Source organism: Callionymus lyra, chromosome 16 (assembly GCF_982586985.1).
Source record: "Callionymus lyra chromosome 16, fCalLyr1.hap1.1, whole genome shotgun sequence".
Taxonomy (NCBI): Eukaryota; Metazoa; Chordata; class Actinopteri; order Syngnathiformes; family Callionymidae; genus Callionymus; species Callionymus lyra.
In genome coordinates this window covers 23,482,068-23,604,293 of record NC_141833.1, presented here as the reverse complement: position 1 = coordinate 23,604,293, position 122,226 = coordinate 23,482,068, and the positions used below count along the sequence as shown (strand labels likewise).

Genomic DNA, 122,226 nt, shown 5'->3' with positions numbered 1-122,226 from the left:
AGCTCCAGCATCAGTGAAGCTCCAGCATCAGTGAAGCTCCAGTCAAGTCTGCGCAAGATCTGCTGCTTCAGCGCGTGCGCTTTGATTCCTCAGCATCACAGGACAAACACATCCTCCTCGCGCGCGTCACCTGACCCTCTCACCTGCGCGCGAGCCTCACACTTCGAGGAGCTTCGACGCCACACTTTAAAAAAAAAGACAAGATTCTGAGATCTTTGGACCTCCTGAGACCCCCTGTGTTAGTAGATCACAAGAGAAGGTTCCGAATGTGACGTCACATCTGGGTCACGAGCCCAAGGAACTGAACGATATGTTTCTAGAAATGAACTTGATAGAGTTGAGATGATGTCAGTCGAACTTGATCCGAAGATCTGTGTCGCGATTTAAGCACCGTTTAGGGGCCCATCGCCACCAGGGGGCCCCCGAGAGCGCAAATAAATATAATAATAATAATAATAATAATAATATAAACGACATGATATTTTGTGTGTTTGAGGATTTTATAAATATAAAATAAATATTTAAACTGTATCTACATTTTTTCTTTAGTAAACATATTCGTTATTTTGTAAATGTCTTATCGTGGTGTAATTACTGAAGTTATTTATTTTATTTTCGTAAAAATAATTTCCTTGTTCTGTGTAAACATAAATATTTAAACCATAACAGACTCTGATAACAACATTTTTCTTTTTATCAAATCTTTCTTTTTTTCTCAAAACAATAATGTTTAGATCCAAGAAATATTGACAAATAAAAAATTAAAATGTTCCTAAAACTTAGAACAAATTAAATAGATTAAGTTGAACATGTGATGAACTATAAAAAATGAGTTTAGTAGATATTACGTGTAAACACGATATTTGATCAAATCTCCTGAATGTTTAAATATGTCAACATTTAACTAATCTTGTGAATAACATGTTTTAAATATTAATCTATATTTATTAGCAAGAGAAACGAGATTCTCTGCATCACTTAATAAAAATACACGTTTTTTAACCAATATTTGTTCGTATAATTTATTTTAAAATCCAGATTATAACTCAATAGATAACATTTGAGAATCAATAAACTATTTTGTTTCAAAATAAGAAGTTAAATGTTGTTTTTTAAAGTGAGTCACGTGTTTCTCTGTTGACTAGTGTCATGACTACATCTGGCCACACGGGGGCAGCACGACGTTTCCGAAGCCTCTGACAAACGGATGAGTGACGTGAGAAAGAGTGTGATTTCTGCACACACACAACACTTTGACAGATCAACACACACACCTCGAGGGGTCGCGGGTTCAGACGCCATTAGAGACTCTCTGTGACGTCATTTGTTTATCTCTTACATCCAAATGTGTGGAGAAGAAAAAAGATGCTTTTATTCTGGTCTCATTGACCTCGAGTCTGGTTCTGGATCAAGAACCCGGAGGAACACACACCACGGCGCTCAAGTCTACAGTTGAAAATGAAGCGTCACCTTCAGCAGGTTCTGGATTTGAACCAAAAGTTTTCAAGAAGAACTTTGTCGTTTCAAAGTAGTTTTCTTGACAACGACACTTTAAAAACCCTCTCAGGCCGTAATGGTTCCGAGTCTAAGTCCATGGTTCTCATGACGTCACGCTCGAGTCACTCGTCGCTTCAGTGTCGAGTCGTTGGTTTGAGACTCAAACTAGATCTTTTCATGGAAATAAATCTTAATTTCTCTTCTTTGCTCTTTTCTTTTGTGGGTTTTCTCCGGGTACTCCACCCTCACCTGAACCTCAAGACATTCTTCAATGACTTAAATCACGGCACGTGTCTCCTGCCCCGGCTGGCTGGGACAGGGAACGACGTCTGGTCTGTGATCGACGGATGTTTTCGTTCGTGAGAAGTTACAATCGTTAGCTCGACCGTAGCCGCGCGTCGCTAGCATAGCTGTCGTTTCAGGTGCATTTCCCACAATCCTTTGCACCGGTGCAGATGTTGAACCAATAGAAAGTCGCCACGAGTTCATCTTTTATAACCATTTTTCTTTTACTTGCGAGACTTTTTGTTGGACTCAGAGAAAGTGTGAATCTTTGTCTCGAACCCGTTGGTTCTGCTGTTGACCCGGCGGTTGCCGTGGAGACCACCTGACAGGTGTCGTCCGTGACGTCAGGACCCCAAGGTGTCGCTGGAGGCGACTGAGACTCATCAGCGAGAAGCAGATGTTTCTCTGACGCTCGTGACCTCAATTTAAAACCTCGTTAAGAATCTCGTCTGAAGATGTTCATGAAACACATTATTGGAAGAAAAAACTGTAATTAAACTGTTTTTACAAATTAAATCAAACGATGAAAAACATAAAAAGTATTTTCTGATGTATTTTATCTGTAATTATAAAATTAATTAAACCTAAATGTTGACATAAATTAAATAATAATTAAGGAATATATTTTTATATTTATGTAAATGTTATATAAAATAAAATGTAGATATATTTATCATTATTTTATTTATTATCTTGGGTTGTTTTTTTTAAATATTTAATAATGTGTTTGTAATCTTTTTTTTTTAAATGCAATAAAAATAAAGGTTAATCTGATCTTATCTTATTTAACTCAAGTTTTTGAAATTAGAAAATGAAAACATCAACAAAATGTTACAAACAAACAAGTTTATAATTTTTATTTTATTTTAAATGACTTTCAAATGTGTTTAAATGATGACAAACCAATATTGATTAAAAACAAATGTTTTATAATAAATATATATTATATTTAGGTCTTAAATGCTTTTCATCGACACTGCATTTATTTTAACTTTATATTTAAAGATACATTTATAATTAACTTAACTTAAGTAAAAATAAAAGTTTAAATCAAGAGAAAAACCTAAAGAAACAGCTTCACGTGAAACCGTCACACGTGTGTGAAACAGGAAGAACACGCTAAGAAAACTGGAAAAGTTTCCCAGTATTCGCATCTCTGCGGATCATCGAGTCTCCGGTTTGAATCCCGAAGGTTCCGACAAACAGCTGCGAGTGAAGAGTTTCTTCTTCTCCTGAACAGAACTTTTGTTCGAACAGAACCTTCACGTTTAAAAACCTCTATATGTCTCTGTGTCTCCAGCAACTCAGGTTTCCTCCCACAGTTCAACACATGTTCAGGCTGTCACCCTGAAGAGCTGGGACACATTCCTGCTACTCGTTGAAAGATGAACGACTTTCTCTACACACTTGTGTGTTAGATTCTCACCTGACGACACAGGTGTGAAACGAGTGTGTGACACGTAGATCGCACACACACACACACACACACACACACACACACACACACACACACACACACCCCCACACACACACACACACACACACATACACACACACACACACACACAGAAACACACACACACACAGAAACACACACACACACAGAAACACACACACACACACACGCAGAAACACACACACACAGAAACACACACACACACAGAAACACACACACACAAACACACACACACACAGAAACACACACACACACACACACACACACACACACACACACACACACACACAGAAACACACACAGACACACAGAAACACACACACACACAGAAACACACACACACACACACACAGAAACACACACACACACACAGAAACACACACACACAGAAACACACACACACAGAAACACACACACACACAGAAACATACACACACACACACACACACAGAAACACAGAAACACACACACACACAGAAACACACACACACACACAGAAACACACACACACACACAGACACACAGAAACACACACACACACACACACACAGAAACACACACACACACAGAAACACACACACACACACACAGAAACACACACACACAGAAACACACACACACACAGAAACATACACACACACACACAGAAACACACACACACACAGAAACACACACACTCAGAAACACACACACAGAAACATACAGTACACACACACACACACACACAGAAACACAAACACACAGACACACACAGAAACACACACACACACAGAAACACACACACACACACAGAAACACACACACACACAGAAACATACACACACACACACACACACACAGAAACACACACACACAGACACACACAGAAACACACACACACACAGAAACACACACACACACACAGAAACACACACACACAGAAACACAAACACACAGAAACACACACACACACACAGACACACACACACACACAGAAACACAGACACACAGACACACACACACACAGAAACACACACACACAGAAACACACACACACAGAAACACAAACACACAGAAACACACACACACACACAGACACACACACACACACACACACACACAGAAACACAGACACACACACACACAGAAACACACACACACACACAGAAACACACACACGTGAAGCTGCTGTGTCGTCAGTTTTACACACAAAAATTGTGTCATAGTGTGTCTGCGAACAAAAGTTTTTTTCCCAATAATAATAAAAAACAACTTATTTTCGACTGTAGCCATATAAGGGCGTGGCACCGTGTCGCGCAATTTTTATCATCACCTCTGCCAAGGAGGTGTTTTTGTAGTTTTCTTCATTTATATTTGAGCAAAACGATCGACAAACATGTGAAGATGTTTGTGTTTAAGTATTAATGACACGTCGACAGGTGATGTCGTCATGGCAACATAAAGAATCACCATCTGGATCCACGAGTCACTCGAAGGCTCGTCACTCTCTGTGGCGCAGAAAGATCTTCGGCGAAACGTTCGCGGGTCTAAACGTCAGTGGATTAAACCAACAATAAACGAGCTGCTCGGCAGAGGTCTGCGCTCTCAGTGCGTCTATTTTTAAATCTCACGTTAATCTCGTCCGAGACGCTCGTGATCCCAGAGCTTCCTGCGCCAGAGCGTCGCAGCCATTACTGCGCCGTAATGAAATAAACGTGATTTCTATCTTCCTGCGACCGTCGCCGCCGACGACACAAACACGACAAATCACGATCACACAGGATGTGAGGCGGGGGTCAGAGGTCGCGCTCACAAGGTCAGACGGGGTCCCGAGAGTTCAGAGGTGACTCGGCCAAAAGTTTCTATTTTTAACTGATGAAAATGATTCGATGCTCGTTTTTTACAGCAGCCATTAGCTCCACGACCGGAGGCTGCTGGTTCAACCGCCGTCAGGTTTAAACTCGACTGGCTCGGGGGCCAACGGAGGTCCAGGGTTTGATCTGTTTTGCATAAAATTTAATTTAAATCGAGGTTTTCTTACTTAATTTTTTTTATTAATTTTTTGTTTTGAGTCAGTTTATATTTGGGCCTTTAAAAAAAAAGGTTTTATTTTTATTTATTTATCTATTTTTTTTTAACATAATTAACAATTTATAAAATGTAAATAATTACACGCTTGTTTTTATTTATTTATCTTCTTTTTTTAACATAATTAACAATTTATAAAATGTAAATAATTACACGCTTGTTTTTATTTATTTATCTTCTTTTTTTAACATAATTAACAATTTATAAAATGTAAATAATTACACGCTTGTTTTTATTTATTTATCTTCTTTTTTTTAACATAATTAACAATTTATAAAATATTAATAATTACACGCTTGTTGTTATTTATTTATCTTCTTTTTTTTTAACATAATTAACAATTTATAAAATATTAATAATTACACGCTTGTTGTTATTTATTTATCTTCTTTTTTTAACATAATTAACAATTTATAAAATATTAATAATTACACGCTTGTTTTTACTTATTTATCTTCTTTTTTTTTTAACATAATTAACAATTTATAAAATGTAAATAATTACACGCTTGTTTTTATTTATTTATCTTCTTTTTTTAACATAATTAACAATTTATAAAATGTAAATAATTACACGCTTGTTTTTATTTATTTATCTTCTTTTTTTAACATAATTAACAATTTATAAAATGTAAATAATTACACGCTTGTTTTTATTTATTTATCTTCTTTTTTTTAACATAATTAACAATTTATAAAATATTAATAATTACACGCTTGTTGTTATTTATTTATCTTCTTTTTTTTTAACATAATTAACAATTTATAAAATATTAATAATTACACGCTTGTTTTTACTTATTTATCTTCTTTTTTTTTTAACATAATTAACAATTTATAAAATGTAAATAATTACACGCTTGTTTTTATTTATTTATCTTCTTTTTTTTAACATAATTAACAATTTATAAAATGTAAATAATTACACGCTTGTTTTTATTTATTTATCTTCTTTTTTTAACATAATTAACAATTTATAAAATATTAATAATTACACGCTTGTTGTTATTTATTTATCTTCTTTTTTAACATAATTAACAATTTATAAAATATTAATAATTACACGCTTGTTTTTATTTATTTATCTTCTTTTTTTTAACATAATTAACAATTTATAAAATATTAATAATTACACGCTTGTTGTTATTTATTTATCTTCTTTTTTTTAACATAATTAACAATTTATAACATATTAATAATTACACGCTTGTTTTTATTTATTTATCTTCTTTTTTTTAACATATTTAACAATTTATAAAATGTAAATAATTACACGCTTGTTTTTATTTATTTATCTTCTTTTTTTTTAACATAATAAACAATTTATAAAATGTAAATAATTACACGCTTGTTTTTATTTATTTATCTATTTTTTGTACATATTTAACAATTTATAAAATGTAAATAATTACACGCTTGTTTTTATTTATTTATCTATTTTTTTGTACATATTTAACAATTTATAAAATGTAAATAATTACACGCTTGTTTTTATTTATTTATCTTCTTTTTATTTAACATATTTAACAATTTATAAAATGTAAATAATTACACGCTTGTTTTTATTTATTTATCTTCTTTTTTTTAACATATTTAACAATTTATAAAATGTAAATAATTACACGCTTGTTGTTATTTATTTATCTTCTTTTTTTTTAACATATTTAACAATTTATAAAATGTAAATAATTACACGCTTGTTTTTATTTATTTATCTTCTTTTTATTTAACATATTTAACAATTTATAAAATGTAAATAATTACACGCTTGTTGTTATTTATTTATCTTCTTTTTTTTAACAGAATTAACAATTTATAAAATGTAAATAATTACACGCTTGTTTTTATTTATTTATCTTCTTTTTTTTAACATATTTAACAATTTATAAAATGTAAATAATTACACGCTTGTTGTTATTTATTTATCTTCTTTTTTTTTAACATATTTAACAATTTATAAAATGTAAATAATTACACGCTTGTTTTTATTTATTTATCTTCTTTTTATTTAACATATTTAACAATTTATAAAATGTAAATAATTACACGCTTGTTGTTATTTATTTATCTTCTTTTTTTTAACAGAATTAACAATTTATAAAATGTAAATAATTACACGCTTGTTGTTATTTATTTATCTTCTTTTTTTTAACAGAATTAACAATTTATAAAATGTAAATAATTACACGCTTGTTTTTATTTATTTATCTTCTTTTTTTAACATAATTAACAATTTATAAAATATTAATAATTACACGCTTGTTGTTATTTATTTATCTATTTTTTTTAACATATTTAACAATTTATAACATATTAATAATTACACGCTTGTTTTTATTTATTTATCTTCTTTTTTTTTAACATATTTAACAATTTATAACATATTAATAATTACACGCTTGTTTTTATTTATTTATCTTCTTTTTTTTAACATATTTAACAATTTATAAAATGTAAATAATTACACGCTTGTTTTTATTTATTTATCTTCTTTTTTTTAACATAATAAACAATTTATAAAATGTAAATAATTACACGCTTGTTTTTATTTATTTATCTATTTTTTGTACATATTTAACAATTTATAAAATGTAAATAATTACACGCTTGTTTTTATTTATTTATCTATTTTTTTGTACATATTTAACAATTTATAAAATGTAAATAATTACACGCTTGTTTTTATTTATTTATCTTCTTTTTTTTAACATATTTAACAATTTATAAAATGTAAATAATTACACGCTTGTTTTTATTTATTTATCTTCTTTTTTTTTTAACATATTTAACAATTTATAAAATGTAAATAATTACACGCTTGTTTTTATTTATTTATCTTCTTTTTTTTAACAGAATTAACAATTTATAAAATGTAAATAATTACACGCTTGTTTTTATTTATTTATCTTCTTTTTTTTTTAACATATTTAACAATTTATAAAATGTAAATAATTACACGCTTGTTTTTATTTATTTATCTTCTTTTTTTTAACAGAATTAACAATTTATAAAATGTAAATAATTACACGCTTGTTTTTATTTATTTATCTTCTTTTTTTTAACATAATTAACAATTTATAAAATGTAAATAATTACACGCTTGTTTTTATTTATTTATCTTCTTTTTTTTAACATAATTAACAATTTATAAAATGTAAATAATTACACACTTGTTGTTATTTATTTATCTTCTTTTTTTTAACATATTTAACAATTTATAAAATGTAAATAATTACACGCTTGTTTTTATTTATTTATCTTCTTTTTTTTTAACATAATTAACAATTTATAAAATGTAAATAATTACACACTTGTTTTTATTTATTTATCTTCTTTTTTTTAACATATTTAACAATTTATAAAATGTAAATAATTACACGCTTGTTGTTATTTATTTATCTTCTTTTTTTTTAAACATATTTAACAATTTATAAAATATTAATAATTACACGCTTGTTTTTATTTATTTATCTTCTTTTTATTTAACATATTTAACAATTTATAAAATGTAAATAATTACACGCTTGTTTTTATTTATTTATCTTCTTTTTTTTTAAACATATTTAACAATTTATAAAATATTAATAATTACACGCTTGTTTTTATTTATTTATCTTCTTTTTATTTAACATATTTAACAATTTATAAAATGTTAATAATTACACGCTTGTTTTTATTTATTTATCTATTTTTTGTACATATTTAACAATTTATAAAATATTAATAATTACACGCTTGTTTTTATTTATTTATCTTCTTTTTTTAACATATTTAACAATTTATAAAATGTAAATAATTACACGCTTGTTTTTATTTATTTATCTTCTTTTTTTTAACATATTTAACAATTTATAAAATATTAATAATTACACGCTTGTTTTTATTTATTTATCTTCTTTTTTTTAACATATTTAACAATTTATAAAATATTAATAATTACACGCTTGTTTTTATTTATTTATCTTCTTTTTTTTAACAGAATTAACAATTTATAAAATATAAATAATTACACGCTTGTTTTTATTTATTTATCTTCTTTTTTTTAACATAATTAACAATTTATAAAATATAAATAATTACACGCTTGTTTTTATTTATTTATCTTCTTTTTTTTAACATAATTAACAATTTATAAAAATTAATAATTACACGCTTGTTGTTATTTATTTATCTTCTTTTTTAACATAATTAACAATTTATAAAATATTAATAATTACACGCTTGTTTTTATTTATTTATCTTCTTTTTTTTTAACAGAATTAACAATTTATAAAAAATAATAATTACACGCTTGTTTTTATTTATTTATCTTCTTTTTTTTAAACATATTTAACAATTTATAAAATATTAATAATTACACGCTTGTTTTTATTTATTTATCTTCTTTTTTTTTAACAGAATTAACAATTTATAAAAAATAATAATTACACGCTTGTTTTTATTTATTTATCTTCTTTTTTTTAAACATATTTAACAATTTATAAAATATTAATAATTACACGCTTGTTTTTATTTATTTATCTTCTTTTTTTTAACATATTTAACAATTTATAAAATATTAATAATTACACGCTTGTTTTTATTTATTTATCTTCTTTTTTTTAACATATTTAACAATTTATAAAATATTAATAATTACACGCTTGTTTTTATTTATTTATCTTCTTTTTTTTAACATAATTAACAATTTATAAAAATTAATAATTACACGCTTGTTGTTATTTATTTATCCATTTTTTTGTACATATTTAACAATTTATAAAATATTAATAATTACACGCTTGTTTTTATTTATTTATCTTCTTTTTTTAACATAATTAACAATTTATAAAATATTAATAATTACACGCTTGTTTTTATTTATTTATCTTCTTTTTTTTAACAGAATTAACAATTTATAAAATGTAAATAATTACACGCTTGTTTTTATTTATTTATCTTCTTTTTTTTAACATATTTAACAATTTATAAAATATTAATAATTACACGCTTGTTTTTATTTATTTATCTTCTTTTTTTTAACAGAATTAACAATTTATAAAATATTAATAATTAAACGCTCGATTTTATTTATCATGATTTAATTATATCTGAAATGATGAAAATCAAAAAAACGGCGTCAAACGTCAACAAAAGCTCCAGGTGGTCATAATGTTACGGCCTCGGGTGGTCATAATGTTACGGCTGATTGTTAAAAAAAAACACTCAAGTTTATCTGATTCTTAAAAAGTTGGATCGAATCTCAAATGAGTCAAACTTTTCTGTGACTCAACTTTTCTACCTGCGCCTCCTCCCGCCCCGTGACGTCACGACTCTCCTCCTCCGCGGGAGAAAAACCAGGAGAAGAAGAAGAAGAAGAAGAAGAAGAAGTAGAAGTAGAGGTGGAGGAAGAGGAGGAGGAGCAGGAGCAGGAGTTGACACACACTCACTCACACTCACACACACTCACACACACTTCGATCACAGTCGAGTCTCGACGCACCTGAAGCTCCTGAAGCTCGCGCGCGGGTCATGGAGTGAAGCTGACGTCACGATGGCTGCTCGGTTCGTGACGTGGATCTTCTTGTTGTGGATCCTCCGCGGCGCGTGGACGCAGAAGAAAGGTGAGTCCAGACCCTCAGACCCTCAGACCCTCCAGACTCTTATCAGCCTGGACTTGAACCGGCGACGCTGTGACGTCAGAGTCGAGCCGAAAGTTTCTCTCGTGAGAAAAACGATCAAAAACGGATCGAAAAGACCGTTTGAGTCACTTTTGGATTCGAGTCTTGAGTGAAAAACTGTGATTTCAACTGAAAGTTCTTTACTTGAGATGAACTTCCTGTCGCTGCTGCTCTAAGAAGTTTTTAACCTTATTTGTCATAGTTTTATGTTCTCGTCAGAATTGTTTTTGAATATTTGAAACCAATGTATTTTTATATATATTTAATATATATTTAATTCCTGCATTAAAAGTATTTTTAGTTATTTATTCATTATTTTAGTTGAAAATTGTTTGATTATAGTTGAAAATTGTTTTATTATAGTTGAAAATTGTTTGATTTTAGTTGAAAATTGTTTGATTATAGTTGAAAATTGTTTGATTTTAGTTGAAAATTGTTTGATTATAGTTGAAAATTGTTTGATTTTAGTTGAAAATTGTTTGATTATAGTTGAAAATTGTTTGATTTTAGTTGAAAATTGTTTGATTATAGTTTAAATTGTTGGATTATAGTTGAAAATTGTTTGATTTCAGTTGAAAATTGTTGGATTATAGTTGAAAATTGTTCGATTATAGCTGAAAATTGTTTGATTTCAGTTGAAAATTGTTGGATTATAGTTGAAATTGTTTGATTATAGTTGAAAATTGTTTGATTTTAGTTGAAAATTGTTTGATTTTAGTTGAAAATTGTTTTATTATAGTTGAAAATTGTTGGATTATAGTTGAAAATTGTTTGATTTTAGTTGAAAATTGTTTGATTACAGTTGAAAATTGTTGGATTATAGTTGAAAATTGTTGGATTTTAGCTGAAAATTGTTTGATTTCAGTTGAAAATTGTTGGATTATAGTTGAAAATTGTTTGATTTTAGTTGAAAATTGTTTGATTTTAGTTGAAAATTGTTTGATTTTAGTTGAAAATTGTTGGATTTTAGTTGAAAATTGTTTGATTTTAGTTGAAAATTGTTTGATTTTAGTTGAAAATTGTTTGATTTTAGTTGAAAATTGTTAGATTATAGTTGAAAATTGTTGATTATAGTTGAAAATTGTTTGATTATAGTTGAAAATTGTTGGATTATAGTTGAAAATTGTTGGATTATAGTTGAAAATTGTTGATTATAGTTGAAAATTGTTGGATTATAGTTGAAAATTGTTGATTATAGTTGAAAATTGTTTGATTATAGTTGAAAATTGTTGATTATAGTTGAAAATTGTTTGATTTGAAGTAAATATAAGATAAAAACATGTGTAACTCAAGCAGTTATATTTCCTGCTTCTCTTCTTCGTTGACGTGTCGACGTCTGTTCGTCCAGATCTGCTCAACAATGGTGGTCGGAGGAGGAGAAGTTCGTCTCTTGTGAACATGATTCATGTGTCGTCACAACATCTCTACACACTTGTGTGTCGTTGTGTGTTTGTAGACGAACATGTGTTCTCAACACCTCACAGTTGTGTAGCGTCTAAACACATGTTTGTGTTGTTGTCGTTGGACCGGAGGCCGCGCAGATGTTCTTGCTCATCAACCAGGAATTGAACCTGACGCTCCGTGACCTTGGAGTCGACATTTTCCAAATAAAAGCCTTAAATCTGTCGAAGGATTAACGTGTTTGTTTGGATTAATCCTCGGATCGTTTTCTGCGACACAAACGGTGATAATCCTGCCATCGAGTCGCTCCACGTGAGGAAAGTTAATTATTCAAATAATCCGGCGTCGAACCTGCGACTGTTTGTGTTGCCGAGCAACCGGTGGTGACGTCACGTTGACGAGAAGAACGTTAGGAGCTGATTAACATCATCAGGTTATTGATCCACACGGACCTTCATGAGTGACTCGGGCTTCGAACCGACAACCTTCGAGTCTTCGTCTCTGAACCTATGATTCAAAACTTGAAAGATCAACACTTGACGTGTGTGTCGCCAGGAGTGTGTTGATAGTAACACAATACAAGGACACGATGGTGGTTCTTCTGGTGGTTCTTCTGGTGGTTCTTCTGGTGGTGCTTCTGGGGGTTCTTCTGGGGGTTCTTCTGGGGGTTCTTCTGGTGGTTCTTCTGGGGGTTCTTCTGGTGGTGCTTCTGGTGGTTCTTCTGGTGGTTCTTCTGGTGGTTCTTCTGGGGGTTCTTCTGGGGGTTCTTCTGGTGGTTCTTCTGGTGGTGCTTCTGGTGGTTCTTCTGGTGGTGCTTCTGTTGTTTATTCTGGTGGTTCTTCTGGTAATTCGGCCGGCTGGTTCTTCTGGTGGTTCTTCTGGTGGTGCTTCTGTTGTTTATTCTGGTGGTTCTTCTGTTGTTTATTCTGGTGGTTCTTCTGGTAATTCGTCTGGTGGTTCTTCTGGTGGTTCTTCCGGTGGTTCTTCCGGTGGTTCTTCCGGTATTTATTCTGGTGGTTCGTCTGTTGTTTATTCTGGTGGTTCTTCTGTTGTTTATTCTGGTGGTTCTTCTGGTAATTCGTCTGGTGGTTCTTCTGGTGATTCTTCTTGTGTCGGTTCTTGTGGTGGTTCTTGTGTTGGTTCTTCTGGTGGTTCTTCTGGTGATTCTTCTGGTGATTCTTCTTGTGGTGATTTTTCTGGTGGTTCTTCTGGTGATTTTTCTGGTGGTTCTTTTGGTTCTTCTTATGGTGATTCGTCTGGTGGTTCTTCTAGTGGTTCTACTGGTGAATCTTCCGGTGGTTCTTGTGAGACTTTAAAAAACACCTGAAGAAGATGAAATGTTTGAGGATTCATCTGTGATCTGGTTTAATCTGCATCACAATCATTCTGTGAATTTAACTTTTAATCTGAGGCCAGTGTTTCCTGAGATTATTGAGACGGATTAAAATTTCTGAACAGATGTTAGATTTGATTTGTTTGAACAGGAGCTTCATCAGATCAAACCCTCTGGGTCACCTTGACCCGCATGAGAACCTGCTCGGACCATAAACAACAAAACAATGAATTTAAGTTGTTTAAGTTTAAATGAATCCAAAAGAAAATATTTTGACTTTGTTAAAACTGTTAAATCTGGAACTTTTGAACATAAACCATGAAAAAAAAGACAAACAATAATTTATTTATATTTATTTAATTTGCAAACACACAGTTATGAATATGAAAAGTAAATGAATACGAAACGTTTTTAAATGTAAACCGTAAACGAAAATGAAACGATTGTGAACCTTGAGCAGGTCTGAACATGTAGCACGAGAAGAAGGTTTGAGGTTCGACTCTCAGGTTGTCTTTGTTCTCTTGAGCATTCGGATGATGTTCGAGGACGTGAGCATCTTCTCAAACACAAGTGTGTAGCTGGTCCTCACACACGGCTTCCATCAGCTGGTTCTGATCCGATGTAACCCTAGACGTCTGTGGTCCTGCAGGTCCTGACGACCTTCACAGACGTTCGTCTGCTTCTCTCGTCTGGAAGGTCGTGAGAGAAGCTTTGATCGAGGCTGAGGTTTGGACCACAATAGTTGCTCTGTTGTCAGAAGGTTCTCGCGAAGAACCTGAAGCTGCTTTTGTTCTGCTTTGTTGTGTGTTTTTGTTCTGCATTATTGTGTGTTTTTGTTCTGCTTTGTTGACTGACAAACACATGTGACAACTTTTATTATTATTATTATTATTATTATTAACTATTATTATTAAATATTGTACCAAACTTTTGTGTTTTACCAGCAATTATTCTAGAAACTTAACACACACACACAGCTACACACATGCACACACCTTCAGACACACACACGCACACACACAGCTACACACATGCACACACCTTCAGACACACACATGCACACACACAGCTACACACATGCACACACCTTCAGACACACACATGCACACACACAGCTACACACATGCACACACCTTCAGACACACACATGCACACACACAGCTACACACATGCACACACCTCCAGACACACAGGAAGAATGAGATCCTGCGAGTTCCGGTGATGACTGAGGACGAGAGGATACAGTATATATCATATCATTGTATCGTGATACTAACACACTCTTGACAAACACACACTTGTACTGATTCAATTGTTTTTATGTTCTAGTAATATATTGATCTTCAGTATCTTCACAAAGTCACAGTGAATTCGCTCCTTGGCAGAAGTATGTGTTGTTTCAGTGTTTGAATCCTTTCTTATCAACAGTTGTTGAAACTTATGAAGAAAATATTCAGGTCAAAAATAAAAGTAACAAAGAGAAACTTCATGGATTCATGTGGAGGAACATTTCTCCTCCAGACCAGTAGATAAAGTTCTACCTGATCTAAGACTAGATGTTCGTCTTCTCAACTTCCTGCATCAACCACGTCTTCATCTGGTTTGTTCTTCGACTGGTTTGTTCTTCATCTGGTTTGTTCTTCTTCTGGTTTGTTCTTCTTCTGGTTTGTTCTTCTACTGGTTGGTTTGTTCTTCTACTGGTTGGTTTGTTCTTCTTCTGGTTTGTTCTTCTACTGGTTTGTTCTTCTTCTGGTTTGTTCTTCTTCTGGTTTGTACTTCATCTGGTTTGTTCTTCATCTGGTTTGTTCTTCATCTGGTTTGTTCTTCATCTGGTTTGTTCTTCTTCTGGTTTGTTCTTCATCTGGTTTGTTCTTCATCTGGTTTGTTCTTCATCTGGTTTGTTCTTCTTCTGGTTTGTTCTTCTTCTGGTTTGTTCTTCTTCTGGTTTGTTCTTCTTCTGGTTTGTACTTCATCTGGTTTGTTCTTCATCTGGTTTGTTCTTCATCTGGTTTGTTCTTCATCTGGTTTGTTCTTCATCTGGTTTGTTCTTCATCTGGTTTGTTCTTCATCTGGTTTGTTCTTCATCTGGTTTGTTCTTCTTCTGGTTTGTTCTTCATCTGGTTTGTTCTTCTTCTGGTTTGTTCTTCTTCTGGTTTGTTCTTCTTCTGGTTTGTTCTTCATCTGGTTTGTTCTTCTTCTGGTTTGTTCTTCTTCTGGTTTGTTCTTCTGGTTTGTTCTTCTTCTGGTTTGTTCTCGTGAACATCTTCAGAGAGAACGACCCGGAGCGAGAGAACAATGACTTTCAAACAAACGTCTTCCTGTCGATGAAACTGTTGATGGTTCGTCCTCGAGAACTTCAGGAGTCGCTGCTTCTTTAACTCACGGGTCTTGATCCGCTCGTTGTCTCAACATTAGCTACCCTGAGTGACGACCACTTGTGTTACGAAGATGTGTGTTGACTCTGGTCACATGACACTAGTGTAACAAAGACGTTTATACTTCGAACAGACGTCGAGACACAACATCGTCTCCTTTGAATTCCTGAAGCTAATCTGAATATTTGTGGTTTCAGTCGAAGCCTTTGTTGTTTCTTTAAAGTCCTTCATATCATGACTTGACTTTTAATAGAATCTATGTTTATATCATGACATGACTTTTAATTCAAATAGAATCTATTTTCATATCATGACATGACTTTTAATTCAAATAGAATCTATTTTCATATCATGACATGACTTTTAATTTAAATAGAATCTCTTTTCATATCATGACATGACTTTTAATAGAATCTATGTTTATATCATAACATGACTTTTAATAGAATCTATGTTTATATCATGACATGACTTTTAATTTAAATAGAATCTCTTTTCATATCATGACATGACTTTTAATTTAAATAGAATCTCTTTTCATATCATGACATGACTTTTAATTTAAATAGAATCTCTTTTCATATCATGACTTGACTTTTAATATAATCTATGTTTATATCATGACATGACTTTTAATAGAATCTATGTTTATATCATGACATGACTTTTAATTTAAATAGAATCTCTTTTCATATCATGACATGACTTTTAATAGAATCTATGTTTATATCATGACATGACTTTTAATAGAATCTATGTTTATATCATGACATGACTTTTAATTTAAATAGAATCTCTTTTCATATCATGACATTACTTTTAATAGAATCTATGTTTATATCATGACATGACTTTTAATAGAATCTATGTTTATATCATGACATGACTTTTAATTTAAATAGAATCTCTTTTCATATCATGACATGACTTTTAATTTAAATAGAATCTCTTTTCATATCATGACTTGACTTTTAATATAATCTATGTTTATATCATGACATGACTTTTAATTTAAATAGAATCTCTTTTCATATCATGACATGACTTTTAATAGAATCTATGTTTATATCATGACATGACTTTTAATTCAAATAGAATCTATTTTCATATCATGACATGACTTTTAATAGAATCTATTTTTGAAACCATTGTTTTTATTATCAGGTTAATTTAATCGTTCATTTCTATATTCAAATGTTGAATTTAAATAAATATTTTTCTAAACTAAAACAATAGTATAAAAATACAAAGAATTTATAAAAAATGTATTTTTAAAACATTAGAATAAATAAGACATTTCAAATATATACAGTATATATATATATATTTAATTAAATTATTGAAGAAAAATCATTTTTTAATGTCATGATATCAATATTTAACTCTTAAAGTTGTTTAAGAGTCGTGTTAAATCACAACATCTACTCTTGAGACACAGATTCTTGTGTTCGTCTCCAACATTCTTATCTGGTCTTCTGACCTCAAGTCTCGTAGACACGACTCACGTCTGTGTCAACAGAAGCTCGACTGTGAGCCTTGTTCACGTTTACGTCTTCCTTCAAGAACACACCAGCGCCGGCGGGTCAGCGGAAGTTCAGGAGACCTTTGACCCCTGATGCTGAAACATTATGACCATCTCTTTGTCAGGGTTCACTGAATGTGTCCTGGAAGAATAGAAGCAGGAATAGATCATGAAAGTTTAACGTCGTCCGGAGACTCATGTGGAGACGAATGAATGAAGTTCACGATAGTTCACGACTTTCATCGTGATCCAAACAAACGACGTTATTGTCAAGAGTCTGTTGATAGTATCACGATACAAGGACGTGATATATACTGATGTATCCTCTTGCCCTCAGTCAACACTGTGTCCTCTCGTTTTCAGTCAACACTGAATCCTCTTGTGCTTAGTCATCACTGTATCCCCTCGTCCTCAGTCATCACTGAATCCTCTTGTGCTTAGTCATCACTGTATCCTCTTGTCCTCAGTCATCACTGTATCCTCTCGTCCTCAGTCATCACTGAATCCTCTTGTGCTTAGTCATCACTGTATCCTCTCGTCCTCAGTCATCACTGTATCCTCTTGTCCTCAGTCATCACTGTATCCTATCGTCCTCAGTCATCACTGTATCCTCTCGTCCTCAGTCATCACTGTATCCTCTCGTCCTCAGTCATCACTGTATCCTCTTGTCCTCAGTCATCACTGTATCCTCTCGTCCTCAGTCATCACTGAATCCTCTTGTGCTTAGTCTTCACTGTATCCTCTCGTCCTCAGTCATCATTGTATCCTCTTGTCCTCAGTCATCACTGTATCCTCTCGTCATTAATCATCTCTGTATCCTCTCGTCCTCAGTCATCACTGTATCCTCTTGTCCTCAGTCATCACTGTATCCTATCGTCCTCAGTCATCACTGTATCCTCTCGTCCTCAGTCATCACTGTATCCTCTCGTCCTCAGTCATCACTGTATCCTCTTGTCCTCAGTCATCACTGTATCCTATCGTCCTCAGTCATCACTGAATCCTCTTGTGCTTAGTCTTCACTGTATCCTCTCGTCCTCAGTCATCATTGTATCCTCTTGTCCTCAGTCATCACTGTATCCTCTCGTCATTAATCATCTCTGTATCCTCTCGTCCTCAGTCATCACTGAATCCTCTTGTGCTTAGTCTTCACTGTATCCTCTCGTCCTCAGTCATCATTGTATCCTCTTGTCCTCAGTCATCACTGTATCCTCTCGTCATTAATCATCACTGTATCCTCTCGTCCTCAGTCATCACTGTATCCTCTCGTCCTCAGTCATCACTGTATCCTCTCGTCCTCAGTCATTACTGTATCCTCTCGTCCTCGGTCATCACTGTATCCTCTCGTCCTCAGTCATCACTGTATCCTCTCGTCCTCAGTCATCATTCTTCCTTTAGCTGCGGATGATGTAGTGACTGCTGTCATCTAGTTAAATTGCAACACAGTAATAAACAAACAGTTCATATGGTATCGTGAACAAAAAGGATCATGATATGTGTTCAAAAGAAAGAAAAGGGAAGTTAATGGTAGATTTTGTGTTTTTATGTTTTTGTGTTTTTTATGTTTTGTGTCCAGAGAACAAAATGTCTCTCGTGCACATGTTGGAGACGTTGTTGAAGAATTGAAACTTAATTATTATCAGAAATCTAAGAGCCAGACAGTGATTTTTTTCCTGTTGATGAGTTTGTTCAGTTTACATTTTGTTCAGTTTACATTTTGTTCAGTTTACATTTTGTTAATGTTAACATAAGTTGTTGATTCTCTCGACATTCGAGGCCTTGAAATACTTTTTCCATCTTAAAATATTGTGATAAATTAACTCGTTACAAAGAAAGTAAGTTGTGTCAGTGAACGTGATCACATGTCTTCACTCGTGTGTTCGAGTCTCTGCTTCTGATTATGAAACTATGTCGTGATTCACACGTTAAACTTGAAGTTTGAACAGGAAGTCGAGGCTTGTGTGGAAAGTTGTGCGACCGTGAATATTGTTGTTCTTGAAACATCGCCGTGGATCGTAAATGTTCCTCTTATGGCCTCGGTGTGTGATCACGTCGTGTTTATGATGTTTACACCTGGAAACTCATTTCCGCTCGCGACTATAAAAGTAGAATCAACTGAACAAACGTTTGTGAAAGTGTTGAAGTTACGCTGATTTACTCGTTTATTTCTCTTTAAAAACTTGATATTTTCAGACGTTCAACTGAGACTCAGAGTAGATTCAACAGAAGTGATCTGAGGTCGAGACTCTCCCTGAGAAGGGTTTGAGGGTAACTGGGGGGAGTACTTTGGGCGGACCCGGGACAGAAACCAAAACGAAGGACAAGAGGATACAGTGTTGACTGAGGACGAGAGGATACAGTGTTGACTGAGGATGAGAGGATACAGCGTTGACTGAGGACGAGAGGATACAGTGTTGACTGAGGACGAGAGGATACAGTGTTGACTGAGGATGAGAGGATACAGCGTTGACTGAGGACGAGAGGATACAGCGTTGACTGAGGACGAGAGGATACAGCGTTGACTGAGGACGAGAGGATACAGCGTTGACTGAGGACGAGAGTATACAGCGTTGACTGAGGACGTGAGGATACAGCGTTGACTGAGGACGAGAGTATACAGCGTTGACTGAGGACGAGAGGATACAGCGTTGACTGAGGACGAGAGGATACAGCGTTGACTGAGGACGAGAGGATACAGCGTTGACTGAGGACGAGGGGATACAGCGTTGACTGAGGACGAGGGGATACAGCGTTGACCGAGGACGAGAGGATACAGCGTTGACCGAGGACGAGAGGATACAGCGTTGACCGAGGACGAGAGGATACAGCGTTGACTGAGGACGAGAGGATACAGCGTTGACCGAGGACGAGAGGATACAGTGATGACCGAGGACGAGAGGATACAGTGATGACCGAGGACGAGAGGATACAGTGATGACCGAGGACGAGAGGATACAGTGATGACTGAGGACGAGAGGATAAAGTGATGACTGAGGACGAGAGGATACAGTGATGACTGAGGACGAGAGGATAAAGTGATGACTGAGGACGAGAGGATAAAGTGATGACTGAGGACGAGAGGATACAGTGATGACTGAGGACGAGAGGATACAGTGATGACTGAGGATGAGAGGATACAGTGATGACTGAGGACGAGAGGATACAGTGATGACTGAGGACGAGAGGATACAGTGATGACTGAGGACGAGAGGATACAGTGATGACTGAGGACGAGAGGATAAAGTGATGACTGAGGACGAGAGGATACAGTGATGACTGAGGACGAGAGGATAAAGTGATGACTGAGGACGAGAGGATACAGTGATGACTGAGGACGAGAGGATAAAGTGATGACTGAGGACGAGAGGATAAAGTGATGACTGAGGACAAGAGGATACATTGATGACTCAGGTGTGAGACAGTAGGTGAAGATGTTTCAGACGATGATATGAGGAAGTTGTTCATCAAAGTCATTAACCAGGAAACCTCGACTCGAACAATGAGACGTTTTAATAGAAGCAGCGTTTGATCTCGAAGACATAATAACTATTGTTGACACGTCTCGTCTCAACAAACGTCTCGACAAACGTCTGGTTCTTCTTCTCTTTCATGAAAGACAGTTTTGATGGACGCACACGAACACCTGGAACCTTCGACATCCTTTCATGTCTTTGAAAGAAAGAGACGGTCGAGCAGAGAATCATCAGAAGCCTCTCGACGTCTGTCACTTTGAATCGTTAGATCATGAAGAATAATCTTTGACGCTAATAAAATACAGAATCTGTCGTAAAACTAACTTCAAAGACAACGGTTTATTGTTCACGTAGACGTTCAGAGACGACACTTCCTCAATATCAACGAGTGTCAGCGCTTCACATACATTCATGTATTCAAAGGTATTTTAAAGAACAAATACTGGATCAAAGTCTTGTTCGAGTTGAAATTAAACTCCCGGCCTCTAGATGGCAGCAGTCGTCACGTCCTTCGCAGCTAAAGGAAGAATGATGGCTGAGGACGAGAGGATACAGTGAGTCCAGCAGCTTTTAAAGCTGATGTTTGGACATACACAACACCAGAGTCAAGTACTGGACAATACTACACATATATACTTGTTACTACACTATCACAACACCAGAGTCAAGTACTGGACAATACTACACATATATACTTGTTACTACACTATCACAACACCAGAGTCAAGTACTGGACAATACTACACATATATACTTGTTACTACACTATCACAACACCAGAGTCAAGTACTGGACAATACTACACATATATACTTGTTACTACACTATCACAACACCAGAGTCAAGTACTGGACAATACTACACATATATACTTGTTACTACACTATCACAACACCAGAGTCAAGTACTGGACAATACTACACATATATACTTGTTTCTACACTATCACAACACCAGAGTCAAGTACTGGACAATACTACACATATATACTTGTTACTACACTATCACAACACCAGAGTCAAGTACTGGACAATACTACACATACAATATATACTTGTTACTACACTATCATAACACCAGAGTCAAGTACTCTACAATACTACACATATATATTTGTTACTACACTATCACAACACCAGAGTCAAGTACTGGACAATACTACACATACAGTATATACTTGTTACTACACTATCATTATGTCACTATATCGTTGTTCGACAACACACACTTCTAATAGTGATATCAACAAGCTATTTTTTTCACTTTATTATATATATATATATATATATATTATTAAATATATAATTGTGCTAAATAAAGTCAGATACCCTCGAGTCAATGCTAGCTTCTGCTCGTGCACCTGAGGTTCATCCTTATCTAGAGCAGCTTAACGTCTTCATGTGTAGTTGCTTGTTATGCTTTGATTAGTTATGAGTCCTTCTGTCTGAGCCTGAAGGATCAGGAGAATAATGTGGTCACGAGGTCAGATGTGAACATACGTGTTATTAATGTCGTTAGCGTGTGCGACGCTCTGGCGTGCACTGACACACTTCACAGTTCCTGCCTCGGGTCCAGTCTGTGTTTACGTTGCTGATATGTTCCCAGAGTGTCGTGATAACGGTCGTCTGTCGTTTGATGTGCGACGCACAACAGAGCGACACACAACTGTGCGACTGTGAGTTGTGTATAAAGCCTCTTTTGTGTGTCTGCGGCGTGGGGGGGTTGAAACAACCGCCCACTCGGGTCGTGGTATCTTAAACAACCATTGTCTCAGACGCACACGTGCACGGAGGTTAAATAAACCTGTGTGTCGTACTTCACTCCACCAGTTGTGTAGTTGTTGCTGAAGTTCTTAACTACACAAACACTTGTGTTCTTCTAACATGTTTCAGTCAAAACGATGTCACTACTGGAATAAACATATTTATTGACATGTTTACGTTGACGAAGCTTCACAACAACACAAGATTACACACAACAACACAACGAACTACACTTTTTTCGTGGTGTGTGTGTGTGTGTGTGTGTGTGTGTGTGTGTGTGTGTGTGTGTGTGTGTGTGTGTGTGTGTGTGTGTGTGTGTGTGTGTGTGTGTGTGTGTGTGTGTGTGTGTGTGTGTGTGTGTGTGTGTGTGTGTGTGTGTGTGTGTGTGGATCAATAACTTGTGATAAGAAATCAAAGTCAAAGATATGGATGTGATGAGTGTCATTTGATCGACTGATCGATCAATGTATTGATCAACATATTGTAAATATTATTTGTAACTTGTAATTAAACATTATCTTCATTCTTAAAAGTCTGTTCTTTGCTCTTCTATTGCACTGTATCCTCTCGTCCTCAGTCATCACTGTATCCTCTCGTCCTCAGTCATCACGGTATCCTCTCGTCCTCAGTCATCACTGTATCCTCTCGTCCTCAGTCATCACTGTATCCTCTCGTCCTCAGTCATCACGGTATCCTCTCGTCCTCAGTCATCACTGTATCCTCTCGTCCTCAGTCATCACTGTATCCTCTCGTCGTCAGTCATCACTGTATCCTCTCGTCCTCAGTCATCACTGTATCCTCTCGTCCTCAGTCATCACTGTATCCTCTCGTCGTCAGTCATCACTGTATCCTCTCGTCCTCAGTCATCACTGTATCCTCTCATCCTCAGTCATCACTGTATCCTCTCGTCCTCAGTCATCACTGTATCCTCTCGTCCTCGGTCATCACTGTATTCTCTCGTCCTCAGTCATCACTGTATCCTCTCGTCCTCAGTCATCACTGTATTCTCTCGTCCTCAGTCATCACTGACCCTGACGATGTCGTACGACCAACAAGATGTTGTGATTGGATGGTTCATGTCCTTCTAACGTCTAGTTTATTATTTTGATGGTTCGAAACGGTCGTTGTCGCAGTTCGACGCCATACACGTGGGCGACAAATTCTTCAACACCGTCTGGGATCCAGATGGAACTTCAAAACGCCAACGAGATTCTCTCGTCTCGTCCCATCATCCGCTTCCTGGTTCTCGGAGAAGATCACTTAGTCGCTGCATCAGTTTGAAAACGAGTTCTTCTCAGGATCGAGATAATCGAACCTAATAATGAGATAATGTACCGGCCGTGACCTTCGACCTCCACCCCGGAGGCCACAGGGACACCCCGGTAGTATCAGCTCGGTTGTAAAAGGGCTCGACCTTGGGATTAGATGTGATTTCCTGGCGTTCTTGGCACCAGAAGCATCTGCATTTCAAACATTCCACCTTCATGTGTCACAAGTTTTTTTTTTTCCCTCCCGGACGTGGATTCACTCACGGTCTCGCGCGAGAGGTCGTGGATCTTCTGCGAGAAGATCTGGTCTCGGTGTCTGACATGAACCCAGAGGCTTTTTACAAAATCTTCCTTTTATGGGGTCTCTCTCTCTCTCTCTCTGGGCGAGCGATGATGAGTCGTTGGCAGGCGACGCCGCGAACGCCGGTCCGGACAGAAGCTGCTGTCGGCGGCTGATCTAAAAATAAGAAAAACCCTCCAGAAGAAAGAGAGTTTATCTTCTTCTCAGCGGGCGATGAGTCGAGTGCGGCCGAGTTATCTGTCCTCGCGCTGAAACACTGCCGTGTCACGTGACCTCACGTCCAGTCGTTCGCTCGCCGCCATGCCTCGGGGAGGAAGGAGGAAGGGAGGAGGAAGGGGAGAGTCGGGGGTGTTTTTAGGAGATGGTTGAGAAGTGAGTGAGCAGCAGTGATGCCGCCCACTCCCTCTCTGGCCTTCCTCTCCTTCTTCCTGTGGGATTGAAGAGGAGTTTGCCTTTTACAGGGAAGGAGAGAAGAAAATGTGTGTGTGTGTGTGTGTGGGGGGGGGGTGTCTTGGCTTGGATGGACTATAACTGCTAGAATGTTCAGAGGAAGTGGGTTGATTGTTGGAACATTTTTCTGGAGTTTGAATGGTGCAGGGGGTTCTGGGTAAAAAGAGTCGATTACTACCAGACGTGCTTAAGTTATTTTATATCGCAATATTTAGTTTTCACCGTAGACCGGCTCGATGTTCGACATCATTTAATTGATTTAAGTTCACATTTATTTTTTATCATGGCGATTTGTTAGCGTTTGTTAATTTTTGTGTTGCAATTAAACCTCCGGCCTCTAGATGGCAGCAGTCGTTACGTTCTCCGCAGCTAAAGAAAGAATGAGGACGAGAGGATACAGTGAGTCCAGCAGCTTTTAAAGCTGAGGTTTGGACATATTTTGGTTTGAAAACAAATGAAAGCAGTTACGACTGAGGACGAGAGGATACAGTGAGTCCAGCAGCTTTTAAAGCTGAGGTTTGGACATATTTTGTTTTGAAAACAAATGAAAGCAGTTACGACTGAGGACGAGAGGATACAGTGAGTCCAGCAGCTTTTAAAGCTGATGTTTGGACATATTTTGGTTTGAAAACAAATGAAAGCAGTGACGACTGAGGATGAGAGGATACAGTGAGTCCAGCAGCTTTTAAAGCTGAGGTTTGGACATATTTACTTTTGAAAACAAATGAAAGCAGTTACGACTGAGGACGAGATGATACAGTGAGTCCAGCAGCTTTTAAAGCTGATGTTTGGACATATTTTGGTTTGAAAACAAATGAAAGCAGTTACGACTGAGGACGAGAGGATGCAGTGAGTCCAGCAGCTTTTAAAGCTGATGTTTGGACATATTTTGTGGTTTGAAAACAAATGAAAGCAGTTACGACTGAGGACGAGAGGATACAGTGAGTCCAGCAGCTTTTAAAGCTGAGGTTTGGACATATTTTGTTTTGAAAACAAATGAAAGCAGTTACGACTGAGGACGAGAGGATACAGTGAGTCCAGCAGCTTTTAAAGCTGAGGTTTGGACATATTTTGTTTTGAAAACAAATGAAAGCAGTTATGACTGAGGACGAGAGGATACAGTGAGTCCAGCAGCTTTTAAAGCTGATGTTTGGACATTTTGTGGTTTGAAAACAAATGAAAGCAGTTACGACTGAGGACGAGAGGATACAGTGAGTCCAGCAGCTTTTAAAGCTGAGGTTTGGACATATTTTGTTTTGAAAACAAATGAAAGCAGTTACGACTGAGGACGAGAGGATACAGTGAGTCCAGCAGCTTTTAAAGCTGAGGTTTGGACATATTTTGTTTTGAAAACAAATGAAAGCAGTTATGACTGAGGACGAGAGGATACAGTGAGTCCAGCAGCTTTTAAAGCTGATGTTTGGACATATTTTGGTTTGAAAACAAATGAAAGCAGTTACGACTGAGGACGAGAGGATGCAGTGAGTCCAGCAGCTTTTAAAGCTGATGTTTGGACATATTTTGGTTTGAAAACAAATGAAAGCAGTTACGACTGAGGACGAGAGGATACAGTGAGTCTAGCAGCTTTTAAAGCTGATGTTTGGACATATTTTGGTTTGAAAACAAATGAAAGCAGTGACGACTGAGGACCAGAGGATACAGTGAGTCCAGCAGCTTTTAACAGATTCACTAGTTGCTGGTTCTGATCCAGTAATACTTGAACAGTCTTGAGAAACAAACTGTTCTGATTTTGCGGGAACTTGTTTTTTGTGTAAACCTGGCAGAGGTTTGTTTGAGATTGTGTGTGTTTGTTCAAGTTACACACCTCTGGCTACACACCTCTGGCTACACACCTCTGGCTACACACCTCTGTCTACACACCTCTGTCTACACACCTCTGTCTACACACCTCTGTCTACACACCTCTGGCTACACACCTCTGGCTACACAAACACATCTGTTGATGGTTCTCTGCTGCTATAGAGTTTATCTACCTTTTTCATCGTTTTATCTTTAAAAATGTATTGTTTTAAAACAGGATTCCTTTCTTGGAAGGTTTTATTTTTCCAGAGTTGGATCATTTGTTTACTATTAAAAGTTCAAGTCATGAATAAAATATCTTAGAAATGGTAGTTTCAAAAGATTTGATGATAAACTAACTGAGCCAGGAAATGACACCTGCCTTTCCAGGGACTCTTTTTTTCTTTCTCTCTCATAAGGACAGTTCAACTCCTGGTCCGATCGAAATCAAAACCAAATGAAATCCGACGAAAACCAAGCATATGTTGCGTCTGAAGCTCGTGTAGCTTCTCGTATATGTTCCGTTCGGGGTCATGGGTCGGAGTCGACACTGATCTCTCGCAGCTTTCTGGAGCGCCTCAATCTGAGCTGAGGACAGGAAAAGGAGGGTAACCCCAACTTGTCCTCCTTCATAGAAGGGGTCACACTCGTCCATTTATTTCCTGTCAGGACCCCCCCTCACGGTGACCCACAAACAGCCGCTCGAGAGTAAGATGCTCGGACCTCCCTCTGAGACGCTCCAGCAGCAGAAGTCCAACTTCCTGGAGTGTCGGCGAGTGTTTGCACTCACAGGAAGGAGGAGGTCTCACCCACTGTCACCCCCCTTTTTTTTTTCCTAGTGGCCCCCAAGACCCTCCGAGGGGCCTCGGCATCTCCGACACCAGCGAGGATTTCCTCTGTCAGTGTGTGAACAGACGGGAGATTCTTGATTAATGAAGAAGGAAATACTTGTGTTCACTGGAGGACGATCTGGCAGAGGAATGTTCTGTAAGCCTGGAGGATCAGATGCTCCTTCATCCGGTCTCGACCAGAACCAGAACCTCAGTCGCGCTTATCGACGTCTCGAGGAAGTTTATGGAAAAGAATGGAGTTTTGAAATCCAGTGATTCAGCGTTTGTTATCTGCTAATGACATCAGGAGTCTCTGGAGATGTTGTAATTACATTGTCGCAGGAGAACGAGGAGAAGAAGGAGGAGAAGCTCGTGTTGTGTAGCAGAGACTCAAGTTGTCGTCTTTCTCTAATGTTACATAATGTTGTGTAATGTATATGATGTAAGTAGTGACGCTGCGTTTTTCACCATAAACTTTTCACCGTAAGGGAAGTGATCGGGTATTAAGTTCTTCCACTGAGTTCTCTGGTTGTGTCGAATGTGTGCGACGACATAAAAAATTGTGATACTGTGGAAGTTGCACACGCTTATGTCGACTAATGTACTTTATTAATAAATGAACTGAACTCGGACCACGTAGCCTGGAGACACAAATACTTGCCCACACACACACTCTTACACACACACACACACACACACACACTTACACACACAATATCCAACATTAGTCCTCGAGTAAATATTGCAAACACAACTTAATGTTCAGCTTTGATGATTAATGATCGGCTTTAGTGAGTCTTTTGTCAGCGAGACGTGTTTCTGATCTGCACAGTGAAGACTCTGCGCGCACACACACACACACACACACGCGCACACGCATGCACACACACACAAAGCCAAACATGCACACACACGTACAAAAACACACCTATATACGCAGAGACAAACACAGTTGCGCATACACACTAACACCAAACATATGCGCACACACACACATGCGCACACACACACATGCACACACACATACACATGCACACACACACACACAAATGCAAACACACATACATAAAAACACACCTATAAACGCACAAACAGTCACACATACACACACAGACGAACACAAACATCAAACATATGCACAATCTCACACACACACACACATACACAAACACACCTAAAACACACAAACACAGTCACGTATACACACACACGGATGCACATACATGCACGCACACCCACGCACACCCACCTACACAAACATGCACAAAAACACAAGTGCACACACACACACACACTCCCTTGACACACACCCAGACTAAAACACACTCTCTCTCACACACACACACACACACACACACACACTCCCTTGACACACACCCAGACTAAAACACACTCTCTCACACGCACACACACACACACACTCCCTCACACACACCCAGACTAAAACACACTCACACACACACACACACACACACACACACACACACACACACACACACACACACACACACACACACACACACACACACACACACACACACACTCCCTCACACACACCCAGATAAAACACACTCCTCTGGACACTCGGTGACGACAGTTCAGCTGCAGGAAGTGATGCAATGAGTCATTAGTGTGAGTCACATGACCAGTGATGTCACAGCCACACCCGCGAGCTGCACAGTAGAGAAGGTAGAAATAAAAGATACATTTAAAGATGGTTTCACTCGTTCATCCCTCGCTCGGTAGTGAGGAGCGACCAGGAAGTTGATGTTTATTCTGTGGAACCACCTGCAGTTACAAACGCACAACTGACCCAGGAGAGTGTTTACTGCAGCTGCACTGGACTCACAAGTTTATGAGTTTACTGCACAAACCCAGGTCCAGAGGAGAAGCTAGTTTGACGTTGTTTACGCTGCTGCACCACTGATGTTTAGTGCGTCTGCAAGTCTAGTGTGTACATGGTCGGAGCTAAAGTGTAGCTAAAAAACTAACACAACTATACACATTTAAACTGTCACTACTATATATACTTATTTCCCCAAAACTTGCCTTCGCTTAATGTGTCGTGTCACGCAACGTTACTTTTTTATCATCGTAAACACTCATTTTTCTTCACATAAAACTTCAATAGAAAAAGTACATGTTGTGTTGCTCCAGGAGTAACACAAACTGAACTACGCAATTTATAATTTAATTTAATATTGGAAAAACTTTGACATTCTCGTAATATATTTATTTTTAACGTAACATATGTTGCGGCTTGTTAAAAAGTAGAAAACCTTTTGTTAAACAGTTTTATTTTGCTAAACTTGTCAGCAAACTTCTAGCTTCTAACTTCTGTTACATCTAAAAAGAAAAACAACATCTAAACGTTTACAATAGTGAGATGATAGTCTTAACAAAAGTTAGCTTGTTGTGTTATTGCTGTGACCTAGCACTATCCGTTAGCATCTATTGAAGTTGTATAAGGGTAAAAAAGTACTTTTAAAAAAGGTATAATAACGTTTATTCTAAGTATTAGTCTTCTAAGCTAACTGCTAGCTTGTTGTGTTATTGCTGTGACCTAGCACTATATGTTAGCATCTATTGAAGTTGTATAAGGGTAAAAAAGTACTTTTTTAAAAGGTATGATAACATTAATTGTATGTATTAATCTTCTAAGCTAACTGCTAGCTTGTTGTGTTAATGATTTCAGGATCTCTTCCTTCTAAGTAGAAAGATAATGTGACTAAAGGTTACAATAAGTAACAAAATGTAGCTTGTTTTTATTTTTCTTCCATAATTTTCGTTTAGCTATTTAGCAATAGCAATTTAGAGGTTTTTAAAGAGTGATAAACGTTTAAAAAAAAAAGATGTTTATTTTGTCTGCTGATCTTCTAAGCTAACTGTTAGCTTGTTGTATTTAGTAATGCTAAAGCTAACATGCTAAAGCTAACGTGAACGTTGAGGACAGAAGCTCAAACATTCATGGCCTTCAAAGAGCTTCTTGACAGCAGGAAGAGGGAAATCCATCCATCATCTGTGGTTTCTCTCGTGTTAAACATCTTGGAAGATTAAAGTACGAGAAGTTCTTCTTCTGTGGTTCCATGTCGGGGCCCGAGGGACGGATGAGGAGGACGAGGAGGTAGAACTTCGTTCTGACTGATGTGTTTGAAACGGTCGTGATCAGACATGTCGAGGAATGTGTCGAGATCATCACCTTCATCACCTTCATCATCATCATCGTCGAGATGTTTGGCTGAAGATGTTGAAATGATTGACGCACGATTGTTTGTGTGACGGACGAGACTTCAGAACCTGATCCACTCGTTTCTATGTCACTTTAATTCTCCGCCAGAATATCAAGTTGTTTTTAAACAGCTGTGGTGAAGAAAATGGCTCTTGAGTGTCTCGTTGCGTCTCTTTTACATAATGGAGGTTTGGTTTTGGATTGTTTCTGTTCTCTTGGGCAGGTTTTATGTTTGTCCTGGAAACGATCATCCAGATCTGGTACCGGAAAACTTCTCTGTGGTGTTTTCTTATAAACCAAGAACCATTAAATATTTGTCTTTTCCAAACCGTGCGTAAACATGTGCACAATATGGACAATACCAGCGACTTTACCAATGGATTCATTAGAAAAGTGTTTTTCATTCTTTTTTTTGTCCCCTTTTTTGACCGAGCTTTATCTATTAGCATCGATGTGGAAGATGTTTAAGAGCAAAAGCTATAAAAAAAACGGCATAACATTCTTTGTTTGTGCTAATCTTCCAAGCTAACTGTTAGCTTGTTGTCATGTTGCTCTTCCATCTGAAAATATTGATAAATATCTAAAAGGTAACAATAGTGACTTGACAAAAACTAGCTTGTTTTTTTACTATCTTATCTTAGTTTTTTGAAAACACCTAGCATTTGCAGGTTGTTAAGAAATAAAGACTTTATAAAAACATGTATTTAGCATGTTTATCATCTAAGCTAAGTGTTAGCTTGTTGCGTTATTAAGCTCTTCCACTTAATAAAAATGAAAATAATAGGTCTACTAGCTAACAATAATAAGATGGCAGTCTTAACAAAAGCTAACTTGCATTTATTTTTTCTCTATTTCCCTTTTTGTTGAGCTAAAAGTGACCTAGCATAATCTGTTAGCATAATTCTGTAGGTTGTTGAAGACTAAAAAGCGTTTTGAAAATGATAACATTTACGATAACAAAAATAAGGATATTAAGATGACCGTCTTGACAAAAGCTTCCTTGTTTTCTTTACTATATTTCTCTTGTTTTTATATATATATCTATACCTAGCATTAGCTGTTAGCATCAATCTGGAGGTTGATGCATTTTTAAAACCGTATGATAACATTTACGTTAACAAAAATAAGGATAGTTAGGGTTTGGGTTAGACTTATTTAATTAAATTAAATGTATTTATTTACTAACTAATTTGACAGATGACGTTCTTGACAAAAGCTAACTTGTTTTATTCACCAAAGCTAACTAGCTTGTTGTGTTTGCTCTTTGAAGCGCTTTAGCTCGTCCATTAAAATAATCATAATAAAAGGTCAACAATAGTAAGACGACAGTCTCAACTCATCTGTTTTTATTTGAGTAGAAAAGACGAGTCTGGCTCATGCGTTCAAAGCTAATGATACTCGCGGCTCCTGGTGTCTGTTAGTTTTGTTTAAGTTGTGTATCTTTGTAAGTCGACCAACACTATCAAGGGAAGCCTGAGCTGATCCGTCGCAGCAGAGACGACTGCAAAGAGATCGAACCGTGTTTTCGGGTTTAGTTTGTGCGTCGCTGATGTGTTTGACTGACTCCGTGTTGCCTTATTAACTCGTGCCTAAAACAACACAAAAACGCACACATCAGCGTTTTCATCTAAGCCTGGACTTCTGCTTGTGTCTCGCTGATGTTGTTGCAACAATGAACAATTATGGGATTTACGGATCTAACGTTTCCTTGACAAATCTGCTCGGAATCATCTCACGGAACCTATGACACACACTCACTCATGCACACACTCACACACACTCACAGCCGCACACACCCTCGGACCTGTTCTCTGAAATGACACGAAGCCTGACGCCGTCACGGTGGGGTTTTTTTCCCAGGGTTCCAGTGGAAACATGGAGCCTCCTCCAGAGTCAACACAGCCTCAGGTCGAGTCACGACGAGTGTGTCGAGGATGAAACACACTTTTCGTTTTGACAGTCGACATCAAAGACATTTTTTCACCGACGCCAGCGTCTAAAAATGATCCTGTTATGTAAGAGTCGCACAATGTTTGTCTTCGTTGTGAGTTACAATGAAGCTGCTCAGTGTCGAGACGATTGTGTTCATCGTGTCAGCGAGAGTTTCCTCTTTTATTATTATCAGGTTCATTTATTTGATCATTTTTACTTTTGAATCATATTTTAAGAAGTTTTTAACGAGTTTTTATATTTTAACAAAGTGTATATGGTAAAAAAAAAAGGTTTCATTATCCTTTTTGTGTTTGATTAAACTCCCGGCCTCTCAATCGCAGCAGTCGTTACGTCTTCCACAGCTAAAGGAAGAATTATGACTGAGGATGAGAGGATACAGTGAGCTTTTAAAGCTGACGTTTGGACATATTTTGGTTTGAAAACAAATTAAACCAGTTACAACTTTGTCAAGAGTCATGTGGTCTGTAAATACTACAATACCAGAGTCAAGTATTGGACAATACTACACATATATACTTGTTACTACACTATCACTACACCAGAGTCAAGTACTGGACAATACTACACATATATACTTGTTACTACACTATCACAACACCAGAGTAAAGTACTGGACAATACTACACATACATACTTGTTACTACACTATCACAACACCAGAGTCAAGTACTGGACAATACTACACGTATATACTTGTTACTACACTATCACAACACCAGAGTCAAGTACTGGACAATACTACACATATATACTTGTTACTACACTATCACTACACCAGAGTCAAGTACTGGACAATACTACACATATATACTTGTTACTACACTATCACAACACCAGAGTAAAGTACTGGACAATACTACACATACATACTTGTTACTACACTATCACAACACCAGAGTCAAGTACTGGACAATATTACACGTATATACTTGTTACTACACTATCACAACACCAGAGTAAAGTACTGGACAATACTACACATACATACTTGTTACTACACTATCACAACACCAGAGTCAAGTACTGGACAATATTACACGTATATACTTGTTACTACACTATCACAACACCAGAGTAAAGTACTGGACAATACTACACATACATACTTGTTAATACACTATCACAACACCAGAGTCAAGTACTGGACAATACTACACATATATACTTGTTACTACACTATCACTACACCAGAGTCAAGTACTGGACAATACTACACATATATACTTGTTACTACACTATCACTACACCAGAGTCAAGTACTGGACAATATTACACGTATATACTTGTTACTACACTATCACAACACCAGAGTCAAGTACTGGACAATATTACACGTATATACTTGTTACTACACTATCACAACACCAGAGTCAAGTACTGGACAATACTACACATATATACTTGTTACTACACTATCACTACACCAGAGTCAAGTACTCCACAATACTACACATATATACTTGTTACTACACTATCACAACACCAGAGTCAAGTACTCCACAATACTACACATATATACTTGTTACTACACTATCACAACACCAGAGTCAAGTACTCCACAATACTACAAACTTGTTCATTTGTCAGTATTTAACTGTAACTAGTTTGTCGTTATCTCATAGCATGTTTTGTGTTGTTGCAGGTGTGTACTTCAGTGTAGAACGAATCATTGTGTGAATGAACACAACTGGTGTTAACTTGAATCTTTCCTCTGATCTCCGCAGCATGTCAAGGCATCACCAATCGATTGAATCTTCTCGGTACGAAAGACGATCATTACCAGAACATGGTGAAGACGTATGGAAACTGCACTGTGGTCCTGGAGAACCTGGAGATCACGTACATGGAGGAGCATCGTGACCTGTCCTTCCTGCAGGTGATGATTGACACATGGTTTAGATGTTAAAACTGCATCAAAGTTACACAAGCGATTTTATTCTTTACCATTAATTAAAACGAAGCTTGAATCCTGAGTACTTGCCAAGAGAAAAACCTTTGTGACAGATTTCCTAACCGAGAATGTTGATTAAAGTAATCAGTTACTAGCTACTACTACTAACTAGCTGGTGTATGTTCAGTAACAAACGACTCTACCTAGAGAGCAGGTACTTTAACTTGCACCACGAAAACACCCAAATACCAAGAATGTTACGACAACATTGAAAACAGTAGCATGCTAATGCTATTTGAAATAGCTTGAACAATTGTGTGTGCTGCAATGCATTATGGGATGCTCCTTTTTGAAAAAATGAACAAATACAATGATTTTATTGTGTTGTTAATTCATGAGTAAACATGATAATAATCAAGAATTAATAGTTGTTTGTGTTATTTATTTATGAATAGCTTAAATCTACTCAAAATTAAACGTGCTATAGTTTTTGTTAAAAGACGGTGACGAGTCGAGCTAGTTTTTCTAATGTGATAAAATACTTAAAAGCCTGGAACACTCAGCTGGAGGAGGAACTACAACAACTTCCTGTACGATTCTTTCTATTATTTGATAGAAGGAACCATCAACACTGAAGTTCTAGTCACGCAGGTGGAACAACACGGAACATTTACTCTCACGGTATAGATGGAGGCACGAGCTCACTTACTACATATCCCATAATGCACTGCATCAACTGAAGCAATTGTCAATACAATAAAATATTTTGATTTATTTATTTCCAACAGCTCTGAAAGCAAAAATAAGTAAATAAAATGGATATAAATGTGTTCATTTTTATCATAGTTCTTTTATGTGTTATATATATTTTTTAAAAAGTCCATATAAAATAATATATATTTTGTATTTACAATTTACATGAAAATATTCATGATATTTGTTCACTTTTGTGTCGCAATTAAACTTCCGGCCACTACATGGTAGCAGTCGTTACTTCCTCCTCAGCCAAAGGAAGAATTAAATTCCAAGATATCCTGACAATGACTGGGGATGAGAGGATACAGTGAGTCCAGCAGCTTTTAAAGCTGATGTTTGGACATATTTTGGTTTGAAAACAAATGAAAGCAGTTACGACTGAGGACGAGAGGATACAGTGAGTCCAGCAGCTTTTAAAGCTGTTGTTTGGACATATTTTGGTTTGAAAACAAATGAAAGCAGTTACGACTGAGGACGAGAGGATACAGTGAGTCCAGCAGCTTTTAAAGCTGATATTTGGACATATTGGTTTGAAAACAAATGAAAGCAGTTACGACTGAGGACGAGAGGATACAGTGAGTCCAGAAGCTTTTAAAGCTGATATTTGGACATATTTTGGTTTGAAAACAAATGAAAGCAGTTATGACTGAGGACGAGAGGATACAGTGAGTCCAGTAGCTTTTAAAGCTGATGTTTGGACATATTTTGTTTTGAAAACAAATCAAAGCAGTTACGACTGAGGACGAGAGGATACAGCAAGTCCAGCAACTTTTAGAGCTGATGTTTGGACATATTTTGGTTTGAAAACAAATGAAAGCAGTTACGACTGAGGACGAGAGGATACAGTGAGTCCAGCAGCTTTTAAAGCTGATGTTTGGACATATTTTGGTTTGAAAACAAATGAAATCAGTTACGACTGAGGATGAGAGGATACAATGAGTCCAGCAGCTTTTAAAGCTGATGTTTGGACAAATTTTGGTTTGAAAACAAATGAAAGCAGTTACGACTGAGGACGAGAGGATACAGTGAGTCCAGTAACTTTTAAAGCTGATGTTTGGACATATTTTGGTTTGAAAACAAATGAAAGCAGTTACGACTGAGGACGAGAGGATACAGCAAGTCCAGCAGCTTTTAAAGCTGATGTTTGGACATATTTTGGTTTGAAAACAAATGAAAGCAGTTACGACTGAGGACGAGAGGATACAGTGAGTCCAGCAGCTTTTAAAGCTGATGTTTGGACATATTTTGGTTTGAAAACAAACGAAAGCAGTTACGACTGAGGACGAGAGGATACAGTGAGTCCAGCAGCTTTTAAAGCCGATGTTTGGACATATTTTGGTTTGAAAACAAATGAAAGCAGTTACGACTGAGGACGAGAGGATACAGTGAGTCCAGCAGCTTTTAAAGCTGATGTTTGGACATATTTTGGTTTGAAAACAAATGAAAGCAGTTACGACTGAGGACGAGAGGATACAGTGAGTCCAGCAGCTTTTAAAGCTGATGTTTGGACATATTTTGGTTTCAAAACAAATGAAAGCAGTTACGACTGAGGACGAGAGGATACAGTCAGTCCAGCAGCTTTTAAAGCTGATGTTTGGACATATTTTGGTTTGAAAACAAATGAAAGCAGTTACGACTGAGGACGAGAGGATACAATGAGTCCAGCAGCTTTTAAAGCTGATGTTTGGACAAATTTTGGTTTGAAAACAAATGAAAGCAGTTACGACTGAGGACGAGAGGATACAGTGAGTCCAGTAACTTTTAAAGCTGATGTTTGGACATATTTTGGTTTGAAAACAAATGAAAGCAGTTACGACTGAGGACGAGAGGATACAGCAAGTCCAGCAGCTTTTAAAGCTGATGTTTGGACATATTTTGGTTTGAAAACAAATGAAAGCAGTTACGACTGAGGACGAGAGGATACAGTGAGTCCAGCAGCTTTTAAAGCTGATGTTTGGACATATTTTGGTTTGAAAACAAACGAAAGCAGTTACGACTGAGGACGAGAGGATACAGTGAGTCCAGCAGCTTTTAAAGCCGATGTTTGGACATATTTTGGTTTGAAAACAAATGAAAGCAGTTACGACTGAGGACGAGAGGATACAGTGAGTCCAGCAGCTTTTAAAGCCGATGTTTGGACATATTTTGGTTTGAAAACAAATGAAAGCAGTTATGACTGAGGACGAGAGGATACAGTGAGTCCAGCAGCTTTTAAAGCCGATGTTTGGACATATTTTGGTTTGAAAACAAATGAAAGCAGTTACGACTGAGGACGAGAGGATACAGTGAGCCCAGCAGCTTTTAAAGCTGATGTTTGGACATATTTTGGTTTGAAAACAGAGTCATGTGGTCTGTAAATGATAACTATATATGACTATATATCCTTGTATCGTGATAAATATCAACTCACTCTTGATGATACACACTCCTACTGAACAACCTTAAAGACGTCAAACTAAACGACTGACATGTTCCTCCTCAGTCCATCGAGGAAGTGGGCGGTTACGTCCTCATCGCCCTGAACTCGGCGTCCAGGATTCCTCTGGGTAACCTTCGCATCGTCCGCGGTCACTCGCTGTACGACGGTCACTACGCTCTCGCCGTTCTCTCCAACGTGGACAAGGGCATCGGCCGAGGAACCAGCGAGTTGATCCTGAACAACCTCACCGGTGAGTGTGGCCTCGGGCTCGTGGTCTGGACCGGGGCCTCGTGGTCTGGACCGGACCCTCATCCAAGTGTCTGTGCAGAGATCCTGAAGGGAGGCGTCAAGTTCGGGAACAACCAGCTGTGTAACGCCGAGACCATCCAATGGTACGACATCGTCAACGCCGACAGCAAACCCAGGATGGAGCCTCCTCGGATGACCTTCAACCCGCTTTGTAAGTCGTCAGTCGAACGTAAAAACTTCATCGACTTTATTTCACCAAAAGTGTCTTTTCTTTGTGTTCAAACAGGTAAAAAATGTGACACGAGCTGCTTCAACGGCTCCTGCTGGGCTCCGGGTCCACAGAACTGTCAGAAATGTACGTCTTTATCCCACAAATTGAAATGTATATAAATGTTGAAACGATAATAAGGGAAATGAACATGATTTTAACAATATTTTTGCATAAATTCTCTCAAAAAAACGTCATCTATTAGTAGCTGCAGCTGCTACATGGCTAGCTGCTAGTTAGCATCACATGTAAACTGTCATGTCGATCAAGTTGTTGTTTAAATACATAAGAAAAGATTCTAATGAAAATAGATACAATACTTATGGAATTACAATTAAAAACAACAAAAATAAATGTAAGAAAGCCATTTATAGTTACTTTTAAAATGTCATTTATTCTTATTTCTGTGGTTAGCTAAGCTAATCGCTAGCTATTAGCATCATTTAGTTCTTTGAAAGAACGTCAACAAACACAAGCTAAGCTCAAGCTAACGGATCACAAACAGCTGCTCGTAGAATAGAATAGAATAGAATACGTTTATTCATCCCCAGGAAACACACTTTTACAACAGCACAATGAGAATAAAGTGCAAGGAAAAAAAGAAATAATAAAAGAGATAATAAAATAAAACGATCTTAAAAATATACAAATTATTTACAATATTAAAAAATTAACACTATTAACAGAATAAAATAAAATAAAAATAAAACAAAAATAAAAACACACGAGAAGAAAAACACACTACGGATTAGCATCAGGATATTTAAAGTAGAGAGTTAAATATCCTGACACCAGTTGGGATGAAGGACCTTCTATAAAGCTCCGTCCTACACTGTACAGATCAGGTGATCTGCAGGAAGTTCATTTATCTTCGATCAGGTTTTATGACTTTATGATTTTATCACGTGTGTCGTCATCGTGTCGACGCCGGCGGGTTCGAGTCCAGCTTCTGAATAAAGACGGAGAAATGCTGACTGTGGATTGTTTCAGGAAACTGATGATGAAGAATTAAGAGACGTATTAATAAAAATAGGTCATTAAACCAAACAAAACCTTTTTTTTTCACAAGATATGTTTTGCTTCAGTGGCTGAATTATTTTTATTTCAAATATACTCGAATGTCTGACGTTTATTATCCACCGTCCTCCGGTGTGTTTGCAGTCACCAAGCTGAACTGTGCACAGCAGTGCTCCAAGAGATGCAAGGGCCCGTCACCCAGCGACTGCTGCAACGAACACTGCGCCGCCGGCTGCACCGGCCCTCGACCCACCGACTGCCTGGTGAGACCCGCTGGTGCACGAGACCCGGGGAAGAGTCGGAACCGGTTCCGTGATCGTGACTTCGATGGCGATGGTTGTCGTGGGTTCTGTCGTCAGAAGCTCATGGTGTGTTTGTGTCGCAGGCGTGCAGAGACTTCCAGGACGACGGCGTGTGCAAGGACTCCTGCCCGGGCCTCATGCGCTACGACCCCAACCAGCACCAGATGGTTCCCAACCCTCACGGACGCTACAACTTCGGAGCCACCTGCGTCGCCAGCTGCCCTCGTAAGGAAGTCGTCCGTCACCTGGAGTCGTGAACGTGTGACGCACACACACACACACACACACTCAAGCACACACACACTAGCAAACACGTGTAATGTCTAACAGCAGGAGTTTTAATTCCAAACCGTGGAGACAAGAGAAGCAAATCAGTTCCAGGTCGTTGTTAATGAAACATCTATTTCTTTTTAACTTTTTAACTTCAAAGTACAAACAACACAAAAAAGTAAATCAGTTTCTTCAGAAGATCGACGGTTGAATTTCACAGTTTAAATGTTGAGGTTTTATGAGGGAAATGTTTTCGTCTTTTAAGTGTTAAATTATATTTTATTTAAATAATTAAAGGTTGATTTCAATTTTTACTTCATGGGTCAAATCAATAATTTGTTTATTTTAGGTTTAGTTTTAAAACATGAATATTTGCGCAATTAGTTATTTTTTTAAGATGTAGTTTGATATCCTAATTCCAATCATTCAAAAATGAATTTTCAAATTTCAATATTTTTTTATTCGTAGTATTTTAAATTCAACTAGAAACTAAAGGTATAATGGAGCCACCAGACCAGAGCAATAGAGCACCGAGCTGCTTGACTTAACAGTCGCAGGATTGGCTTGAATTTGAATTAATCAAATATCTATATATAACTATGTGTAAAAAAAAATTATCATTCACTTTAAAAAAAATTTTTTTTTTTCACTCAATTATAAAGAAAAATATTGTGCAACTTTCAAAAAATATTCAAAATGATTGAATTAAATGGTTAAAATGAATAATTAAATGCTTAAAAAAAACAACACATTTATATTTAAAAAGATCAGAGTTTCATTTGAAATGTATATTAAATATAAATATATATATATATATATATAAATATTCCGATGACACTGATGAACATAAAAACCACACACAAAAATTGAGTAAAATACTTGAATAAGAATACAATAAGATTTGAAAAACTTGTCACAATGTTAGTTTGTATCTGTTACAGTTATTATTGTTATTATAGACGTCATTATAGAAACATGGATGTCAATGTTAGTTTGTATCTGTTACAGTTATTATTGTTATTATAGACGTCATTATAGAAACATGGATGTCAATGTTAGTTTGTATCTGTTACAGTTATTATTGTTATTATAGACGTCATTATAGAAACATGGATGTCAATGTTAGTTTGTATCTGTTACAGTTATTATTGTTATTATAGACGTCATTATAGAAACATGGATGTCAATGTTAGTTTGTATCTGTTACAGTTATTATTGTTATTATAGACGTCATTATAGAAACATGGATGTCATTGTTAGTTTGTATCTGTTACAGTTATTATTGTTATTATAGACGTCATTATAGAAACATGGATGTCATTGTTAGTTTGTATCTGTTACAGTTATTATTGTTATTATAGACGTCATTATAGAAACATGGATGTCAATGTTAGTTTGTATCTGTTACAGTTATTATTGTTATTATAGACGTCATTATAGAAACATGGACGTCATTGTTAGTTTGTATCTGTTACAGTTATTATTGTTATTATAGACGTCATTATAGAAACATGGACGTCATTGTTAGTTTGTATCTGTTACAGTTATTATTGTTATTATAGACGTCATTATAGAAACATGGATGTCATTGTTAGTTTTTATCTGTTACAGTTATTATTGTTATTATAGACGTCATTATAGAAACATGGATGTCAATGTTAGTTTGTATCTGTTACAGTTATTATTGTTATTATAGACGTCATTATAGAAACATGGATGTCATTGTTAGTTTGTATCTGTTACAGTTATTATTGTTATTATAGACGTCATTATAGAAACATGGATGTCAATGTTAGTTTGTATCTGTTACAGTTATTATTGTTATTATAGACGTCATTATAGAAACATGGATGTCAATGTTAGTTTGTATCTGTTACAGTTATTATTGTTATTATAGACGTCATTATAGAAACATGGATGTCAATGTTAGTTTGTATCTGTTACAGTTATTATTGTTATTATAGACGTCATTATAGAAACATGGATGTCATTGTTAGTTTGTATCTGTTACAGTTATTATTGTTATTATAGACGTCATTATAGAAACATGGATGTCATTGTTAGTTTGTATCTGTTACAGTTATTATTGTTATTATAGACGTCATTATACAAACATGGATGTCATTGTTAGTTTGTATCTGTTACAGTTATTATTGTTATTATAGACGTCATTATAGAAACATGGATGTCAATGTTAGTTTGTATCTGTTACAGTTATTATTGTTATTATAGACGTCATTATAGAAACATGGATGTCAATGTTAGTTTGTATCTGTTACAGTTATTATTGTTATTATAGACGTCATTATAGAAACATGGATGTCAATGTTAGTTTGCATCTGTTACAGTTATTATTGTTATTATAGACGTCATTATAGAAACATGGATGTCAATGTTAGTTTGTATCTGTTACAGTTATTATTGTTATTATAGACGTCATTATAGAAACATGGATGTCAATGTTAGTTTGTATCTGTTACAGTTATTATTGTTATTATAGACGTCATTATACAAACATGGACGTCAATGTTAGTTTGTATCTGTTACAGTTATTATTGTTATTATAGACGTCATTATAGAAACATGGATGTCATTGTTAGTTTGTATCTGTTACAGTTATTATTGTTATTATAGACGTCATTATAGAAACATGGATGTCAATGTTAGTTTGTATCTGTTACAGTTATTATTGTTATTATAGACGTCATTATAGAAACATGGATGTCAATGTTAGTTTGTATCTGTTACAGTTATTATTGTTATTATAGACGTCATTATAGAAACATGGATGTCAATGTTAGTTTGTATCTGTTACAGTTATTATTGTTATTATAGACGTCATTATAGAAACATGGATGTCAATGTTAGTTTGTATCTGTTACAGTTATTATTGTTATTATAGACGTCATTATACAAACATGGACGTCAATGTTAGTTTGTATCTGTTACAGTTATTATTGTTATTATAGACGTCATTATAGAAACATGGATGTCATTGTTAGTTTGTATCTGTTACAGTTATTATTGTTATTATAGACGTCATTATAGAAACATGGATGTCAATGTTAGTTTGTATCTGTTACAGTTATTATTGTTATTATAGACGTCATTATAGAAACATGGATGTCAATGTTAGTTTGTATCTGTTACAGTTATTATTGTTATTATAGACGTCATTATAGAAACATGGACGTCATTGTTAGTTTGTATCTGTTACAGTTATTATTGTTATTATAGACGTCATTATACAAACATGGACGTCATTGTTAGTTTTCATCTGTTACAGTTATTATTGTTATTATAGACGTCATTATACAAACATGTTTGGTCGTATCTTCCCAGACAACTACGTGGTCACTGATCCGGGCGCTTGTGTGCGGAGCTGCAGCGACGGCACGTACGAGCTGGAGGTCGGTGGCGTCAGGAAGTGTGCGAAGTGTGAAGGACTCTGTCCTAAAGGTTAGAGGTTAACTCTCGTCCTTCACTGAACATCATTCACTTACACTTTACTTTTACTTACACTTCAAATACAAACACAGAAACAATAGTTGTGTCTTGTTTTAAAAACACTATTTCTATAGACAAGAGTCAAGTACTTATCTTAGTACATACTACAATAGACAATACTACACATATATACTTGTTACTACACTATCACAACACCAGAGTCAAGTACTGGACAATACTACATATATATACTTGTTACTACACTATCACAACACCAGAGTCAAGTATTGGACAATACTACACATATATACTTGTTACTACACTATCACAACACCAGAGTCAAGTACTGGACAATACTACACATATATACTTGTTACTACACTATCACAACACTAGAGTCAAGTACTGGACAATACTACACATATATACTTGTTACTACACTATCACAACACAAGAGTCAAGTACTGGACAATACTTCACCTATATACTTGTTACTACACTATCACAACACCAGAGTCAAGTACTGGACAATACTACACATATATACTTGTTACTACACTATCACAACACCAGAGTCAAGTACTGGACAATACTACACATATATACTTGTTACTACACGATCACAACACTAGAGTCAAGTACTGGACAATACTACACATATATACTTGTTACTACACGATCACAACACTAGAGTCAAGTACTGGACAATACTACACATATATACTTGTTACTACACGATCACAACACTAGAGTCAAGTACTGGACAATACTACTCATATATACTTGTTACTACACGATCACAACACTAGAGTCAAGTACTGGACAATACTACACATATGTCCTTGTTACTACACGATCACAACACCAGAGTCAAGTACTGGACAATACTACTCATATATACTTGTTACTACACTATCACAACACCAGAGTCAAGTACTGGACAATACTACACATATGTCCTTGTTACTACACTATCACAACACCAGAGTCAAGTACTGGACAATACTACACATATATACTTGTTACTACACTATCACAACACCAGAGTCCAGTACTGGACAATGCTACACATATATACTTGTTACTACACTATCACAACACCAGAGTCCAGTACTGGACAATGCTACACATATATACTTGTTACTACACTATCACAACACCAGAGTCAAGTACTGGACAATACTACACATATATACTTGTTACTACACTATCACAACACCAGAGTCAATAAGAAGTCATAACGTGTCGTCGTTCTTCCCCAACAGTGTGTAACGGCCTCGGCTCTGGAAACCTCACTCACACCATCTCCATCAACGCCACCAACATCGACTCCTTCAAGAACTGCACCAAGATCAACGGCAACATCGCCTTCATCCACACGTCCATCCACGGGTGGGTCCCGGGACCTCCTCCCTCGGACCGCCGCTCACCTGTTCTCTCGCCGCAGGGATCCGTTCACCAAGACGCCGAAGATGGAGACGTCGCAGCTGGACGTGTTCAAGACGGTGAAGGAGATCACAGGTAGGACCTCAGACAAGGACTCGCCTCGGGGTCATGGGTTCACGACCTGTGCTTCAGGGTTCCTGTGGATCCAGACCTGGCACGACAGCCTGACCTCACTCAGTCCCTTTGAGAACCTGGAGATCATCAGAGGAAGAACCAAACGGTGAGTTTTCTTCTCAGCAGTTCATCGACTCGAAAACAAAACTCCCCAAAACTCCCTTAGTGGACCTTGACCTCTGACCTCTCTTCCTGTCTCGGCTTCATCTAGAAGTTCATCAGGAGGTTCAACCTTCAAATGTTGTTATTTTGTTCAATGTTATTTGAAAGTATTTCCTCATTTACTTCAATATTTTGTATATTAAAGTTTAAATTAGTTTTCTTTTTTAAATAATTGTATATTCACTGAAGGCATTAATACTACTAATACTTCTATTACTACTTCCTTTTACTATTACTTATTCTACTACTACTACTAATACTTCTATCACTACTTCCTTTTACTATTACTTATTCTACTACTACTACTACTACTACTACTACTTCTATTACTACTTCCTTTTACTATTACTTATTCTACTAATACTACTACTACTACTACTTCTACTTCTATCACTACTTCCTTTTACTATTACTTATTCTACTACTACTACTACTACCACTACTTATATTACTACTTCCTTTTACTATTACTTATTCTACTACTACTACTACTACCACTACTTATATTACTACTTCCTTTTACTATTACTTATTCTACTACTACTACTACTACTACTTCTATTACTACTTCCTTTTACTATTACTTATTCTACTACTACTACTACTACTACTACTACTTCTATTACTACTTCCTTTTACTATTACTTATTCTACTACTACTACTACTTCTATTACTACTTCCTTTTACTATTACTTATTCTACTACTACTACTACTACTACTACTTCTATTACTACTTCCTTTTACTATTACTTATTCTACTACTACTACTACTACCACTACTTCTATTACTACTTCCTTTTACTATTACTTATTCTACTACTACTACTACTACTACTACTTCTATTACTACTTCCTTTTACTATTACTTATTCTACTACTACTACTACTACTACTTATATTACTACTTCCTTTTACTATTACTTATTCTACTACTACTACTACTACTAATACTTCTATCACTACTTCCTTTTACTATTACTTATTCTACTACTACTACTACTACCACTACTTCTATTACTACTTCCTTTTACTATTACTTATTCTACTACTACTACTACTACTACTACTACTACTAATACTTCTATTACTACTTCCTTTTACTTATTATACTACTACTACTACTACTACTTCTATTACTACTTCCTTTTACAATTTCTTATTCTACTACTACTACTACTACTACTACTACTACTTCTATTACTACTTCCTTTTACTTATTCTACTACTACTACTACTACTTCTATTACTACTTCCTTTTACTTATTCTACTACTACTTCTACTTTACAAATACATGTTAAAGATAGAATTTGCTTCACACAACTCTTTGTTTCACAATATCACTATAATTCTATAATAACAGTAAATTAACAGGTTGAGTAAATAGAAAAAAATATATGAAAAGTAAACTTGCAGGTTTCATAAGGTTTTATTGTTAAATATTACAAATGATATAATATAATATACTTGTATTTATTTATTTGAAACAGCTGATCTGGGAGAAGTAATCCAGAATATTTCAATATTTTATAGAAGTGTTTCTGTTATTTTACGGCGAACGTTCGTCTCGTTCTTTTCCTGGTGACCTCTGACCTGCGACCCCGTGCCCCTGGCAGCGGCAGCAGGAGTCTGGTGGTGACCAAGCTGGGCATCTCGCACCTGGGCCTGCGCTCGCTGCGCGAGATCAGCGACGGCGACGTCTACATCGTCAGCAACGACAACCTCTGCTACAACAACAAGTCTCACTGGCTCAAGCTGTTCCGCTCGCCGTCACAGAGCGCCACCGTGGACGACCACCTGCACACCCACACCTGCGGTGAGTGTCGCTCACGCCACGCCGCGGTCGCCGTGACAACCCGTGTGTGTGTGTGTGTGTGTGTGCGCAGCTCAGAGGGGCAACACGTGCGACAGGAAGTGCACGTCGGACGGCTGCTGGGGTCCGGGTCCCAACATGTGCTTCGCCTGCAGAGACTTCAGCCGCGACGGGAGTTGTGTCGACTCCTGCAACATCCTGCAGGGGTGAGGGAGGAAACCCGAGGTCGTCGACCTCTGAACCCCGGAACTGCATTTTTTGACTGATTCAAAAACAAACTTCTATTCCTGGAGCGAATGAGATCAAACTGATGAGATCTTGGAAAACAAACCAGTGAAAACAAGAAACAAGTTCCTTGATAAGACGCTCAAAAGTATATAAAAATAATAAACATTTTTATTAACAAATCAAACTTAAGTAAGTAAGTAAGTAAGTAATATATATTTATATAGTGCTTTTCCAGACCAGGGTCACAAAGCGCTTAAACAATCAAAACAATACTCAAAAAAGTACATACTTTAAAGATCAATAGTTCCTTGTTTGATTTTATTTTAATATGATTTAGTTTTTATGGCAGGTGAAAAAATATATATATATTTTTAACTAAATCAAAATGGGGCTTGAATATGTTGTTTTATTTCTATTTAATGAGTTATTATTGCAAACAAATTGTATTTAAAACGTTTTTTGTTTCTAAATCAAAACATTTTTAGGATAAATATATATATATATATATATATATATATATATATATATATATATATATATTTAAATTGAGGAACTTCTCTTAGTTACAAAATAAAAAATAATATATATATATTTATCCTAAACAGGTTTAAAAATATAAATAATAAATAAAATAAATATAAATGTGTAACTAAATGAAAAAAGACTTAATATAAATAATTCCTTGTTATGTTCACATGATTAATTATTATAAATAATAAATGAATAATAATAATAAATAAAGAAAGAAAATGAAGAAAATGGGCTTAAAAAAATAAAACAAGGACTTGTTCTTAATTATTCCAAATAATATAAATAAATAAAAGTAATTAACACAGGCTTTAATATTTTTAAATATGAATTAGTTTTTATGGCAAATAAAAAAATATTTAAAACGTTTTTTGTTTCTTATTTAAAAAAAAGCCTTAATGTAAACAATTCCTTGTTATTTTCTTTTATATGATTATATTATTATCATAAATAAAAACTGACTTAAGATCAACAATTCCTTGTTTTATTTTTTTAATCAAATGTAGACGTTTAAGACAAGTTTGTTTGTCACAAAAATACACAATAATAACAACAAATAAAAAAAGCAGCTTTATGAGTTTTAATAAATACAGAAATATTAATTATAAAAATATAATTAAAACATTGAATGAAAATATGTTTTAAATGTTTGTATAGTTGTGGTAGAGAAACAGTACAAAAGTATATAAATACTGATCTATACAAATACTTCACATGTATAGGTTGTACATATATATGTATAAACACATCATTCTTTTGTAACTAGTAAAAAAAGATTTATTTTTGTGTAAATGTTAAAACTAAAATCCTGCGTCACTGATTAAAGACAGTAAATATGTGAAGTTGAACACGGTTGTGTCTGGAGTCACGAACATGTCAAACATTAACCCTTGACTCTGTGAGAACATCTGCAGCTAAAGCTGTGGTCACTCATTGAACCCCGTGTTGTGTTTGCTCAGCGACCCGCGCGAGGCGTCCATGAACAGCACCTGCCTGGAGTGTCACCCCGAGTGTCGGCGTCTGAACGGGACGGCGAGCTGCAGCGCTGCCGTACGTTGATGTTTTTACTTGCCTCTCCATCCTGCAGATGATTGACATGTTGGGACGATGGTTATGTGTTTAGTCTTGATTTACGGAGGCTCAGGGTATCATAAACATTTGATATTTATTATGGTCTGGCAGTTTCCTGGAGAGACTTTCATGGACGTGAATTAAATCAGTGTATTTGAGGAAAAGGGAGTTTTGAGGTTTAAAAAGTGGTTTATTTAATTGTAATAATGGGATTTAAACTATGTTAGTGGTTTTGTGTCCTTATTATTGAATAGAAATAGACTTAAAAACAGTTAAAACGAGATTAAAAATATTGTTTTGATTGAAGAAACTGTTTCAAATCATTAAGAAGCAACTGTTCTATATTATTGTTATTATTATTGTTATTATCATTGTTATCGTTGTTATTCTTATTGTTGTTGTTATTAGTATTATTGTATTATTATAATTATTATCATAATCATCCTCATAGTCATTATTATTATTTTTATTTTTATTGTTAATATTTATTATTGTTGTTATTATTGTTATTATTTTAATTGTTATTATTTTATTATCGTTGTTATTCATAATGTTATTCTTATTAGTATTATTGTATTATTATATTATTATTATAATTATTATTATCATCATCATCCTCATAGTCATATTATTATTTTTATTTTTATTGTTAATATTTATTATTGTTGTTATTATTGTTATTATTATTTTAATTGTTATTATTGTTATTATCGTTGTTATTCATAATGTTATTCTTATTAGTATTATTGTATTATTATATTATTATTATAATTATTATTATCATCATCATCCTTATAGTCATTATTATTATTATTATTTGTATTGTTAATATTTATTATTGTTATTATTATTATTTTATGGTCAAACTCACAAATATAACTTTATCAAAGAAAACCGTTTCAATTAACTGTTAAAAAAAACAAACTTTTTTTTAATTGAAGCATCTTTTAAAACGTATTTATTTATTGATTAACTTAAATATTTATTCTTTAAATTAAAGCAAATGTTTTTTTATTTTGTCTTTTATAATTGAACTAACTTATTTATTTATTTTTTTAATTGAAGTAACTTTTAAAATTGAATTATGTTTGATTTGAATTTAGTAACTTTTATTATTAAAAAGGTTTTTTTGACGAACATATATTAGTAACGATAGAAACAAACGTAGTTCATCGAAGCACATTTGAATAAACATTTGAATAAACATTTGAATAAACATTTGAATAAACAGACACGGAAACGAACGCGTCGATGTAAAAATAAAACCCAAACAAGTGTCGACATCATCACAGGAAGAGAAGAAGATTTATCTCTGCTCTCAGCGTGTTTACAAACACACGCGTGTTCGTTTGCTTCCAGGGATCTGGAAACTGCAGCACGTGTGCGAACTTCAGAGACGGACTGTTCTGCGTGTCGCGCTGTCCTCAGGGCGTGCAGGGCGACGACGACGCGCTCGTCTGGAAGTACGCCGACGACAGGAGGGTGTGTCAGCTCTGCCACAAGAACTGCACTCAGGGGTGAGTGTGTGTCACACACACTCACACACACACACACACACGACACTTAACTTGAATCATGTTGTGTGTCGCTCGTTCCAGGTGTGTGGGTCACGGTCTGGAAGGCTGCCAGGGTAAAAGGTGAGATATTACTCCTTATTAATGAGCAGAAGGGCACTGAGGTGGATCATACATCTGCCAAGGAGGTTATTTCACCAAACTTGACGCGTGGGTTTACTCCGGACACTCCGGTTTCCTCCCACAGTCCAAAAACATACAGAGGTTGATTGAGAACTTGAGGGAAATTGTTTGAGGTATGAGTGTGTGTGTGAATGGTTGTCTGTCTTTGTGTGTCCTGAGACAGACTGGTGAGCTGTCTAGGGTGTCCCCTGCCTCTCGCCCTATGATACTGGGATAGACTCCAGTCTCCCCGCGACCCCCATAAGGGATAAAGTGGTAGAAAATGAATGTATTAATGACACGAGACGTTGTCATTTGAGATCCTGGAGTCGATACAACTTTATTAACTTTATTATTCAACTATATTTCAATAAATGAATATATTTAAAAAATGCATAAAATATGAAGTTATTTGTACTAAATAAATCAATAAATATAAGAAGTACAACTAAATAAATATAATGAATACAACTAAATAAATGTAACAAATACAACTAAATAAATATAACAACTACAAGTAAATCAATATAACAAATACAAGTAAATAAATATAACAAATACAAGTAAATAAACATAACAAATACAAGTAAATAAATATAACGAATACAAGTAAATAAATATAACAAATACAAGTAAATAAATATAACAAATACAACTACAACTAAATGACCAAATATTTATACACTGATATAAATACAACAAATAAAATGACTGATAGAAATTCACAACATACATCTTGTATTATCTATATTACAGGATATATCTTCATATACTCGGCAGATATCCATTTAAATAAATACTATCTAAATACTACATTATTATCCACATACATATAAACTCATTTAATAACAATCAATACTTTTGTTTTTCTAGATTTATATAAATTCTTATTTAGAGATATTTATTTAGTACCTCTTTTAAAAACACACTTATATTCGTTCTTTGTTTTAGTTCACAAAGTCACAGCTCGATACGAACCTGCTCGTGAAATACTTTTATTGTGAAAACATATTTAAAAACGTCTCCTCCAGGACGACAGGGGTTCCGATGATCGCGGCGGCGCTGGTCGGCGGGCTGCTGGCGCTGCTGGTCGCCGGGCTGTCGGTGTTCGTGGTTCTGCGGCGCCGTCACATCAAGAGGAAGAGGACGCTGAGGAGACTCCTGCAGGAGAAGGAGGTGAGATGAAGACTCTTCTCTCCGGGGTCACATGTTCTCACAACCCTGCTGTCCTCCAGCTGGTGCAACCTTTGACCCCCAGCGGAGAAGCACCCAACCAGGCTCTGCTGCGGATCCTGAAGGAGCCCGAGTTCAAGAAGATGAAGGTTCTGGGTTCGGGGGCGTTCGGAACCGTTTATAAGGTAATAACATTTGTTTCTTCACTCACGACGCTCTTGGCAGGTCCAGCGTTTCCCGCCAGAACATCTGCTGCCAGTTACTGCGTTAAAAAAGCACATGTTTGGCTCGTTGTGTCATCGTCTGTTTTCACTTTGAATATTTGACAGTTTTCTCATCGTTTCCTGCTGAAAAAGATCTTAAATTGATGCTTTTTGGAAGTAAAACTGCTGATGTTTAAACAACATTATTGACGTAACAATCCTTAATGTAGCAGAAACACTTCTGGATGGATGAATGAATGGATGAATAAATGGATGGATGGATAAATGGAGGGATGGATGGAAAAAGAAATCCTGAAGACCTCCTGAGGGATCAATACATTTCTATCTATCTATCTATAAATGGAGGGAGGGAGGGAGGGAGGATGGATGAATAAATGGAGGGATGGATGAATAAATGGATTGAGGGATGAATGGATGGATGGATGGATGGGTAAATAAATGGATTGAGGGATGGATGGATGGATGGATAAATAAATAAATGGATGGATGGATGGATGGATGGATAAATAAATAAATAAATTGATGGATGGATGGATGGATGAATGGATAAATAAATGGATTGAGGGATGGATGGATGGATAAATAAATGGATTGAGGGATGGATGGATGGATGGATGGATAAATAAATAAATAAATGGATTGATGGATGGATGGATGGATAAATAAATGGATTGAGGGATGGATGGATGGATAAATAAATAAATGGATGGATGGATGGATGAACGGATAAATAAATGGATTGAGGGATGGATGGATGGATGGATAAATAAATGGATTGAGGGATGGATGGATGGATAAATAAATAAATGGATTGAGGGATGGATGGATGGATAAATAAATGGATGGATGGATGGATGGATGGATGGATAAATAAATAAATGGATTGAGGGATGGATGGATGGATAAATAAATGGATTGAGGGATGGATGGATGGATGGATGGATGGATAAATAAATGGATTGAGGGATGGATGGATGGATGGATAAATAAATAAATGGATTGAGGGATGGATGGATGGATGGATAAATAAATAAATGGATTGAGGGATGGGTGGATGGATAAATAAATGGATTGAGGGATGGATGGATAAATAAATAAATGGATGGATGGATGGATGAACGGATAAATAAATGGATGGATGGATGATAGATGGATGATAGATGGATCTACAGATAGATGGATAAATGGATGGATAAACTTTATTAATCACATAAATTCTATGTTTACTGTATATATGTTTATATATAAAATACGCTTTTGATTGATTTATGTTTGTCTTTTAAATGTTTTATATTTATTTAATGTATTTATTTGACTGTTTTTACATGTATTTATTTATGGATTGATTTGTTTTTTCTGCTGGACAAAAAAGATTATCTTCCAGGATCAATAAAGTATCTATTTATCTACGATTGCTTTTATACTATAGTAGTATTTGGATATCTGTGTAGAAATATTTGCTACAGACTCAAGAATAGTTCTTTCTTTTTTTGGAGTTCAGTTTTTAGGTATATTTTCTATATTTTTATTTGTATTTCTTTCTTTTGCATTTACAAATAATACACATATTTAATAGATATTGGAGACTAATTAATGATTTAATCCACAGGTTATATGAAGTAGATCATCTTCAACACAGTGTTGAGTTTGAGTGACATATATCAGCTGTAAGTAAGTCATTCTTATTTATATAGAGCTTTTCCAGACCAGGGTCACAAAGCGCTTAAACAATCAGAACAATATTCAATAAAGTACATACTTTAAAGATCAAGATAACACCAAGACAAACACAGGAGTTCCAGAGAATCAAGGAAAAGCCTGAACAAATAAAAGTGTCTTAAGATGTTTCTTGAAGGAGTCAGTAGATCCATCAAGCTGTCAATCACTGTCGTTTGTGTTCGAGCGTTGACTCCGATCACATGTGATCGTTTTTCAAAAGTACTTCAAACTCAAACGAATACACAAGAAGTGTCGAACATTATGTTTTTAATCCCTTCACTGAATAATCTTCGTGATCTCGACTCAATCTTCTAAACGAGTTTTAAAGGTTTGTTTGTCCTTCAGGGTCTGTGGGTTCCTGAAGGAGAAGACGTGAAGATTCCAGTCGCCATCAAAGTCTTGAGAGAAGCTACGTCTCCGAAAGCCAACAAAGATATTTTAGACGTAAGTTCCACTTCCTGCCTTATCGTTGTATCGTTGTATCGTGATACACATCATTGTTAACAACACACACTTCTAGGAGGTGACTTTTAACTTTTGTTCTGATAAGACTAAAGTCTTCTCGACGACAATATTTGACTCATCCTTACGTTGAGAAGTGATTTCTCCTGAAACACTGAATGATATAAAGTAGTACCTCGTGGTAACTTCATCACGAGGTAATAGTTTTGTTTGGCCAGCGCGGCTGTGCAGCAACAGGATCTCCTGAGAGCGACTGTAGCTCGAGGTGTTCCTGGATGGAATGTTCTCTGCAGCCGCTCTCGCTTCTATGGAAACAGCTGAATGAGTTTTTTCTACATGTTTGTTTTGCTCGCTCCGTCTTCTCGGGAGCTTTGTCGCGTCCGGTCGACCTGAGGCCGAACCAGGATCTGTTCTGGTCCGGCTTTCTGTGGGTCTGAGCGAGAGTCAGCAGTCCAGTCACGGTGTTGTTTTATGGTCACCATGGGAACCTGAACAACATCAGTCAAACTCAAGGACAAAATCTGTTCTGTTAAATGTCTTTTGATATCAACGGTTCTGTTGATTTTCTCAAGGCGCCGTAGTATTACTCTGCAAAGGCTCTGAAGTATTACCCCGTGAATATCTGTAGTATTACTGTGTGGCTTCGTAGTATTACTCTGCAACGGCTCTGAAGTATTACCCTGTGAATATCTGTAGTATTACTGTGTGGCTTCGTAGTATTACTCTGCAACGGCTCTGAAGTATTACCCCGTGAATATCTGTAGTATTACTGTGGGGCTTCGTAGTATTACTCTGCAACGGCTCTGAAGTATTACTCTGTGAATATCTGTAATATTACTCTGTGTGGCTTCGTAGTATTACTCTGCAAATACTCTGAAGTATTACCCTGTGAATATCTGTAGTATTACTCTGTGTGGCCTCATAGTATTACTCTGCAAAGACTCTGAAGTATTACCCTGTGAATATCTGTGGCTTCGTAGTATTACTCCAAAGTCTCAGTAGTATTACTCCGCAAAGCTCTGTAGTATTTATCCATGAGGCTTTGTAGTATTACTCTGCAAGTATCTGTTATATTACTCTGCAAAGCTCTGTAGTATTGCTTTGCGATGCCCCTTAATATTATTCCAATTTTTTCGTAGTATTACTCTGTGAGTATCCGTAGAATTATTACCCAAGAGTCTCAGTAGTAGTATAACTCTGTGGCTTAGTAGTTTCTTCATGGAGGCTCTATAGTATTACTCTGTGTGGCTTAGTAGTCTTCTTCATGTAGGCTCTGTAGTATTACTCTGTGTGGCTTAGTAGTTTTCTTCATGGAGGCTCTATAGTATTACTCTGTGTGGCTTAGTAGTTTTCTTCATGTAGGCTCTGTAGTATTACTCTGTGTGGCTTAGTAGTTTTCTTCATGGAGGCTCTGTAGTATTACTCTGTGTGGCTTAGTAGTCTTCTTCATGGAGGCTCTATAGTATTACTCTGTGTGGCTTTGTAGTTTTCTTCATGGAGGCTCTGTAGTATTACTCTGTGTGGCTTAGTAGTTTTCTTCATGGAGGCTCTATAGTATTACTCTGTGTGGTTTAGTAGTTTTCTTCATGGAGGCTCTATAGTATTACTCTGTGTGGCTTTGTAGTTTTCTTCATGGAGGCTCTGTAGTATTACTCTGTGTGGCTTAGTAGTTTTCTTCATGTAGGCTCTGTAGTATTACTCTGAGTATCTGTAGCATTATAATCCAAGAGTCTCAGTAGTAATATGACTCTGTGTGGCTTAGTAGTTTTCTTCATGGAGGCTCTGTAGTATTACAGCCTGCACCTGATGATCAAGAGTACTAGCATCATTACTTGACAGGAGGCGTACGTGATGGCGAGCGTGGAACATCCTCACGTGTGTCGTCTGCTCGGCATCTGCTTGACGTCGACGGTGCAGCTGGTCACGCAGCTCATGCCGTTCGGGTGTTTGCTGGACTACGTGAAGAACAACAAGGACGACATCGGTTCTCAGCCGCTGCTCAACTGGTGCGTCCAGATCTCCAAGGTGAGCGTCGGCGTCTCCTCGTCTCGCCTCGGGCGCCGCTGACGCTCTCGCTCCTCAGGGCATGAGTTACCTGGAGGAACGACACCTGGTCCACCGGGACCTGGCGGCTCGCAACGTCCTGGTGAAGACCCCCAACCACGTGAAGATCACGGACTTCGGCCTGGCCAAGCTGCTGAACTCGGACGAGAAGGAGTATCACGCCGACGGAGGGAAGGTCGGTTTCATTTCCTGTCTGTCAATCATTAAGTGAAGATAAACATCTGCGTTTAATGATTCTTTTAATCAGAGAGAAATGTTTTGATAGAAAGTTAATTTTCTTCAGAGAAACCATCATTTATGTTGATATATTTATGACATAATCACAATGTTGAACCATTCATTTAACTATTTAAATGTTTATTTTTTTATTAAAGTTATGTTTTTTAACATTGAATTTGTTTTAATGAATAATATTTTTAGTAGTATTTCTAATAAAGTTGAAGTAAATTCAACATGTTTTAATACTTTTGCTTTAAATCCAAACCTGTTGATATAATATATAATAATCTCACCAGACCAAACCAGTCGAGCACCGAGCTCAACTTTAATATTCGTACTAAACTGTAAGTAAGTAAGTAAGTAAGTAATATTTATTTATATAGCGCTTTTCGAGACCAGGGTCACAAAGCGCTAAACTGTGAAACCAATATTAGTTGTTTTTGAATCTGCAGTAATTCCTCGTCGTCACATGATCGTCTGTGCGTCGCATGATTGGTTGAAAGTTTGATCAGTAGCTCGGTGCTCGTTTGGTTTTGTCTGGAGACTCTATTATACCAACATTTATATATTGAATTCAAAAGACTCTGGATTTATTAAAATGAAAGTATCAAACTCTGTGTGTAAGAAACAATCAAATAAAGTCAGTTTGAAAATATTTGTACTTTTATTATTATTAAAACAATAGAATTCTAACCTTTTAATAAACGAATAACACAGAATAATCAATTAAATTATTGAAAAAATAATGAAATGCTTAAAAAACAGTTTTTTTTAAACACAAGGTTTGAACATTTGAAATTAAACCAATGTTGTGATGTTTTGTTGCTGATGTGTCAAACATTGACAGGTGCCAATCAAATGGATGGCCCTCGAATCCATCCTGAACCGGACCTACACGCACCAGAGCGACGTTTGGAGCTATGGTGAGTGAACACAGCAGGTCTAACGTTAGTGGAGGATCCAGGAACTCACAACTGCTCGGAATCACTTGAAAAGTAGAGAAATAATCAAAACCCACTGTATCCTCTCGTCCTCAGTCGTCTCTGCTTTCATTTGTTTTCAAACCAAAATATGTCCAAACATCAGCTTTAAAAGCTGCAGGGCTCACTGTATCCTCTTGTCCTCAGTCATAACTGTATCCTCTTGTCCTCAGTCATAACTGTATCCTCTTGTCCTCAGTCATAACTGTATCCTCTTGTCCTCAGTCATCACTGTATCCTCTTGTCCTCAGTCATCCCTGTATCCTCTTGTCCTCAGTCATCACTGTATCCTCTTGTCCTCAGTCATCACTGTATCCTCAGTCATCACTGTATCCTCTTGTCCTCAGTCATCCCTGTATCCTCTCGTCCTCAGTCATCACTGTATCCTCCTGTCCTCAGTCATCACTGTATCCTCCTGTCCTCAGTCATCACTGTATCCTCTCGTCCTCAGTCATCACTGTATCCCCTCGTCCTCAGTCATCACTGTATCCTCTCGTCCTCAGTCATCACTGTATCCTCCTGTCCTCAGTCATCACTGTATCCTCCTGTCCTCAGTCATCACTGTATCCTCTCGTCCTCAGTCATCACTGTATCCCCTCGTCCTCAGTCATCACTGTATCCCCTCGTCCTCAGTCATCACTGTATCCTCTTGTCCTCAGTCATAACTGTATCCTCTTGTCCTCAGTCATCACTGTATCCTCTTGTCCTCAGTCATCACTGTATCGTCTTGTCCTCAGTCATCCCTGTATCCTCTCGTCCTCAGTCATCACTGTATCCTCCTGTCCTCAGTCATCACTGTATCCTCCTGTCCTCAGTCATCACTGTATCCTCTCGTCCTCAGTCATCACTGTATCCTCTCGTCCTCAGTCATCACTGTATCCTCTCGTCCTCAGTCATCACTGTATCCTCCTGTCCTCAGTCATCACTGTATCCTCTCGTCCTCAGTCATCACTGCATCCTCTCGTCCTCAGTCATCACTGTATCCTCCTGTTCTCAGTCATCACTGTATCCCCTCGTCCTCAGTCATCACTGTATCCTCTCGTCCTCAGTCATCACTGTATCCTCTCGTCCTCAGTCATCACTGTATCCTCCTGTCCTCAGTCATCACTGTATCCCCTCGTCCTCAGTCATCACTGTATCCTCTCGTCCTCAGTCATCCCTGTATCCCCTCGTCCTCAGTCATCACTGTATCCTCTCGTCCTCACTCATCACTGTATCCCCTCGTCCTCAGTCATCACTGTATCCCCTCGTCCTCAGTCATCACTGTATCCCCTCGTCCTCAGTCATCACTGTATCCTCTCGTCCTCAGTCATCACTGTATCCTCCTGTCCTCAGTCATCACTGTATCCCCTCGTCCTCAGTCATCACTGTATCCTCTTGTCCTCACTCATCACTGTATCCCCTCGTCCTCAGTCATCACTGTATCCCCTCGTCCTCAGTCATCACTGTATCCTCTTGTCCTCAGTCATCATTCTTCCTTTAGCTTTGGCTAACCTTCCTTTTGCTCTAAGGACATAGTGACTGCTGCCATCTAGAGGCCAGAAATCAAATTTCAACACAAAAATGAACATTTATTTGATTGAATAACACTTTATTGAAGCAAGAGGAATGATTGACAGTAGAGCAGGGGTCCTTCGAGGTCGTAGGTTGTGACGAGAGGAGAAAGTAAGTATCAGGTAAACCTCCCACAGCAGACGTAGAACATGTGCAGATACACTTCGACTCGCTCTCGTCCTCCAGATGTGGCTCAGGTTCTGCCGGAACTCAGACGCAGCACTTTAGTGAAGCTTATGTTCCCAGAGGTTGGATGATGGCAGAACCATCCCTCAGACTCACTTCCTGCTTCAACTCCCACCACACGAGATGTTTGATGAAGAATCAACAAGTTTGTTTGCTGCAGGCGTGACCGTGTGGGAGCTCATGACCTTCGGGACCAAACCGTACGATGGGATCCCGGCCAGTGAGATCTCTGGGGTTCTGGAGAAAGGAGAGCGACTTCCTCAACCTCCGATCTGCACCATCGACGTCTACATGATTATGGTCAAGTGTAAGAGAAACACACTCGTGTTTAGAAACCTTCCTTTTATTGAATAATTCAATGAAAACCTTTGATTATTTTTTTATACATAGTTGGATTATCTTTTTCTAATAATTGAAAAAAAGATTTTCTCAATCAAATATTTTTAAATTTGTAGTATTTTAAATTCAATATATTAATGTTGGTATAACAGTCACCAGACAAAAGCAAACGAATACTGAGCTACTGGATCAAACTTTCAGTCAATGTTTTTATTTTGAATTAAAAGAAATGAATAAATAAATATAATTCATATAATAAATAAATATAATAATATTAATAAATATAATGATATAAATAAAAATATAAATATGACAATATATAAATATAATAATATAAATAAATATTATAATATAAATACATATAATGATATACATAAATATAATACTATAAATATATGTAATAATATAAATATACATAACAATATAAATATATATTATAATATGAATAAATGTAAAAAATATATAATAGTATACATAAATATTATAATATAAATAAATGTAAAAAATATATAATAGTATACATAAATATTATAATATAAACAAATGTAATAATATAAATAAATAAAATGATATGAATAAATATAACGATAAAAATAAGTTTAAATAAATATAATAATATGAATAAATATAAATAATTTAAATAAATGTAATAATATTAAAAAAACATAAACGTAGTATATATTATAAATTAATATAAATAAATATAATTATATCAATTAATGTAAAGAATAAATAAATCAATATGTTTAAATCTATATAAAAAAAGATTTTTTATATTAACAAAATCAAAAATATATGTGGAGAAATAAAATATTAAAAACAGTTTTTAATTGTATTTATTATTCAAAATCACTAAAACCAACCTTTCAATGTAGAAATGATTGAATTTAATTCTAGAAAATGCTTAAAACATTTTTAAAGGCTTTTACGTTTGAAACGTTTTCAATATTTTCATCTTCTAACGACACATGTTTTAGTCGTGAAAACCTAAACGTCACTGACGTCACATGACTTCCAGGCTGGATGATCGACGCTGACAGTCGCCCGCGCTTCCGCGAGCTGATCGCCGAGTTCAGCAAGATGGCCCGAGACCCGTCGCGTTACCTGGTCATCCAGGTACGACCCCAGGTGAGACCGAACCCCTGGAGCGTCACTCAAACCCTCGTCCGTTGCCAGGGCGACGACCACCTGCAGCTGCAGAGTCCGGTCAACCCACGGTTCTACCGCAGCCTGGTGAGCGGCGAGGAGATGGAGGACGCCGTGGACGCCGACGAGTACCTGCTGCCTCAGCACGGCTTCTTCTCCAGCCCCAGCACCTCCCAGACGCCCCTGCTGCACTCCACGGTAACACCACGCTCATGCCTACGTTTGAAAAAAAAAAAAACATTTCTGGTTCAGACTTGAAAAACCTGCTCACAGCAAGAAGGTTGCTGGTTCAATCCTGCTTCAGTTTGAAACTTTATTCGTAGGTTCTGTTGCGAGCTTCCTCCAGGTACTCCAGTTTCCTCCCACAGACAAAATGAGTTAAAAACATGAATTTCCTTTGTCCCCAGAACCTAGTTTAAAAAAAGTGTTCGTGTCGACCGTGCTGCGTTCAAAGACGCCTCACAGTATGGGAACAAAAACTTCCGTACTTTTGTTAAATTCCTTCGACCACAAACGGCCCGCGTGCCAGACATTCTTATCTTCCTGTAGATGAAAAACAAGTGAATATAGTGAATGTGTCCATGTGGGTTTGGAAACTAGTCTCCCAGTTTGACCTCTGACCCCCGTGAAGTCGCCTCCCTCCACACGCTGGTGGGAACATTCACTGGTTTGGAACGTTGACAAAAGTGTTCTTGATGTGGAACGTTGGGTAGATTAAAAGAGAGGTGGAACGTTTTGTGGATTAAAAGAGGTGGAACATTGTGTGGATTAAAAGAGAGGTGGAACGTTGTGTAGATTAAAAGAGGTGGAACGTTGTGTGGATTAAAAGAGGTGGAACGTTGTGTGGATTAAAAGAGAGGTGGAACGTTTTGTGGATTAAAAGAGGTGGAACATTGTGTGGATTAAAAGAGAGGTGGAACGTTGTGTGGATTAAAAGAGGTGGAACGTTGTGTGGATTAAAAGAGGTGGAACGTTGTATGGATTAAAAGAGAGGTGGAACGTTTTGTGGATTAAAAGAGGTGGAACGTTGTGTGGATTAAAAGAGAGGTGGAACGTTGTGTGGATTAAAAAAGAGGTGGAACGTTGTGTAGATTAAAAGAGAGGTGGAACGTTTTGTGGATTAAAAGAGGTGGAACATTGTGTGGATTAAAAGAGAGGTGGAACGTTGTGTGGATTAAAAGAGAGGTGGAACGTTGTGTGGATTAAAAGAGAGGTGGAACGTTGTGTGGATTAAAAGAGAGGTGGAACGTCGTGTGGATTAAAAGAGAGGTGGAACGTCGTGTGGATTAAAGAGAGGTGGAACGTCGTGTGGATTAAAAGAGAGGTGGAACGTCGAGTGGATTAAAAGAGAGGTGGAACGTCGAGTGGATTAAAAGAGAGGTGGAACGTCGTGTGGATTAAAAGAGAGATGGAACGTCGTGTGGATTAAAAGAGGTGGAACGTCGTGTGGATTAAAAGAGAGGTGGAACGTCGTGTGGATTAAAAGAGGTGGAACGTCGTGTGGATTAAAAGAGAGGTGGAACGTTGTGTGGATTAAAAGAGAGGTGGAACGTTGTGTGGATTAAAAGAGAGGTGGAACGTTGTGTGGATTAAAAAAGAGGTGGAACGTTGTGTGGATTAAAAAGAGGTCGAACGTTGTGTGGATTAAAAAAGAGGTGGAACGTTGTGTGGATTAAAAGAGAGGTTGAACGTTGTGTGGATTAAAAGAGAGGTGGAACGTTGTGTGGATTAAAAGAGAGGTGGAACGTTGTGTGGATTAAAAGAGAGGTGGAACGTTGTGTGGATTAAAAGAGAGGTGGAACGTTGTGTGGATTAAAAGAGGTGGAACGTTGTGTAGATTAAAAGAGAGGTGGAACATTGTGTGGATTAAAAGAGAGGTGGAACGTTGTGTGGATTAAAAGAGAGGTGGAACATTGTGTGGATTAAAAGAGAGGTGGAACATTGTGTGGATTAAAAGAGAGGTGGAACGTTGTGTGGATTAAAAGAGAGGTGGAACGTTGTGTAGATTAAAAGAGAGGTGGAACGTTGTGTGGATTAAAAGAGGTGGAACGTTGTGTGGATTAAAAGAGAGGTGGAACGTTGTGTGGATTAAAAGAGAGGTGGAACGTTGTGTGGATTAAAAGAGGTGGAACGTTGTGTGGATTAAAAGAGAGGTGGAACGTTGTGTGGATTAAAAAAGAGGTGGAACGTTGTGTAGATTAAAAGAGAGGTGGAACGTTTTGTGGATTAAAAGAGGTGGAACATTGTGTGGATTAAAAGAGAGGTGGAACGTTGTGTGGATTAAAAGAGGTGGAACGTTGTGTGGATTAAAAGAGAGGTGGAACGTTGTGTGGATTAAAAGAGAGGTGGAACGTTGTGTGGATTAAAAGAGAGGTGGAACGTCGTGTGGATTAAAGAGAGGTGGAACGTCGTGTGGATTAAAAGAGAGGTGGAACGTCGAGTGGATTAAAAGAGAGGTGGAACGTCGAGTGGATTAAAAGAGAGGTGGAACGTCGTGTGGATTAAAAGAGAGGTGGAACGTCGTGTGGATTAAAAGAGGTGGAACGTCGTGTGGATTAAAAGAGAGGTGGAACGTCGTGTGGATTAAAAGAGGTGGAACGTTGTGTGGATTAAAAGAGAGGTGGAACGTTGTGTGGATTAAAAGAGAGGTGGAACGTTGTGTGGATTAAAAGAGAGGTGGAACGTTGTGTGGATTAAAAAAGAGGTGGAACGTTGTGTGGATTAAAAAAGAGGTGGAACGTTGTGTGAATTAAAAAAGAGGTCGAACGTTGTGTGGATTAAAAAAGAGGTGGAACGTTGTGTGGATTAAAAGAGAGGTGGAACGTCGTGTGGATTAAAAGAGGTGGAACGTCGTGTGGATTAAAAGAGAGGTGGAACGTCGTGTGGATTAAAAGAGGTGGAACGTTGTGTGGATTAAAAGAGAGGTGGAACGTTGTGTGGATTAAAAGAGAGGTGGAACGTTGTGTGGATTAAAAGAGAGGTGGAACGTTGTGTGGATTAAAAAAGAGGTGGAACGTTGTGTGGATTAAAAAAGAGGTGGAACGTTGTGTGAATTAAAAAAGAGGTCGAACGTTGTGTGGATTAAAAAAGAGGTGGAACGTTGTGTGGATTAAAAGAGAGGTTGAACGTTGTGTGGATTAAAAGAGAGGTGGAACGTTGTGTGGATTAAAAGAGAGGTAAGTAAGTAATATATATTTATATAGCGCTTTTCCAGACCAGGGTCACAAAGCGCTTTAACAATCAAAACTACTCCAAACAGTACATACTTCAAAGATCAAGATAATACTGAGAACAACACAGGAGTTCGAGAAATTCAAGGAAAAGCCTGAACAAATAGAAACGTCTTAAGATGTTTCTTGAAGGAGTCAGTAGATCATCAAGAGCAAAGAGAGAGAAGATCGTTCCAAAGCTTAGGAGCAACAGCCTGAAAAGATTTCTCTCCTCTGGTCCTGAGGTGGAACGTTGTGTGGATTAAAAGAGAGGTGGAACGTTGTGTGGATTAAAAGAGAGGTGGAACGTTGTGTGGATTAAAAGAGAGGTGGAACGTTGTGTGGATTAAAAGAGAGGTGGAACGTTGTGTGGATTAAAAGAGAGGTGGAACGTTGTGTGGATTAAGAAAGAGGTGGAACGTTGTGTGGATTAAAAAAGAGGTGGAACGTTGTGTGGATTAAAAAAGAGGTGGAACGTTGTGTGGATTAAAAAAGAGGTGGAACGTTGTGTGGATTAAAAGAGAGGTGGAACGGTGTGTAGATTAAAAGAGAGGTGGAACGTTGTGTGGATTAAAAGAGAGGTGGAACGTCGTGTGGATTAAAAGAGAGGTGGAACGTTGTGTGGATTAAAAGAGAGGTGGAACGTTGTGTAGATTAAAAGAGAGGTGGAACGTTGTGTGGATTAAGAGAGGTGGAACGTTGTGTGGATTAAAAGAGGTGGAACGTTGTGTAGATTAAAAGAGAGGTGGAACGTTGTGTGGATTAAAAGAGAGGTGGAACGTTGTGTAGATTAAAAAAGAGGTGGAACTTTGTGTGGATTAAGAGAGGTGGAACGTTGTGTGGATTAAAAGAGGTGGAACGTTGTGTGGATTAAAAGAGAGGTGGAACGTTGTGTGGATTAAAAGAGAGATGGAACGTTGTGTGGATTAAAAGAGAGGTGGAACATTGTGTGGATTAAAAGAGAGGTGGAACGTTGTGTAGATTAAAAGAGAGGTGGAACGTTTTGTGGATTAAAAGAGGTGGAACATTGTGTGGATTAAAAGAGAGGTGGAATGTTGTGTGGATTAAAAGAGGTGGAACGTTGTGTGGATTAAAAGAGGTGGAACGTTGTGTGGATTAAAAGAGAGGTGGAACGTTGTGTGGATTAAAAGAGAGGTGGAACGTTGTGTGGATTAAAAGAGGTGGAACGTTGTGTGGATTAAAAGAGAGGTGGAACGTTGTGTGGATTAAAAGAGAGGTGGAACATTGTGTGGATTAAAAGAGAGGTGGAACGTTGTGTAGATTAAAAGAGAGGTGGAACGTTTTGTGGATTAAAAGAGGTGGAACATTGTGTGGATTAAAAGAGAGGTGGAACGTTGTGTGGATTAAAAGAGGTGGAACGTTGTGTGGATTAAAAGAGGTGGAACGTTGTGTGGATTAAAAGAGGTGGAACGTTGTGTGGATTAAAAGAGAGGTGGAACGTTGTGTGGATTAAAAGAGGTGGAACGTTGTGTGGATTAAAAGAGAGGTGGAACATTGTGTGGATTAAAAGAGAGGTGGAACGTTGTGTGGATTAAAAGAGGTGGAACGTTTTGTGGATTAAAAGAGGTGGAACGTTGTGTGGATTAAAAGAGGTGGAACGTTGTGTGGATTAAAAGAGGTGGAACGTTGTGTGGATTAAAAGAGGTGGAACGTTGTGTGGATTAAAAGAGAGGTGGAACGTTGTGTGGATTAAGAGAGAGGCGGAACGTTGTTTGGATTAAAAGAGAGGTGGAACGTTGTTTGGATGAAAAGAGAGGTGGAACGTTGTGTGGATTAAAAGAGAGGTGGAACGTTGTGTGGATTAAAAGAGAGGTGGAACGTCGTGTGGATTAAAAGAGAGGTGGAACGTTGTGTGGATTAAAAGAGAGGTGGAACGTCGTGTGGATTAAAAGAGAGGTGGAACGTTGTGTGGATTAAAAGAGAGGTGGAACGTTGTGTGGATTAAAAGAGAGGTGGAACGTTGTGTGGATTAAAAGAGAGGTGGAACGTTGTGTGGATTAAAAGAGAGGTGGAACGTCGTGTGGATTAAAAGAGAGGTGGAACGTTGTGTGGATTAAAAGAGAGGTGGAACGTTGTGTGGATTAAAAAAAAGGTGGAACGTTGTGTGGATTAAAAGAGGTGGAACGTTGTGTGGATTAAAAGAGAGGTGGAACGTTGTGTGGATTAAAAGAGAGGTGGAACGTTGTGTAGATTAAAAAAGAGGTGGAACGTTCACTCACAGCTCAGATCAACAAACAGCAGCTTCTGCAGGAATCGTTTCTGGAACTTTTTCTGACGGGAATTCTGGGTAAATCATTATCTCTGAGTGATAAACACAGCAGCAGCAGGTCTGAAGATGATGATGATGAAGATCGCCTGAAGGTCAACGACCTCAGTTAATGTTCGTCTTCTTAATTGTCACCAGCGGGAATATTAACCCCCCTCCCCCCACTATAACCCCCATAAACCCCCTGATCCTCCTGATCCTCCCAGTCGATCCATGATGGATGAACTTCAACATCAGGATCTAATAAAGAACCTGATGATGATGATGATGATCTTCACAGACACTGACTCTGTCCAACAATAACACACATTCACTCATATACACACACGTGCACACACACATATTCACTCATATACACACACGTGCTCACACACATATTCACTTATATACACACATGTGCACACACACATATTCACTTATATACACACACACACACACACACACATATTCACTTATATACACACATGTGCACACACACACATTCACTCATACACACACATGCACACACACATATTCACTCATATACACACATGCACACACACATATTCACTCATACACACACACGTGCACACACACACATTCACTCATACACACACATGCACACACACATATTCACTCATATACACACATGCACACACACATATTCACTCATATACACACACATGCTCACACACATATTCACTCATACACACACATGCACACACACATATTCACTCATACACACACACGTGCACACACACACATTCACTCATATACACACACATGCTCACACACATATTCACTCATACACACACATGCACACACACATATTCACTCATATACACACATGTGCACACACACACATTCACTCATATACACACACGTGCTCACACACATATTCACTCATACACACACACGTGCACACACACATATTCACTTATATACACACACGTGCACACACACACATTCACTCATATACACACATGTGCACACACACACATTCACTCATATACACACACGTGCTCACACACATATTCACTTATATACACACACACACACACACACACACACACACACACACACACACACACACACATTTACTTATATACACACACACACACACACACATTCACTTATATACACACATGTGCACACACACACACACACACACATTCACTCATATACACACATGTGCACACACACACACACACACACACACATTCACTCATATACACACATATGCACACACACACACACATTCACTTATATACACACATGTGCACACACACACATTAACAGACATATTTACACAGACACTCATGCCGTATACACACATTTTTCTATATACACATGTATACACACACACACACACACCCCCACACACACACACACACACACACACACACACACACACACACACACACACATGCGTTCATGTGCCGATGGTGCGTTCATGTACCGATGGTGCGTTCATGTACCCATGGTGCGTTCATGTACCCATGGTGCGTTCATGTACCGATGGTGCGTTCATGTACCGATTTGTGCGTTCATGTACCCATGGTGCGTTCATGTGCCGATGGTGCGTTCATGTACCCATGGTGCGTTCATGTACCCATGGTGCGTTCATGTACCCATGGTGCGTTCATGTACCCATGGTGCGTTCATGTGCCGATGGTGCGTTCATGTACCCATGGTGCGTTCATGTACCCATGGTGCGTTCATGTACCCATGGTGCGTTCATGTACCCATGGTGCGTTCATGTACCCATGGTGCGTTCAAGTACCGATGGTGCGTTCATGTACCGATGGTGCGTTCATGTACCGATGGTGCGTTCATGTACCGATGGTGCGTTCATGTACCGATGGTGCGTTCATGTACCGATGGTGCGTTCATGTACTGATGGTGCGTTCATGTACTGATGGTGCGTTCATGTACCGATGGTGCGTTCATGTACCGATGGTGCGTTCATGTGCCGATGGTGCGTTCATGTGCCGATGGTGCGTTCATGTACCGATGGTGCGTTCATGTACTGATGGTGCGTTCATGTACTGATGGTGCGTTCATGTACTGATGGTACGTTCATGTACCCATGGTGCGTTCATGTGCCGATGGTGCGTTCATGTACCGATGGTGCGTTCATGTACCGATGGTGCGTTCATGTACTGATGGTGCGTTCATGTACCGATGGTGTGTTCATGTACCGATGGTGCGTTCATGTACCGATGGTGCGTTCATGTACCGATGGTGCGTTCATGTACCGATGGTGCGTTCATGTACTGATGGTGCGTTCATGTACTGATGGTGCGTTCATGTGCCGATGGTGCGTTCATGTGCCGATGGTGCGTTCATGTACTGATGGTGCGTTCATGTACCGATGGTGCGTTCATGTACCGATGGTGCGTTCATGTACCGATGGTGCGTTCATGTACTGATGGTGCGTTCATGTACTGATGGTGCGTTTATGTACTGATGGTGCGTTCATGTCCCTCAGAGCGTGAACAGCAGCAGTGGAACTTGTATCGGCAGAAACACTTTGTTGGTAAGAACTAGTTAAACAAGTCAGCAAACCTCAGCAGATCTTCTCACTCTTTTTCTTCTTCTTCTTCTCTTCCTCCTCTTCCTCCTCTTCCTCCTCTTCCTCCTCTTCCTCCAGAACGGCTTCCCGAGCAGAGACGGGAGTCTGGTCCTCAGGTACATCCCTGATCCCACAGACAGACTCTCTGACGACGCTTTCCAGCCTGCGCCAGGTGAGCTGCTGCCTCTGACTCCATCTGGTGGACGAGTGTGGAATTACACGAAACATTCTTCATGATTTATTTTTAGTTTCAAGATGTAAAATATATTTTATTAACATACTTTATGTACAGATTACTTTTGTCCACTTTTATCTGATTAATTATATTTAAAAAACATTTGTTACTTTTTGGTGTTTTGTATTAAAATAGAATCCATGACGTAAAATAGAATGAGATGAAATGAGATGAATAAATTAAATTAAAGTTAAAATCTAATAATTAATAATAGATTAAAACTGAATAATTTATTCAAATAAGATAATAAATGAACTGATCGAATACAATTAAATAAAACTTCACAAATAAATAGTAAAATAAAAGTCATTAATAAAATGTAACATTTAAATACAAATAAATCATTAAATTAAATAACGAAATAAATCAAGTTCTCACAAAAAAAACATTTTTAGTTATTTAGGTTTTTATAGAAGAAAAATACCTAAAAAATACCCAAATGTTGATATTTATGTTTTATCACAATTTTGAACAAAATAACTTCAAAACTTAATTTTAAATATTGGGAAACATGATTAAACAAAATATAAATCTGATATAAAAACTAAAGTAAACATGTAAGTCATTAAAATGGAAGTTAAAACTATAATAAATAAACAATTAAAACAACTTGTAGGTTTTACTGCAAGGTTTACTATTTTACTAAAATAATCACTTTTATTAAATAAATAAAATTAATAGTAAATAAACAGAATCATTAGATGTTTAATTTTTATTTTATGAAGAGGTTTTAAGACAAATAACACGTCGAGGAATATAAATAAAATAATAATAATAATAATAATAATAATAAAATCGTTATATTGTCTAAATAAATAAACACAAATATCACAATTTTTAGATGTTAAGGTTAAATCAAGTTAAGATTTAAGAAAAAATCTAACATAAAGAACTTAAATCTGAATATTTATAAAAGATGATCATAAAGTAAATAAAACAAACATTAAAACACTTTTAATTAAATAAATGTAATAATAACTAAATACACATCAGGAAACACATTAGTTCAGTTAATGCCATCATCAGAGTTTTGATTGACAGCTGTCGTCTCCCGTCACAGACTACATGAACCAGAACTCGGTCTCCGACATGAGCAACCCCCTCTACCAGCACCCGGGTCCGCCCCGGGCCCTCCTCCCCACCATCTCCTCGGACGACGCCGAGTCCGAGTACCTGAACTGTTTCCAGCCGGCGCCGGACGGACCCGAGTACCTGAACGAGGTCCGGCTCCCCGACCCCGACCAGACCCGGTCCAACGGGAAGCCGCGCTCCTCGGACCAGTACCGGCCGCAGCACAGCATCGACAACCCGGACTACCAGCAGGACTTCACGCCGGGCTTCAGGACCAACGGACACGTGCCGGCGGCGGAGAACGTGGAGTACCTGGGTCCGGCCTGAGACCCGGGACCTCCGGTCCAGACAATTAAAGGGCATTTTAAAGGTACCATCGGGAGTCTTGATCATGTGACTCCATCAGAACAAAGCGACGTCTGACCCGATGAACAAACAGGAAGTGGAAGTGGTCGCGGGCTTCAAGGGGACCAGCGGTGACACATGTTCTTGGCAGCAGCACTTTTGTAGCATTTTTTACGTCGACGCAAGTGAAACGTTATGGAGTCTGTATCAGAGTCTCAGCTGACCTTGTGATTGATCTTTTATTTATCCTCCTCCGCGACCTCTGACCTGGTTCACATCACATTCCACAGTAGTTTTCCACTCGTCAGGATTGTTTTTAACTCGTTTGTGTCGTATTAAAGATTATACTTCGTGTCCCACTGTCTCTGACTTAAAGAAACTGTGTCTTTGTAACAGACATGTGAGTCCAGTAGAACTCTTGACTGATGATCCAGAAAGAGTCTCTTCTCCCTACACCTCCTCAGTGAACTCAGCAGCAGTTATTGCTTAAGAAGAGCCTGAAGAACTTTTGACACTTAAGAAGAAAAACAAACATGATCAGGAGTCATCGTCAGAGATGAAGCTCACAACATGGTGAAGATGATGATGATGAAGATGAATGTGATGATGATGATGAAGATGATGACGATGATGATGAAGATGATGAAGCTGATGATGATGATGATGATGATTAAGGGGAAGGTGATGATGATGATGATGATGATGAAGATGATGATGATGATGAAGATGAATGTGAAGATGATGAAGATGATGAAGATTAAGGGGAAGGTGATGATGATGAAGATGAAGGTGATGAAGGTGAAGGTGATGAAGATTAAGGGGAAGGTGATGATGATGAAGATGATGAAGATGAAGATGGTGAAGATGAAGATGATGATGAAGAAGATGAAGAGGATGAAGACTTGATGATGATGATGAAAAGGATGATGAAGATGATGATGATGAAGGTGAAGGTGATGATGATGAAGATGATGATGAAGATGATGAAGGTAAAGGTGATGATGAAAAGGATGATGAAGATGATGATGATGATGAAGATGATGATGAAGGTGAAGGTGATGATGAAAAGGATGATGAAGATGAAGATGGTGAAGATGATGAAGGTGATGATGAAAAGGATGATGATGAATAAGATGATGATGATGATGAAGATGAAGATCACATCGAAGACAACAGATCCTCCAGACCTCCACATGAACAGGTTCTACTTCACTCTCAGCAGCTCCTGAAGATCTAACATTTAGTCTTCAGGAACATCTTCATGTTGCTCTGATGTTGTTCCTCACGACAAGAACCTGATGATTGACTCACGCGTTGATCACTTCCTGCTTCCTGCTCCTGATGAAGGTCAACGTGCTGTGATTGAGTGACAGAGATAAGACCTGATGAGACCTTGAACCCAAACACCAGCAGAGTGTGAGTCACACGAGGTGAAGATTCTTAGTTTGAAACTGTTCGACTGTCAGTTTATTACTAGTGATTTGATCTGTCAATCAAATATCTTCTTATTAGTTTAGTTGTATTTATACTTTATTACTGGTGATTTGATCTGTCAATCAAATATCTTCTTATTAGTTTAGTTTTATTTATACTTTATTACTTTTGATTTGATCTGTCAATCAAATATCTTCTTATTAGTTTCGTTTTATTTATACTTTATTACTTTTGATTTGATCTGTCAATCAAATATCTTCTTATTAGTTTAGTTTTATTTATACTTTATTACTATTGATTTGATCGACCTGTCAATCAAATATCTTCTTATTAGTTTAGTTTCAATCACAAAACGTTTCTCTGCCAGAGTTGTTGACACAACACACAGTGTTGTCATGGTGATGACAGCGCACAAGAATAAGAACGAAATAAACGACAATAAAATCACTATCTATTTATTTATTCTATTTACACTATATTGCAATATTTTTTTATCTTTTTTATATTTATACTTTAATAAACATTCATTCTATGCAATATTTAAAACATTATTTATTTGTTCTGTTTATACTATATTGCACTATTGTTTAACTTATTCATATTAATATGTATTAATATTTATAATATTAATATACATTTTATATACATATGCTGTGTTTTTTAACGGTTGCCAAGCAACGAAATATCGTTGCCAGTTTCACTGTGTGTTTCTTCTGTGTAAAGTGCAATAAAAGAAAGTATAAAGTATAAATAAGAGACTTTAAAATGAAGTCTCATATGAATAAATGTATTAAAAAATATATACATTTGATATATTATTATAATATAGATATTTGATTAAAGTGTGATATAAAATAATATATTAAATAAACTTCATTTAACAATATTCACAATATTTTGACACTAACGTAATTTTTTTAAATCTCGTTTGTAAAAAACTGTTGTTATTTTTGTAAAATAAATATTTCCACGATGTCAGTATTTGTTTAAAGATAGTATTTTGTTTTAATGTTTATCATCACAACTGCGCATGACCGCGGAGAATAGCTTCACTCCTTCAAGCTTCATTTCTATTTATATATTTTTATTTTTTTTAATCGATTTGTATTTCACGTAATCGATCACCAGACGTGAGTTATTTGTATTTATTTATTATTATTTATATCACGAAACTCATCGTAAACAACTTTCAACATGCAGGTCCAGGGTTCGCCGCCGGGCGGCAGCAGAGAGGCGTCGACATAAAGCAAAAGCGACAAAAGGCGGCGAAGAAGAAGAAGCAGCAGCAAAAATATGTCCAAGTTGACGTGAACTGTCAGAACCGTCAGAACCGCCAGAACCTCTCGACGTTTCCAGGCAGAACCATGAGCGGCTCGTCCACCTCCGGGTTCTGGAGTCTTGTCCTGCTGGTTCTACTGTCGCAGGTGAGTTTCGTTGAGTTTAATCCGCCTTTAAACGCCTGGAAAACACTTGGTGTCGCGAGTTTGTTTGTTCGCTGGAACAACAAAAGTCTTTGTTTTTGACAACAAACTGTTTCTTTATTCGCTTAAAACATGGAATAAATGTGTCATAAATAGAGCAGTTAAGAGTAACAACCTCTCCTGGAGATTATGTTTGGTGAACATATTTAATCCTTTAAATAAACAACATTTTATTAAATACAATGTTGTTTATTTAAATATAAATATTGTTAATAACACTCGCATTACAACTAAAAACATTACTTTGACGGATATTAACTGTCGTTGGAAGCGGTGACTGTTGTTGTGCAATTCATTCATACTTTTGTTTAGTCATCAATGTTCGTCACTCGAAGTCATCAAATGTCTTTTCGACTTTGATTTAAAAAGGTTTAAAGTGAGAAGTTTGTCATCAAAGCATCTGAAGTATTGATCCATTCAATCATCGCTTCTTCACTGAAAGAGTTTCTATCTTCTTGATCTGATCAATCGATACTTTAAAGATCGACTTCCTTCCTGTGGAGATCCATGACGTGTGAGGAAATCATTGATTTCTAATGGAATGTTTGTTTTATTCGAGACAAAACTGTTTGTTTTTCATGATTTATTTGACGTTAAAATATAATGACAATGGTTTTAGTAAATCAACCAAAAGACGGATCATTAAATTCACGTTTTAATGTTTAATATTTAACTTTTTGTTCTTCTTTTATTTGTTTACAACCAGTGCTTGTGTTGTTATGATTGTTTTGTTTATTATGTCAGTGTCACCTGAACAGAACCAGTGAACAAAGTTCTCTCTGGACCCAAAGACTCTGGACCTAAACAAAACCTTTTTATTTTTATTTTTTTTAATTCGATGGGTACGATCTGAACCATCTCACAAAGTTACGACTTATCTTTTTGTGTAGTTTAAACTTAACATCGTTCAAGTGTAGTTGTTGTTCCGTGAAGAATGTTTAATAGATTCTAAACACATGAACGTCCTGTTTTCTTCTGCGGTTGAATCGATCTTCGGGTCGAACCTAAAGCGAGAGTGAGATCATGTGATCGGTTCTGCTGACGAGACAGATGTCAAAACAAACTCTGAATGTTTATTGTTCTTCCAGCAAAAACAAAACAAGTGTAAGAACAGTCGATCGTTTCTGCAGCTCTCGTGTGAAGTCGCTGCACGACCGTGACCCCGATGTTCCGACGGTCGACCGGGGAGACCCGGCGTGTTGTGACCAACCAACTTGTGATGACGAAGAGTGTGTGACACACACGTCTTTTAGCAGAAGTGAGATTCTCTTTTTTAAGACAGAACAAGCTATTATTAAACGTGCGATCATGTGCTTCGACGAGCGCTTGAGATGTTCACCTTCGTTTCGTCCGCTTCAGACCATCGGTGTGCGAGTCTGAAACCAGTTCGACGGTTAGATTCATTATTTGAACTGGTTGTGTTTCTCCAACTTGTGGTGCAAGAAGTTCAGCCGCAGAACTTCCTTTCAATGACTCTGACTGACCACAAACTGTTTCCTTCAACTGAGAAAAATCTCTAAACTTGGTTTATGTTGTGTCTAAACCAGAAGGATCTTCTCGCCTGCAGTTCATACTAAACTCTGCAGCCAGAATTCTGACCCGCTCTAGTAGAAGAACTCACATTTCTCCTTCAAACTCTTCACTGGCTTCCAGTTTCTTTCAGGATCATTTTAAAATTCTGGTTCTTACTTTCAGATCTATTCATGGTCAGACCTTCCATCAGTGATCTGATCCAGACTTACACCCCAGCTCGGGTTCTGAGGTCTGTGGATCAGAATCTACTGATGGTTCCTGAACTTCCGGACCAGAGGAGAGAAATCCTTCCAGACTGTTGCTCCTAAGCTTTGGAACAATCTTCTCTCTCTTTGCTCTTGATGATCTACTGACTCCTTTAAGAAACATCTTAAGACGTTTCTATTTGTTCAGGCTTTTCCTTGATTTTCTGGAACTCCTGTGTTGTTCTCAGTATTATCTTGATCTTTAATATACTTTATTAAGTATTGTTTTGATTGTTTAAGCGCTTTGTGACCCTGGTCTGGAAAAGTTCTATATAAATAAAAATTACTTACTTACAAGCTTTGAAACATCCTTGTATTTAAAGTTCAAGACGTTAACACTTGTTTCAAGGTCAATAAAACAACTCTCTTGATAAAAGAGTCACATTCTTAAACATTCATTCACCAACAATGAAGGATTCGTAGGATTCCAGAGTCAGGAGTGTAAGAAAATATCACTTAAATATCACAATATATATATATATATATATATATATATTTTCACGGTACAATATCTATATATTTGAATTTATTATTAACGATTGAGATGTAAATAGTTACTTGATTCCACTTTTTTCTCTATTGAATACAAATATATTGTGTATCAATAAGATGATGTTAAACAAGTATTGTGTGTTTACTATGATATGAGAGTTTTCCCAAAATTAAACCATCAATATATCTTTTTAACTACAGTATCACAATATATTACATCGTATCGTTATATCAACACCTTCTTGTCAGAAAACACACTGATGGTAATTTTTCTTCTTCTTAAAAATGTAAGCGACAACCGGCGTAAATATCTCGCCAACATTTCTCATATTTCTTGAAACCAAACGTGCTGCCAGCAGGTGTCGCTAGTGTTCCTACAGCTGGTTGAAATCATGGTTAAATAGTAGTAGAAGAAGAAGCTGTCGCATCATTTCCTGTTAGTGTGTAGCAGCAGAGTTTGATTTGAGACATACTATCTGTGGAGGATTAGTTACTAGTTAGTACGTACACTATACTGATGATACTAACTTCTAGTATACTAAGAGAAGTATATTTGAGACATACTATCCGTGGAGGATTAGTTACTAGTTAGTACGTACACTGTACTGATGATACTAACTTCTAGTATACTAAGAGAAGTATATTTGAGACATACTATCTGTGGAGGATTAGTTACTAGTTAGTACGTATACTATCCTGATGATACTAACTTCTAGTATACTAAGAGAAGTATATTTGAGACATACTATCTGTGGAGGATTAGTTACTAGTTAGTACGTATACTATCCTGATGATACTAACTTCTAGTATACTAAGAGAAGTATATTTGAGACATACTATCTGTGGAGGATTAGTTACTAGTTAGTACGTACACTATCCTGAGGCATACTAACTTCTAGTATACTAAGAGAAGTATGTTTGAGACATACTATCTGTGGAGGATTAGTTACTAGTTAGTACGTACACTATCCTGATGATACTAACTTCTAGTATACTAAGAGAAGTATGTTTGAGACATACTATCTGTAGAGGATTAGTTACTAGTTAGTACGTACACTATCCTGATGATACTAACTTCTAGTATACTAAGAGAAGTATATTTGAGACATACTATCTGTGGAGGATTAGTTACTAGTTAGTACGTACACTATCCTGATGATACTAACTTCTAGTATACTAAGAGAAGTATGTTTGAGACATACTATCTGTGGAGGATTAGTTACTAGTTAGTACGTACACTATCCTGATGATACTAACTTCTAGTATACTAAGAGAAGTATATTTGAGACATACTATCTGTGGAGGATTAGTTACTAGTTAGTACGTACACTATCCTGAGGCATACTAACTTCTAGTATACTAAGAGAAGTATGTTTGAGACATACTATCTGTGGAGGATTAGTTACTAGTTAGTACGTACACTATCCTGATGATACTAACTTCTAGTATACTAAGAGAAGTATATTTGAGACATACTATCTGTGGAGAATTAGTTACTAGTTAGTACGTACACTATCCTGACGCACGCTAACTAGTGCACTAAGAGAAGTATTTGAGACATACTATCTGTGGAGAATTAGTTACTAGTTAGTACGTACACTATCCTGACGCACACTAACTAGTGCACTAAGAGAAGTATTTGAGACACAGCTCTGGTCTTTCACACACTTGCAGCTTCAGGGTTCTCCAGCCAGGGTTCCTAGCTTGATGGGACACAACCGGGAGTGATAACACTGAAAATACCGAAACCTTTTCTTCTATGGTTTTATTCTGTGGTTAGTCCAGATCGTCGTCGAGTTCTTCCTGTTAACGAAGCCGCTCTGAGTTCATGACCCTGTAGGCAGGTCATGTGATCCTCGTCGTCAACGGTTACCTAACGTTGTTGTTGTCGCTCCACCAGGCGGCGGCGCAGCAGTGTGTGTGGTACGGTCAGTGCGGCGACGCCCCACACAATGGAAAGTACAACTGCAAGTACACGGGTCCGCCGCTGCCCCTGCAGGAAGAAGGTCGTCAACTCCTCAGCGTACGTCCTCTCCTCGCACGTCTGTCGCGCTCAAGTCTACGTTCGTAAAAGTTGTGTTTCCCCTGCAGGAGATCTGTCCCGGGTTAGACTACGGGAACCGCAGCCTCTGCTGCGACGCCGCTCAGCTCCAGACCCTCAAGACCAACCTTCAGGTGCCGCAACAGTTCCTCGCTCGGTGAGTTGACGTCACGAGATGTTCTCGGGCCAGAGCGGCGTCCTCCATCAGATGTTTAGATCCAGGTTAAATGGGCCCTCGATTATTCCGGGGTCACTATAACGTTGCATTCGTGGTGTCGTCCCCCTCGACGACCCTCTCTGGAACGGTGACATGAACGGCTCCCGTAATGCTTTGCCGCCCAGCCGACCAATCACAGCTGTGGATCCCTTTTGAAGTGACAACACAGAGTTTAAATACTGTGTTGTAGCGACCAATCAGCTGTCGCTTAATAGATCAGCCTGTAGAAGAGCATCATGGGAGTTGTGCTTTTTTGGCACCATAAGTAAGATATTGTTATTATCTTTTAAAAATAATTTCATTGTTTATTTATATTTGATCAAACAAGAGCTCCAGGATGAGGGCGCACAGTGGTTAGCGTGGTCGCCTCAAGAAGGTTGCTGGTTCGATTCCAGGCCGAGCCAACTTGTGACCTTTCTGTGTGTAGTTAGTATGTTCTCCCCGTGTTGTGTGGGTTTACTCCTGACACTCCGGTTTCCTCCCACAGTCCAAAAACATACAGAGGTTAATTGAGAACTTGAGGGAAATTGTCCGTAGGTATGAGTGTGTGTGTGAATGGTTGTCTGTCTGGGCGTCCTGTCCAGGGTGTCCCCTGCCTCTCGCCCTATGAATCTGGGATAGACTCCAGTGACCCCGTGACCCCCATAAGAGATAAAGCGATAGAAAATGAATGAATGTATTAATGACACGAGACGTTGTCATTTGAGATCCTGGAGTCGATACAACTTTAACTTTATTATTCAACGTTATATCGATGAATGAATATATTTAAAACATGTATAAAATATGAAGTTATTTGTATTAAATAAATCAATAAATATAACAAATACAACTAAATAAATATAACGAATACAACTAAATAAATATAACAAATACAACTAAATAAATATAACAAATACGACTTAATAAGTATAACAAATACAACTAAATAAATATAACAAATACAACTAAATAAAAATAACAAATACAACTAAATAAAAATAACAAATACAACTAAATAATTATAACAAATACAACTAAATAAATATAACAAATACAACTAAATAAATATAACAAATACAACTAAATAAATATAACAAATACGACTAAATAAGTATAACAAATACAACTTAATAAATATAACAAATACAACTAAATAAAAATAACAAATACAACTAAATAAAAATAACAAATACAACTAAATAATTATAACAAATACAACTAAATAAATATAACGAATACAACTAAATAAATATAACGAATACAACTAAATAAATATAACAAATACAACTAAATAAATATAACAAATACAACTAAATAAATATAACAAATACAACTAAATAAATATAACAAATACAACTAAATAAATATAACAAATACAACTAAATAAATATAACGAATACAACTAAATAAAAATAACAAATACAACTAAATAAATATAACAAATGCAACTTAATAAATATAACAAATACAACTAAATAAATATAACAAATACAACTAAATAAATATAACAAATACAACTAAATAAATATAACGAATACAACTAAATAAATATAACAAATGCAACTAAATAAATATAACAAATGCAACTAAATAAATATAACAAATGCAACTAAATAAATATAACGAATACAACTAAATAAATATAACGAATACAACTAAATAAATATAACAAATACAACTAAATAAATATAACAAATGCAACTTAATAAATATAACAAATACAACTAAATAAATATAACGAATACAACTAAATAAATATAACAAATACAACTAAATAAATATAACGAATACAACTAAATAAATATAACGAATGCAAATAAATAAAAATAACGAATGCAACTAAATAATTATAACGAATACAACTAAATAAATATAACGAATGCAACTTAATAAATATAACAAATACAACTAAATAAATATAACGAATACAACTAAATAAATATAACGAATACAACTAAATAAAAATAACAAATACAACTAAATAAAAATAAAAAATACAACTAAATAATTATAACAAATACAACTAAATAAATATAACAAATACAACTAAATAAATATAACAAATACAACTAAATAAATATAACAAATACAACTAAATAATTATAACGAATACAACTAAATAAATATAACAAATGCAACTAAATAAATATAACAAATACAACTAAATAAATACAACAAATACAACAAAGACGCCCTGCAGAGAGAGAGAGTGTATTGTTCCCGCCATCTTGTTCTTCAAGCCTCTCATCACTGGTGTCTCCGTCCTCAGGTGTCCGTCCTGCTTCTTCAACTTCATGAGTCTCTTCTGCGAGCTGACCTGCAGCCCCCACCAGAGCCAGTTCATGAATGTCACGGAGGTCACCGGACCCAACGTGGTGGCGCTGGACTATTACATCGGACAAAGATTCGCCGGCGGTCGGTTTTTTTTATCTTTCAAAATAAAAGTCGAGTCGTCGCTGTTCAAACGCCTTTCTTCCTCCTCCAGCCATGTTCAACGCCTGCAGGGACGTGGAGGCGCCGTCCAGCAACGTGAAGGCTCTGTCGCTGCTGTGCGGCAGCACCGCCCAGGACTGCACGCCCACCAGCTGGATCCAGTTCCTGTTCGACATGAAGAACGGACAGGCCCCCTTCCCCATCACCCCCGTCTTCTCAGGTACTGATGACGAGTCCAGAGCTGTGTCTCGAATCACATACTTGCGTACTCAAAGTTAGTATTTTTAGTGCATAAGTGTCTCAATTCTTAGTATGTAAATGTAGTTCTTCATACACACTAGATTGTCACTAAAACGCCCACAAAACTGAGTATGAATCGATGGACACTTTATACACTAAACGACTCCATCTTAGTGACGTTGTAAACGGAAGTTACGTCATATATATATATATATATATATATATATATATATATATATACATTTATATTCATATACTTACAGGTGTATTTTCAGCAGCAGTAGGAGGATAAACACGTCTTCGCTGCTGATACCAGCTTAAATATCTCGTGATTATTTTGTTTCTCATATTTTTTCTTTATTTCTTCTTCCAAACTTGCTTAACGTGCTGCCAGCAGGTGGCGATAGTGTTCCTACAGCTGGTTGAAACCACCGTTAAATAGAAGAAGAAGCTGTCGCGTCATTTCCTGTTTGTGTGTAGCAGCAGAGTTTGATTTGAGACATACTATCTGTGGAGGATTAGTTACTAGTTAGTACGTACACTATCCTGATGATACTAACTTCTAGTATACTAAGAGTAGTATGTTTGAGACATACTATCTGTGGAGGATTAGTTACTAGTTAGTACGTACACTATCCTGATGATACTAACTTCTAGTATACTAAGAGAAGTATGTTTGAGACATACTATCTGTGGAGGATTAGTTACTAGTTAGTACGTACACTATCCTGATGCATACTTACTTCTAGTATACTAAGAGAAGTATATTTGAGACATACTATCTGTGGAGGATTAGTTACTAGTTAGTACGTACACTAACCTGATGATACTAACTTCTAGTATACTAAGAGTAGTATATTTGAGACATACTATCTGTGGAGGATTAGTTACTAGTTAGTAAATACACTATCCTGATGATACTAACTTCTAGTATACTAAGAGTAGTATATTTGAGACATACTATCTGTGGAGTATTAGTTACTAGTTAGTACGTACACTATCCTGATGATACTAACTTCTAGTATACTAAGAGAAGTATGTTTGAGACATACTATCTGTGGAGGATTAGTTACTAGTTAGTACGTACACTATCCTGATGATACTAACTTCTAGTATACTAAGAGTAGTATATTTGAGACATACTATCTGTGGAGGATTAGTTACTAGTTAGTACGTACACTATCCTGATGATACTAACTTCTAGTATACTAAGAGAAGTATGTTTGAGACATACTATCTGTGGAGGATTAGTTACTAGTTAGTACGTACACTATCCTGATGATACTAACTTCTAGTATACTAAGAGTAGTATATTTGAGACATACTATCTGTGGAGGATTAGTTACTAGTTAGTACGTACACTATCCTGATGATACTAACTTCTAGTATACTAAGAGTAGTATATTTGAGACATACTATCTGTGGAGGATTAGTTACTAGTTAGTACATACACTATCCTGATGATACTAACTTCTAGTATACTAAGAGAAGTATATTTGAGACATACTATCTGTGGAGGATTAGTTACTAGTTAGTACGTACACTATCCTGATGATACTAACTTCTAGTATACTAAGAGAAGTATGTTTGAGACATACTATCTGTGGAGGATTAGTTACTAGTTAGTACGTACACTATCCTGATGATACTAACTTCTAGTATACTAAGAGTAGTATGTTTGAGACATACTATCTGTGGAGGATTAGTTACTAGTTAGTACGTACACTATCCTGATGATACTAACTTCTAGTATACTAAGAGTAGTATGTTTGAGACATACTATCTGTGGAGGATTAGTTACTAGTTAGTACGTACACTATCCTGATGATACTAACTTCTTGTATACTAAGAGTAGTATGTTTGAGACATACTATCTGTGGAGGATTAGTTACTAGTTAGTACGCACACTATCCTGATGCATACTAACTTCTAGTATACTAAGAGTAGTATGTTTGAGACATACTATCTGTGGAGGATTAGTTACTAGTTAGTACGTACACTATCCTGATGCATACTAACTTCTAGTATACTAAGAGAAGTATGTTTGAGACATACTATCTGTGGAGGATTAGTTACTAGTTAGTACGTACACTATCCTGATGATAGTAACTTCTAGTATACTAAGAGAAGTATGTTTGAGACATACTATCTGTGGAGTATTAGTTACTAGTTAGTACGTACACTATCCTGATGATACTAACTTCTAGTATACTAAGAGAAGTATGTTTGAGACATACTATCTGTGGAGGATTAGTTACTAGTTAGTACGTACACTATCCTGATGATACTAACTTCTAGTATACTAAGAGAAGTATGTTTGAGACATACTATCTGTGGAGGATTAGTTACTAGTTAGTACGTACACTATCCTGATGATACTAACTTCTAGTATACTAAGAGAAGTATGTTTGAGACATACTATCTGTGGAGGATTAGTTACTAGTTAGTACGTACACTATCCTGATGATACTAACTTCTAGTATACTAAGAGAAGTATGTTTGAGACATACTATCTGTGGAGGATTAGTTACTAGTTAGTACGTACACTATCCTGATGATACTAACTTCTAGTATACTAAGAGAAGTATGTTTGAGACATACTATCTGTGGAGGATTAGTTACTAGTTAGTACGTACACTATCCTGATGATACTAACTTCTAGTATACTAAGAGTAGTATATTTGAGACATACTATCTGTGGAGGATTAGTTACTAGTTAGTACATACACTATCCTGATGATACTAACTTCTAGTATACTAAGAGTAGTATATTTGAGACGTACTATCTGTGGAGGATTAGTTACTAGTTAGTACGTACACTATCCTGATGATACTAACTTCTAGTATACTAAGAGAAGTATGTTTGAGACATACTATCTGTGGAGGATTAGTTACTAGTTAGTACGTACACTATCCTGATGATACTAACTTCTAGTATACTAAGAGTAGTATGTTTGAGACATACTATCTGTGGAGGATTAGTTACTAGTTAGTACGTACACTATCCTGATGCATACTAACTTCTAGTATACTAAGAGAAGTATGTTTGAGACATACTATCTGTGGAGGATTAGTTACTAGTTAGTACGTACACTATCCTGATGATAGTAACTTCTAGTATACTAAGAGAAGTATGTTTAAGACATACTATCTGTGGAGGATTAGTTACTAGTTAGTACGTACACTATCCTGATGATACTAACTTCTAGTATACTAAGAGAAGTATGCGATTGGAGACGCAGGTCTTGGTCAGAATATTTCAAACGTTCTGAATATTTGTCCCGGCAGACGATCCGGTCGAGGGCTTCACGCCGATGAACAACGCGACCTTCGACTGTTCCGAGGCGCTGGAGGACGGTCAGGGCTCCTGCTCCTGTCAGGACTGCGAGAAGTCTTGCGGGCCCAAGCCGGTGCCGCCCCCCGTGGTCCCGCCGTGGACCATCCTGGGCATGGACGCCATGGTCTTCATCATGTGGACGTCCTACATGGTCTTCCTGCTGGTGTTCCTGGGCCTGGTGGTCGGAGGCTGGTGCTACAGGTAACCTGAGGTCCGTCAGAACCGTCGACCACGACTCACGGGCTTGTTGTGTTCAGAAGAAGAACCGTCGTCTCAGAGTACGGACCCATCCTGGACAGCAAGAACCCGCTGTCCCTCAACGGAGACGGTCCCGAGCAGAGTATGAAGACTTTCTTCTTCTCTCTTCCTCCTTCGTTCGCTCCTTTCTTTCCTCTAATTACGGTATTTTCGTACATTTTTTTAAGCTTTATAATATTTTTAATAGTATAACTATAGTTTATTTATAAAAATTCAATAACTCATTTATTTAAAGGTTGAAATTGATTTTTATTAAATATTTTAATTAAAGATTTGAATATTCATACAGATTTATATTATATTTCCAAAACAAAATTACATTTTTAATTAAGTATCTTTTTCATGTGAAGCCTTTTTATACATGATTTGGCTGAAAGTTTGATCAGTAGCTCTGGGCTCTGTTGCTTTTGTCTGGAGACTCTATTATACCAACAGTTATATTTATATATATATATATATATATACAGTGTATATATTGAATTTAAAATACAACAAATAACGTAAAATAATAAGAATAATATGATAATATTTTTTGACTTTATGAACTTTTGAATTAGAGGAATTATAAACATTATTTGTTAAAACGAATAAATAAAAATGATTAATTAATAGAATATACATTTTTATTCAATCACTAAGTTTTCAATTAAAAAATGAAAAATAAACCTTTCAATATAAAAATCTAATTCAATAATTCAGAGTCAAACAAATGATTCCATAGAAAATTACATTTTTAATTAAGTATCTTTTTCATATTTAGCCTTTTTGTGTGTGTGTGTGTGTGTGTGTGTGTGTGTGTGTGTGTGTGTGTGTGTGTGTGTGTGTGTGTGTGTGTGTGTGTGTGTGTGTGTGTGTGTGTGTGTGTGTGTGTGTGTGTGTGTGTGTGTGTGTGTGTGTGTGTGTGTGTGTGTGTGTGTGTGTGTGTGTGTGTGTGTGTGTGTGTGTGTGTGTGTGTGTGTGTGTGTGTGTGTGTGTGTGTTGAATTTAAAAGACTACAAATAACGTAAAATATTATGATAATATTTTTTACTTTATGTACTGTTGAATTAGAAGAATTATAAACATTACTTGTTAAAACGAATACATAAAAAATATTAATTTATTAATAGAATATACATTTTTATTCAATCACTAAGTTCAATGAAAAAAAAAACCTTTCAATATACAAATGTAATTCAATAATTCAGAAGCAAACAAATGATTCAATAGAAAATAACAACATCATTACTAAATACACTAACATTATATCTCTTCTTGACTTCCTGTCTCCTCAGGCGCCGCCAGCTGCTGCGAGACCCTCGGCGAGCGCTTCGAGACCACCATGAGGTCCGTGTTCAGCTGCTGGGGTTCCTTCTGCGTGCGGCGCCCGTCGCTGGTGGTCCTGGGCAGCCTGATCCTGGTGGTCTCGGCCTCCTCGGGCCTGGTCTTCCTGCGCATCACCACGGACCCGGTGCAGCTCTGGTCGTCCCCCGACAGCCAGGCCCGGCAGGAGAAGGACTACTTCGACGGCCACTTCGGACCGTTCTTCAGAACCGCTCAGCTCATCATCACGACGCCGCTCAACGAGACGGACCCGTTCGAGCCCGGCTCCGGACCCCCCATACCGTTCTCGGCCGTCCTGAACAAAAAGATCCTGCATCAGGTAAGACTTTGTGTTTGGAGCTGTCGACTCTTAAGAAGCATCTTAAGAACTTCTTATTTGAGCTTCACTTTGTTGTTGCTGCTGCATCATCTGGACCCGTTTTTACATTTGTATGTATTTTAACTGAAGATAGTTTTTGTTCTTTGTGACCCGAGAGACGAATATCAAGGACTTAATTAACGTTAGTTCTGAAGCTATAAATGATCCAGATTATGGGATGGATCTGCAGATTAGGCTCGATTATGTTGTCGTTGAACAGATCACGCAGTTAACATAGTATTTAAGTCGTAAATAAAAGTATTAATATGAAGTAAACATAGGGTTACGATGATCATTAGGACACAGAAGATTCAAATGGATGGAGAGTAAAGAGATGAACATCGTTGGTTGAAATAGTTGCACATACTGTAGACTTGAAGTCAAAGTCATAGTTGACCCGAACTTTTTAAGTAGAACTGCACGATATATTGAAAAATATCAATTTGTACTTCTATGTCTCGTTGTTGTTTACGTCTCCGTCCGTCTGTTAACTGTGCAGCTTGTTAGGCTCGGTTGCTATGGTGACGCGTCTTGACTCGGTATATCCAGTGAAGTAATACTAACTTATGATCTAGTCAAACACTAGTGATCCAGTGAAGTAATACTAACTTATGATCTAGTCAAACACTAGTGATCCAGTGAAGTAATACTAACTTCTGATCTAGTCAAACACTAGTGATCCAGTGAAGTAATACTAACTTATGATCTAGTCAAACACTAGTGATCCAGTGAAGTAATACTAACTTATGATCTAGTCAAACACTAGTGATCCAGTGAAGTAATACTAACTTATGATCTAGTCAAACACTAGTGATCCAGTGAAGTAATACTAACTTATGATCTAGTCAAACACTAGTGATCCAGTGAAGTAATACTAACTTATGATCTAGTCAAACACTAGTGATCCAGTCACTCGTCTCTTTCAACCTAAACCAAAGAGCTCCAGTCGCTACATTAAAATTAACAAACATTTTTGTCCTAAACTCTAAAAAGAACAGATTACTCTGAAAAAAACCCTCTAATCCCACATTAGTCGACATGAGAGAAGAAAGTGAGTGAAGTTTTTGTTTTGGGTGACTATGGTTTGGTAACTATGACTACGACTATGACTATGACTGTGACGACGACAAACATCACGTAGACAATATTTAGCAATAACATCAGAATAAGGCCTGAAGAACAAACGTGTTTGTGGTATCCCTTGTGTTATATCGGGGTCAAGGTGACCCGAAGCTCTGAAGAACAAACGTGTTTTGGGTGAACTATGACTTAACTATGACTTAACTATGACTTAACTATGACTTAACTATGACTTAACTATGACTTAACTATGACTTAACTATGACTTAACTATGACTTAACTATGACTTAACTAGAACAAACATCACATGGACAATATTTAGCAATAACGATCAAAAATGAGGTTTATTTTCAAGGATAAAGAAAAACTAAGTGAAGTTGAGATCATGGTTTGAACGTTGAATGACAGGAGCAGCTGTAGATCAGAGACTATCTGCCTGATCATATTAATTGTTATATTATTATGTGTTTTATTATCATTATTATTCTTGTTGTGTTTTGGCACTAATACTATATATTTCCATAGTGTACTCGTTTATTATTACTTGTTTTATCGTGTTGTTGTATCTTCTGTCACGACCTGAACGTCTCCACTGTAAATAAAGCAGGTTCTTATCTTCACTTGTAAACTAGTTTGTAAATGTAAAAACGAATACGTGTGATTTTGTTCTCAGGTGCTGGATCTTCAGCTCAGGATCGAGGGTCTCGTGGCCTCGTACAACGGAGCCAACGTGACCCTGGAGGACGTCTGCCTGGCCCCGCTGGCCCCGTACAACAACAACTGCACCATCCTCAGCGTCCTCAACTACTACCAGAACAGCCACGAGGTCCTGGACCACATCAACGGAGACCAGTTCGTCGTCTACGCCGACTATCGCACGCACTTCCTGTCCTGCGTCAAGTAACGTCAACGCCCGGCTGTTCGCTTCCCTCTGGACCGGATCAAAACCTTCTGTTTTTGTTTCTTCAACAGTGCTCCGGCGTCGCTGGACGACACCACCCTCCTGCACGACCCGTGTCTCGGAACCTACGGGGGTCCGGTCTTCCCCTGGGTGGCGCTGGGCGGCTATGATGGTAGGCGGTGACATCATACTATGAATGTCTCCTGTTGGGTCTGAAGTCGTGTGTTTACGTCCGTAACTCTTGTGTTATATCAGGGTCAAGGTGACCCGAAGAACAAACGTGTTTGTGGTATCCCTTGTGTTATATCTGGGCCAAGGTGACCCGAAGGCCTGAAGAACAAACGTGTTTGGGGTATCCCTTGTGTTATATCGGGGTCAAGGTGACCCGAAGGCCTGAAGAACAAACGTGTTTGTGGTATCCCTTGTGTTATATCGGGGTCAAGGTGACCCGAAGGCCTGAAGAACAAACGTGTTTGTGGTATCCCTTGTGCTATATCGGGGTCAAGGTGACCCGAAGGCCTGAAGAACAAACTTGTTTGTGGTATCCCTTGTGTTATATCGGGGTCAAGGTGACCCGAAGGCCTGAAGAACAAACGTGTTTGTGGTATCCCTTGTGCTATATCGGGGTCAAGGTGACCCGAAGGCCTGAAGAACAAACGTGTTTGTGGTATCCCATGTGTTATATCGGGGTCAAGGTGACCTGAAGGCCTGAAGAACAAACGTGTTTGGGGTATCCCTTGTGCTATATCGGGGTCAAGGTGGCCTGAAGAACAAACGTGTTTGTGCTATCCCTTGTGTTATATCGGGGCCAAGGTGACCCGAAGGCCTGAAGAACAAACGTGTTTGGGGTATCCCTTGTGCTATATCGGGGTCAAGGTGGCCTGAAGAACAAACGTGTTTGTGGTATCCCTTGTGTTATATCGGGGCCAAGGTGACCCGAAGGCCTGAAGAACAAACGTGTTTGGGGTATCCCTTGTGTTATATCAGGGCCAAGGTGACCCGAAGGCCTGAAGAACAAACGTGTCTGTGGTATCCCTTGTGCTATATCGGGGTCAAGGTGGCCTGAAGAACAAACGTGTTTGTGGTATCCCTTGTGTTATATCGGGGCCAAGGTGACCCGAAGGCCTGAAGAACAAACGTGTCTGTGGTATCCCTTGTGCTATATCGGGGTCAAGGTGGCCTGAAGAACAAACGTGTTTGTGCTATCCCTTATCTTTTATCGGGGTCAAGGTGACCCGAAGGCCTGAAGAACAAACGTGTTTGTGGTATCCCTTGTGCTATATCAGGGTCAAGGTGGCCTGAAGAACAAACGTGTTTGTGCTATCCCATATGTTATATCGGGGTCAAGGTGACCCGAAGGCCTGAAGAACAAACGTGTTTGTGGTATCCCTTGTGTTATATCGGGGCCAAGGTGACCTGAAGGCCTGAAGAACAAACGTGTCTGTGGTATCCCTTGTGCTATATCGGGGTCAAGGTGGCCTGAAGAACAAACGTGTTTGTGGTATCCCTTATCTTATATCGGGGTCAAGGTGACCCGAAGGCCTGAAGAACAAACGTGTTTGTGGTATCCCTTGTGTTATATCGGGGCCAAGGTGACCCGAAGGCCTGAAGAACAAATGTGTTTGTGGTATCCCTTGTGTTATATCGGGGCCAAGGTGACCCGAAGGCCTGAAAAGCAAACGTGTTTGTGGTATCCCTTGTGTTGTCTCTTGGTCAACCTTGACCTTGACCCGACAAACTGACATTAACATTTTGAGCGTGTGCTCCTCACAGACACCGCCTACAACAACGCCACCGCTCTGGTGATCACGTTCCCTCTCAACAACTTCCTCAACGACTCCGTGAAACTCGGCAAAGCTCTGGCCTGGGAGCAAGAGTGAGTCTCACGCCTCCAACATCCGGACGAGCCGAACCTGCCGCCGCTCACGGTTTCCACTTCCTGTCCACAGGTTCATCCGCTTCATGAAGAGCTTCCAGAACCCCAACCTGACGGTGGCCTTCACCAGCGAGCGGAGCGTGGAGGACGAGATCAACCGCGAGAGCAACAGCGACATCGGCACCATCGTGATCAGCTACGCCATCATGTTCCTCTACATCTCGCTGGCGCTCGGGCACATCCACAGCTTCAGGCGCCTGCTGGTGAGTCACTTCGCGTCGCTCCTGCTGCTTCTTCTCACCGGACACGCCTCCTGCCCTCAGGTGGACTCCAAGATCTCGCTCGGGATCGCCGGGATCCTCATCGTGCTGAGCTCTGTGGCCGCGTCGCTGGGAATCTTCAGCTTCGCCGGCGTTCCCTTGACCCTCATCGTGATCGAGGTCATCCCCTTCCTCGTGCTGGCGGTGGGCGTCGACAACATGTTCATCATGGTGCAGACCTACCAGGTGACCTTTGACCTCCTCCCTCCACTTCATCTATCATGTGATAAAATCCCTCGACTCGACATTTAAAAACGGTCATGAATGTAAAGATATCTTTAATTTATTGAGGCAAGTTTCTCAGTATTGTATCACTTTAATGAAATATTTTAAATGTGTATTTAGTTTATTGAAATGATTGAATTATCTTTTGAACAACTTCATTAAACTAATGATCATTTGTTTATAGAAATGTTGGATTTCTTTTATTAATATACATTTTCCAAAATGAATTATACATTTATATTAAATAATAAAAAAAACGTATTTAATTGATATACTTTAAAATATATAACTGTTGTTATAATAGAGTCTCCAGACAAAACCAACAGAGCTCAGAGCTACTGATCAAACTTTCAGCCAATCATGCGACGCTGAGACGATCACATGAAAATGTATTTTTGAATTTAAATATCAAATATATATATATATATATATATATTCATTTTGAAATTATTATTATTTTTTTTTATTCTATTAGAAAACAAGATAATTTATTATAGAAATGATTGAAAAAATGATTTTTTTAATCAATGTTAATACAATATTCAACAGTTCAAATGTAAAATTCAATCATTTGATGTACTAACAAGTACTAACTGAGTTACATAATAGCATTCACTGTGCATTCAAAGGAGCAACAAATAATGAATTGATGATCGGCTAATTAACTGGTACCAGCCCAACATTCCAACACCTTTTACTCGTTTAAAATCAACTGAAACCTAAGTTGAGTCATGACAGGCTGTTACGCAACATTCTTCTGCTCTGACATCACAACTGTCTGTAGATTTATCTTCTGCTCAGTGTTTCACTCACTTTAGGTCTTTCTCGCATTACTGTGTCCACTAGTGTGTGTGAAGTGTTGATGCAATACTAGGATACGATATATAGTAATGGTGTAGTAACAAGTATATATGTGCAGTATTGTCCAGTACTTGACTCTGGTGTTGTGAAAGTGTAGTAACAAGTATATGTGTGTAGTATTGTCCAGTACTTGACTCTGGTGTTGTGATAGTGTAGTAACAAGTATATATGTGTAGTATTGTCCAGTACTTGACTCTGGTGTTGTGATAGTGTAGTAACAAGTATATATGTGTAGTATTGTCCAGTACTTGACTCTGGTGTTGTGATAGTGTACTAACAAGTACATATGTGTAGTATTGTCCAGTACTTGACTCTGGTGTTGTGATAGTGTAGTAACAAGTATATATGTGTAGTATTGTCCAGTACTTGACTCTGGTGTTGTGATAGTGTAGTAACAAGTATATATGTGTAGTATTGTCCAGTACTTGACTCTGGTGTTGTGATAGTGTAGTAACAAGTATATATGTGTAGTATTGTCCAGTACTTGACTCTGGTGTTGTGATAGTGTAGTAACAAGTATATATGTGTAGTATTGTCCAGTACTTGACTCTGGTGTTGTGAAAGTGTAGTAACAAGTATATGTGTGTAGTATTGTCCAGTACTTGACTCTGGTGTTGTGAAAGTGTAGTAACAAGTATATGTGTGTAGTATTGTCCAGTACTTGACTCTGGTGTTGTGATAGTGTAGTAACAAGTATATATATGTAGTATTGTCCAGTACTTCACTCTGGTGTTGTGATAGTGTAGTAACAAGTATATGTGTGTAGTATTGTCCAGTACTTGACTCTGGTGTTGTAGTATTTACAGACCACATGACTCTTGACAAAGTAACTGCTTTCTTTTGTTTTCAAACCAAAATATGTCCAAACATGATCTTTAAAAGCTGCTGGACTCACTGTATCCTCCTGTCCTCAGTCGTAACTGCTTTCATTTGTTTTCAAACCAAAATATGTCCAAACATCAGCTTTAAAAGCTGCTGGACTCACTGTATCCTCTCGTCCTCAGTCATCGTTATTCCTTTAGCTGTGGAGGACGTAACGACTGCTGCCATCTAGAGTCCGGAGGTTTAATTGCAACACAAACATAAACAAATGCTTTGAATATTTTCATGTTATTGTAAAAAAAAAAAAAAAATCGGCTAATCCTATTTTCTAAACACTGTATTGATCTGGATCCGCACAGAGAGACGAACGGTTGCCTGAGGAGGAGCTTCACCAGCAGATCGGACGGATCCTGGGCGAGGTGGCTCCCAGCATGTTCCTGTCCTCCTTCTCCGAGACCCTGGCCTTCTTCCTGGGTAAGACTCGCGGTGACTGGAGACTGGATCTCATGCTGACTCCACTGTCTGCAGGCGCTCTGTCCAACATGCCGGCCGTCAGGACCTTCTCCCTCTTTGCTGGTCTGGCTGTTTGCATCGACTTCCTGTTGCAGATCAGCTGCTTCGTCAGCTTGTTGGGTCTGGACTTGAGGAGGCAGGAGGTGAGAGCGAGGAGGAAACTCTGCAGGAACTGGACGGCGTATAGAAAGCTTTATATAAATCATGTTCAACACATTCAACACGATTTAATTTGATGATGTGATCATTCAAATAGTTTAATGGAACATATTAGTTTAATGATTAATGACTGTATGTCTGAACTTTAACGTTTGTACTGATGTTACTGGTTTAATTTTCTTCTATTTAAATGTCTCTCTCTTGCTTAATTCTTTTCATATTTTATTATTCATTTATTGCAGATATTTTCTTCTACTCATGATAATATTTACTGTAGTTGTTCTTCACCATGTCTTTTTTTTTCTTTCATTAGTTTTATTCATTCAATAAATGTTCTATTATATTAATGAATATATAATAATTAATATTTAATTATAATAATGAAGCGAGAAACTATCACATGTATTACCTAATATTTTGCTTTATAGTATTCAACTATTTAATTGACATTTTAAAGTAATTGTCTTCACTAAAGTTTTATTCTTCTTCTGGGCTGTGATATGTAATCTGTATTTATTTATTTCCAGGGTTAATATTCACAATAATAACACAGTATTTACAGGTTTCTGCTCTGATGCAGGTTTTATTTTAATTTTGAGCATTATGGTTGAAAACTAACACAAATAAACATAAAATGTTCACAGAATTACCTAAAAAAAAAAGCATCCAGTTCTGATTGCTAATGTTAGCAAAGCTAGCTAGCACGGTGCTATGCTAACAGACAACATTATTTAGAGAGATTTTATATTTTATAGAGAATAAACAAGTTTTCACACAAAACTATAACATGAATTACTCACTATATGATGCAGCCATGTTTTAAAATAAATCCTGTCATTATGTTTCCAGTCGTCGACCCGTCGTGATGCTAATGTTAGCGAAGCTAGCTAGCTAGCACGTTGCTGTGCTAACGCCCAACATTATTTTCTAGAGAATAGACAAGATTTCACACAAAACTGTAAAATGTATTTTAAAACATGGCTGCATCATACAGTGAGCAGTTCATGTTGTTATGTTTCCAGTTGTCGACCCGTCGTGATGCTAATGTTAGCGAAGCTAGCTAGCATGTTGTCCTAGTATTTGACGATTCAAGTGACTTTTTAAAGTGATTTTCTTCACTAAAGTTGCATCTTCTTCTCGGCTGTGATATTTATTACATATTTATTCATCCCACGGTTGATATTCTCAACAATAACACAGTAATTACAGACATGTTTCTGCATATCTTTTCAGGCGAATCGTTTGGACATGTTGTGTTGCATGAAGCTGCCTGAAGGACAAGACAGTAGGTCGGAGAGTTTCCTCTTCCGCTTCTTCAGGAAAGTCTACGCTCCGTTCATACACAAGGAGTGGGTTCGACCCATCATCGTGAGTGGTTCTGTTGAATAAGATAATCAGTCAAATAAATGTCGAGTCACATTTAAAACGACAACTTTTGGTGTCGCGATGTTACTAGTATAGTTTTTAACATGTAAAAACATGTTTCTCTGGCACAGATGGCCGTGTTCGTGGGGATGTTGTCCTTCAGCATCGCTGTCGTCAACAAGGTGGAGGTGGGACTGGACCAGCAGTTGTCGATGCCAGACGTGAGTCCATTTGGTCATCGTCGCGGGGGCAGCAGCCGCAGGGAATAGGCCCGAGCTTCCCTCCCTTTGATGAGGAACTGGGGGGTCAGAATTTATCGCAGGTTTTATTAAAAAGAGTCTGACATTATTGTTGGTATTTATTCCCGGGTCCGTCATGAGATGTAAACTCTCTGACGTGTCCTGGATCCGCCCCGGGGCCTCCTCCTGATGGGCAACACCTCATTAGAAAGACACCCTCGCATCTTTTGAACTTCTCTTTGGTAGTTTCCGTTGTTACAAATGTTGTATCATGTTCTGTCAGTATTATTTTGAGGCTAAGACGAGATGAAAAGTTCTTACAATATGTTGCTTTAACAAAGGAGGTTGAAAGAGACGAGTGACTGGATCACTAGTGTTTGACTAGATCACAAGTTAGTATTACTTCACTGGATCACTAGTGTTTGACTAGATCATAAGTTAGTATTACTTCACTGGATCACTAGTGTTTGACTAGATCATAAGTTAGTATTACTTCACTGGATCACTAGTGTTTGACTAGATCATAAGTTAGTATTACTTCACTGGATCACTAGTGTTTGACTAGATCAGAAGTTAGTATTACTTCACTGGATCACTAGTGTTTGACTAGATCATAAGTTAGTATTACTTCACTGGATCACTAGTGTTTGACTAGATCATAAGTTAGTATTACTTCACTGGATCACTAGTGTTTGACTAGATCATAAGTTAGTATTACTTCACTGGATCACTAGTGTTTGACTAGATCATAAGTTAGTATTACTTCACTGGATCACTAGTGTTTGACTAGATCATAAGTTAGTATTACTTCACTGGATCACTAGTGTTTAAGTAGATCATAAGTTAGTATTACTTCACTGGATCACTAGTGTTTAAGTAGATCATAAGTTAGTATTACTTCACTGGATCACTAGTGTTTGACTAGATCATAAGTTAGTATTACTTCACTGGATCACTAGTGTTTGACTAGATCATAAGTTAGTATTACTTCACTGGATCACTAGTGTTTGACTAGATCATAAGTTAGTATTACTTCACTGGATCACTAGTGTTTGACTAGATCATAAGTTAGTATTACTTCACTGGATCACTAGTGTTTGACTAGATCATAAGTTAGTATTACTTCACTGGATCACTAGTGTTTGACTAGATCATAAGTTAGTATTACTTCACTGGATCACTAGTGTTTGACTAGATCAGAAGTTAGTATTACTTCACTGGATCACTAGTGTTTGACTAGATCATAAGTTAGTATTACTTCACTGGATCACTAGTGTTTGACTAGATCATAAGTTAGTATTACTTCACTGGATATACTGAGATAAGACTCGTCGCCATAGCAACCGAGCCTAACAAGCCCACAGTTCACAGACGGACGGAGACGTAAACAACAACGAGACATAGAAGTACAAATTGACAACTTTACAGAACGTGACACTGATTGGTCGAAGTGTGTGTTTAAGAAATACTTGATTTGACTGATTTATTGATCAAAAAAAAAAGATGAATGATCACATGTTTTCGATATGTATATCGCACGTGCCAATATCGATATTTTTCCGATATATCGTGCAGCACTAAACTCCATTTATTACCAAAGGTGGAGTTGATCTCAAAGACTTTCATATGTCGTGTATAAACAATATTTCGTAGATTTATAATTTATTATTTTCAACAAGAGGTTTTGAAGTCATTTTTTATCCTCCAGGACTCGTACGTGCTGCAGTACTTCAAGAACATGAGCACGTATCTCCACACGGGACCTCCGGTCTACTTCGTGGTGGAGGACGGTCTGGACTTCACCGTCACCGAGGACCAGAACAAGGTGTGCGGCGGCGTGGGCTGCAACAACAACTCTCTGGTGCAGCAGGTCTACACCGCCTCGCTGCTGAGCTCCTAGTAAGTCCTGACCCGTCTGGAGGAAGAGTTCGGATGAAACTGACCTTTGACCTCAGCACCAAGGTGGCCTTCACGCCGTCCTCCTGGCTGGACGACTACTTCGACTGGGTGATGCCTCAGTCCACCTGCTGCCGCTATTACAACAGCAGCGGAGCCTTCTGCAACGCCTCAGGTATGTTCTGACCTCAGGTATGTTCTGACCTCAGGTATGTTCTTGCCTCAGGTATGTTCTCACCTCATGTTCTTATCTGGACCAGCATGATCGCGACAATGGAGCCTGAGTCGGCGCAAATATTTTACCTGCTTTAGTTCCTGGAGTTATTTTTAAAAATGTGTCACACATTCACTTTCGTACATTTATTGGTTGTATTATTGTATGTCATACAAAGATGTATCTGAGCATTAATTTTGTACCTTTAAACTTTTTGTTAAATAATAAAATAACAGATTAATAACTCAGCAGATTTACAACATGTTTATACAATTAAATCTGGGCTTTAGTTTAAACTCTTAAAAAAGGGTTTTATTGACCGTTGTTTGAAAAATGTGACACGAATAAACATTAAATGTTCAAAGAATAACCCAAAAAAGCATCCAGTACTGATTGCTAATGTTAGCGATGCTAGCTAGCATGTTGCTATGCTAAAGGCCAACATTATTTTCTAGAGATTAAAAAAGTTTTCACACAAAACTATAACATTAATTACTCACTATATGATGCAGCCATGTTTAAAAATAAATATTATGTCATAATGTTTCCAGTTGTCGACCCGACGTGATTGCTAATGTTAAGGATGCTAGCTAGCACGTTGCTATGCTAACGGCTAACATTATTTTCTAGAGAAGAAACAAGTTTTCACCCTAAACTGTAACATGATATATTACTCGCTGTATTAGTGTGGTCGCCTCACAGCAAGATGGTTGCTGATGCTAATTTTAGCGATGCTAGTTAGCTTGTTGCTTTGCTAACGGCCAACATTGTTTTCTAGAGAATAACAAAACTGTAACATGAATTACTCACCATATGATGCAGTCATGTTTTAAAATAAATCTCATGTCATTCTGTTTCCAGTTGTCGACCCGTCATGATTTTTAATGTTGGCATAGCAACATGCTAGCTAGCATCGCTAACGGCCAACATTGTTTTCTAGAGAATAACAAAACTGTTTAATGAATTACTCACTGTACGATGCAGCCATGTTTTAAAAATAAATCTTACGTCAATATGTTTCCAGTTGTCGACCCGTCGTGATTTCTAATGTTAGCATAGCAACATGCTAGCTAGCATCGCTAACGGCCAACATTGTTTTCTAGAGAATAACAAAACTGTTCCATGAATTACTCACCGTATGATGCAGCCATGTTTTAACATAAATCTCATGTCATGTTTCCAGTCGTCGACCCGTCGTGCTTGCTAATGTTAGCATAGCAACATTCTAGCTAGAATCGCTAACGGCCAACAATGTTTTCTAGAGAATAACAAAACTGTTCCATGAATTACTCACCGTATGATGCAGCCATGTTTTAACATAAATCTCATGTCATTATGTTTCCAGTCGTCGACCCGTCGTGATTGCTAATGTTAGCATAGCAACATGCTAGCTAGCATCGCTAACGGCCAACATTGTTTTCTAGAGAATAACAAAACTGTTCCATGAATTACTCCCCGTATGATGCAGCCATGTTTTAAAATAAATCTCATGTCATTATGTTTCCAGTCGTCGACCCGTCGTGCGTTCACTGCCGACCTATGACCCCGAGCGGGAAGCAGAGGCCTGTCGGGAACGACTTCATGCGATTCCTGCCGATGTTCCTGTCGGACAATCCCAACATGAACTGTGGAAAAGGGTGAGTGACGGGCGTGGAAGTGTCCGTCGTGGAAGGCGGCGCTTCATTGGTGCTCTCTCTCGCAGCGGACACGCCGCCTACGCCACCGCCGTGGACCTGAAGAAGAACGGCAGCGCCGTGGGCGCCACTCACTTCATGACGTACCACACCGTCCTGCAGGAGTCGCACGACTTCATCGACGCGCTCAAGATGGCTCGGGCGCTGGCGACCAACATCAGCGAGTCCATGGGTCACAAGGTGTTCGCCTACAGGTGAGTCAGGGTCAAACCATGACCTTGAAGCTGCAGAGTGATGATTACGTTTAACATTTGAAACATGTTTTTAGTGAAATGTGGTTTTAATCATTGTATTGAATAATTTAATATTAATATTTTCATATGTTAAAACGGTTTAATATTTTCATTCCATCACTTAATTAATACATTTTATAAACGCAATGTAACTTAATTTGTTATTCATAGAAATTTTGGTTCAAGTTTTTTCTAAGCAGCCCTTGTGTTATCTCTGGGTCAAAGGTCAACGACCTCTAGCATCCTGACTCTGTATTTATAGAAGCCATGGGAGAGTCGTTGACCTTTGACCCAGAGACAACACGAGGGATAAAAAACAACGTTTCAATAAAAGCAATTTAAAGTTTGAAATATTAAATTAAATCATTCAATATTGTTTGATTCTTACTTTCTTTCCAAATGTATCATCAGAATCTTTATTGACTCAAATGAACAAACAAAACAGTTTTTAATGAACAAACTTGATCAGAACATTATTGTTGTTTGTTTTCTCTCAGATTAGATCTGCACGATATATCGAAAAAAAATATAGATATCGCGATATTGGCACGTGCCATATGCATCCAAAACATGTGCGAATATTTATAATGTTTTATCGTATAAATCAAGTATTTCTTAAATACACACTTTGATCAATCAGTGTCACGTTCTGTAAAGTTGTTAGCGTCATTTATAAAGTGTTATGTGTGCGTCTTCACCGTATGCTAACGAGCTAAGTTGTCAGCGTCATTTATAAAGTGTTATGTGTCCGTCTTCACCGTATGCTAACGAGCTAAGTTGTTAGCGTCATTTATAAAGTGTTATGTGTGCGTCTTCACCGTATGCTAACGAGCTAAGTTGTTAGCGTCATTTATAAAGTGTTATGTGTCCGTCTTCACCGTATGCTAACGAGCTAAGTTGTTAGCGTCATTTATAAAGTGTTATGTGTGCGTCTTCACCGTATGCTAACGAGCTAAGTTGTTAGCGTCATTTATAAAGTGTTATGTGTCCGTCTTCACCGTAAGCTAACGAGCTAAGTTGTTAGCGTCATTTATAAAGTGTTATGTGTGCGTCTTCACCGTATGCTAACAAGCTAAGTTGTTAGCGTCATTTATAAAGTGTTATGTGTGCGTCTTCACCGTATGCTAACGAGCTAAGTTGTTAGCGTCATTTATAAAGTGTTATGTGTCCGTCTTCACCGTATGCTAACGAGCTAAGTTGTTAGCGTCATTTATAAAGTGTTATGTGTGCGTCTTCACCGTATGCTAACGAGCTAAGTTGTTAGCGTCATTTATAAAGTGTTATGTGTCCGTCTTCACCGTAAGCTAACGAGCTAAGTTGTTAGCGTCATTTATAAAGTGTTATGTGTGCGTCTTCACCGTATGCTAACAAGCTAAGTTGTTAGCGTCATTTATAAAGTGTTATGTGTGCGTCTTCACCGTATGCTAACGAGCTAAGTTGTTAGCGTCATTTATAAAGTGTTATGTGTGCGTCTTCACCGTATCCTAACGAGCTAAGTTGTTAGCGTCATTTATAAAGTGTTATGTGTCCGTCTTCACCGTATGCTAACGAGCTAAGTTGTTAGCGTCATTTATAAAGTGTTATGTGTGCGTCTTCACCGTATGCTAACGAGCTAAGTTGTTAGCGTCATTTATAAAGTGTTATGTGTGCGTCTTCACCGTATGCTAACGAGCTAAGTTGTTAGCGTCATTTATAAAGTGTTATGTGTGCGTCTTCACCGTATGCTAACGAGCTAAGTTGTTAGCGTCATTTATAAAGTGTTATGTGTGCGTCTTCACCGTATGCTAACGAGCTAAGTTGTTAGCGTCATTTATAAAGTGTTATGCGTGCGTCTTCACCGTATGCTAACGAGCTAAGTTGTTAGCATCATTTATAAAGTGTTATGTGTGCGTCTTCACCGTATGCTAACGAGCTAAGTTGTTAGCATCATTTATAAAGTGTTATGTGTGCGTCTTCACCGTATGCTAACGAGCTAAGTTGTTAGCGTCATTTATAAAGTGTTATGTGTGCGTCTTCACCGTATGCTAGCGAGCTAAGTTGTTAGCGTCATTTATAAAGTGTTATGTGTGCGTCTTCACCGTATGCTAGTGAGCTAAGTTGTTAGCGTCATTTATAAAGTGTTATGTGTGCGTCTTCACCGTATGCTAGCGAGCTAAGTTGTTAGCGTCATTTATAAAGTGTTATGTGTGCGTCTTCACCGTATGCTAGTGAGCTAAGTTGTTAGCGTCATTTATAAAGTGTTATGTGTGCGTCTTCACCGTATGCTAGCGAGCTAAGTTGTTAGCGTCATTTATAAAGTGTTATGTGTGCGTGTACAAGAATTTATTATTGATTTGGTGATATCACGACGCGCCGGCGGCTCCTCTCTGATGTCGCTCAGTTTGGCGGGAAACCGATGCAAGTCCCGCGAGACGTTATAAGTGATATTTTTCTACCATCATGTCGGCACAGAAATGCGGAAATAAACGAAAGGGAAATATCGCATTGTTTTCCTTCTATAGACCCCTGGACTACACTACAGTACTCACTCCTGTACGGCTACATTTTTTATTATTCCAATTCAAGACACTAATAATCGAATATCGCGCTTATTTCCAATATCGTGCAGCTCTATCTCAGATCAATCATCCATAAAGTTGTAACGATCAACACCTGACTAGTTCAAGAGGTTGAAGGACTAGCATGTGGTTCTAGTGACTGTGACTTCCTGGTTGCAGCGTCTTCTACGTGTTCTACGAGCAGTATCTCACCATCGCCTTCGACACGGCGCTCAACCTGGGCGTGTCCCTCGGCGCCATCTTCGTGGTGACCACGGTGCTGCTGGGCTTCGAGCTGTGGGCCGCCGTCCTGGTGACCCTCACCATCGCCATGATCCTGGTCAACATGTTCGGCGTCATGTGGCTCTGGAGCATCAGCCTCAACGCCGTGTCCCTGGTTAACCTGGTCATGGTGAGAAGACGCTCTTAGTTTTTAACTATTAAGGAAATGAATGCATGGTAATAAAAGATGGATGGATGATAGATGGATCCATGGAGGGATGGATGGATGGATGGATAACGGATGATTGGATGAATAGATGAATAGATGGATGGATAGACTTTTGTTGAATGTTGCACAGTATCATGTAAAAAAGGAAGACCTAATAACTGCTGCCATCTAGAGGCCGGAAATTTAATTGGAACACAAAAATGAACAAACGCTGTGAATATTCACATGTTAATTGGGGAAAAATATATTTATTTATATACATATTTTGAATACACCCAAATCCAAATGTATATTTATTTATTTATATATATATATATATATATATATATATATATACATATACAAACCTTAAAATTATAATAACTGTGAAATAATAAAATGTGTAATGTTATAAATCCTTGATGTACAGAAGAAAACTACGATAGTAGTTTCTCTGAGGATGTTGTGGTTGACGAGGTCATGTGACTCCTACAGGCGTGTGGTATCTCCGTGGAGTTCTGCAGCCACATCGTGAGAGCGTTCTCCGTCAGCGTGAAGAAGACGAGGGTGGAGCGAGCGGAGGAGGCTCTGGCCTTCATGGGCAGCTCGGTGAGTGTTGACGCGACTACTTCCTGTGGTTGATGCTTTAGAAAAGAACTACTTCCTGTGGCTGATGCTTTAGAACAGAACTACTTCCTGTGGTTGATGCTTTAGAACGGAACTACTTCCTGTTGTTGATGCTTTAGAACGGAACTACTTCCTGTGGTTGATGCTTTAGAACGGAACTACTTCCTGTTGTTGATGCTTTAGAACGGAACTACTTCCTGTGGTTGATGCTTTAGAACGGAACTACTTCCTGTGGTTGATGCTTTAGAACGGAACTACTTCCTGTGGTTGATGCTTTAGAACGGAACTACTTCCTGTTGTTGATGCTTTAGAACGGAACCAATTCCTGTGGTTGATGCTTTAGAACGGAACTACTTCCTGTGGTTGATGCTTTAGAACGGAACCAATTCCTGTTGTTGATGCTTTGGAACGGAACTACTTCCTGTTGTTGATGCTTTGGAACGGAACTACTTCCTGTGGTTGATGCTTTAGAACGGAACCAATTCCTGTTGTTGATGCTTTAGAACGGAACTACTTCCTGTGGTTGATGCTTTAGAACGGAACTACTTCCTGTTGTTGATGCTTTAGAACGCAACTACTTCCTGTTGTTGATGCTTTAGAAAAGAACTACTTCCTGTTGTTGATGCTTTAGAAAAGAACTACTTCCTGTGGTTGATGCATGAATGAATTGATCCTTTACTTTGAAACTGTCCACGTGTGTGTTGATGTTCTCACGTGTGTGTTGATGTTCTCACATGTGTGTTGATGTTCTCACGTGTCTGCAGGTCTTCAGTGGAATCACGCTCACCAAGTTCGGTGGAATCTTGATTCTGGCTCTTTCCAAGTCTCAGATCTTCCAGGTCTTTTACTTCCGCATGTATCTGGCCATCGTTCTGCTGGGAGCTGCTCACGGCCTCGTGTTCCTGCCCGTGTTGCTGAGTTACATCGGTGAGTCACATGACTGTAATCTAACAATTTTCAACTATAATCCAACAATTTTCAACTATAATCAAACAATTTTCAACTATAATCAAACAATTTTCAACTATAATCCATCAATTTTCAACTATAATCCAACAATTTTCAACTCTAATCAAACAATTTTCAACTATAATCAAACAATTTTCAACTATAATCCAACAATTTTCAACTATTATCAACAATTTTCAACTATAATCCAACAATTTTCAACTGTAATCAAACAATTTTCAACTATAATCAAACAATTTTCATCTATAATCCAACAATTTTCAACTCTAATCAAACAATTTTCAACTATAATCAAACAATTTTCAACTATAATCCAACAATTTTCAACTATAATCCAACAATTTTCAACTAGAATCCTATAATCCAACAATTTTCAACTATAATCCAACAATTTTCAACTATAATCAAACAATTTTCAACTAGAATCCAACAATTTTCAACTATAATCAAACAATTTTCAACTATAATCAAACAATTTTCAACTATAATCAAACAATTTTCAACTCTAACAAGCCCAACACAAAAAAGACAAACGCAACTTCTCCATGACCTTGATGACCTCCATGACCTTGTTGACCTTCTAAACCTGACTCTCCTCAGGTCCGAGCGCCAACAGGGCAAAGGTCAAGGCGGCGAGCGCTCGCGTGGCGGGAACAGAGCGAGAGCGACTGCTCAACTACTGAGACTCAAAGACACTTGAGGTCGATCTTCATCCTCATCATCGCCATCATCGTCATCATCACTCGCTCGCCTCGGACTCAGGAAGTGGATCCACTCGTGGACGGACTCGCTCGCACAACACACGGATCACGTCACAGGAATCTTAAGAGTGTTTTTAACGAGCAGCGGCTTCATCGTTTTATTTAATCCACTGAACCCATGGACGACGAGAGCCGGCGTCACGTGACTGACGACCTTCGACCTTTTAACCCGATCCTGACCTCGGTTCTACTCACCAAGTTGAGCGGGTCGACCCGGTGACCCCCGTGTGACCCCCGCGTGACCTCATCATGATGGAACCTGCACATCCAGAGACGGAAGCTTTAACTGTAAATAACTGATCGTGTGTCGAGACTTTTAAGCTTTTATCGACTCGACTCCACGTATTTTTTTAAAGCCACTCGTTTTACTTAAGTTAAGGTAAAACTTTATTGATCCCTAAAGTTTTCACTTCAGTCATTCCTCGTTTTTCTTTTAAAAAAGACACAATAAAGTGTGTTTGTGACAAACTTTCACGAGCCGTGAAGAGATGAAGTCTTTAGTTTTTAACATTTTAACTCATTAAAACTTCTCAGAAACGACTCGACTCTTGTTTGACGTGTTGACCGAGCGAGCTGTAGTTCCCGCGTCCGCCTCTGGGGGCGGAATATTCTCTTCTTTTCCTTCTTCGTTTTCAAAACACCTTTTATCTCTTTCCTCCAAGTATATCGATATTATCTTATCATTATATCATATCTATATAAATACAAATTACTTATCTACTGTATATCCAGCTGCAGCTGCAGAGGATTCAGACCGGAAAAGGGTTTAGACGAGCGTTGGGGGCGTGGCTAACTTCCGGAAGTGGCCTCAGACCTTTAATCTTCTACAATTGTTTTTTTTGTTTTTTAAACTATGTCACACTAAACTAATATTTTTCTCTTTTTTTGTATAAAATGTAACGACACACTTGGAGTGTAAATTAATTTTTTTCTCTTTTATTGATTTATTTATTTAATGTGGTTCGATTGACATTAGTTACAGTCGTATAACTATTAGTTATTACCTCTTGTAAGACCAGTAGGTGGCGCTAAGTATTTAAGGAGGGAAAATTAAGTCGTAAATTCAAGCTAAATATTGTTTAAGTTATTTGACATATTAATTATTCCATTTAAATTCAATTCATTGTATTCGTAGTAATTTATTTTGCTTTTATTTCACTTATTTTTCCTCCAAATAGTGTTTTGTGTTTCCTTGAATCTATTTTTAGGCGCAGACACTCACGAAAGCGACAAAAGCGACAAAAGTCCTGCACAATAATTGGATTAGTTCTTATTTTTAGTGAAACTATCAAAGGATTCCAACCAAAAATAAAAATGCGGTTAATTTTTCTTTTCTATGTTTTACCATAAACTCTTATTATTGGTCAGAGAGCACGTGACGACACGTGGCAGCAAAGTTGTTCTCGATTGGCTACTTTAGAGGGAAGCATCAACCAATCACGATCGCGTATAGAAGGATCTCAGCGGAAACCATAGAAACCAACCGGAAGTTTACGATCTCAGACATTTAACTGCAGGAGTTTGTTTTTCACACACGATTGGAAAAAAAAAAGATGTTTTAAGGACAAAAAAACACGATTGGTTTCGATGTTTAGCGCAGTTTTCTCTCTGGCGGTGTGTGAAGCTAACGGGCTAAAGCTACGTTGACATGTTGAAAGCTAAAATCATCTTCGTTGGTCCGAATGAGGTAAGAAAAGAAACTTTATTATGATTATTATTAAAAATATTATCATGATTTCATCTCTGATGACAAACAACTACGCGCTGGAATGTTTGCAGTCGCTTCACCACACATTGTTTTCACCAGTTATTTGAAGTTGTGCTTCATGTTCATATTTTTGTTTATTACATTAAACATTTGTTTAAAATATATATATATCGTCAACAATGAAGGATTGATCGTGTTTTATCGCACAGAGCGGGAAAACCGTTCTTGCAAATTTCCTGTCGGACACAACAGAAGCTGTGGGAGGAGAATATCGACCGACTCAAGGCGTGAGGTACGAAATACTTGAATAAACTTTTAAATACTTGTAGTTCTACTTCATTAATATCGACCGACTCAAGGCGTGAGGTACGGAATACTTGAATAAACTTTTAAATACTTGTAGTTCTACTTCATTAATATCGACCGACTCAAGGCGTGAGGTACGGAATACTTGAATAAACTTTAAAATACTTGTAGTTCTACTTCATTAATATCGACCGACTCAAGGCGTGAGGTACGGAATACTTGAATAAACTTTTAAATACTTGTAGTTCTACTTCATTAATATCGACCGACTCAAGGCGTGAGGTACGAAATACTTGAATAAACTTTTAAATACTTGTAGTTCTACTTCATTAATATCGACCGACTCAAGGCGTGAGGTACGGAATACTTGAATAAACTTTTAAATACTTGTAGTTCTACTTCATTAATATCGACCGACTCAAGGCGTGAGGTACGAAATACTTGAATAAACTTTTAAATACTTGTAGTTCTACTTCATTAATATCGACCGACTCAAGGCGTGAGGTACGAAATACTTGAATAAACTTTTAAATACTTGTAGTTCTACTTCATTAATATCGACCGACTCAAGGCGTGAGGTACGGAATACTTGAATAAACTTTTAAATACTTGTAGTTCTACTTCATTAATATCGACCGACTCAAGGCGTGAGGTACAGAAATACTTGAATAAACTTTTAAATACTTGTAGTTCTACTTCATTAATATCGACCGACTCAAGGCGTGAGGTACGGAATACTTGAATAAACTTTTAAATACTTGTACTTCTACTTCATTAATATCGACCGACTCAAGGCGTGAGGTACGGAATACTTGAATAAACTTTTAAATACTTGTACTTCTACTTCATTAATATCGACCGACTCAAGGCGTGAGGTACGAAATACTTGAATAAACTTTTAAATACTTGTAGTTCTACTTCATTAATATCGACCGACTCAAGGCGTGAGGTACGGAATACTTGAATAAACTTTTAAATACTTGTACTTCTACTTCATTAATATCGACCGACTCAAGGCGTGAGGTACGGAATACTTGAATAAACTTTTAAATACTTGTACTTCTACTTCATTAATATCGACCGACTCAAGGCGTGAGGTACGAAATACTTGAATAAACTTTTAAATACTTGTAGTTCTACTTCATTAATATCGACCGACTCAAGGCGTGAGGTACGGAATACTTGAATAAACTTTTAAATACTTGTAGTTCTACTTCATTAATATCGACCGACTCAAGGCGTGAGGTACGGAATACTTGAATAAACTTTAAAATACTTGTAGTTCTACTTCATTAATATCGACCGACTCAAGGCGTGAGGTACGGAATACTTGAATAAACTTTTAAATACTTGTAGTTCTACTTCATTAATATCGACCGACTCAAGGCGTGAGGTACGAAATACTTGAATAAACTTTTAAATACTTGTAGTTCTACTTCATTAATATCGACCGACTCAAGGCGTGAGGTACGGAATACTTGAATAAACTTTTAAATACTTGTAGTTCTACTTCATTAATATCGACCGACTCAAGGCGTGAGGTACGAAATACTTGAATAAACTTTTAAATACTTGTAGTTCTACTTCATTAATATCGACCGACTCAAGGCGTGAGGTACGAAATACTTGAATAAACTTTTAAATACTTGTAGTTCTACTTCATTAATATCGACCGACTCAAGGCGTGAGGTACGGAATACTTGAATAAACTTTTAAATACTTGTAGTTCTACTTCATTAATATCGACCGACTCAAGGCGTGAGGTACAGAAATACTTGAATAAACTTTTAAATACTTGTAGTTCTACTTCATTAATATCGACCGACTCAAGGCGTGAGGTACGGAATACTTGAATAAACTTTTAAATACTTGTACTTCTACTTCATTAATATCGACCGACTCAAGGCGTGAGGTACGGAATACTTGAATAAACTTTTAAATACTTGTACTTCTACTTCATTAATATCGACCGACTCAAGGCGTGAGGTACGAAATACTTGAATAAACTTTTAAATACTTGTAGTTCTACTTCATTAATATCGACCGACTCAAGGCGTGAGGTACGGAATACTTGAATAAACTTTTAAATACTTGTACTTCTACTTCATTAATATCGACCGACTCAAGGCGTGAGGTACGGAATACTTGAATAAACTTTTAAATACTTGTACTTCTACTTCATTAATATCGACCGACTCAAGGCGTGAGGTACGGAATACTTGAATAAACTTTTAAATACTTGTACTTCTACTTCATTAATATCGACCGACTCAAGGCGTGAGGTACGAAATACTTGAATAAACTTTTAAATACTTGTAGTTCTACTTCATTAATATCGACCGACTCAAGGCGTGAGGTACGGAATACTTGAATAAACTTTTAAATACTTGTACTTCTACTTCATTAATATCGACCGACTCAAGGCGTGAGGTACGGAATACTTGAATAAACTTTTAAATACTTGTACTTCTACTTCATTAATATCGACCGACTCAAGGCGTGAGGTACGAAATACTTGAATAAACTTTTAAATACTTGTAGTTCTACTTCATTAATATCGACCGACTCAAGGCGTGAGGTACGGAATACTTGAATAAACTTTTAAATACTTGTACTTCTACTTCATTAATATCGACCGACTCAAGGCGTGAGGTACGGAATACTTGAATAAACTTTTAAATACTTGTACTTCTACTTCATTAATATCGACCGACTCAAGGCGTGAGGTACGGAATACTTGAATAAACTTTTAAATACTTGTACTTCTACTTCATTAATATCGACCGACTCAAGGCGTGAGGTACGAAATACTTGAATAAACTTTTAAATACTTGTAGTTCTACTTCATTAATATCGACCGACTCAAGGCGTGAGGTACGGAATACTTGAATAAACTTTTAAATACTTGTACTTCTACTTCATTAATATCGACCGACTCAAGGCGTGAGGTACGGAATACTTGAATAAACTTTTAAATACTTGTACTTCTACTTCATTAATATCGACCGACTCAAGGCGTGAGGTACGAAATACTTGAATAAACTTTTAAATACTTGTAGTTCTACTTCATTAATATCGACCGACTCAAGGCGTGAGGTACGGAATACTTGAATAAACTTTTAAATACTTGTACTTCTACTTCATTAATATCGACCGACTCAAGGCGTGAGGTACGGAATACTTGAATAAACTTTTAAATACTTGTACTTCTACTTCATTAATATAGACCGACTCAAGGCGTGAGGTACGGAATACTTGAATAAACTTTTAAATACTTGTACTTCTACTTCATTAATATCGACCGACTCAAGGCGTGAGGTACGGAATACTTGAATAAACTTTTAAATACTTGTAATTCTACTTCATTAATATCGACCGACTCAAGGCGTGAGGTACAAAATACTTGAATAAACTTTTAAATACTTGTAGTTCTACTTCATTAATATCGACCGACTCAAGGCGTGAGGTACGAAATACTTGAATAAACTTTTAAATACTTGTAGTTCTACTTCATTAATATCGACCGACTCAAGGCGTGAGGTACGAAATACTTGAATAAACTTTTAAATACTTGTAGTTCTACTTCATTAATATCGACCGACTCAAGGCGTGAGGTACGGAATACTTGAATAAACTTTTAAATACTTGTACTTCTACTTCATTAATATCGACCGACTCAAGGCGTGAGGTACGGAATACTTGAATAAACTTTTAAATACTTGTACTTCTACTTCATTAATATCGACCGACTCAAGGCGTGAGGTACGGAATACTTGAATAAACTTTTAAATACTTGTAATTCTACTTCATTAATATCGACCGACTCAAGGCGTGAGGTACAAAATACTTGAATAAACTTTTAAATACTTGTAGTTCTACTTCATTAATATCGACCGACTCAAGGCGTGAGGTACGAAATACTTGAATAAACTTTTAAATACTTGTAGTTCTACTTCATTAATATCGACCGACTCAAGGCGTGAGGTACGAAATACTTGAATAAACTTTTAAATACTTGTAGTTCTACTTCATTAATATCGACCGACTCAAGGCGTGAGGTACGAAATACTTGAATAAACTTTTAAATACTTGTAGTTCTACTTCATTAATATCGACCGACTCAAGGCGTGAGGTACGAAATACTTGAATAAACTTTTAAATACTTGTAGTTCTACTTCATTAATATCGACCGACTCAAGGCGTGAGGTACGGAATACTTGAATAAACTTTTAAATACTTGTACTTCTACTTCATTAATATCGACCGACTCAAGGCGTGAGGTACGGAATACTTGAATAAACTTTTAAATACTTGTACTTCTACTTCATTAATATCGACCGACTCAAGGCGTGAGGTACGGAATACTTGAATAAACTTTTAAATACTTGTAATTCTACTTCATTAATATCGACCGACTCAAGGCGTGAGGTACAAAATACTTGAATAAACTTTTAAATACTTGTAGTTCTACTTCATTAATATCGACCGACTCAAGGCGTGAGGTACGAAATACTTGAATAAACTTTTAAATACTTGTAGTTCTACTTCATTAATATCGACCGACTCAAGGCGTGAGGTACGAAATACTTGAATAAACTTTTAAATACTTGTAGTTCTACTTCATTAATATCGACCGACTCAAGGCGTGAGGTACGGAATACTTGAATAAACTTTTAAATACTTGTAGTTCTACTTCATTAATATCGACCGACTCAAGGCGTGAGGTACGGAATACTTGAATAAACTTTTAAATACTTGTACTTCTACTTCATTAATATCGACCGACTCAAGGCGTGAGGTACGGAATACTTGAATAAACTTTTAAATACTTGTAGTTCTACTTCATTAATATCGACCGACTCAAGGCGTGAGGTACGGAATACTTGAATAAACTTTTAAATACTTGTACTTCTACTTCATTAATATCGACCGACTCAAGGCGTGAGGTACGGAATACTTGAATAAATTTTTAAATACTTGTAGTTCTACTTCATTAATATCGACCGACTCAAGGCGTGAGGTACGGAATACTTGAATAAACTTTTAAATACTTGTAGTTCTACTTCATTAATATCGACCGACTCAAGGCGTGAGGTACGGAATACTTGAATAAACTTTTAAATACTTGTAGTTCTACTTCATTAATATCGACCGACTCAAGGCGTGAGGTACGGAATACTTGAATAAACTTTTAAATACTTGTAGTTCTACTTCATTAATATCGACCGACTCAAGGCGTGAGGTACGGAATACTTGAATCAACTTTTAAATACTTGTAGTTCTACTTCATTAATATCGACCGACTCAAGGCGTGAGGTACGGAATACTTGAATAAACTTTTAAATACTTGTAGTTCTACTTCATTAATATCGACCGACTCAAGGCGTGAGGTACGAAATACTTGAATAAACTTTTAAATACTTGTAGTTCTACTTCATTAATATCGACCGACTCAAGGCGTGAGGTACGGAATACTTGAATAAACTTTTAAATACTTGTAGTTCTACTTCATTAATATCGACCGACTCAAGGCGTGAGGTACGGAATACTTGAATAAACTTTAAAATACTTGTAGTTCTACTTCATTAATATCGACCGACTCAAGGCGTGAGGTACGAAATACTTGAATAAACTTTTAAATACTTGTAGTTCTACTTCATTAATATCGACCGACTCAAGGCGTGAGGTACGGAATACTTGAATAAACTTTTAAATACTTGTAGTTCTACTTCATTAATATCGACCGACTCAAGGCGTGAGGTACGGAATACTTGAATAAACTTTTAAATACTTGTAGTTCTACTTCATTAATATCGACCGACTCAAGGCGTGAGGTACGGAATACTTGAATAAACTTTTAAATACTTGTAGTTCTACTTCATTAATATCGACCGACTCAAGGCGTGAGGTACGGAATACTTGAATAAACTTTAAAATACTTGTAGTTCTACTTCATTAATATCGACCGACTCAAGGCGTGAGGTACGAAATACTTGAATAAACTTTTAAATACTTGTAGTTCTACTTCATTAATATCGACCGACTCAAGGCGTGAGGTACGGAATACTTGAATAAACTTTTAAATACTTGTAGTTCTACTTCATTAATATCGACCGACTCAAGGCGTGAGGTACGGAATACTTGAATAAACTTTTAAATACTTGTAGTTCTACTTCATTAATATCGACCGACTCAAGGCGTGAGGTACGGAATACTTGAATAAACTTTTAAATACTTGTAGTTCTACTTCATTAATATCGACCGACTCAAGGCGTGAGGTACGGAATACTTGAATAAACTTTTAAATACTTGTAGTTCTACTTCATTAATATCGACCGACTCAAGGCGTGAGGTACGAAATACTTGAATAAACTTTTAAATACTTGTAGTTCTACTTCATTTGGTGCTCCGCCCTCTAACCGCTTCACTATTGGTTTATCCTCGAGGCTCTTTTTCTTTCACCGACGAGTCAATGACCTGCTGCAGGAATGGGTCGTTATGGGGAAAAGGAGACTTAATGTAGTGAACAAGAGTAAATAAAGGCTTTAAATGGAAGGAAAAATAATGACATGTTGTTAAAACATTTCTGTGACTTTGAATGTCTGGTATTGTTACACATTTTATCTCATTAAATACTTTGAAACTGTATTTTATTCTGAGAAATTAACAAACTACTATTAAAAAAACTGGATTCGTTCTTGGACAAAATGTAAAAAATGTTACTGTGAACTAGTCATGAATAATAATCATTCATTTTCTACCACTTTATCCCTTGCGGGGGTCACGGGGTCACGGGGAGTCTATCCCAGTATCATAGGGCGAGAGGCAGGGGACACCCTGGACAGGACGCCAGACAAAGACAGACAACCATTCACACACACACTCTTATCTACGGACAATTTCCCTCAATCAACCTCTGTATGTTTTTGGACTGTGGGAGGAAACCGGAGTGTCCGGAGTAAACCTACACGACACGGGGAGAACAAACAAACTACACACAGAAAGGTCAAAGGTTGGCTCGGCCTGGAAGCGAACCAGCAACCTCAGGCAAACTTCCAGACTGTGTGCCTTTAATGAATAATATATTAAATATATATGGTTTTATTCGGACCTCCTGAGAGTCGTCTGCCGCCCCGGCTTCACTCTCCTCACGTCTGAGCTTCAACGCTTCATAGGTTCCATGTTTCCATAGAATCCTGGAGTTCGAATCCCAGCCCGAGGGCGCCGGAGACCAGACCTGTGAGGTGGAACTCTGGGATTGTTCCGGAGACTTCAAGTAAGTTCCTCAAAAACGCAACGAAAACTGGACCATCTGGACGCGACGTTCTCCTCCCTCAGGTTCGAGAGCTGCTGGCCGGCCGTCATGAAGGACTCCAGCGGCGTCGTCATCGTCTTCGACCCCGACGTCCCGAGTCACCTGAAGGAGGTCGAGACCTGGCACTCCATGTTCGTGTCCACCCAGAGTCTGCAGGACGGCCAGTGTCTGCTGGTGGCTCATCACAAGCCTCACGGCGAGGTGGACCAGGGTCGCCTGCCTCTGGGTAACGACTCGCTTCTTCATGTAGGTCTTCTGGACTTGAAGTGTTTCTTCTCTCGCAGCCTCACATCTCAGCAGACTTCCTCTCGTCCACTCCAACCTGGAGGACGAGCCGGAGAACGTCAGGAAGGACTTCTGTAGATATTTGGGCGACGTGACGAAGGCACTTTCAGAGAGTCGGGAACGAGAGGAGATGTCCATCATCATGTAGCTCCAGAAGTCCATCATCATGAGGCTCCAGACGTCCATCATCATGAGGCTCCAGACGTCCATCATCATGTGGCTCCAGACGTCCATCATCATGAGGCTCCAGACGTCCATCATCCTGTGGCTCCAGACGTCCATCATCATGTAGCTCCAGAAGTCCATCATCATGAGGCTGCAGACGTCCATCATCCTGTGGCTCCAGACGTCCATCATCATGTAGCTCCAGAAGTCCATCATCATGAGGCTCCAGACGTCCATCATCATGTAGCTCCAGACGTCCATCATCATGTAGCGCAAGAGGTCCATCATCATGAGGCTCCAGACTTCCATCATCATGAGGCTCCAGACGTCCATCATCATGTGGCTCCAGACGTCCATCATCATGTGGCTCCAGACTTCCATCATCATGAGGCTCCAGACGTCCATCATCATGTGGCTCCAGACGTCCATCATCATGAGGCTCCAGACGTCCATCATCATGTGGCTCCAGACGTCCATCATCATGAGGCTCCAGACGTCCATCATCATGTGGCTCCAGACGTCCATCATCATGAGGCTCCAGACGTCCATCATCATGAGGCTCCAGACGTCCATCATCATGTGGCTCCAGACGTCCATCACCGTGTAGCTCCAGACGTCCATCATCATGTAGCTCCAGACCTAAATCATCATGTGGCTCCAGACGTCCATCATCATGTAGCTCCAGACCTAAATCATCATGTGGCTCCAGATGTCCATCATCATGTAGCTCCAGACCTAAATCATCATGTGGCTCCAGACGTCCATCATCATGTGGCTCCAGACGTCCATCACCATGTAGCTCCAGACGTCCATCATCATGTAGCTCCAGACGTCCATCATCATGTGGCTCCAGACGTCCATCATCATGTGGCTCCAGACGTCCATCACCGTGTAGCTCCAGACGTCCATCACCGTGTAGCTCCAGACGTCCATCACCGTGTAGCTCCAGACGTCCATCATCATGTAGCTCCAGACCTAAATCATCATGTGGCTCCAGACGTCCATCATCATGAGGCTCCAGACGTCCATCATCATGTGGCTCCAGACGTCCATCATCATGTGGCTCCAGACGTCCATCACCGTGTAGCTCAAGACGTCCATCATCATGAGGCTCCAGACGTTCATCATCCTGTGGCTCCAGACGTCCATCATCCTGTGGCTCCAGACGTCCATCATCATGTAGCTCCAGACGTCCATCATCATGAGGCTCCAGACATCCATCATCATGAGGCTCCAGACGTCCATCATCATGAGGCTCCAGACGTCCATCATCATGAGGCTCCAGACGTCCTTGAGTTCATTCAGTCTTGAAATGCGTTTGTGGTATCCCTTGTGTTGTCTCTGGGTCAAAGTGACTAGAAGACCCAAATACAAATGTGTTTGTGGTATCCCTTCTGTTGTCTCAGGGTCAAGGTGAACGACCTCCACCACTGCATGTGCATCTATGGAAGCCAGGGAGGTTGTTGACCTTGACTGAGAGACAACACAAGGGATACCACAAACACATTTGTTTTTGGGCCTTAATCAAAGTGAACTAATAAGTTCCTATTTTTCTTTCGTATTCAATGTTGATGATTTGTTTCCATGAGTCGTAATAAAAGACACTTTTGATAAAATAACTGAAGATAGAAAATGTTTTTTTTTCTTACAGTTTTTTCTCCAACTTACATAATGAACAAGTTTATTCTAAAGAAACACATTATCTTTATTAAAATGACAAGTTCCTGCATCACATTATTTTTAAATAAATATTTCTAACTTTTTCAGATTTGAAATAAATGTAAAATGACATTTTAATACGAGTTAAATGGTTCAAATTCAAGTATAAACTCTGTTTTTACACATGTTTGAACAAATGAACTAAAGGCTACAGTTTAAAATCTGTTTATTTATACATTTGTCAACAAACTACATGTTAAAGGAAACTTTCAGACGTCGTATCCGACGATTCCTCCTTTTCCGATGCACTCGCCGACGAAGAACCACATCAGCACCTCGGTCGCCACGAGCCCGTTCCTCAGAGCCTCCTGCGTCGATCAGAAATCAACCAATCAATCAATCAATCATCAGTGATCAATGACAAGTGTTCGCTCCTGATATCAGCAGCTTTCATCTTCTAACTCCACATCTGACGGAGTCACGAGTCCTTCTAGTCGACGTTACACAACCATACCGAGGACAGAGATCATGTGACCTCGTCCATCAAGAATATCGATCGATCATGTGACCTCGTCCAAGAATATCGATCGATCATGTGACCTCGTCCATCAAGATTATTGATCGATCACGTCAACAAATCTCTGAACAAACATCAAGGGCGAGTCAAACGTTCAGTTGATTCCATAAATGATCTCGTTCCATCTTCACTGGATGAGTTCGGTTCGTGTTCAGTGAAATAAGTTAAAACTAAAATCAAAAAAAGATATAAAATGCTGGTTTAACACTTAAGAATATATAAACTTTTTAATTGACGATATAAACAAAACATGAATAAAATAATTGTAAACTTTGTTTACACTATAATCCGATTGTGTCACAATATACTTTAAAAACAAAGAGCAAAGACGTTGTAATGACTTAAACGTTTTTAATGTTTTCTATGTTTTATTCATCGTTGATCTTCATGAAGTTTATTTGACAAGTTTCTCTCGTCTCTACAGAAGACACTTGATTCTGCTGCGACATATAAACACTAACTAAACTAATTATTTAGGAAAATGTTGTCACAACATGATCTGGATCTTATAATCCATGTGTTTGTGTCGTTTACACTATTGTAACAGTTTATATAGTGTCTAAACAACAAGGATGAGTCTCGCCTGCAGTTCATACTAAACTCTGCAGCCAGAATTCTGAGCCGCTCTAGTAGAAGAACTCACATTTCTCCTTCAAACTCTTCACTGGCTGCTCTAGTAGAAGAACTCACATTTCTCCTTCAAACTCTTCACTGGCTGCTCTAGTAGAAGAACTCACATTTCTCCTTCAAACTCTTCACTGGCTGCTCTAGTAGAAGAACTCACATTTCTCCTTCAAACTCTTCACTGGCTGCTCTAGTAGAAGAACTCACATTTCTCCTTCAAACTCTTCACTGGCTGCCAGTTTCTTTCAGGATCATTTTAAAATTCTGGTTCTTACTTTTAGATCTATTCATGGTCAGACCTTCATGATCTGATCCAGACTTACACCCCAGCTCGGGCTCTGAGGTCTGTGGATCGGAATCTACTGATGGTTCCTGAACTTCCGGACCAGAGGAGAGAAATCCTTCCAGACTGTTGCTCCTAAGCTTTGTGTGTTTGATGATCTACTGACTCCTTCAAGAAACATCTCTGTGTTTAATGATCTACTGACTCCTTCAAGAAACATCTGTGTTTGATGATCTACTGACTCCTTCAAGAAACATCTGTGTTTGATGATCTACTGACTCCTTCAAGAAACATCTGTGTTTGATGATCTACTGACTCCTTCAAGAAACATGTGTGTTTGATGATCTACTGACTCCTTCAAGAAACATCTGTGTTTGATGATCTACTGACTCCTTCAAGAAACATCTGTGTTTGATGATCTACTGACTCCTTCAAGAAACATCTGTGTTTGATGATCTACTGACTCCTTCAAGAAACATCTGTGTTTGATGATCTACTGACTCCTTCAAGAAACATCTGTGTTTGATGATCTACTGACTCCTTCAAGAAACATCTGTGTTTGATGATCTACTGACTCCTTCAAGAAACATCTGTGTTTGATGATCTACTGACTCCTTCAAGAAACATCTCAAGACACTTTGATTCTTTTCCTTGATTCTCTGAGACTCTTGTGTTTGTCTCAGTTTTATCTTGATCTTTAAAGTATATACTTTATTGAATATTGTTTTGATTGTTTAAGTTCTTTGTGACCCTGGTCTGGAAAAGACTTAAATATAAATAACTTACCAACATGACGACAATAACTGTTTTTTTTTTCAATCTGGGATTTTAATTTGTTTTTTATACACTTGTTTTCTTACTTAACGTTAATAAATTGATTCAAAATATAACTAATTTATCCGTATCTTTGTTTAGCAAGATTTTCAATGATAAACATGTTTAAAATGTGGTTTAATATGAATTAAGTAAGAAAAAAAAGGTGCAGAAATGAGTTTATTTGCTCGTAATAATCACAACTTTCTTAGTATTTATTAAAAACATGTCTATATCTGACTCGAGATAAGATAATAATGACATAAATCAAAGGTTTCTCAGACTCACCCGGACTGTCGTCTGACCCAGACGTCCTGCCTGCAGACCCTTGAGCAAGACTTGACTCTGTTCGATGGCTTTAGGGATCTCAGCCGGAGACGGAGGCACGAGCTCCACGCGCGCGTAGAACCAGAACTTGGAGAGTCGAGGTTTGGAGAAAGAAACTGCGGCTGAAGAGAGTTAATGACAGAAGAAGAAGAAGAAGAAGAAGAAAAACAAAACTTTATTTGAATGACAGCGCGAGGTCACGTTGACACTGAGAGGTCACGGCGCAGACGCGCGCGCGCAACACTCGGGTCAACAGACACACTTAAATAAAAATAGTTAATATAGTTTATAAAAGTGAATAAATGTTCTTACCGCCCACTAAAGAGGGCACTTTAGTGACTAAATTCTTCACCGCCTGTGCCATCTTGGTTCCGCAACCCGGAAGTGACTTACGACAAGAAGGAAGAAGTGTGAAGTGTTTCCGGGTCAATTATTTCACAACCAGCGTAGCACGTAAATAAATAAATAAAAATGGTTTACATTTTCAACAATATCCTCGTTTCCTCACCAAAGAACCGTTTTAAATCATTTAAAGAAAAACCTAAAACAAATAATTAAGAAAAGAACATTGGTATAAAATACACGTATTTTATAAACACTATTTATAGAGTTTATAACTAGCGTTGTTTAGGATCTTAACTGTATAAGTTGTATTTATTTTAAAATAGAACGAACAATTCATCTGAACTACAGAAGTATTTTCACGTTGTGAGTAAAGCTAGACAAACGCCAGGTGGCGCTCGATCATCGCTTTTGATCCCGCAGAAAAAAGGTAAATATAGGTTTATTATTATTAAACACTTTACACGATTTATGTTTAATCTCCGACTAGTGAAGTTATTATTTTTTAAAGTCAGTATTTCGAAAACACAAACAAAGGTTTATTCATTGGAATGTAATATTATAGATCGATATTTACTCCATGGATCTCACGAGGGCAAATACACACTTTTCTGAGCATCAATAAAACACACATATAAATGTTGGATAAAATACAAAAATACAGTCTTGTGCGAATATAAGAATAAAATAGAAAACATAATAGAAAATAATCTGATGATGAGAATAAAGATGTTGTTGTAATAATAATGTCAGATGTCAATGTTGTATAATTGTCTTCCACAAGTTAAATAATCTCACAGCCTGAGAGAGAAATACTTATATTTTATTCATACAAACCACATATTATGAAAAGAAAAAAGAACAAGGAATAAAACTACATTAAAATAGGTAGTACATGACTCTGAACCTCGTATCTTTTTGGTTGTTTCATGTACAACTACTGAATGTTTAAGATCATAATATATGAATATATGTATAAAATGAAATATAGTGACTTTTTTGTCCTGATGCCATATTTGTATTCAACAGAAAGTATGTATTCATTTCTTCTTGCTTTAAAATCATTTTTTTGAAATAGTTATTTTATGGTTTATATTTAAATTAAGTGTGCATTGAATTAAATTATTTATTTATAATTAACATGCAAATATTTTGTTTATCTTTGTTTTGAAATTCAACTTCCGTCAAAGGAACAGTGAAATACGGGGAGATCCTGGCGAAGACTGAGGACGAGAGGATACATTAAATTCATGTCTGCAGGTTGGTTTCTAAGAGTGAAAAGAGTCGTGTTGTGATGGAATCCCGTGACGGTCGTCGACCACATCAGGGTGAAGAACATCATCTTGAGATGATCGTAGTTTAAACACCCGAGATAAATGAAAGAGATTCCGAGTGAATCTTGTCTTTCATTGCGAGCGTGAACGAGCCAGAATAGAACTAATGACTCGCCTCTGCTGAGGAGCAGCAGATGAAGGCAGATAAGACCTCCTGTGGACACGTCTGCTTTCATCGCTGCTGAACGGCCTCAGAATATGAACGACCGAGTCTTTGTCTTCGGCTCTCATTCTCGTCTGTGTTTCTGACGTGTAATCTCGTCTGAGGGTTTATATCTCAGAGCTCCAGGAACCAGATGGAATCATGTTGGAACAAAATGGATAATTACATCTTCTCAACAAGTTTGGAGACAGTGTTGAGACACGTCTTTCAATTCAAGTGTATATTTCTACCAGAACTAAACTCTGTTATTGTTTTCTTACGTTAATGATTCTCATTATTATCCTCAAATTAACTCAAGCTTTAATTCTAACACATATTAAACTCTAGCTGAACCTTTGACTCCATCTCTGTCTGTATCTCTGTCTGTATCTTTTTCTCTGTCTATGTCTGTATCTCTATATCTGTCTGTATCTCTGTCTGTATCTTTTTCTCTGTCTCTGTCTGTATCTCTATATCTGTCTGTATCTCTGTCTGTATCTTTTTCCCTGTCTCTGTCTGTATCTCTATATCTGTCTGTATCTCTGTCTGTATCTTTTTCTCTGTCTCTGTCTGTATCTCTATATCTGTCTGTATCTCTGTCTGTATCTTTTTCTCTGTCTCTGTCTGTATCTCTATATCTGTCTGTATCTCTGTCTGTATCTTTTCTCTGTCTCTGTCTGTATCTCTATATCTGTCTGTATCTCTGTCTGTATCTTTTCTCTGTCTCTGTCTGTATCTCTATATCTGTCTGTATCTCTGTCTGTATCTTTTCTCTGTCTCTATCTCTATATCTGTCTGTATCTCTGTCTCTATCTTTTCTCTGTCTCTGTCTGTATCTCTGTCTGTCTGTATCTCTGTCTGTATCTCTATCTCTGTCTGTATTTTTTTCTCTGTCTGTATCTTTTTCTCTTTGTCTTTGTCTCTGTCTGTATCTCTGTCTGTATCTCTATATCTATCTCTGTCTCTATCTCTGTCTGTATCTCTGTCTGTATCTCTATATCTATCTCTGTCTCTATCTCTGTCTGTATCTTTTTCTCTTTGTCTCTGTCTGTACCTCTATATCTATCTCTGTCTGTATCTTTTTCTCTTTGTCTTTGTCTCTGTCTGTATCTCTGTCTGTATCTCTATCTCTATCTCTGTCTGTATCTTTTTCTCTGTCTCTGTATCTCTGTCTGTATCATTGTCTCTGTCTGTGTCTCTATCTCTGTCTGTATCTCTATCTCTGTCTGTATCTTTGTATCTGTCTGTATCTCTATCTCTGTCTGTATCTTTTTCTCTGTATCTTTGTATCTGTCTGTATCTCTGTCTCTATCTCTGTCTGTATCTTTTTCTCTGTCTGTGTCTCTATATCTATCTCTGTCTCTGTCTGTATGTTTTTCTCTGTCTCTGTATCTCTGTCTGTATCATTGTCTCTGTCTGTATCTCTATATCTATCTCTGTCTCTGTCTGTATCTTTTTCTCTGTCTGTGTCTCTATATCCATCTCTATCTCTGTCTGTATCTTTGTATCTGTCTGTATCTCTATCTCTGTCTGTATCTTTTTCTCTGTATCTTTGTATCTGTCTGTATCTCTGTCTCTATCTCTGTCTGTATCTTTTTCTCTGTCTGTGTCTCTATATCTATCTCTGTCTCTGTCTGTATGTTTTTCTCTGTCTCTGTATCTCTGTCTGTATCATTGTCTCTGTCTGTATCTCTATATCCATCTCTATCTCTGTCTGTATCTTTTTCTCTGTCTGTATCTCTATATCCATCTCTGTCTCTGTCTGTATCTCTATCTCTGTCTGTATCTTTTTCTCTGTCTGTATCTCTATATCCATCTCTGTCTCTGTCTGTATCTTTGTTGACTGTGTCGACCTTGTTGTTCCTCAGGAAACTCCGTTGATCCTCAAATGTTCCAGTAAATGTTCATGTATTGTCTTGAAAACATCAATCATTCCTTCAAACATCACGACGTGACAAAAACAAAAGAGTAAAGACGTGAAGAACCGTTGGCAGAGAAACGTCTCATTCCAGGAGTAACGACCGTCGTAAATCATGTCTCGAGATGTTCAGGTCCAGCTTTGATCTGGATCCACAGTCTTGTTAAAGAAGGACATCTGAGAAGAACCTCCCTCAGGACCAGCTGGTGTTTTCAAAGAAGACGACGTGAGGTTCATCAGGTCCTTGATCGTGACGGTGGCTTCATGACGTCTGCGTTCATTTATAGAATCACTTCACGAGTCTTTCAAAGGTTCCTTCAGCAGATGTTCCATTCAAGCAGGTGCTCTCAGGTCGTTCCTCCGACTGTGAACGTGATGGAACTGAAGGCCAGTTCTCCAGGATCTGGGACGTGATTACGAGTCGATGAATGGAGTTCGAGCTCCAAACAGGTCAACGAGTGTTTGTTCCATCAGATGTTCTTCATCACCTGCTGAGATCACACGAGGATTGAACACAAACCTTCCAGGACCAGCGTCAACGTCATGGTTTTAAAGTATCTACAGTGTGACCTTGAAAAGGTTTTATAAACATAAGTCAAAATGACGACTGAAGCCCATCCCGCAGTTTACATTCCCGCTGTTAGCTTAGCATGGCTAGTAGATCCACTCGGGTTAATATGATTTATTTGCTCTTTTCATATGTTAGACTCGTTGAGATAAGTTTTAAATTAAGTCAATTTAACTAAATAATAGAAAAAGATGTTGATACATGAAGGTATTCTTTAAACTTCTATTCCCAGTTGCTAGCTTAGCTAATTTACAATCATGCTAGTTTAGCTAATTTACAATCATGCTAGTTTAGCTAATTTACAATCATGCTAGCTTAGCTAATTTACAATCATGCTAGCTTAGCTAATTTACAAACATGCTAGTTTAGCTCATTTACAATCATGCTAGTTTAGCTAATTTACAATCATGCTAGTTTAGCTAATTTACAATCATGCTAGTTTAGCTAATTTACAATCATGCTAGCTTAGCTAATTTACAAACATCCTAGTTTAGCTAATTTACAATCATGCTAGTTTAGCTAATTTACAATCATAATAGCTTAGCTAATTTAACAACATGCTAGTTTAGTTAATTTACTATCATGCTAGCTTATCTTATTTTATAAACATGCTAGCTTATCTAATTAAAAAACATGCTAGCTTATTCTGCTTCTTAAAACAAACATCTCGTCTGTCGCAG

The 122,226-nt window shown here is 37.5% G+C and overlaps 4 protein-coding genes across 5 annotated transcripts; 3 read left to right on the top strand and 1 right to left on the bottom strand.

Annotated features, from left to right (window-relative positions):
- Positions 1 to 10,693: 10,693 nt before the first annotated feature.
- Positions 10,694 to 70,437, top strand: egfra (epidermal growth factor receptor a (erythroblastic leukemia viral (v-erb-b) oncogene homolog, avian)). Of its 2 annotated transcripts, XM_087811085.1 has the most exons (28): positions 10,694 to 10,907; positions 34,384 to 34,535; positions 37,789 to 37,975; positions 38,054 to 38,185; positions 38,261 to 38,329; positions 39,404 to 39,522; positions 39,645 to 39,786; positions 43,174 to 43,290; positions 44,544 to 44,670; positions 44,726 to 44,799; positions 44,857 to 44,944; positions 46,617 to 46,816; positions 46,887 to 47,019; positions 48,529 to 48,619; positions 50,000 to 50,157; positions 50,239 to 50,277; positions 51,348 to 51,492; positions 51,552 to 51,674; positions 53,778 to 53,876; positions 55,734 to 55,919; positions 55,978 to 56,133; positions 57,025 to 57,100; positions 59,058 to 59,204; positions 60,255 to 60,352; positions 60,413 to 60,580; positions 68,349 to 68,396; positions 68,511 to 68,604; positions 69,728 to 70,437. In XM_087811085.1, the coding sequence occupies exons 1-28, from the start codon at positions 10,838 to 10,840 to the stop codon at positions 70,063 to 70,065; spliced, it is 3,576 nt and encodes a 1,191-aa protein (XP_087667211.1). In that variant the 5' UTR covers positions 10,694 to 10,837; the 3' UTR covers positions 70,066 to 70,437. The 2 variants fall into 2 exon arrangements, with proteins under 2 accessions (XP_087667211.1, XP_087667210.1); XM_087811084.1 differs by having other exon boundaries at positions 44,726 to 44,944.
- A 2,348-nt stretch (positions 70,438 to 72,785) lies between these two features.
- Positions 72,786 to 103,720, top strand: npc1 (Niemann-Pick disease, type C1). Its single transcript, XM_087811098.1, has 25 exons — positions 72,786 to 72,941; positions 77,169 to 77,291; positions 77,360 to 77,466; positions 79,778 to 79,923; positions 79,994 to 80,161; positions 83,470 to 83,719; positions 83,776 to 83,858; positions 85,051 to 85,418; positions 87,212 to 87,438; positions 87,511 to 87,611; positions 89,213 to 89,315; positions 89,389 to 89,578; positions 89,639 to 89,821; positions 91,903 to 92,017; positions 92,072 to 92,199; positions 93,449 to 93,583; positions 93,712 to 93,801; positions 95,528 to 95,718; positions 95,775 to 95,890; positions 97,437 to 97,566; positions 97,632 to 97,817; positions 100,574 to 100,805; positions 101,319 to 101,432; positions 102,215 to 102,377; positions 103,020 to 103,720. The coding sequence occupies exons 1-25, from the start codon at positions 72,882 to 72,884 to the stop codon at positions 103,100 to 103,102; spliced, it is 3,792 nt and encodes a 1,263-aa protein (XP_087667224.1). The 5' UTR covers positions 72,786 to 72,881; the 3' UTR covers positions 103,103 to 103,720.
- Positions 103,721 to 104,670: 950 nt separating this feature from the next.
- On the top strand, positions 104,671 to 113,289 carry ift22 (intraflagellar transport 22 homolog (Chlamydomonas)). The gene is made up of 5 exons (XM_087810993.1): positions 104,671 to 104,867; positions 105,098 to 105,180; positions 112,387 to 112,470; positions 112,533 to 112,735; positions 112,794 to 113,289. The coding sequence occupies exons 1-5, from the start codon at positions 104,829 to 104,831 to the stop codon at positions 112,940 to 112,942; spliced, it is 558 nt and encodes a 185-aa protein (XP_087667119.1). The 5' UTR covers positions 104,671 to 104,828; the 3' UTR covers positions 112,943 to 113,289.
- A 1,538-nt stretch (positions 113,290 to 114,827) lies between these two features.
- On the bottom strand, positions 114,828 to 117,630 carry LOC148064209 (ATP synthase F(0) complex subunit g, mitochondrial-like). Its single transcript, XM_087811171.1, has 3 exons — positions 117,555 to 117,630; positions 117,204 to 117,364; positions 114,828 to 114,986 (listed from the first exon to the last, which is right to left on the bottom strand). Exons 1-3 carry the CDS (start codon positions 117,604 to 117,606, stop codon positions 114,888 to 114,890), a joined length of 312 nt encoding a protein of 103 aa, XP_087667297.1. The 5' UTR covers positions 117,607 to 117,630; the 3' UTR covers positions 114,828 to 114,887.
- Between the last annotated feature and the right edge of the window lie 4,596 nt (positions 117,631 to 122,226).

Coding starts and splice junctions, on each gene's coding strand:
- egfra (XM_087811084.1), top strand. CDS start 10,838: ATGGCTGCTCGGTTCGTGACGTGGATCTTCTTGTTGTGGATCCTCCGC. Junction 50,278..51,347: donor GAAGGCTGCCAGGGTAAAAG/GTGAGATATTAC, acceptor CGTCTCCTCCAG/GACGACAGGGGTTCCGATGA. Junction 60,581..68,348: donor CGCCCCTGCTGCACTCCACG/GTAACACCACGC, acceptor CATGTCCCTCAG/AGCGTGAACAGCAGCAGTGG.
- npc1 (XM_087811098.1), top strand. CDS start 72,882: ATGAGCGGCTCGTCCACCTCCGGGTTCTGGAGTCTTGTCCTGCTGGTT. Junction 72,942..77,168: donor TGCTGGTTCTACTGTCGCAG/GTGAGTTTCGTT, acceptor TCGCTCCACCAG/GCGGCGGCGCAGCAGTGTGT. Junction 80,162..83,469: donor CATCACCCCCGTCTTCTCAG/GTACTGATGACG, acceptor TTGTCCCGGCAG/ACGATCCGGTCGAGGGCTTC.
- ift22 (XM_087810993.1), top strand. CDS start 104,829: ATGTTGAAAGCTAAAATCATCTTCGTTGGTCCGAATGAG. Junction 105,181..112,386: donor CGACCGACTCAAGGCGTGAG/GTACGAAATACT, acceptor ATGTTTCCATAG/AATCCTGGAGTTCGAATCCC. Junction 112,471..112,532: donor GATTGTTCCGGAGACTTCAA/GTAAGTTCCTCA, acceptor CTCCTCCCTCAG/GTTCGAGAGCTGCTGGCCGG.
- LOC148064209 (XM_087811171.1), bottom strand. CDS start 117,606: ATGGCACAGGCGGTGAAGAATTTAGTCACTAAAGTGCCCTCTTTAGTG. Junction 117,365..117,554: donor AGTGCCCTCTTTAGTGGGCG/GTAAGAACATTT, acceptor AACTCTCTTCAG/CCGCAGTTTCTTTCTCCAAA. Junction 114,987..117,203: donor TGGGTCAGACGACAGTCCGG/GTGAGTCTGAGA, acceptor TGATCGACGCAG/GAGGCTCTGAGGAACGGGCT.